The 144,179-nt window shown below is 48.6% G+C and overlaps 1 protein-coding gene across 2 annotated transcripts; it reads left to right on the top strand.

The window, feature by feature from the left end:
• The first annotated feature begins 34,865 nt into the window (after positions 1-34,865).
• Positions 34,866-124,487, top strand: CNTFR (ciliary neurotrophic factor receptor). 2 transcript variants are annotated; one of them, XM_053448717.1, is made up of 10 exons: positions 34,866-34,956; positions 59,455-59,533; positions 67,306-67,377; positions 75,278-75,508; positions 99,986-100,103; positions 100,694-100,860; positions 104,999-105,162; positions 121,416-121,596; positions 123,434-123,596; positions 124,018-124,487. In XM_053448717.1, coding segments are annotated over exons 1-10 (1,212 nt in total). In that variant the 5' UTR covers positions 34,866-34,920; the 3' UTR covers positions 124,019-124,487. The 2 variants fall into 2 exon arrangements, with proteins under 2 accessions (XP_053304692.1, XP_053304683.1); XM_053448708.1 differs by lacking the exon at positions 124,018-124,487 and having other exon boundaries at positions 123,434-123,600.
• Positions 124,488-144,179: the final 19,692 nt, after the last annotated feature.

The raw sequence follows: 144,179 nt of genomic DNA, 5'->3' as shown, positions 1-144,179 counted from the left end.
AACACTGTCTGCTCAGCACACAGACCACAGTAAGACTTCAAATAAGCAAATAATATTAATGAGGGGGGCATTAAAAAATAAACATGATGACATTATTATGTGGCTAGTTCGAAGAGAGATCCCTGGGGTTAGCGATGCTCACTGATGACGGAAGAAAAATAATAATAATAAACTAATTAACTTTTTTATTGTTAAAAATAACAGAAAGAAAAAAAAAAGTGTCTCTTCTTGGAATGGAACGATGTTATTATGGCGGAAGGGAATAATATACCGCGTGTATTCTAAATGAACTCTGTGGCGAGTGTGTGACAGATCCACTTTAACGCTCTCAGCATCCAAGTAGTGCGGGGCTCTTATACCCCGCGGGGGGTCTTCCAGGGGCACTTGGAGGCAGAGGCATGTAAAATGCACCGCGTGTGAGTCGTTTAGCCGCCCCGACGCAGGAAGACTCGGCATGGCGGCTTTTCCTCGCTGTCACATTTCACTGCGCCCGTCGCTTTATTGATGTTTCACTCAAACTGAAGAATATTAAATCCAAAAAGCAAAGAGACGGGAGAGCGGGCAGGACAGATCTGGCTGGGAATTTGACAGAAATAGCGGAATATTTGGCGCTCGCTCCTGTCGGGTTGTCAGCAGACAATCAATGCCTGCAGCTCCTTTCTCTGCCCCGTGACAGGAGGAGTCTACGGGGTTAAGGGTAATATCAGGCGTCCGCAAAGTTAGTTTGGGTCTAGAAGCCAGACATAAAAAAATGTAGGGGCCGGTTTATTTTTTTCCCTTCAATAATGGTTTTATTTTCATATAAATTTCGGTCATCTCTCCTCTCTCTGTCAGGTGATGCTCGTCCGTCATACCTTCCCTTACTATATCACTCGATATAATCAGAATATAAAAATATGTCACAAAATCTATGTAATAAATAGAAGAAAAGGACATTTATATATTTATATATTAATGATTCATTTAATAAAGAATTTATAAATAAATGAGTGAAAAAAATCCGTTTAATAAACTGATAAATTAATAGAAAAATATTTATTAGCAGTGAAATACACGAGATTTGCAATATATTTAATAGTGCTGACGTCACACAATTATAAGATTTGGATTATAATAGGAAAATCCAATATATTTGTTTCAATAAAATGTAGTAATAACTAATAGTTAATAATCAATAGTTATGATAATATAGTTAATAATAATTATTATTTTATTATCTAAGAAACATTTTGGAATGATACTTTTCAGTAATTTGTATGAAGTCTCTGGGAATCCCAAATGCCTCTCTTTGTTCCCCAAATCCCCGCCGCCCCTCTTTCCTCCCCAGCGCTCCGGAGCTCAGAGTGGAATTGATCATAAAGCTTCGTGATGAAGCAGGCGAGACGTCCGAGCGCTCGGATAACGGAGGGACTTTTCTCCCGTGTAATTGAGATTAACGCTCAGCAGAGAGCACTTACGCTGCCGTTCTTGGACGAGCCGGACAAATCTCCATTGTGAAGCCGCTCAGGGCCATGCTCATTAATAAGTGCGGCAGTTAAACCTTTTAGAGAAATCCCTCAAACCGCTATTTATAGAAAATCACTAAAGGGAAATATATTTAAATATTTAGTGAGGAGGCCCAGCACTAAGCAGCTCATCTGACTACTGCTTTCTGGGGGGCCACAGAGCTTAGGTGAGCCGTCCCAGCATAAACGCACCTCCGTCCACCGATAACAGGGTTATGTTTCTGTATATACTTTAATAAACTTATACTTTAAACCGCTCTGGCAGTAGCCAAAAGGACCAATCAGGGACACTTTTATTAAAAGTAAGTAACACACCAAAATTGGACAAAAAAAATCAAAATATATATATATCATTGTTAACAGCAGTCACACTCCTATCATGCACAAGCAGCCAATACATGCTGAAGCCTAGCTAGCTGCCCCTCAGGCATACTCATTCATACACCCCTCCCCCACCCCCTTACCTGAACTGCCACTCGCAGACTTCCGCAGGGGCCGCTACTTCCCTCTGCTTTGCTCGCTCTCTCAAAATTCTCTTGAGCCGCCCAGGGGAAGCAGGAACGGAGCAGGCTCATGTGATGTGCATTCGCGTGACTCAGCTGGGTTCCTGCTTCCCCTGGGCGGTCCAAGAGACGTTGCTCACGCACACGGTGCACAGGTAAGCAGCAGGGCTCTTGCGGACCATTATTTTTGGCCGTTTTTTTGTTGTTGACGTTTTGCCGATAATGCCATTTTCGGGCAAATTGTTTTGACCACCGATATTTTGCTGCATCCCTAATTAGAAAGAGAAGAGACGTTTTGCTCCTCCTGTCCCAGAGTTACATGAAATTGCTGCTTCTGACCCTCTTGTTGGGGGTCTCCAGAACGGCCCCCAATACTATAGGCGAGACTTGGAAAGTGGCAGAACCCCGTCTGTCTTTCTGCCCCTAAAGCCCCCTGGCTGTACACGCTGCTGACACTCCTCAGGACTCTCTGCTTGTATTATTATCATCATCGGTAACAAAAGTGAGGACAGAATGTAAGATCTGCGGAAAATAATGGAAAAAACTAATTTAAAAGAGAGTAATGGAAAGGCAGGGATCAAACCCTGATTGTTTCACCGACTCCCATTACTCCGATCCAGTATTTGAAATAAATCACACGGTTACATTTATGTTGCTATGGAAACCATCTCGACCTCTCAACTACCACCACTACTACTACTACGGTCACATGACTTCAGGTTACACTTAAACGCCCCCCCGAGAAAATATACACAAATAGGTTGGAAAGGCCGTAGGTCCAATACATTAAAACGTGGATGGGATGATAGAAGTGGTTTCCGCGCATGGTTTCCGCATTTAAGACCCATCGAGATAGTCGGCTGGTTTAATGTCACAGATGCGATTGGAGATAAGTGCGAAGAAGGGGTTAATAAGTGAGCGGAAGGAATGTAAGGAAGGATGAATGGACGTTTAAGTATAAGCAGATTACAGGTTGAGAAGCCAGAAGACCTGGCGCAGATCTGCCGCCGTCCAATTTATCATCCGTCTAATTGCCGGCACATTAAGAAGATTCGGATCGGGATGATAGGCGTGCGATCCGGCTACAAGGGAAAAAGAACAGGAAAAAAGGGCCATCCGCCGAGCGGCAGCGAGCGGCTGACTCCTTCCAGATCTATTACGCGTGGAGCTAATGGACACGGAACAAGATGCCTTTCTGAGCACGGCGAGGAGGATTAACACTTTCACTGCCACGTCCACCCCTCCCCCCTCAAAACCAGCATTCAATACATGCGACGTGCGATTTACTCCGCGGGGGTTAATGCCGGAGAGAATGTTTTAGGAAACACAGAATTACTAGTCGTGTGTTTTGGGGGGGTTACTAGCCCACCCGGTGTATAGAGGAAGGTATTCTTGTTTTTAATTTAGTTTGTGTCGTTTTATGCGAATATCCAGTGTAACCCAGTAAAGGCGCTCGTCGCCCCAGCGATGGAGAAATTACACCCCCCCCCCGGATTAATAAGGATTTTATTATTTTTCTCCCGCTGTAAATCTGTGAAGCTGTTCGGGCCCCGCTCCTTGGCCCCTATTAATTATGATCGTTAATCATGGCGGGCACCCTGCACACTGTATTACAGTAACATCGCTGTCTGCGGGGCTCCGGGACCCTCTGTGTAGAGCGAGCGCGTGCTCCGGTGTTATATGGTTACGAGTCCTCCGGGCCGGTGGTCATGGGAAGACTGAAGGGTCATTCAGACACGGCTCGGAAGACATAGAAAACATTTACTTCACTGAGAGGGTGGTGGATAAGTGGAAAAGCCTCCCAGCAGAGGTGGTAGAGGGTAATACAGCGAGGGGATTAATCATGCATGGGATAGACATACGGCTCCTGAAGACGAGACCAACGACTGATTAAGGTTTGAGTCGTTACAGCAGGAGAAAGGGGCGACTAGACGGGGGCCGGATGGGGCCGATCTGCTGACAGGGACTGGGTTTCTGTGTTTCCATATTCCAAAATTCTGTCATTTGAGGACCGGGCCAAACCGTGCTATTTCTGACCCGGGCCAATACCAAGACAGACTATCCCATGGTGCCTCTCGGGGGCTGGGAAATGCGGCTAAATGTGCCCCCCGTGTAGTTCTGCTCTATCGCCCCCGTTGCCCACCCAACGCTCTGTGTCTATAGGGTTTATTTCTCATTTGGGGTCCGCGCCCCTCTCTCCACGTAGGACTCGTTTTAATCGTGATCTGAAAGCGTTTTCCCGTCTGACTGATAGCGGACGCGGGGAAGTCTCTGCATGTCTCTGCTTTCCCGCCGTCTCGGTGTCGTTTCTCTGCGTTTCCGACCCGGTTATTACTGAAGCTGCCGGTATTTAATAAGCGTCCGTAGCGCATGGATTTGCTGCTGGTGTTGTTGGAGGGGTCTGACAGCGATAGTTACTCTCCGGATTAGATTCCGATCAATTATTCATCGCTGGCCGTGACGCTTACGTTTCTCTCGCTGCGATAATTTCCTGTTTTATGCCGTTTTGGGGCTGGCGTGTAATAACCTGGCCCCCTAACCATATGTTTTCGCCATTCTGCCGTCCTTATATTATTGCGTGTGAAATGCCGGATGTGTCTTTTGGGAAGTTACTGGATTCTCTCCCAATACTTCACGGAATATTAAAGATGTAAGAGGCGAGTCGCTCGCCCGTTTCAGCGGCCGTGGGGTCTGGGCGGCCGAGCCGAACCCCGTTCTCTTGCCCCGTTTACCATAGCAGTTCTTCTCCGTGTCTGTTGGGAATATATATGCGTTTGTTTATATATATATATATATGTGCGCATTAAAAGCTACAGCACGATATAGAATTTGAGTTTAACGCGAGGTTTCTGGCACTGCATTTATATAAAATACACAGAAATGACACAAAAAGAGCAGCGGATCAGAGATGGAGCCGCGACGCCGCGGTATATTGTGATCTGAGTACGAGAAACATGTACCTTCACATCTGTGCCGTCAACAACAGCAGCAACGGAGGACTGCCCAGGGGGGTTGGGGGCAATTACCCCTGGGCTCCATTTCCACTCTGACAGGGTCCTTTCTGTGCTCCTTTCTGTCCGGTCTGTTTTGGTAATGTGTACTGTACATGCTGAATATGCTGTCTGTGCTTGGGAGCCACCTCCGCCACTGAAGGGGCCATGAAATACACAACAGTCCAAAAGTTTGGGGTTACTGTGAAATGTACTTTTTAAAAGAAAAGTTAATTTTGTCCATTAAAATAACATAAAATGGATGAGAAATCCAGCACAGACGGGGTTAATGCTGTAAATGACTATTGTAGCTGGAAACGGCTGATTTTTAATGGAATCTCTTCATAGATGGACAGAGGACCTTTATCACTCCCATCACTCCTGTGTTCCAATGACCCTTTATTACTCCCATCACTCCTGTGTCCCAATGGCCCTTTATCACTCCCATCACTCCTGGGTTCCAATGACCCTTTATTACTCCCATCACTCCTGTGTGCCAATGGCCCTTTATCACTCCCATCACTCCTGTGTGCCAATGGCCCTTTATCACTCCCATCACTCCTGTGTTCCAATGGCCCTTTATCACTCCCATCACTCCTGTGTTCCAATGGCCCTTTATCACTCCCATCACTCCTGTGTTCCAATGGCCCTTTATCACTCCCATCACTCCTGTGTCCCAACGGCCCTTTATCACTCCCATCACTCCTGTGTCCCAATGGCCCTTTATCACTCCCATCACTCCTGTGTCCCAATGGCCCTTTATCACTCCCATCACTCCTGTGTCCCAATGGCCCTTTATCACTCCCATCACTCCTGTGTTCCAATGGCCCTTTATCACTCCCATCACTCCTGTGTTCCAATGTCACGTTGTGTTCGCTGATCCAAGTTTAAGTTGAAAAGGATAATTAATGGTCAGAAATCCATTTTGTAATTTATGTTACAGCCAGAAATTTTCTTGTTTCCATGAAAACAGCCGAGGGACCCCAAACGTTTGCAGGCCGCGTGTGCTGTTTATGCATCTGAGTTATTTTCCATATCATCCAACGTGCACAGAAAGCACTGCAAACACGGTGGGGGGGAGGTGGGGAACGCACCGGGAGCCAACACCGAATGCCCCCCCCATGTGCGCTTCACAGCCGTGAGGGATCGCTTCTCACTTTCCTGAGGTTAAAGCACAGAGAAAATAAACAAAATTGGAGAATTTTACATAAAAACATTGAAAGCTTATCTTGCAGACAGCGTGCAGTGTATGTGCAGTGTATGTGCAGCGTATGTGCAGTGTATGTGCAGTGTATGTGCAGTGTATGTGCAGCGTATGTGCAGCGTATGTGCAGCGTATGTGCAGCGTATGTGCAGTGTATGTGCAGTGTATGTGCAGCGTATGTGCAGCGTATGTGCAGTGTATGTGCAGCGTATGTGCAGTGTATGTGCGCCGGTCTGCGGGGTCCGCTGAGCGTTGATAGCGGCTCGTGGGCGCGTTCAGCAGATTTGTCATTTTATTCCCCCATAAAAACAAAAAAATAGGAAGAAGCTGCTGTTTGTTTTTTTAGCTTCTTCTGCAGCAAAGTTTCCGCGTCCTCTGTGGCGTCGCAGATAATCATTCCCTTAAATATTGGGTTTCAGGTAAAGAGTTATTTCGTGGAAGGGTTTGGGGCGTTCAGCAGTCACAGGATAGATGTTTCTGGGGTGGAACGGCACCTTTAAATGTTTCATTGACGGAGGGACGTGCGAGGCTTTGCTGTGCATTGGCATTGAAAGCCTTGCGTGTTTGCGAGCCGCCGGCACAGACTCGTTGCGTGAAGTAATCTCCCTGCGGCGGTTTGTGTCTCCCGCAGCCCGTCTCTGTGCCTGCGCAGAGGATGCTTCTCTCAGCCCCGGCCTCGGGCCACGTTCCCGTTTTCCTGGCTGTGAAGTCTGTTTCCGATCGGGTTGTTTGAAGCCGGCGCGCTGTGGCAGCAGAACCTCGATTCGTTTGCCTTCTTCTTAGAAGCGTCACAAACCATCAGCATCGCTTTCTGACGGGGAACGGACTTCTCGTGGAGACGTCTCACCGGGTGTGCGCCAGGACTGCATCTGCCGACCGGCTTACGTAACACAAGCATAGAACCCGCCGGCAGATCGGCCCCGTCCGGCCCCCGTCTAGTCGCCCGTTTCTCCTGCTGTAACGACTCAAACCTTAATCAGTGGTTGGTCTCGTCTTAGATTCAGGAGCTGTATGTCTATCCCATGCATGTTTAATACCCTCACTGTATTACCCTCTACCACTTCTGCTGGGAGGCTGTTCCACTTATCCACTACCCCCTCAGTAAAGTAAAAACCTTCCATTCCATCTCGGCCTCTGACTCTCTAGTGTTAGATTCCGGCCTCTTCTTGTAACTTTTCCCCTCTGACATAAGGAATGAGGAATGTATGAATAGATTTCGTTTAGTCCTCCAGCAGTGACAGATAACCCTCAATACATTATTTTGGCTACATATTAACATTTTCATAGGAAACCCCCTGGATTCTGGGCTTCCCCAACACCTGATAATATTGTTACCTTCCTGTGTTTATATGTAGATATTACACAATATACACCCCCCCTCCCCGGTGGCCGCGGTTACGGAGATGTTTGTTTATTTTTGGGGGTTTAGATTCTAAAAGATCATCTCAAAATAGCAGAAAATGGAAGGAGGCGAAACGGAAAAGAAGTATTTTTATCGATGTGGATATGGATTTTATTAGTAACTTTCTGTCCGTTTTTGAAAATGGAATAAATCCATAATAAATACCGTATTGGCTCGGATATAGGCCGCCCCCATATATAGGCCGCACCCTAAAAGTTTGGTGCTTTTTTAAAGAAAAAGTTTTTTTTTAATAGAGATGCTGCCACTCTGTCCCCCCCCCGAGATATGCTGCCACTCTGTCCCCCCCCGAGATATGCTGCCACTCCCCCCCCGAGATATGCTGCCACTCTGTCCCCCCCCGAGATATGCTGCCACTCCCCCCCGAGATATGCTGCCACTCCCCCCCCCCGAGATATGCTGCCACTCTGCCCCCCCCCGAGATATGCTGCCACTCTGTCCCCCCCCGAGATATGCTGCCACTGACCCCCCCCCGAGATATGCTGCCACTGCCCCCCCTCCCCCTGAGATATGCTGCCACTCTGTCTCCCCCCCCGACTTACCAGAGCAGACTCCCGGGTGTCTTGCGGGGCCGGTGGGGGACATCTACGCAATACAACATCCAGTGCCGGCACCGGAAGTTACCGTATTTGCTCGATTATAAGACGAGGTTTTTTTCAGAGCAAATGCTCTGAAAAATACCCCTCGTCTTATAATCGGGGTCGTCTTCTAATCAGACCTCAAATAGAGGTCTGATTAGGAGACTAAGATCCAGATCCCCCGCACCGCTGCAGGGGACCTGGATCCTCCTGTCGTCGCCCCCCCCACACTTACCGGTGCTTCCGGAGGTGAAGTTGGCAGCGGGGGTTTGTATGCGTCCGTCGCAAATACCTTCCCCGACTGTCAGAGATCAGAGTTCCTGATGTCTGACAGCCGGGGAAGGTATTTGCGACGGACGCATACAAACCCCCGCTGCCAACTCCACCTCCTTCCGGCTGCCGCGGAATGAGACGTCAACCCGCTGCCCCGGCAATACAGCAGGAAATTGGAAGCACCGGTAAGTGTGTGTGTGTGTGTGTGTGTAGGGCATTTCTGGAATGCCTTACACCCCTATATGCCACTCTGGCACTTAGGGGGTTAAAAGGCATATTATGGGGCAGAGTGGCATATAGGGAGGTATAAGGCATTTCAGGAGGCAGAGTGGCGTTAAGGGGGCATTTAATAGAGCACTCTGCCTCCTGAAATGCCTTATACCTCCCTATATGCCACTCTGCCCCATAATATGCCTTTTAACCCCCTAAATGCCAGAGTGGCATATAGGGGTATAAGGCATTTCTGGAGGCAGAGTGCTCTATATAATGCCTTTTAACTCCCTTAATGCCACTCTGCCTCCTGGAATGCCTTATACCTCCCTATATGCCACTCTGCCCCATAATATGCATTTTAACCCCCTAAATGCCAGAATGGGATATAGGGGTATAAGGCATTTCTGGAGGCAGAGTGGCATATAGAGGGTTAAAAGGCATATCATGGGCCACAGTGCCATATTGGTGTGGCAAGCCTGGGGGCAGATGTGTGTAACTGGGGGACAGGTTGGAAAATACAAGAAATAAAAACAAAAAAAAATATTTTTCTCAATCATAGCTTTTATTAAAAAAAATAGTTTACATGAATTAACATTTACTGGTAAAACTTTTTTCCTTTAGGGTCGTCTTATATTCAGGCTTTTTCTTTTTTTCCTAAGTTAATATTCAGATTTTGGGGGGTCGTCTTATAATCAGGGTCGTCTTATAATCGAGCAAATACGGTATATTGCGTAGTTGTCCCCCGCCGGCCCCGCAAGACACCCGGGAGTCTGCTCTGGTAAGTCGGGGGGGCAGAGGTAAAACGCGCTTAGACAACCTCCCGTGCCGGCACCCCCCCCCCGTGGAAAGTGCTGGCAGGGGAGGCTGTCTGAGCGTATCAGGCAGTAGGATGCAGGTCCCCTGCACCGCTGCCGGGGATCTGTATCCTAACCCCGCTGCCTGCCCGGCGCCCGGGACTACATGTCCTGGGCGTCGGGCGCTAGACCCCGAATATAGGCCGCACCCCCACTTTAAAGTCTTAAAGTGGGGGAAAAAAGTGCGGCCTATATTCGGGCCAATACGGTATTAAGAAATATTTGTAAGAAAGTTATATCTCTGGAATATTACTGTTAAAAGTGAAGGTTTTATGGCTTTTGCGCATCACCGTCAGACATGAGCGGGATCCCGGTGTAGATGGGGCATCTTCAGGCATGTTTGGAAACACCGGAATCTGTTAATTTACCCCAAATTAACCCCTTATGACCTCAGGTGAGACTCTTAAAGACGCAGCGGGAGGACTTGGGGGCCTCGGCGTTTAGCAGGAACTTTTTTTAGGGTCCCGCCGGTTACAGATGGATTCAGACGATGTTGCAGCTACTAATTTTACAGGCAGATTGGCGAATGCGACCCCCGTAGATGTCCCGGTAGGTCGTCCTCCTTTGTCTGGTGATGTATATTTTATAAAATTAATGGCAACATTAAAAAATAATTGCGTGAAATATTATTTAAACAGAATTGTTTGCTCCCCGCTCGTAATGCAGGCGACAGTATCGCCTTTTAAATGCCTTCACTGGATTTCCTCAGAATGATTTCAGGTCGATTTGTGTTCTCGGCATAAATCTGATTATATGATTTATCAGCACAAAAATCCTACACCGTGCCGGATCGTGTGACGTCATAACACATAACGGCAACGATAAAAACATCAGCATTTAAATACATTTCTAATTTACAGTCAGTTATACGGGAAGTAAACAGACGAGCGCTGCGTTTCGGGATACGGACAGGCAATAAAGGGGGAGCCCCGCTGCGATATTTGGCTTTTATTTTATTTTCTCCCAATAACCCCCCTTTATCTGCAGACCTGGAGCCGCCGTCGCTGTCAGTCATGTGATATTTTGAGTGACTTTCCCGGCTCAAACACCACACTGAGCTGATGCTTTATGGCGATGCTAATGAAGTCCGTCCTCCATAGACCGGGCGATTAAGACTGAGGCATTCTATTGTTCCCCACAGGCAGTATGATAAGGAGTCGGGGTGTTTAGTAGATCGGGGGTCAGATAACAGAGCGGGAATCATACAAACGGCTGATATGCGGCTGCCTGAAAACTTTATAATAAAATGTAATAAAATGTTGCTGGGAGTCGCAGGTGGAGGCGACAAACGTCGGCGTCAGGGGATGGCTGTCGACAGGCAGTAAACGGCTTCCATGATGTATGCGGGGCCAGACGCGTTTCACGTTCATATAAAAAGAAAGGACGGTTCCATCTGGTTTGTTTCCTTTATAAATATATAATCCATACCTGAAGCCCCCTCCCTGCCCCAGTCCTTCTCTTTTACTAGCCCCCTGATTTTCCCCGGTGACTGGAAGGGGCCGGGGGGCCGAGGTGTGAAATTGTAAATAAAAAGGTATTTGCTTCCTTCTCTTTGATAAGTGAGAATATCCAGAAAGCGAACCGTTCCAGTGTCACACGCAGCCCCCCGACATCTGAAAGCCATTAGCGGGGAGCATGCGCCGGCTCCTAACGCTCGCCTATAAGGAAGGAATAAAAACAGCGCCGTACTCGCTGATATATCCGTACACGCAGGTATTTATTCCGCAAGCTGCCTAAAACATGCAAATCCGTTTATAGATTCAAGGCGGAGACATGCAAATCCAGGTGCGATGTATGTCACGTGTAGCTTCCTTTAACCAATCCCGAGAGAACGTTTATTCACCCCCCCTCCCCCCTGTGCAGCCAAACAGAACGCGTTTTGGGAGTGAATGATAATTTATTATTTAATGATTTATTTGGGTCTTTTCAAAACTGGTCCATGCAGATAGGAAGGGCCACTGAGGAGGGCCACGTTTAACCCCTTAACAGCCGGAACACATTCATCGTTATTCTTACGTTAATGTCTGGACTAATTCCTAATGCATCGCAGTATTCAGCGAATATTGTGTGCTGATCTTTTGTCTCGATATTATTATTATTATTATTATTATAGTATATTATTTAGTGGTTTTTAGCTCCAGACCCTCGTAGTTATTGTCACCGATTTGCAGAGATCTGACGAATCTTCCACCCAGGAGACTCGATGGGTTTTGTCCATTAAAAAAAAATCTGCCCCGTTGGGTCCTTTTGGGTAACATACCATTTGTGACCATACTCTGTTTTTATATATATACCGGTGTATGTGTGCATATCTATGTATGTATATATATATATACCGGTGTGTGTGTGTGTGTGTGTGTATATATATATGTGTGTGTGTGTGTGTGTGTATATATATATGTGTGTGTGTGTGTGTGTATATATATATACCGGTGTGTGTGTGTGTATATATATACCGGTGTATATGTATATATTTATATTCAATGTATCTATAAAATGTATGTCAGAGAGCTTTCTGTAGTAATCTGATGGATTTGGGCCGGTTACCCCGGTCGGGTATAAATACACCGGCAGCGGGCCGGCCCTCTCGTGCAGTGGGGGTTACTCCCCAGGCTGCCCCCCAGCGAGTGGCGCTCGGCACGCTCACAGAATGCGATCCGCGCTGTGGAAATCGGTTTGAACGCTGGGATAAGCTTTTGAGCCGGCTTCCAGGAAAGGGCGCCATAAATCTCTCTCATTATTCAGATTTTTTCCCCTTAAAAAGATAATTATGAGAAGTTTTGTCAGATATTTATTGGCCCTGCCGGTTCCTCCGGACATGCGGCAGAGCCTTTATATTCTATACACGCTCCTGGCGCCCAGCGCTGGCCGTCGTCCGGCTGCCACCTCTGTCGGGCGTTCATCATTTTCCCAAATATCCACAAACTGTAAGAAAAAGTCTAGGGGCGTTTTATTTTTATAATGAACGTTTTCATCGTATAAATTTATCATTGTCTGATGGAGATGTGCAGTCCGTTGGTAACCGGTAACCCGCATCGCAGATCTCTTTACGCTCAGAGCGAGGGACGTTCAGGGGGGCAAAATCCTGGGGCATTAGATCTTAACATGCATATAAATGCCATTACTCGGCGCGTTATTAATCCTCATAATCCCCAGCAATCCGCTAAAGTATAATCTTATTATTTATCAACTCAAACCACAAACCCTCCTCACGCCAGCCACAAGAATGCCAAATAAAGCGGGCCCGAAATAAATCCTTCTCAATACCCCGGCTGGAGATCCACCTGAATCCTGATCCAAAACGGGGAATGACAGTACCTGCCAAGTGTCTTGACTGCATATACTATATATATATATATACACACACTGTATATAAATATTTTGAGCTACATGAAATGCAGAAAAGCTGACAAACTGTAGCCTCTGTGTAAGACTGATAGGAGTTATACTCGGTACTCGGTGCTGGGTTATACTGGGTACTCGGTGCAGGGTTATACTCGGTACTCAGTGCTGGGTTATACTGGGTACTCGGTGCTGGGTTATACTCGGTACTCAGTGCTGGGTTATACTGGGTACTCGGTGCTGGGTTATACCCGGTACTCGGTGCTGGGTTATACTCGGTTATACTGGGTACTCGGTGCTGGGTTATACTCGGTTATACTGGGTACTCGGTGCTGGGTTATACTCGGTTATACTGGGTACTCGGTACTGGGTTATGCTCGGTTATACTGGGTACTCGGTACTGGGTTATACTCGGTTATACTGGGTACTCGGTGCTGGGTTATACTCGGTTATACTGGGTACTCGGTGCTGGGTTATACTCGGTTATACTGGGTACTCGGTACTGGGTTATGCTCGGTTATACTGGGTACTCGGTACTGGGTTATGCTCGGTTATACTGGGTACTCGGTGCTGGGTTATACTTGGTGCTGGGTTATACTCAGTACTCGGTTATACTCGGTACTGGGTTATACTTGGTGCTGGGTTATACTCAGTACTCGGTTATACTCGGTACTGGGTTATACTTGGTGCTGGGTTATACTCAGTACTCGGTTATACTCGGTAATACTGGGTACTCGGTGCTGGGTTATACTCGGTTATACTGGGTACTCGGTGCTGGGTAATACTCGGTTATACTGGGTACTCGGTGCTGGGCTATACTGGGTACTCGGTGCTGGGTTATACTCGGTTATACTGGGTACTCGGTGCTGGGTTATACTCGGTTATACTGGGTACTCGGTGCTGGGCTATACTGGGTACTCGGTGCTGGGTTATACTCGGTTATACTGGGTACTCGGTGCTGGGCTATACTGGGTACTCGGTGCTGGGTTATACTCGGTGCTGGGTTGTACTCGGTGCTGGGTTATACTCAGTACTCGGTTATACTCGGTTATACTGGGTACTCGGTGCTGGGTTATACTCGGTTATACTGGGTACTCGGTGCTGGGTTATACTCGGTTATACTGGGTACTCGGTGCTGGGTTATACTCGGTTATACTGGGTACTCGGTGCTGGGTTATACTCGGTTATACTGGGTACTCGGTGCTGGGTTATACTCGGTTATACTGGGTACTCGGTGCTGGGTAATACTCGGTTATACTGGGTACTCGGTGCTGGGTTATACTCGGTTGTACTGGGTACTCGGTGCTGGGTTATACTCGGTGCTGGGTTATACTCGGTTATACTCGGTGCTGGGTTATACTCGGTGCTGGGTTATACTCGGTGCTGGGTAATACTCGGTGCTGGGTTATACTCGGTTGTACTGGGTACTCGGTGCTGGGTTATACTCGGTGCTGGGTTATACTCGGTGCTGGGTTATACTCGGTGCTGGGTTATACTCGGTTATACTCGGTGCTGGGTTATACTCGGTGCTGGGTTATACTCGGTGCTGGGTTATACTCGGTGCTGGGTTATACTCGGTGCTGGGTTATACTCGGTTATACTCGGTGCTGGGTTATACTCGGTGCTGGGTTATACTCGGTGCTGGGTTATACTCGGTGCTGGGTTATACTCGGTTATACTCGGTGCTGGGTTATACTCGGTGCTGGGTTATACTCGGTGCTGGGTTATACTCGGTGCTGGGTTATACTCGGTGCTGGGTTATACTCGGTTATACTCGGTGCTGGGTTATACTCGGTGCTGGGTTATACTCGGTGCTGGGTTATACTCGGTGCTGGGTTATACTCGGTACAGTCATATATCGCCGTTATGTTAGAAGCTGTAAAGCAGTTCCTGCAGCAGACGCCTCGCAGGAGATCTGAATCATTTCCAAGCCAATTAGTCCATTAAACAAAGCGCAGTAAATGCGTTACATTCCCAGCTCACAAAACACTCTGCTCCGTCTCAGCCGCTGACTTCATGCCGATGGCCTCGGGGCTCGCGGCTTTCACGGCTCATAAGCCACGCAGAGTCCTCTCCCGAGCCCCTGCCGGCCACCGGGCGCCCGGCATGCGCGATCGCATCCCCCATCATCATCTCTCACAATAAAGTCATCAATTTACCGGAGTAACGAGGCTGGCAAATTGGGAGTCAGCGCAGTGATTGGCAGGGCCGTGCCAGGCCCCTCCGGCGGCAACGAGTTAAATAACGCCGACGACTGCGATCTCTGCCGGTGTCACAGCTCATAAACCCAGTGAATTCCGCCTAATGTAATAAATAGGGGGATGAACGTCGTAATCGGATTTCACTTATTACGCACGCCGTGATTATGCAGCAGTTAAGTCCATCGCATCGCGCATGCATTTATTTATATTTTTGTTTCCCGGGCCTCCTGCGGTCGGTTTTGGCCGATTTGTCCCGAGACTCTCCGTACGTAGAGCGCCAATCCCTCAATCTCTGTCCTGATTAACAAACAAGGATTAGAGGCTGCGGGAAAGAGGATTCGGGGAAAAAAGAGAAAAATATTGTATCTGGAAATTCTATGTTTTTGTGTAATCCTTAAGATTGTAAGCTTGCTGGCCGAGCCTCGCCACCTAATGTTTTACTCCCTTGAATATATGGATTAAGCGCAAATAGCTCCCCAAAAGCTATAGGTCCCTCCGTCCCCCTCTGTCCACCGCTTGGCCCCTGAAACGACGACCGCCTGCCCCAGAAGCACAATGTTCTTTCAGACGCAAGCCGTTGTTTATTGGAACCGCTCTCCTCAGGGGCCGCATCTTAATTATGTCGCTTAATTAAAAAATATCGCAAAATCCTAGCTGTAAGCAAGCTGTGGGCAGACGGAATTATACCCCAAAGCCGACTCAAAAGCCCCCTTACTCGGCATGATGTCATTAGATTGTAAGCTCTGCGGGGAACCAACCTCCAAAAGCTCTTTACATGTTCCTAACGTGTTTAGGAGACGAGGCGGGAGACACCGCGCGGGAAGCCGGCCGGCTGACGTCTTTTAGCAGAAATACAGTAAAAACTCTCAAAAGTGATCTCCGCGTTCTGTGAAGTTTCTGTGTAAATTTTATTGATTTATTTTTGTGAAAGCAGCAGCAAAAACATAAAAAAATGCCTGGAACCTCAAATAAGCCCCTTTTCCTTCTGTTGTCGCATCTAGTAGAATACTTTGGGGTTTTATTTCCAAAATACAGTGGTTTTTATCCGTGCGCGGAATAATAACGCGGTTCCCCTCCGATCCCCCCGGATATCCGCCAGTAACTACCAGCCTCTGCTGTCTGTCAGGCACCCCCTACTTATCGTGAATGGGCCAGGGGCCACTAACTAACTAACCGGCCCTCCTCTGGCATTTAAACATAGTAACATAGTAACATAGTTCATAAGGTTGAAAAAAGACCAAAGTCCATCAAGTTCAACCTATATACATATTGTGTCCCTACCATGTTTAAAGGCAGGTGCAGGGAGGATTCTCCATTGTTAAATATTGTAATTGTCCTCAGCTGGGCTCTTCTCGCCCCGGGAGCGCTGAACACAGACCTGGCGTTTGGGGTCCGTTCCTGCTGAACGCGGCTGTGACGGTAACTTGGCCCCCATTGGAATGAAAGCAGCGAAGTGACCAAAGAACATTCCGGAACCAAATACATAGCAGCGACCGGAGAGCCTCCACGCGCTGACCAAAAATGTACACGGAAGAGAGGACAACTATCATAGATGCACAGAACCTGCCGGCAGATCGGCCCCATCCGGCCCCCGTCTAGTCGCCCATCTCTCCTGCTGTAACGACTCAAACCTTAATCAGTCGTTGGTCTCGTCTTAGATTCAGGAGCCGGATGTCTATCCCATGTATGTTTAACACCCCCACTGTATTACCCTCTACCACCTCTGCTGGGAGGCTGTTCCAATTGTCTACCGCCTTATCTCACCCTCTAGTTTTAGATTCTTGAAATAAGAAATAGAACTGTTAAATCGTATCCCATCCCCTATAACTTTCCGGCAAGCTGTACAGTAGATGTTGAGATCTTAGTGTTTTTTTATATATTTATATATATATAGTTTAGTTTTTCATTTTGCTGAATAAAAGAGCATCTCCGTCCAGATACAAACCCCCCCCCCCAGCCAAATTCATCCCATGAGGTTGTGGTAGATTTTAGCTCATTAACCCCGGGCTGGCACGCTGGTGAAGCGGAATAATTCTCTGTCCGATGGCAGCAGTCTGTGCACAGGGGGCTGTTACCGATGTTTTGCCCGTCCAGAAGACCCTTTTTTTGGTCTCCAATGTTTCGAAGGCCATTTACGATTCAAAAAAAGACAACGCAGCGGCTGCCGGCTCGGTGTTATTGCCATAAAAGCCTGTTTCTGAACAGCAACATCAAATGGCCCACAGCGTGTCTTCTGCCTGCAACGAGAAAACTGCCGAGACTTCAATAAAGAGGGCATTCATTCCTGCCGGCCTCGCGCTTCATACTGGGATCAAGGAGAGGGCAAGAAATTATTGGACACAACCCAGCAAGGTCTGTATAACGCAGTTTACGAACCTGAGCAGGATGGATATTGACTCGAGACGCTATGGCAGCTCGCCGGTGCTCAGAAACGGTACGGCAGCTCGCCTGCGCTCAGAGACGGAACGGCAGCTCACCGGCGCTCACAGACGGTATGGCAGCTCTCCGGCGCTCAGAGACCGTATGGCAGCTCTCCGGTGCTCAGAGACCGTATGGCAGCTCGCCCACCGGCGCTCAGACGGTATGGCAGCTCGCCGGCACTCAGAGACGGTATGGCAGCTCGCCGGCACTCAGAGACGGTACGGCAGCTCGCCGGCACTCAGAGACGGTACGGCAGCTCGCCGGCACTCAGAGACGGTATGGCAGCTCGCCGGCGCTCAGACGGTATGGCAGCTCGCCGGTGCTCAGAGACGCTATGGCAGCTCGCCTGCGCTCAGAGACGGTACGGCAGCTCACCGGCGCTCACAGACGGTATGGCAGCTCTCCGGCGCTCAGAGACCGTATGGCAGCTCTCCGGTGCTCAGAGACCGTATGGCAGCTCGCCCACCGGCGCTCAGACGGTATGGCAGCTCGCCGGCACTCAGAGACGGTATGGCAGCTCGCCGGCACTCAGAGACGGTACGGCAGCTCGCCGGCACTCAGAGACGGTACGGCAGCTCGCCGGCACTCAGAGACGGTACGGCAGCTCGCCGGCACTCAGAGACGGTACGGCAGCTCGCCGGCGCTCAGACGGTATGGCAGCTCGCCGGCGCTCAGAGACGGTATGGCAGCTCGCCGGCGCTCAGAGACGGTATGGCAGCTCGTCCGCCTGCGCTCAGACGGTATGGCAGCTCTCCGGAATATGAGTTTTTGTTTAAGGTTGTATTGATGCCTGAGCATTGTGAGTGTTGCGGTGGAGGAAGGTTTAGAGCTGATTGGCAGTCCTGGCGTAACCCTCTCCCCGTGCGTGCGCGGGGGGGGTTCATTTCATTTTACATTTCACAGTAAAGAGGTTGAGGCCCCTGTGAGGTCATCCAGACCCCCAGCCTGATATCAGTAATTGGGCCTCTCCCTGACCCCCTCTGAGTGAGGATTGTGAGAGCCGTTCACGCCGATCTGTCCACATTTAGGGATTTTCAGGACTAAAAGCCGGTTAAATATTTATCACTGGCAGAGCTATTAAAGCTGCGCGCTCCCCGTCCTCTCATACGCTCTCGGGATCTCTCCCCATCCGTCTCCCAGGACAGGCCAGCAGGAGCCGCGGGGGGGGCGTTGGGTTTTGGGGTGACGCTCGGGAAACTCTTCAGTCTTCCATACGGAAAGGAATTGCACAGAAAAAAGGTTGTTTGGCTCGTTGAGTTCCGGGCGGCAGATGTGACGGACGCGCCATCGGTATCTGATTCTATTACCCCTTGTGTCAGACGCCTCAATATTCATCTGAATGGGGGGGGTTATTCATTAACCGGGGAGAGGATAGAATGCTTTCTCTTGATAGAAATGCGTCTTTTGTTAATAAATGAAATGAATTCATTCTTACGCTGAAAGTGAAGGAACTGCTCAATGATTGACTAGACGACTGCATCTGTCTGTCCAGATATCTCGCACGAGACCGCGTGGATGGAAACGGCACGGCAACCGCGCGCACATTCATCAACGATTTACTGTTATAGCCTGCCACGAATGACGTTATGTGCTTACTCGACACATTTCATTTTAGATCGTAAGCTCACAAGCCGAGCCCTCTCTACCTAACGTATCGGTTTGTTCTGGTTTTGTGCTGCAGGAATTGTTGGCGCTCTATAAATAAACGGTAATTCTCTGTAATATTAAATATTTCGGACACGTTTTATTGGATATGATGTTTAATTGTAGTGAAATGTGCGTATTATATGGCGATAGATTCATATGCATGTTATTGCACGGCGTTATAATGTGCATCTGAATATTACACACCCCGCGCAGACTCGGGCTGGGATTATGACGCTTTTGTGACATGGTTACATCTTGAGCATTATACTTTATTATTATTTAAGTGTTACTATTAATAATAATTATTATTGTATGGGCGTGTGCCGGCCTTTAGTATTGTGATTGGATGTTTAGATTATCATGGATGGATTTTCCACGCGGGATACAGACCGGGGCCGGCATTAGACAGGCTTTGTTGGTCTCCATTAACAGACACAAGTTGCCGCAGGGAATGTGGTAAGAAGTATTATTCATGTTGCGGATCTGTGACCCCTGAGTACATTCCACAGCCCCCTGAATGAGGGTCACATGACTCTAATCTCCTTACAGACTCTTTGAATTCAGATGGGCCCAGGAAGGATTCATCAATCATTCTCCGGGGCTGGGGATTTAAAGGACCCGTCGTCCCGCTCCTTCTAATGCTTCCTCTGCTCTGCTGCAACCAGACACTAGAAGAAGCGGCTTTTATACGGAACTGCGGGGGGAAAAACTTTGTGGATTTTCATTTCGATTCTCCCTGCAGAGATCTGAGGGGATAAAGGAGCGCGTTCTCTGTAAGTACGACGTGTTTTACCTCGGTAATCGGGGGATCTCTGTCCTAATTGATTTTCTCTGCCCTGGTGCCAGATGCTGAGGGCTCGTCCTCTGGCTTTGCCTCTATCCAGGTGCCGGGGAAAATACCCAGGGCGGTCGGGGGTCTTGGGGAGATCGGGGTCATATATACAGTGTATCTGCCTGCTGGCTCCATATATATCTTATATGTGATATAATATCCCGGAGATGTAGACGAGGGCGACGAAAGTCTAATATTCTGCGAGTAATTCCATTCATGAATAATTCTGTTAATACGACGTCCAGCGGGCCGCCAACAGAAATATATACCTAAAAACGTCTACATTTCAGCTGACAAGCGATGGGAGCGATTCTGAAAGCAATAGAAGAGAATTCTGATTTATTACCATTATTACCGCGTGGCCAGTAACTGCAAATACTACCAGCGGGAAACCAGAATGTCTGGGAAACCAATAGCGCTGCTTCCCGGCGAGCCAAACTCTACGGGGGCTACCAATGAACAGAATTGGCTAGTGAGCCACGCACGGTCCAGGGCCTGTCACCGGCAGAAATGTATCAATATAATAACAATGTATATCATTCAAATATTACAATAATGTATATAACATATATAATAACAATGCATATAATGTATATATCGTAATGTATATAATGTATATATCGTAATGTATATAATGTATATATCGTAATGTATATAATGTATATATCGTAATGTATATAATGTATATATCGTAATGTATATAATATATCCTTTTTATATAAGCGCACAAACCTGTCTATGGAAGTCTATCTATTGGTACTATTTAAAAAAAAGCGCAGCGATGTTGAAAATATTTAGAATAACAGATCGGGATTTCTCGCGATTCCCCCAAACGTCTCCTCTTCACAGACTGCAATGAATGTGCGTTCATTCATATAGCGCTCTCATATTCCGGGGCGCTGTACAGTTGTAACTTGTTTTATTGGCAGTGTAATTATGATTGAGGGCAGGCGGCTTCCGTGCGTTCCGTCCCGTGTGTTATTTAACTCGTATGAAAGATGAGACGTGTTAGAAGGGCCTCTGTACGACACGGTGGGCTGTACGGTGGGCTGTATGGTGGTCTGTATGGTGGTCTGTATGGTGGGCTGTACGGTGGGCTGTATGGTGGGCTGTATGGTGGTCTGTATGGTGGTCTGTATGGTGGGCTGTACGGTGGGCTGTATGGTGGGCTGTACGGTGGTCTGTATGGTGGTCTGTATGGTGGTCTGCAGTCTCCCTGGCGGTCTCTGTGATGTTTCCGTCTTTTATTTGTTGAGGTAGCGGTTGGATTGTGTTTTAGTGAATAGGCCTTTAGTGTTGTAGCCGCGTTGGTTAGACAGACGTGGGGCTCGTTTCCCGCGTGGGAACGTCTCGTGGCTTCGCGGACGCGTCTCCGTGGATCTGTGGGATCGTTTCCGGGACGGTTTACGGAGAATTAGCACAAAAACCTTATAAAAACGATACGAAAGGGACGTGGTGAAAATAACCGTCAGCATCCCCGGAACTCCAAGAACGCGGCTTCAGGCCATCGCTCCCGGTCCCACGCAAGTCCAATCCCAGTCGCAATCGATACATCTCCTCGGAGAAAAACCAGGAGTGGATTTACTGATCTGCCCCGAGCCGGAGCCGCTGTAACCCGATCGCATTCTGTACATGCAGCTCAGTTACAGGGAATAGCGAGCCCCCCCGAGCCCCCTGCGTCGCCACAGACAGCGGCCCACCGTACCCATTGATTATTTGAATTATTAATACAGAAGTAGTGACAGTCTGCCGCTCGTTTAACCCACTCATTGCCAGCTGGTGGGGCGTCTGTCACTGGGGTACTAATGATACCAAGAGACTTAATGAATTGTTAATGGTATGTAGGAGATCAAATCTGCCCTTGCGGGGTAACTGTTGGGGTATTAGGCGGATACTGAGACTTGTTGCTCAAAGAATCTGGTGTAATAAGGTTTTTTTTGAAGACAGTATTTTTTGGCTATAATGTGATACCTTAGAAAAGTGGTGTTCTCACCATAGCAACCAGTGTAATGTTTTATGGCTCAGTTGGTTGCTATGGTTATTAGACCACTCTTCAAACTTTGCACCGGTATAACATTTGCATACAACTCGCTGTAGTTCACCCGGTAACGCTTTGTTACCAGAGGGAGCCTGTGATCTGTTCAGATAAAATGATGTCATACCATTGGTCTTCATTCTGTATTCAATTGGCAAATTATATGATGTCATCTGAACATGTGCAAAAAAACTGCTGTGAATGAATGAGCCACAGATTGCATTTCCCTGACGCACGGTGAGGACGGGAGAAAGATTCATGAATCTTTAATCTCAGCCCGGCCCCTGATCTCCGGGTGTAATAATACCGCGGGGTGTAATAATACCGTCGGGTGTAATAATACCATTGGGTGTAATAATACTGCCGGGTGTAATAATACTGCCGGGTGTAATAATACCGCCGGGTGTAATAATACTGTGGGGTGTAATAATACCATTGGGTGTAATAATACTGCGGGATGTAATAATACCGTCGGGTGTAATAATACCGCCGGGTGTAATAATACTGCCGGGTGTAATAATACCGTCGGGTGTAATAATACTGCGGGATGTAATAATACCGTCGGGTGTAATAATACTGCGGGGTGTAATAATACTGCGGGGTGTATTAATACCGCCGGGTGTAATAATACTGCCGGGTGTAATAATACCGTCGGGTGTAATAATACTGCGGGGCGCTGTCACGCTCTGGATATGTTGGCCGCGTTCCTCCGTTAGTAAATGAGGCCTCACTTCTGTAAAGCGAGGAAATGCTGTGTGAAATAAAATGCTTTGTACGGACGCCCGCAATACGGCAGAAATATTTGTAATGCGGATGCGAAATTAATTGAAATCTTTAAAAATTCATTTGGAATAATCAGTCGGGTTCTCCCCCGGCGTGCGCCCCGCGGAGCGGATTAATTAGTGATTTGATGCATGGAAATAATATCATCCCAGAGACGGAATTAATACGGAAACTCGGAGAACACGAGACAAATGGCGGATCGGTGAGGGGCCGGCGGGTTCGGGAGGGAATGGGTTACTTATGGTGTCAGTCTGACACCATAACACACCCCCCCCCCCCCCGGTTCCAGATCACCGCGGATCATCGTTCCGAGCCACCGGCAGCCTCCTGCTTTTTCATTTCAGTAGAACTGCTTCCCATCCAGATCCGAGCCCGAGATCCCTCTTCCAAAGCGCAGGGCGACCCCTCTTCTAGAGCCTAACAGAGACACAAAGGGTTAAAAGGCTCTTCACTTTATATTAAAGCCCACGGCCTGCGGGTTTATAATAAATAATAATCGGCGTTCTCTTCGGGGTCCAGCCGGTGGTGAAGCTTTTAGGATTCGCGTTGCTGAGGAAGAGAACGTTTATTCCAAGAGATCCTTACCAGAAAGGCAGCTTCCCCACCAGACGGGGCCACGCGCTGGACAGAGGGGGTCCGATACCGAGAGGGTCCCCGATACCGAGGGGATCCGATACTCTAACCGGGAGAGCGGTGGTTTTAGGCAGAATGTAGTGATGATGTCATACTTTCTGCATTAGAGAGGTGATTTTTCCGTAAGGGCTCCGGAGATCGGGAGTTATTATGACGGGCGTGCGATTGGAATGCGTTATATACGGAATATGACAACCACCAATTAACCCTTCATATACTGAGGGAGAGCATCGCCATTCAGGGTAATGTGCGGTATCTCTACCCACTCCTTATACTGCAATAGATCTGTCTGTGAGAACGCGCATGTGCAGCGCAGGATATCCCAGCCGTGGGCTTGTGTGGCCATTTAATGGGTTATGCTGGTGGCGGGTCTCAGCCACGCGGACTACGCAGAGTACACCCTCCTAATACACAGACACCGGGACCCCCTCCTAATACACAGACACCGGGACCCCCTCCTAATACACAGACACCGGGACCCCCTCCTAATACACAGACGCCGGGACCCTCACCCCCTCCTAATACACGGACACCGGGACACGCACCCCCTCCTAATACACAGACACTGGGACCCTCACCCCTCCTAATACACAGACACCGGGACCCTCACCCCCTCCCAATACACAGACACCAGGACCCTCACCCCTCCTAATACACAGACACCGGGACCCTCACCCCTCCTAATACACAGACACCGGGACCCTCACCCCTCCTAATACACAGACACCGGGGCATGGACCCCCTTCCTAATACACAGACACCGGGACGCTTACCCCTCCTAATACACAGACACCGGGACGCTTACCCCTCCTAATACACAGACACCGGGACGCTTACCCCTCCTAATACACAGACACCGGGACGCTTACCCCTCCTAATACACAGACACCGGGACCCTCACCCCTCCTAATACACAGACACCGGGACACCCTGCCCCCCCCAATACACAGACACCGGGACACGCCGTGTGCGAAGGAGGCGGCCATTTGTTTTCTTGCCTTCCCGGGGCTGTAAAGGTGGTCGCCGTTACTTGTAACAGAAGACGGATTTTTAAGGCCGTTTAACACAAATCTTGAATATTTCCCATCAGGTTACAGACGGAAGATCTGCGGAAGCCCCCAGCGCCCCCCCCGGCGGGGTATTGTAGGATTTCAGTGATTTCAGGCTTCTGGGAAGTGGTGTCACCGCAGAGTAAAGTCATATAATTCTCCCCGGAATCCGTTAGCGTTTATTATTAGCATTTATTAGGGAGCGATGGCTCTGCGCCCGGCTAATAGACTCCTTTACATACCCAATGTGCGGAATGTGATTAGCACCGGCGGCCCCCCGCGTGACACCCCCGGGACAGACGGCCTCCTGGCCTTACATGTCGGAGCGACACGGGCCTCGCTCTCCCATCTGTGTGTATTTGGGGGGCCGCCGCACCCCCCGGCTTTTTAAGAGCAATCTTTAAATGGCCGTCAAACGCACCTGCGCGGCGGCCACAGAAAGCGGAGTAACGTTTTATTACCAACGACAGCCTCTGTAAGTCCGAACCCGGGGGGCGGCGGGACCCTGCTGGAGCGAGCCGAGCTGTCCGTGTGATAGAACCTGCCGGGGTCTGCCGGAGCCGCGATGGAACCCCGAGCGCTGCCTGCGGTGGGTCTCTCTGCTCTCATCCTACCTTTTCGGGAAGGTCAGAGGTCAGATTCATGCGCAGCGAGGCTCCACGGGCTCCCGCTTAGTATCTGCTAACCCGGTTCCTGCGCTGACCTTGGAGGGGCGGCTGCGAAGGTCATCGCTCACAGAGCGCTTTATTCTGCACCTCGGCTTCTTTCATTCCCGCGCATGTTTGTGGGCAAGACACCGGATATTTACGCCGTGATGAATGACCGGTAACACCGGGGCCCTGGGATTTCTGCTCTTAAACGGGGAGGACAAACATGTTGGCTTTTAGGGAGCACGCCGCATCCCCTCGGCAAATAAAATGCATTCTTCAAAAAGATCTATTGGTCTGAAACGTGATCCGCCAACCAGAATCATTGTTCTGCTGGATAATGCCCTGTTTGAGACGACGCGTAAAGCCACATTAAGCTCCTCGTGGCTCCTCCGCAGCGGTGATGACTGATTCTAGCTGAGATCCACCGGGAACCCGAGGCGCTTCTGCGATTTATCGAGGAAATTACTTCTGAGTCGGAATTTAGTTTGTTTTTTAACGGTTTTGTGCTGTCAGCAACCTCTGTGGCAGCTAAATGGTTAAAAATCTATTAATGTGAATGTAAATACAATCTCAGGAACGACATAAATGCGGAAATATGTTTCATTTACACAATGTCTTCACATGAAACGAGCGACGTGATTGGTGGAATCCGCCTGAATTATTAACGGACGTTCTTTTATTAAGTTTTGGAATCAGGAGTTTCTGCCTCGACATGCGCAGCCGCAGCCGGTGTGCTTTATTTCTGCCGCCTGTGCTTCATACACGTGCCTGCAGCCAACAGAGTGCTTTGTGAGAACTTCCAACGCAGAAGTTGCAGCCCTGCTGCTGCAGTTGCCCCCCCGGTCCTACTATTCTTGCTTCAAGCAGCCAATCAGTGACAGGAAAGATCTCCCATCGATTCCCCCGATTAGGGGCCGATTCACAATAATGAGCGGCAAACGGCACTCTGGGCTTATTCCGTCCCAGAAACATGGCTCAGCGTGGCCGTGTGATTGTGGGCAATACGGGTACCTTGTATTACAACCCCTATCATGCTCAGCTAGTCTCATAGCAGCCGGCGTGCAGAGATTGCCTGCGGAGTGAAATGCGTTGGCCACGCGTGTTTGTATGAAGAATGTATGATGATTGATGGTGGCCCATAACACGACGAGGAGAGCCGGAGGCTAACACGGCAAGCAAATCCCCCCCAGCTGCCCCGTGCCCGGGGGGGATTTTATATATGGTCCCCCTTTATAATTTACAGGAGGAGATACATGTAAGCAGGTGAGATGCCGGCATTAATATGAAACATTCTAAACGGGTGACGATTACCATGGAAACGGGGGGCTTTGTATCTTGTGAGGGATCTGGGAATTCTCTGCAGTTCCCGACGGACCTCGAAGGATGCCTTCTGAGCTCAGGCAGCCGTGCCGTGTATCTATGCATGCGCAGACAGCTCTGGGGGAGACACTGTAAAAACCAAACACGGGAGATCTCGGGCCCCTGAGGGAGCATATCTGAAAACATGAAATAACCCTAACACCCCCCCCCCCGGTATCACCTTAATCACCGTACAGGTTACGTCTCTGAGTTACACGCGCTGTTGGCTGCCATTTATTTATTTATGGTTATTTTTTTCCTCCCCTGAGATTTCTGATGGATCCTGATGTCTTTTTAACGGCTGTATTCTGTCATTTCGAGGCCCGGAGTCGCACAGCCGTTTGTTTAGGTGTCCTGCTACTCGGGCCCTGATCATCCTCCAACGTGAGACGAGGGAGAGACTTCAGAGCTCTGTGCAGGAGAAGCCGGGGATTAATGGCGGGTCGCGGAAAACCTGACGGCCGTTCTGCTCCATAAATAAGTCGGGATTTCATTAGTAAAGATTCCAATAGTTTGCGAGAAATTTCAATTCAGAATAATTCCATTTCCTTTTACAGTCAGGGCGGTTAATATGAGGAATCCACCGCCAACCAAGTCCAGCATTCGTGGGGTTAATTGTAGTTATTGCAGGTAAAGCAGGCCGGAAGCTGTTTTAAAGTAATGGGGACAGAATTGGTAACGGGCCGGGAGAAACATTGTGATTCCGCCCCAAAATCTGTGAAGAGAGGCTGGACCGGCACTAAAGGTGGACCGGTAAGAAACCCCGGTTACCGGTAACGAACGGGTCGCGTCAGTGGGCCGGTTGGAATTTTCCGTGCTCTAATGGTCTGGCATGGTGGGATTTACGGGGGGCGTCTGGCAGTCTTGGCCCCTCGCAGTCTTCGGTGATATTGTAAGAGTCGGGGGGGGGGGATTCCTGGACAGAACTCTTGGCTTTCAAGGGTTAAAACATATATGTAGTTCAGGGCCAGATTTCTATTGGGGAAGTTGCCCTCGTATGGGGTAGATAAGCCTGGGGGCCCTGGGCCCAGGTGTATGAGCCGTTTCTGGTTCATAGAATTAGAACTGCATGGCCAGCTGTGATTATTGGGCTGTGTAGATGATTTGTGCATGCCCTGGTCACCGGCACATGTAACTACTACTACTGACATCACCAGGGAGAGAGACTGGCTGTCCTGGTTGGGTTTTAGCGCGGCTCGGGGGTTCAGGGTTTATGAAGGACGGAGAGATTCTCAGGGTCAGTCAGTCATTCTCTAGCCTCCGCGGAAGGAGTCTGGCTGCTGCTTTGAGACTGGTGAACGGTTCAGCGAGGTGTGCTTGACCACAGGTGAAAGTACATCTCAGTTTTGGTGGATAATTCATCCCCCGTGCCATCTGTCTACCACTGGAACCTAATAACGTTCCCAGCATCCGCCGCCCAGCATCCGTGCCAAATGGTAACCTGCTGTTCTTTCTCGTACTTTTGGCTTTGCGTTTGGGGTAATAAGGCAGTAATCCTGCGCCGGCGCGGCTCGCGGGGCGTGAAGAGGCCGCGAGGGGTAAAAGTTCTTACATCCCGTTTAGGAGACATATCATTCCTCTGCTGCCCCTGCGCTGCCGTGCGGAAAGCTTTGGCCTCTCCGCGGGGTTTCCTTTATTGGCCTAAAATGAAACTCACAGCGAGGTGTTTTGGTTACACGAAATTTCCAGGACTTCTGGGTCCCCTCCTCGGAAAAGGGCTGAAGCGTTGACTGGGATGCGGATTACTCTTGGTTTCTGTGTTAATAATAAAATGCGTTATTTCTCTACAATAAACCCGACGGAGAAACGAGGTGGGGGTCCCGGGAGCTTCTCTGCGGAGGATGCGGGTAAAGTATTGCACACCCACCTGTCTGTATATAATTATAATATTCAAAGGGGAGAAATGGAAGAACAAGAGGCCTTAATCCAAAACCCAGAGCGTCCAAAGGCTTACACAGACTGCAAGGACATTTTATTTTATTGAGCGGGTGGTGGACAATTGGAACAGCCTCCCAGCAGAGGTGGTAGAGGGTAATACAGTGAGGGGATTAAACATGCATGGGATAGACATACGGCTCCTGAATCTAAGATGAGACCAATGACAGCAGGAGGAACTGGTGACTAGACGGGGGCCGGATGGGGCCGATCTGCCGGCAGGGTCTGGGTTCGTATATATATGATATTGTATATTATATTTTTATATTATAGCAGGTAAATGTATATTTAATAGAATCCCAATCTGGGGTTTTTATAAACTGTTTCCTATGTTTTATGGCCTTATTAGCAGTCGCTTAAATAGCAGAAATAAAAGGTCGGTTTTGTCGCCGCCTTTTGTTTTCAGCGTTTCCCCGTTTACAGCGACTATAAAACGGAGCCAGCAGCAGGAAAGCGAATCCCCCCACGATGCCTGCGAGGGGGTTTATGGGGTCTCTGGAAAACCGGCGCACATTACACGCTCTGCTAATGTTAACGGCGCTCCATAAAACGCCCTTTCACGTCAGCGGGATCCCGACGGCCATTTAATCCCCAAATACAGGACTCATATCTGCCTGCGATCAGATCCACACGTGGCCCCCGCGCAGGAAGCCGCACAGGAGGGGGTGATAGTAGTTATGGTGAGTACATGGCCCCCGCGGAGGAGGGGGTGATAGTAGTTGTGGGTACGTGGCCCTCGCGCAGGAGGGGGTGATAGAAGTTGTGGGTACGTGGCCCTCACGCAGGAGGGGGTGATAGTAATTGTGGGCACACGGCCCTCGCGCAGGAGGGGGTGATAGTAGTTGTGGTGGGAACATGGCCCCCGCGCAGGAGGGGGTGATAGTAGTTGTGGTGGGCACACGGCCCCCGCGCAGGAGGGGGTGATAGTAGTTGTGGTGGGCACACGGCCCCCGCGCAGGAGGGGGTGATAGTAGTTGTGGTGGGCACACGGCCCCCGCGCAGGAGGGGGTGATAGTAGTTGTGGTGGGCACACGGCCCCCGCGCAGGAGGAGGTGATAGTAGTTGTGGTGGGCACATGGCCCCCGTGCAGGAGGGGGTGATAGTAGTTGTGGGCACATGGCCCCCGCGCAGGAGGGGGTGATAGTAGTTGTGGTGGGCACGTGTCCGTGTAACGTCCCCCTTCTCCTGCTCCATTGCCTCGCATTGCGTGTCTCACATTGTGACGAGACAGATTGTCGTTACAGAAAGGATTGCTGCGGCCCGCGGCCCCTCGTCTTACACGCGTTGTTGGTGCAGGAAAGCGTTAACTCTCCAGGTTCGGCTATCAATCCCTCATCCAGCCTTCGACTTTATGAGCTGGTGGGCAGATTGATGCTGAAACGCGGGGCTTCTTAAGCACACAGTCTTTTTCCTCCCCGGCTGCCGACGGTCCCTTAGTACTCCTTTGACAAACAGCGCGCTCGCCGGGAATCTCACGGCCGATTAATAACACTGATGACTGGTGTCATTAACAGCGAGACGTCCACCTGTAAAGTGATGTATCCGCCGCAGGCCGAGCGGAGAGCTGTCCCTCGCAGATAACAAGAAGCCTTCATTTCTCTTATCGCACCTCCTGACAGGGGCTTTTGTCTCGAGCGGCGGGCGGCGAGAAGCTATTGTAGGCTTTCTGGGTTTTTACAAATATTTTTATAAGCCTGTCGCTCATGCGCTGGACTGACACCTGAGACAAAGTAACATCAGACTGCAAATTCCTCACCGCCTCATCCGTCATGTCGCCCTCGTCTTATCAAACCACCTCCTTCGGGATCCACAAGCGATCCTCACCCCGTGGCATTGAGCTCTCGTGTCACCCGTATCTTCAGTGTTTTTAGGACGTTCCACCCAAAATGAGAAGAAGCCGCGTTTACAGCTCTTGTTATTAAATTCTGGAGATTTACTAATGAAAGCTTTCTAAGTGAGGTTTTCGGTGGGGTTTAATCATTTAACTTCTTCCTGTGATGCTTTATCTCGTTACCGCGTTATAACCTTTCTATTCTGTCTTCTGTCCACTTTCTCTCATTCAAAAAAATGGCCGGAGAGTATATAATATATAATATGAGGGATATACAGGGATATAACGGGTTATAAGGACGGGATTAGTTATACGGGGGAGAGTATATAATATATAATATGAGGAATATACAGGATATAACGGGTTATAAGGACGGGATTAGTTATACGGCCGGAGAGTATATAATATATAATATGAGGGATATACAGGGATATAACGGGTTATAAGGACGGGATTAGTTATACGGCCGGAGAGTATATAATATATAATATGAGGACTATACAGGATATAACGGGTTATAATGACGGGATTAGTTATATGGGGGGAGAGTATATAATATATAATATGAGGAATATACAGGGATATAACGGGTTATAAGGACGGGATTAGTTATACGGGGGAGAGTATATAATATATAATATGAGGAATATACAGGGATATAACGGGTTATAAGGACGGGATTAGTTATACGGGGGGAGAGTATATAATATATAATATGAGGAATACACAGGATATAACGGGTTATAAGGACGGGATTAGTTATACGGGGGGAGAGTGTATAATATATAATATGAGGAATATACAGGGATATAACGGGTTATAAGGACGGGATTAGTTATACGGGGGGAGAGTATATAATATATAATATGAGGAATATACAGGGATATAACTGGTTATAAGGACGGGATTAGTTATACGGCCGGAGAGTATATAATATATAATATGAGGAATATACAGGATATAACGGGTTATAAGGACGGGATTAGTTATACGGCCGGAGAGTATATAATATATAATATGAGGAATATACAGGGATATAACGGGTTATAAGGACGGGATTAGTTATACGGGCGGAGAGTATATAATATATAATATGAGGAATATACAGGGATATAACGGGTTATAAGGACGGGATTAGTTATACGGCCGGAGAGTATATAATATATAATATGAGGAATATACAGGGATATAACGGGTTATAAGGACGGGATTAGTTATACGGCCGGAGAGTATATAATATATAATATGAGGAATATACAGGATATAACGGGTTATAAGGACGGGATTAGTTATACGGGCCGGAGAGTATATAATATATAATATGAGGAATATACAGGATATAACGGGTTATAAGGACGGGATTAGTTATATGGCTGGAGCGTATATAATATATAATATGAGGAATATACAGGGATATAACGGGTTATAAGGACGGGATTAGTTATACGGGGGAGAGTATATAATATATAATATGAGGAATATACAGGATATAACGGGTTATAAGGACGGGATTAGTTATACGGGGGGAGAGTATATAATATATAATATGAGGAATATACAGGGATATAACGGGTTATAAGGATGGGATTAGTTATACGGGGGAGAGTATATAATATGAGGAATATACAGGATATAACGGGTTATAAGGATGGGATTAGTTATACGGGGAGAGTATATAATATATAATATGAGGAATATACAGGGATATAACGGGTTATAAGGACGGGATTAGTTATACTGCCGGAGAGTATATAATATATAATATGAGGAATATACAGGATATAACGGGTTATAAGGACGGGATTAGTTATACGGGGGAGAGTATATAATATATAATATGAGGAATATACAGGATATAACGGGTTATAAGGACGGGATTAGTTATACGGGGGGAGAGTATATAATATATAATATGAGGAATATACAGGATATATAACGGGTTATAAGGACGGGATTAGTTATACGGGGGGAGAATATATAATATATAATATGAGGAATATACAGGATATAACGGGTTATAAGGACGGGATTAGTTATACGGCCGGAGAGTATATAATATATAATATGAGGAATATACAGGATATAACGGGTTATAAGGACGGGATTAGTTATACGGGGGAGAGTATATAATATATAATATGAGGAATATACAGGGATATAACGGGTTATAAGGATGGGATTAGTTATACGGGCCGGAGAGTATATAATATATAATATGAGGAATATACGGGATATAACGGGTTATAAGGACGGGATTAGTTATACGGGGGGAGAGTATATAATATATAATATGAGGAATATACAGGATATAACGGGTTATAAGGAGGGGATTAGTTATATGGCCGGAGAGTATATAATATATAATATGAGGAATATACAGGATATAACGGGTTATAAGGATGGGATTAGTTATACGGCCGGAGAGTATATAATATATAATATGAGGAATATACAGGATATAACGGGTTATAAGGACGGGATTAGTTATACGGGGGGAGAGTATATAATATATAATATGAGGAATATACAGGGTATAACGGGTTATAAGGACGGGATTAGTTATACGGGGGAGAGTATATAATATATAATATGAGGAATATACAGGGATATAACGGGTTATAAGGACGGGGTTAGTTATACAGGGGGAGAGTATATAATATATAATATGAGGAATATACAGGAAATATAACGGGTTATAAGGACGGGATTAGTTATACGGGGGGAGAGTATATAATATATAATATGAGGAATATACAGGATATAACGGGTTATAAGGACAGGATTATTATACTTTTTTTAACCTAAATTCCTATATGAGTATATAATATCCATATACCCAGCGTTGTTACTGTGTAGCCGAGCGATTCTATAGAGAAACGCCGTACAAGTAATTTCTTTTTATTTGTAACGTGAAGGACGCTCACTAAATGAATTTAATTTCCGCGAGCGAAGCTCAGTCTGTTACTGGGAATAAACGCAGAAACGATGCGTAGATCTGAAAGGTTTGTAAAAAAAAAAAATCAAAATCTAGTCTACTGGATTTGTGTTTAAATCGATTTCTCGCTCAGTTAAAATTACTTTTCCTTTTCTACAAAACAACCTAAACGCAACATTTTCGCATAACATCCCGAATTTTTGCCTCTGCGTTTTTTTTTTTCTTTCTTTCTTTAAGGTCACTTCATTTTTAACATAATCCTTCTGGATCGATGAGAAAAACACATTACAATCAGTAGGAGATAACCGCACTGGGAAAACGTCTTTACGGAGCGCCAGAAACGGATTAAACGGCGATCTGGAGCAATATGTGTTATTCTTCTTTTGCTTGGCGAACATCGCATCAAGATGGGGGGAAAAGAATTTCCAGACATATCAAATATTGATGACCTATTTATAAAAAATATGTACTGGGAAAAAAAAGACTTGAAATTCTAACAAACGGCTCTGCTCCAAAACCACATAAACTTTCTAAATAGAATGTGTATTAGCCCCCGGAGGACGGAGCTCTTCGGGAAGGTGGAGGCTGGAAGCTTTCCTAAATGCAATTATTAAGAGCAGGTTGTATTCGCTCGCATCCTGCAGCGAAACAGAAACGTTTTGGAACAAAGTTTCAGTTTTATTAACTTTTCTCTGAAGATCAACATAACAATGCTACGGTTAAGTGGGGGGTTTTCATACCTCCCTGGTGTCCCTGTTTAGTTTGGGCAGTCCCTCTTTGGGCCTCAAACCCCTGTGCCCCCCTTTCCTCCCCCAGTGCCTTTCTGTCCTCCCTCTCTCCACCCCTAATGCCCCTTTTTCTCTCCGTTGCCCCTCTCTCCTCCCCTGATGCCCCTCTTTTCTAGGAGGTCAGAATGTTTCCGGGGTATGAGGGGATCGCAGGGTTCTACGGCCCTAAAAGCCCCGATAATGTGTATAGAAACAGCAGGAAACGGCTTTATAAATTAAACGGGGTAAATAAAACCCATTATTATTCCTCTAAATGCCCCACCCAGTTACACAAATACCCCGCAATATGGCACAAAGCCACACAAAAAGTCTACAGAAAGCCCCGCCCCCAGCCACACCTCTAACCCCACCCCTTATTATTATTAAAGTCCCCGTTTCTGGCAGTTCAGTAACGTGTGATTGTTGAGGGAAATGTAAGAGAATGCAGGGCGTTTCACCGCAATTAGCTTTGGCTTTCTTGGTATTTCTATATTATTATTATTATTATTATTATTATTATTATTATTATTATTATTATTATGCTGTTTCTATGTTTTTTTTATCAGGTTGTTGTATTTTTGCAGGTTTTTGGACATTTCTGCGTTTTTTAAATATGAATGATTATAAAATCCGTATCTTAGTGCTAAACCCTTATTAAAACCTGCTGTGCTGCTGCAGATGTAACGTTAAACCTTGTTACCCCTGACGAGCGGTATCTGGCCACCGGCGGCCGCGCAGGGGGTTCTTCCTCCTCCTGGTGCTGATTTGCGGGGTGGGGGGGCGGGGGTCCCGCTGTCAGCGCGGTGTCAGGGAGTCTCCTTGATCAGTCGGGGAATTGGCCGGCGTCATTTACCGCCAGGTGCAAACCCGCTTCTTATTTGTTTCCCGTCTTTCTGTAGATATTCGCAGCTGCGGTTCTCCCCGTTGGGCGCTTTACGGTCAAAGCCTGCGCTCCGGCCCATGACAGAGGGACGTCACGGATTTAACACTCGCAAGGTAACCCAAACACCCTTTGTGTGCCGGAAACTCTTTACTTCTGCTGTGTCACGGCCCTGGGTTGTGCGTCGGGGCTGTTCGCAGGGAGTCCGTCTGGTGTTCGCAGGGATAGTTGGGGGGACGCCGGTCCGGTTAAGTGTTCTACCTGGATGTTGGCGTTTGGATCAGAACCAGGGGGAGCCAAAGGAAGCCGCGCAAGCTTTGCACCCCCTGCCCCCCCTTACTGGGACTTGCCGTACCTTTCCACCGAGTGATTCTTTCTGCGTATCCTCTTGTGCGGTTTGGCCACTTAGTGGGTAGGGCCCAGGATTAGGGCTGAGGGCAGCGGTTTATTTAAAACAGAGACCTTGTTCTTAATCTCTGTTTTTCTAACAACTGTTGGGGATTTGTGGAGTCGGTGGAAGGGCCACGGGTTATTGGAGACAGATGCATGTAATGTGGTATGAATCACAGCTAAGCAAAACTCCGAGAACGCTCTAATCTCCTGACAAGGAGGAGAACATCCAGCCGTGATCACCGGCTTCGGGGAAAAGTAGCTTAAGCCTCTGCAGCTTCAGCTCCTCCTTCGGCACGTTTGGGATTTAAGATCTTCTCGCCTCTCAGTAAAATATACGAGAAAAATATTCCGGTCCAAAGCAGAGCTGGTTTGGTTTAAACGCCTGCAGCTCAGAGGCAGTGAAAGAGTAGGTGGCATTTAACGTGGGCCCAGGATGCTGATTTAAGACCCCGTTAAACGGCCCCCTGCAGCGGCTGTGTGACCCCCCCCATCCCGCCAGTCCTGTCATTCATCAACCTCTACACACGTTGCTTGGAACAAACGCTATAAGGCCAAAAGTATTGGGACGCCTGCCCATTACACCAACAGGAACTTTGACGTTTGGGGAAACCCTTTTCTATCCCAGCGTGACTGCGCCCGGCGCACAAAGCTGGATGAGTTTGGGGAGGAAGAACTTGAGCGGCTGCACAGAGCCCTGACCTCAATCCCATCGCACTCCTTCGGGATGAACCGAAACTCCCCAAAATCTTGTAGGAAATCCTTCCCAGAAGAGCGGAAGCCGTTATATCCGCAATGGGAGGATGACTTCATATTATTGTCTGTATTTAGAATATGATGTCATCAGAGTCCCTGTTGGTGTAATGGTCAGGTGTCCGTATAGTGTACATCAGGTCTTCCTACTGCCGTATCCCGTGTAAATGCGGTGGATTTGGATCATCTTTCATTGCATGCATGTAGATTTTAATTTCCCTTAACCAGTCAGGAGATCCTGAATGGAATCCTAACAGGAGAGTCTGAGGGATCTCAATATGTCCGGGATGGGAGAGAGACATTTAACTACACAGAGGAGGGAAGTTTATTTCAAAGGAGGAGAAATGCTGAGGACAGATTCTAAAACTAGAGGCCTTGTTGAAACTTAAAGAAGTTGTGCTTTTCTGGGAAGGTGGTGGATAAGTAGATCAACCTCCCAGCAGAGGTGGTAGAGGGTAATACAGTGAGGGTATTAAACATGCATGGGATAGACATACGGCTCCTGAATCTAAGACGAGACCAACGACTGATTAAGGTTGAAGTCTTTACAGTGGGAGAAACGGGGGCCGGATGGGGCCGGTCTGTCGTCAGTCTCATTTATGACACTTAAGGTTGTGGATTGGCGCGGATGAAATAGAAAGTTGCGATTATAATTGTAGTTGCTCCAGCGTTGGGGTCTTTATGCGAGAAACCTCTGTACTTCCGCTTCACCCAGCGAGGGTCCGGCGCCCCCCATCAAGCAGCTGATTGCGATCCAATGAAACGGGTGTTTGTTTCAGGCGCTCGGCACAGGAGACCTTCTGATTTGTAGGAAGCCGGTAGTATGCCGGGGGGGGCTGTAGAAGTTTAACTACATTTTCTCAGTCTCACACCAGCTCAATAAAACGCGTTCGTACGCGCTGCCCTAATTCACACTTCCAATATAAAGCGTTTTATGAGGCTGCGGCGCTCATTGGCTTCGCAGCGCACAGAATGTTGGCCGATCCCCACTCGACACACTAGCCTCTCCTGCGCAGCGCGGTAGCATTTACTGAAGAGTCCGAGGTTTATGGGGGGCTGCCCAGATAAAAGCCAGTAATAGCCCCACCGCATTAACCCCTTCACTGCCAGACACCACACACAAATGTGCCGACCTGGCCCTGGTGATTATTTGCCCGTAGTGATCCTGGAGGAATATTCTCAGTGGGAAAGGCTGTGCATGAATCCGTGTTCCTACACCTTCCTCGCTAGATTCAGGAGGCTTTACTTTACTAAGACGGTAGTAGTGGAACAGCCTCCCAGCAGAGGTGGTAGAGGGTAATACAGTGAATGTATTAAACATGCATGGGATAGACCAACGGCTGATTAAGGTTCGAGTCTTTACAGCAGGAGAAACGGCGACTAGACGGGGCCGGATGGGGCCGATCTTCTAATCTTTGATGCTGTCGTGGGACACGCAGGGTTAATAGTGTTTGGTGTGTCTGAAGCCACGGGTCAGGATCTGAATGGAGCAGAACGGGCCGTTATGTTTAAACATGCGATTAATTGATCGTAAAATACAGAAAAGGCCCCTTAACATACAGCTCAAAGGGTTAAACTCACAAGCGCAATATGTCACTCAGAGCCTGTCATGTCCACAAGGACTCGGCGGTCTCCCCTTATTTAACACATTTTTGGATTGGGTGCAGGAAGGGTGGATTGCCATAGCATCGCTCTTACAGCCTGCCAGATCTCGCTCATTTATAGTTAATTTGCCGTTTATAGGCCAGTGAAGGCCGGATGGCGGTCGGGGGCCCCAGGGACCGTTTGGTGTCATTGTCGTCCCGTCAGGGATCGGTGTAAAGCGCGGAGATTTATGGCCGCATTAAACGCGTTGCGGACCCCTTCCTGCTGCCTGATTCTGAAGGAGAAACGAAAGGCGATTTATTGTAAATGCAGCGATCTCATTGATCAGAGACGATCAGATTCACTGAAAGATCCCTGTAAGACGATCTGTATCCGGGAAACCCGCTGGGAATGAGACTCACGTGGCTGGAACTTTCTCAGGGTAGTGCTGGATTCTGTCAGGGTGGCCTCCGTTGACCCCAGAGCTTGCACTCTACAGCAGGATAGAATTATCATGTGTCAGAACGTGACATGATCAAGGGATGCCGGGTAACATAAATGTTTGCCTTTCATTAGCACATTCAGAGTCACGTATGTTTCCGGTATTCGCCGTTAGAAGAATGTGGCCCCGAGCGGCGTGAGTGACCTCTCCCTCTGTGACCTGCACCCCACCAGCAAGGAATGTCCGTGTGTCTGGGGGGCCTTAAAGGAACAGGCACGCATATTCATTGATTTATTGCAATGAAACAAGGTTACCAACGTATAGTGTTTATTTTAGAAGCTTCCGGGCGCAGCCCCCCTCCGGTGGTGCCGCCCCCCCGGCCCGACTCTCTCATCGGGGTGGGTTCATGAATTCTGCCGTGGGGGGGGAGTTTCCGGACCCTGTGCGTGGAAACGCGTCGGCAACCGCAGCGCTGCGGCTCGATGTGTACGGAGACGGGGCCGGTGTGGCGTGATTGGCGGCGGGATCGCGTGTAATACATTATATGTTGTGAATGTACGAGGGTTCCGGAACCGTCAGGAAATAGCTGAAACTTTGACATAAATCCGTTTGTAGCATCAAAGGTCACGGAGATGACCTCATTCACACCTTTCATCCGCGTAAATTACCCAAATGTCAAGGTCACGCAGCTGATCCCGGGAAGGTCTCGCTGTTAATCCTCCCCGCTCTGCCTCCCAGCAGAGTCGTTCCCCGTTATGATCAATTCACTTCCTTCCAGCCGGTTCTCATCTCTCCTTCCGCCCGGCTGATGAGGTCAAGGAATTACTGTAAGTCATCTGAGCCACGGCAGGCTCCATGATGGAATATTTCCACCCAGCCTTCATCTAGCAGAAGGGCATTAGCTGAACGGCGTGCCCGGCGTTAATGGATCGCCTGGCTAACCCGCTCTGAAAGGAATCATTATAATGGCCTTCTTAATGTCTGATTAACCCCTGCGCTGCCAAGAAGGCATTCTAGAAATTGCCCGATGTTTATCACATATCCAGACGGCGTGGTGCCGGACCACCATAAAGCTTCATGGTGAAGAGAAGATGCAGACCTGACCGGGGGTCTCACCCAGCCCGCCGTGACCCTCTCACACCAAGTATTCTTTCCTGAAATGCTTAAACGTGATTGAAATGATCTCAGGGGAGGACAAAGTCATTGAAAGCTCACGAGCCCAGCGTGGAATAGCAGCGGCACCTGAGAGCCCCTCAAACATACAATGCGTGTGAAAGGGGACCCCCACGCTCATTCAAAGTGACCTTTCCGCTATCATTAAAGCTCATGTGCTGCCCGGAGTGTCCCATTAAGCTCAGAACGCCCCCCCCTTATTACCCCAGAGACCCCCATAAAGTCTCATCACGCTGCCATTCCTATTGCATTGGGTTCAGGCATTGACCAGTAAAGGCCCAGGGGAGAGTTGGGGGTCTCGCTGGTCAGTTCTCTGCAAATAACCGGACGTGACAGGGGGTCCGCAGCCCCCGGGGCATTTGGGGCAGATCCTGGCCTTTGTTCTATTCAGATAATTCTTGGAATTTCTATTTATAGAGGCTGCAGGTTATATTTATGGAGCATCCCAAATCAGAATTCGCTTGGTTACGCCTACCAGGAAGTTGCTCCTCCCGTTTGCTGAAAGCGGATTGGCTTTGACCGGAGGAGGAGGAGGGACTGATTGGTTGTTTGGGTTTTGCATCACATGTCACTGAACTCCAATATCCATAGTGAATTGACAGTAAAATGAAGCAAGCCTCCATTCTCTTAACCCTTTCAGTGCCATTAGAGTCTTCACTACTCCGGATGAGCTAGTGAGCAGTGTGATGTAAATATGGTTAGATAATCTGCCCCTAGCGGGTGTGATGTGGCAAATTCAGTGTTAATAAGTAAGACGAGAAATTATACTCCCCTATGAGAGTTACCCTGTCCTTAGGGGCCGCAGCCGCCCTTGGTATCTGCCCCTTAATCAGTGTGAGGTTAAGGGGGTACCTTCCTGCACGCTGAGCCCCCTTTGTATATATATTTATACTTTTTATAGTGTTAATTTCTTTAGGATTTTGGTACGAAAGGTTGCTGAACAAGAGTGCGGCCAGTTCACAGCTTTTGAAAGCAATGAGCAGCTGATAGACCAGACGAATCACACTCAGCCTCCCAGCAGAGGTGGTAGAGGATAATACAGTGAGGGTATTAAACATGCATGGGATAGACATACGGCTCCTGAATCTAAGACGAGACCAACCACTGATTTAGGTTTAAGTCGTTACAGCGGGAGAAACGGGCGACTAGACGGGGGCCGGATGGGGCCGATCTGACGTCGGGTTCTGGGTTTCTATGATGCATGCGTTGTAGCTTTCCCTGGATCTTAACGTGTCGCACAGAAAATTCTAATTTTCTAGGGTTTTAATTTTTCACAAGAATGTAAAGGAAAAGCACGGCTTGGCTGTAAATATCGGCCTCCGTGTTATTGTGCTGAAATAACCCATCCAATAGGAAAATCAGTCTGGGCCTCCCTGCACCAACAAGACAAATAATAACGCTTCTCCGGCACAAATGAGACGCCTGCCAAAAATGACTATTACTATTGTAATGACTATTTACTAAAAGTGGGAGATTTCACAAGATTTAAATCCCTTATGATATAGTTTGCAGCTTGAACCCCCCAGCCTTTTGCATCTCCCTCCATCTCTCTTCTGTATTCAATTACCGACCGCCATGTGATAAGCAGCCCTCGGGGACTGTTTGCAGAGATGCCCCGGTGCGTGGCAGCAGTTGGTCCGCTCCTCATCTCTATCTCTCTGCATGAAAGGTCAGAGTCCTCGCTGGAAAAGCAAATATTCTTCCACAGCTCTTAAGAGATTCGGCCGCTGCCTTCATTTTCTCTCTCGCCAATATATGGGCCGCTTCAGACAAGGCAGCGTTATGGTTTTACCCTAAAATATTAGCACGAGACAGCCGTTCTGATCTATGCTGGGGTAATTATTGCTACAGTTCCATTGTTGGAGAGGGAAGAGGGGCTATACCTGTCAGGACCGTTATACACCATAAGTGGATCAACAGGATCTTTGCACCGGGCTGTTAAAGAGTTATTATATGAAGAATCTCTAGACTGTTATAAAGATGAGGCTGGAGAGTGAAATGCCTTCCTGTGTCTTAGGATACAATAAGATACAATATCAGATACAATACGTTACAAGAAGACAAATTATTTATGTGAACAGAGGGCAGGCCCCAGAGTGTCTGCTGACAACAGAGATAAGTAAGTGAGTCTGCGCTCAGAGGAAAATATACTGCATGCCCTATAACTAAACCCATTATATCCTGTATCTTCCTCATATTATATATTATATACTCTCCCCCCGTATAACTAATCCCGTCCTTATAACCCGTTATATCCTGTATCTTCCTCATATTATATATTATATACTCTCCGGCCGTATAACTAATCCCGTCCTTATAACCCGTTATATCCTGTATATTCCTCATATTATATATTATATACTCTCCCCCCGTATAACTAATCCTGTCCTTATAACCCGTTATATCCCTGTATATTCCTCATATTATATATTATATACTCTCCGACCGTATAACTAATCCCGTCCTTATAACCCGTTATATCCCTGTATATTCCTCATATTATATATTATATACTCTACCCCCGTATAACTAATCCCGTCCTTATAACCCGTTATATCCTGTATATTCCTCATATTATATATCATATACTCTCCAGCCGTATAACTAATCCCGTCCTTATAACCCGTTATATCCTGTATATTCCTCATATTATATATTATATACTCTCCCCCCGTATAACTAATCCTGTCCTTATAACCCGTTATATCCCTGTATATTCCTCATATTATATATTATATACTCTCCGACCGTATAACTAATCCCGTCCTTATAACCCGTTATATCCCTGTATATTCCTCATATTATATATTATATACTCTCCGGCCGTATAACTAATCCCGTCCTTATAACCCGTTATATCCCTGTATATTCCTCATATTATATATTATATACTCTCCCCCCCGTATAACTAATCCCGTCCTTATAACCCGTTATATCCCTGTATATTCCTCATATTATATATTATATACTCTCCCCCCGTATAACTAATCCCGTCCTTATAACCCGTTATATCCCTGTATATTCCTCATATTATATATTATATACTCTCCGGCCGTATAACTAATCCCGTCCTTATAACCCGTTATATCCCTGTATATTCCTCATATTATATATTATATACTCTCCCCCGTATAACTAACCCCGTCCTTATAACCCGTTATACCCTGTATATTCCTCATATTATATATTATATACTCTCCGGCCGTATAACTAATCCCGTCCTTATAACCCGTTATATCCCTGTATATTCCTCATATTATATATTATATACTCTCCCCCCCGTATAACTAATCCCGTCCTTATAACCCGTTATATCCCTGTATATTCCTCATATTATATATTATATACTCTCCGGCCGTATAACTAATCCCGTCCTTATAACCCGTTATATCCCTGTATATTCCTCATATTATATATTATATACTCTCCCCCCCGTATAACTAATCCCGTCCTTATAACCCGTTATATCCCTGTATATTCCTCATATTATATATTATATACTCTCCCCCCGTATAACTAATCCCGTCCTTATAACCCGTTATATCCCTGTATATTCCTCATATTATATATTATATACTCTCCGGCCGTATAACTAATCCCGTCCTTATAACCCGTTATATCCCTGTATATTCCTCATATTATATATTATATACTCTCCCCCGTATAACTAACCCCGTCCTTATAACCCGTTATACCCTGTATATTCCTCATATTATATATTATATACTCTCCGGCCGTATAACTAATCCCGTCCTTATAACCCGTTATATCCCTGTATATTCCTCATATTATATATTATATACTCTCCCCCCCGTATAACTAATCCCGTCCTTATAACCCGTTATATCCCTGTATATTCCTCATATTATATATTATAGGGCTGCAACTAACGATTATTTTCATAATCGATTAGTTGGCCGATTATTTTGTCGATTAATCGATTAATCGGATAAAAAAAATGAATGTCAATTTTTCATTTATTCAAAATAATTTAATAAACAAATGATGTTAAATACAAACAGCAGAATAAAAAAAACTTTGATAAAATGCATTTCTTGTCTTTATTTCCCAACCAGCCCCCCCAATTTATGCACATTTGAGCCCAGGCTTGCCACGCTGCCTCCCACATATGCCACGCTGCCTCCCACATATGCCACCCCACGCTGCCTCCCACATATGCCACTCCACGCTGCCTCCCACATATGCCACTCCACGCTGCCTCCCACATATACCACTCCACCCCCACATATGCCACTGTGCCTGATACGCCTTATACCCCCTGATACACCACTCCATCCTCCCCAGACATGCTACGCTGCCCTCCCCACATATGCCACTCCACTCTACCCCAGATATGCCACTGTGACCCCAGATATGCCTTATACACCCTGATACACCACTCCGTCCTCCCCAGACATGCCACACTGCCCTCCCCACATATGCCTTATATAATGTATATGCCTTATACCCCCAGATATGTCACTCCATCCTCCCCAGATATCTCATAGTCCCCTCATAGAGTACTGGGTTAATCTTCACTGCCCCCAGGATTTAGATTCCCCTTAGTTTGCCCCCCTTTATATCTAACTGCACCTTAAGTTAACTTTATTAAATGAATCAAATTAACCTTCAGTCCTCATTATTAAATTAACCCTAAACACTCCATTAACCATAACTACCCCTAAATTAACCCTAAACACCCCATCAACCACAGCATCCCCTAAATTAACCCTAAACACCCCATTAACCATAACTGCCCCTAAATTAACCCTAAACACCCCATTAACCACAGCATCCCCTAAATTAACCCTAAAGACCCTGTCAACCACAACAGCCCCTAAATTAACCCTAAACACACCATTAACCACGACTGCCTCAAATTAACCCCAAACACCCCATTAACCACAGCTGCTCCTAAATTAACCCTAAACACCCCATTAACCATAGATGCCCCTAAATTAACCCTAAACACCCTATTAACCATAACTGCCCCTAAACACCCCATTAACCATAACTGCCCCTAAATTAACCCTAAACACCCCATTAACCATAACTGCCCCTAAATTAACCCCCACCTCCCCTAACTTTCAGTAGCCCAAACATTAATGATATACTTATAGTTAGATGAGTGTCACAGCCATGTGGTTCTGGCCTTCTGGGAGAAGGAAGGGGCGGGGCCAGTTGTCACAGTGATTACAGGGAGGGACTGGTAAGTAGGAGCTGCTGCTGTGAGTCAGACTAAACTATTATATAATGATCATTTTATAATCGATAATAATCGATTCAACTAATCGATAATGAAATTCGTTGGCAACGAATTTCATTATCGATTATTATCGATTTTATTGATTAGTTGTTGCAGCCCTAATATATTATATACTCTCCCCCGTATAACTAATCCCGTCCTTATAACCCGTTATATCCCTGTATATTCATCATATTATATATTATATACTCTCCGGCCGTATAACTAATCCCGCCCGTCCTTATAACCCGTTATATCCTGTATATTCCTCATATTATATATTATATACTCTCCCCCCCGTATAACTAATCCCATCCTTATAACCCGTTATATCCCTGTATATTCCTCATATTATATATTATATACTCCCCCCCCGTATAACTAATCCCGTCCTTATAACCCGTTATATCCTGTATATTCCTCATATTATATATTATATACTCTCCCCCCCAGTATAACTAATCCCGTCCTTATAACCCGTTATATCCCTGTATATTCCTCATATTATATATTATATACTCTCCCCCGTATAGCTAATCCCGTCCTTATAACCCGTTATATCCCTGTATATTCCTCATATTATATATTATATACTCTCCCCCCCGTATAACTAATCCCGTCCTTATAACCCGTTATATCCCTGTATATTCCTCATATTATATATTATATACTCTCCCCCCGTATAACTAATCCCATCCTTATAACCCGTTATATCCTGTATATTCCTCATATTATATATTATATACTCTCCGGCCATATAACTAATCCCGTCCTTATAACCCGTTATATCCCCGTATATTCCTCATATTATATATTATATACTCTCCGGCCGTATAACTAATCCCGTCCTTATAACCCATTATATCCTGTATATTCCTCATATTATATATTATATACTCTCCCCCGTATAAGTAATCCCGTCCTTATAACCCGTTATATGCTGTATATTCCTCATATTATATATTATATACTCTCCCCCGTATAACTAATCCCGTCCTTATAACCCGTTATATCCTGTATATTCCTCATATTATATATTATATACTCTCCCCCGTATAACTAATCCCGTCCTTATAACCCGTTATATCCCTGTATATTCCTCATATTATATATTATATACTCTCCGGCCGTATAACTAATCCCGTCCTTATAACCCGTTATATCCTGTATATTCCTCATATTATATATTATATACTCTCCCCGTATAACTAATCCCGTCCTTATAACCCGTTATATCCTGTATATTCCTCATATTATATATTATATACTCTCCGGCCGTATAACTAATCCCGTCCTTATAACCCGTTATGTTCCTGTATATTCCTCATATTATATATTATATACTCTCCCCCGTATAACTAATCCCGTCCTTATAACCCGTTATACCCCCTGTATATTCCTCATATTATATATTATATACTCTCCGGCCGTATAACTAATCCCGTCCTTATAACCCGTTATATCCTGTATATTCCTCATATTATATATTATATACTCTCCGGCCGTATAACTAATCCCGTCCTTATAACCCGTTATATCCTGTATATTCCTCATATTATATATTATATACTCTCCCCCCGTATAACTAATCCCGTCCTTATAACCCGTTATATCCTGTATATTCCTCATATTATATATTATATACTCTCCCCCCGTATAACTAATCCCCTCCTTATAACCCGTTATATCCTGTATATTCCTCATATTATATATTATATACTCTACCCCCGTATAACTAATCCCGTCCTTATAACCCGTTATATCCTGTATATTCCTCATATTATATATTATATACTCTCCCCCCGTATAACTAATCCCGTCCTTATAACCCGTTATATCCCTGTATATTCCTCATATTATAGGGAATATCTTCCAATCCCTTTATTCATTTTCTAGCTCTCCTTTGCACCTTTTCTAGTTCTCATTGACTTATAAAGACGCTGATGATCTCCTCCTCCCGTGAATCAGTACCCGTTTTATAAATGCTAATATCTTATTGTCCTTTGCAGCTGCTGACTGGCATTGTGCTGCATCTACAATTATTTGTAAATCTTTCTTCTTGTAGTTTTTCCCAGAAAGATACAATTTAAAGTATATGTTGCATTGTTGTTTTTTCCCCATAATGCATGACTTTACATTTGTCTATGTAGAACTTTGTTAGCCTCTTGCCTGTGCTGCGTGATGACGGGGTAGATTTGGGAAGATTATATGCAGGACAGACCCGGCGCCTGCGCAGCACGTCATCACTATGACAATTGGTTTATTGTGCTGCAGATGGAGGTGAAGCCTCAGATCGGCCATAAATCCTCTCTGCTCGGCTCTGGTAATGGTTCTAGTTAATGAGCCTGTTATTACCAGCCATGAAATATGTCAGATACCCCTAAACAATCTCAGCTGGGAGCTAATTGTCAATTTAATGTTTTGAGGCATGACATCGGCCCGCCGTCCCCGGCAAATCTCTGTGACAAATGTTACTGTCAGGGATTAGCGGGCAAATTGAATTACATGGAGGCAGGAAATGACATTATGGGGGTGATGGCCTAATTCGGCAGAAAGCCCTCGCTTTTAAGCATGCAGAGCGATGCCTGCGCATTGATCGGGCTTTATCATTCACAGGTCTAGCTAAATGACAGGTTAAAGCGTGCTGTGCATGCGCACCTGCGACCCCACGGGTACGTGTTCTAAAGTGGGACACCGAGTTGTGCGAGTAGGTGGGGGGGGGATATGAATCTTTAGTGAGTTTAGCAAACAGGAAAGCCAACAGACCTCATCTTCTGTCTGTATCAGCCCCCCCCCCCCCCCGATCTTATTCCGTGGTCTGGCTCTGTTCTGGATTATTACACCACGATATGCTTTGGCCTCTAAGCAGATAAAGCCGTACAGATGGAGATCACGGGAAGTTCATTACACGCTCTGTCACGGTAGGAAGAATGCTTCCTCTGTCCAGCCGTGGCTCCGTTTGATGAAACCTGCTGCTCGTTTAACTGTTTCTCTTCCAGGTGGCTGCGTTTACCGGGCTGTTCTTTCTTCTTCTTCCTGACATTAAAATATTAAAGCTACTCCGCGATAGAAAAGAGACCCGCCACGTTCCAAACCTTATTCTTACTCCCGATCATCAGGTTTTGTCCCCTTTCGCTATAAATCCCCTCCGTTATATCCCGTGGTGCCGTACGCGGGAGCCACCATCTTGCTGCCCCATCACGGGGTATAATTCTCCCCGTCGCCCTGAGGTATCTGTGATAATAGCGTTACGGAGGGACCTGCGCGGCTGGAAACAATCTCTAGCGCTAGAGCCTCATGCGCCGTCCGCTAAAACAATGCAGGGAGAGAACAGGAAGCGGCTAACAACTTCCTGCTCGGAATGACCAATGGGATTCTGATGCCGCCTGCGCTGAGGGATCATGGGAAAACGGGGAACATTTGCTTAAAATGCTGTTGGGGGAGGTCAGATTTGAAATATATAACAAATATTACATAAAATAATAATGACAGAACCACGTTTTCTTAATGCTGGCCTCAGTGATGTTTTTTTGAAGGCAGCCCTGCCAGTAAAGTCAGTGAAACCGGATCACCTGTGTGCAAGCAGGCACCCCGCCTCATCCCGAGGAGCGCCTTGGCTGCAGTTTGGAGATGTGGTTATTTAACGGCTGGTTAATGAGCTGCGTCTGCAGGCCGCGGACCGGCCGTTTGGAGCTTGTTTTCGTGTTTTGTTTCGGTCGCTGACACATTCCAGAGTTACAGACAATGCAGCCGAAACATCTGCGACAGATGCTGCGAGCGCCGCGCTCTCCATCTGCCGGGCTGAGCCTCTCAGCCGCTCTCACACAATGCGCACGGGGATTCAGAGCTGCGCACGGCTAGTGAGGGGGCTACACGGCAGAGCGGTGCCACGGGCTGCCACGCAGGGCGGCTGCCACCGGCTCGCCTTCTGAAACGACCCAGAGGGACGCGTTCGGCCCCAAGGGACTGGGGTCCAGATCCGGGGGGCCGTGGGAGGTCAATCCAGATCTCGAGGCCATCATACCGGAGATCAGGAGCTTTCTTATTGGTTACTTGTTTTAAAATCATCTTAATCAGCCTGGTGCCGACCGGATCACAAAGCGCCGCTGACTGTGTTACTTTCGGATTCGTTCTTCTCTTTTCTCTGTTCCGTTTCCCTCTCCCGGCCGCCGCTCCGTTGTCCCTCACTATGTCGGTATTTAGCGTATTATCCGGCAGTAACGCGGCGCATGGTCCCTAATCCTCGGGATTACCGCAGTAACGGCGCGCGGAATCCGCAGCAATCTCTAGTAACGACGCACGATGATTATAGCCGTGCTGTCATCTCCGAGCGATCCAAGAGCAGAGACAATGATGCAAGTGTTAGACATGTTAACGGCCCGCGGGGGGCAGCGGCGGCCCCCTGCCTGCGTCACGCGAGATCAACATATTATAGGATTTGGATTTGGACTGGAGGTGGAAGACTATCTTTCCCCGGCTCAGGGGTCCGTCCTGTTAATGTCATCACTTATTGACTTTATCCATCAGCCAGATGGTCCCCGTTACACGAAACGCCTGAGTCTGCAGTCCCCATGCCACTTGTTGGCCGGCATCGGGTATAACTGAGGAAGAAGGGGCCGGGATGTAAGCGAGAGGGCCGGATAGTGGAAATAAGCGGACCTTATCTCGCTGCTTTGCTGTACCCCGTTCCAGACTGCGGAGATACCCGGGTACCGCCTGGCATATCCGTGGGCGCGGGGTCCGGCCGCGGGATGAATGTATAAAGAATGACGTAGTGCGGGAAATACAGCGTTACCCGCCAGTCACACAATTCTATGGAGATACCCCGGCGGCCCCCCGTCTAGTCGCCCGTCTCTCCTGCTGTAAAGACTCAAACCTTAATCAGTCGTTGGTCTCGTCTTAGATTCAGGAGCCGTATGTCTATCCCGCGCATGTTTAATCCCCTCACTGTATTACCCTCTACCACTTCTGCTGGGAGGATGTACAATTTATCCACCACCCTCTAGAGATAGGATGTGAGTGTTAATGGCATGCGTGTTTTGCGACGTCCCCTTCCTACAATATTTTGCTGCTTGTTTGTGTTTTGCTGCCCTTGTTACGGTCACGAGGGGGACGGGACGTGGTCCCTGCAGAATCCCGTTCAGCGCACCTGCCCCTCTACTGCCGGCCATCTGCACATGGCAGGGAGCCACTTGGCCAGTATCTTCTGATTAGAATGATTTATTATTATCTTTTATTACAGAATTAGATCTGACAGACTAGGATGAACCCATACATTAGGGAAAGTGGACTTGGCTTGTGAGCTTACAATCTAAATTATGTTTCTGGTCAGGGGCTTTGTTGATTATTGTTCTAGCGAACTCTGCTATAGTAATTTCAAAGCAGCGGAAGATCTGCCATTTTTGTAGCAGGTGCCAGCAGCCAAGAGCCAGTTGCCAGCGCCTCCTGCTTCGCCCGTAGAGCTTCCACTCGTGGTTGTTATTTAACGTGCGAGCCGCGAGTATTCCTGCAGAGTCTGAACTGGATGGGTAACTGCTTGCAAATTTATCCAAACCCTGAAAAGGAGCATTCGGGGATTTCGGGACGAGAGCAGCGAGATAGCTTTTTGTTTTTCTAGTCCGGGCTCAGTGTGATTATTAACGCGGCTCGGTGCTCTCCGCGATGTCATTCATTCATTCGCTTCGTTAGGACGTGAATGTCTGAACAGAGTCCGTAGATAGAGAGAGGCAGGTAGGAAACATGAAGTTAAGGCATTTAACCCTTAGCAGGGTATCGGATTCTGGTGCTTTTCTTTATATTACTGTATACAGCGCTGGGGGGTTATATTACTGTATACAGCGCTGGGGGTTATATTACTGTATACAGCGCTGGGGGGTTATATTACTGTATACAGCGCTGGGGGTTATATTACTGTATACAGCGCTGGGGTTATATTACTGTATACAGCCCTGGGGGTTATATTACTGTATACAGCGCTGGGGGGTTATATTACTGTATACAGCGCTGGGGGTTATATTACTGTATACAGCGCTGGGGGGTTATATTACTGTATACAGCGCTGGGGGGTTATATTACTGTATACAGTGCTGGGGGTTATATTACTGTATACAGTGCTGGGGGTTATATTACTGTATACAGTGCTGGGGGTTATATTACTGTATACAGCGCTGGGGGTTATATTACTGTATACAGCGCTGGGGGGGTTATATTACTGTATACAGCGCTGGGGGTTATATTACTGTATACAGCGCTGGGGGGTTATATTACTGTATACAGCGCTGGGGGGTTATATTACTGTATACAGTGCTGGGGGTTATATTACTGTATACAGTGCTGGGGGTTATATTACTGTATACAGTGCTGGGGGTTATATTACTGTATACAGCGCTGGGGGTTATATTACTGTATACAGCGCTGGGGGGGTTATATTAATGTATACAGCGCGGGGGTTATATTACTGTATACAGCGCGGGGGTTATATTACTGTATACAGTGCTGGGGGTTATATTACTGTATACAGCGCTGGGGGGTTATATTACTGTATACAGCGCTGGGGGTTATATTACTGTATACAGCGCTGGGGGTTATATTACTGTATACAGTGCTGGGGGTTATATTACTGTATACAGCGCTGCGGGTTATATTACTGTATACAGCGCTGGGGGTTATATTACTGTATACAGCGCTGGGGGTTATATTACTGTATACAGCGCTGGGGGTTATATTACTGTATACAGCGCTGGGGGTTATATTACTGTATACAGCCCTGGGGGTTATATTACTGTATACAGTGCTGGGGGTTATATTACTGTATACAGCGCTAGGGGGTTATATTACTGTATACAGTGCTGGGGGTTATATTACTGTATACAGCGCTGGGGGTTATATTACTGTATACAGCGCTGGGGGTTATATTACTGTATACAGCGCTGGGGGTTATATTACTGTATACAGCGCTGGGGGGGTTATATTAATGTATACAGCGCTGGGGGTTATATTACTGTATACAGCGCTGGGGGTTATATTACTGTATACAGCGCTGGGGGGTTATATTACTGTATACAGCGCTGGGGGTTATATTACTGTATACAGCGCTGGGGGGGTTATATTAATGTATACAGCGCTGGGGGTTATATTACTGTATACAGCGCTGGGGGGGTTATATTAATGTATACAGCGCTGGGGGTTATATTACTGTATACAGTGCTGGGGGGGTTATATTACTGTATACAGCGCTGGGGGGGTTATATTACTGTATACAGCGCTGGGGGTTATTACTGTATACAGCGCTGGGAGTTATTATTATTATTATAATAATCATGTATTGTATAGTTTTGTGTGGAATTCTGTTTTTTTGCATGTATATATATATAATTTCGGGTTAATTTCAGGGTTTTTAGGTCTGCTCGGTTTATCGCATTCATTCCAGTGGAAGGAATAAAGCAGATTTTCTGAGCCTGAGTCCGCGGGTGCCGTTTTTGGGTGGTTTTCGGGTATCGTTGTTGTTTTCTCCTCCGATGTCACCGACGCTTCTAATAAATCACAACCAGATAATAACTCAGAATAGAAATGACTCCTTGCCCCGCTCCCCTGGGCCGCGCCGACATCTGCGGCATTAATTAGAAAAATACAAGGCATTTATTAACTATGTAAATGAGCTTTTAAAGTTCTGTTTCTCGATATTTCATGTTTTCATGAAGGAATAAATCAGTTCTTCCTCATTACTGAGAGCTCAGAACACACGGTGCGTTTCCAGCGGCGCTCGCCTCCGTGCCAATTACCGGAGCGTGCCGGGGAGCCCCTCGTTCCCTGGCTTACCCCGCGCTCCCAGGGGTATGATGGCATACAGGTGCCCCCCGCCCGCCCGCTGCTGATGGGCTGTGTGAAGAAAGCGAGGAATGGGGTAACGGACGATGAAAGCCAAGTGCAGAGCCTGCTGGACTCGGAGCGCGTTTAGAAGATCAGCGCCAGGTCTCTACCCGGGGCAGTTAAGAGTTCGTCATGTATGATGCCGGGATCATACGTGGCCTTCGAGGTCCTGTACGCCGCAGATAACCGCTCTACTTCGCCTGGACAGTTGATTGGATGGACCGCTTTGTATCTGGACTCGAGGAGTTAATCTCTTCTATGGGGGTCTGTTGGTTTTCTGCTTTGGTTTGCGGGCCGTGCAGGGGTTAACCGTGGCATTTCGGGTCATTGGGTGACCGTACCAGGCAGTGAAAGTGTTAATGCCTCTTGTGTGGGGCATTAGTTCACGACTCTTCCTGACGCTCTCCCTCTCGCTGTCCTTCCCGGGCTGTCGCCGGTGGCCGGTGCCGTCCGCAGGGGGCCGCAGCGTTGGCCCACATATTACTCTTAATTACTCCCACCTGTTACTGCGGAGCTCCTGGAAGCCCCCGGAGTCCCCGGCGCAGACCCCTCTCCCCCGCGGCCAGCCATTCCTCGTGCCGAGGTCCACGTACACAGCTAACGCATGCAGACACTGCACACATGGTATATCCACCTTATATAACGGGGGCCGCAGGCGCGTACCCAGAGAGTACTGAGCGTGACAGAGTCTGTATACGCGGACGGCGTGGGGGCCTGACCATGTGCACCCCGCTCTACGTATATTATAGGGTCATGCCATTACAGTGATATAGCGCCAGCAGATTCCGTAGCGCTGCGGTCCCATCCACTGTCCCCGTTGGCCCTCGGCCACCGGTCTGCGATCACCAGCAGCCCCCGCGTCCGCTCACCTATTTCCCAGAGACTCCGGATCATTTCCCGAACGCCTCGCCAGCTCCGGGCAGCTTTGCAAACGTTTTGCTGAGGTCGGCATCATCGCGGACAGAGCGGAAAGGCTGCCGATGGGGGGGGGGGATACGCTGGCTTATTAAATACCGATACTGCGGGCCGTCCAGTCATCACCTTCTGTGTCTGCCCGGCTCTGCGTGATGGGAGTAGATTCCCTTTTCTACTTGTGACTGAATGTAGAAAGAGTTCTAAACAGACAAACATTTTATAAAACGTAACGATTGGGTATATCTAAGTAGTCTTGAGAGCTTGCACTCTAATTACCTTCCCCGGACTGCCGGCGGCCCCTGAGATGTACGGCCGTGCCGGTCATCGGCTGGTATTAGAAGGGGCATAGATAGGAGCTGCCTTTTAAACCTCACTGCCAAACCCCAGTCTATGTGGGCCCCTTGAAGGTGCGTATTGTGGCCCCCCATATAAATAGACCCCCCCCCCGCGTATAAACACGAGCAGAGATCCGCGCGGGTAACGGACATTCCTCAGCAGTTTGCATCTTTAATATCTGCTGAGTCTCCCAGAAAGTGGATCTGCGCTCCGGAGCCTGTCCTCCGTCATTAGACTAATATCGGGTGAGCACATCCAGGCCCCCGGGCTCCGCCAGAGCCGGATTAACCCCGTCCGCCCCGCGTCCCAGTATAAGGAGCGTCTCCATACAGCCCCAGTATACAGCACCTCCGTGCCTGCGCTGGGGAAACGAGAGGGAAGAGGGCATCGTCTGCTAAGTGTGCATTTAAACAACTGCATCCACGGACCCCAAACGGCTGCATTTATTAAACGGCCCTCCTGTGGCCCCCACAGGCTTTTTCTGCCACGTCTGACTACTTTGGACTCGCTTTAGGTCATATTGCAGGTTTTTAGCAATTTTTGTGATAATCGAATATTTTCTGGCCGTTTCTCTGCGGGTGACCCGGCGGCTCGCGTTTCTCCTAACGTCCCTCCGCCACTTTATTAAATCCCTCTAAAGACGTTCGCCGAGTTCCAGATCGAAGCGGTTCTAGATCCGCCGTCCGGCACTAATCCGCCAGCCCGAGGAATGACAGCAAATGAACGGATTCTAGAATAACCTTTATTTGCCCCGAACAGAGAGGGGATATCCGCTGATTTGGGTAAAGTGCCGCCGGTACGGGGAGCGATATTTATTTATTTATATATTTGTTACGAAGGTTTATTTCTCCGCCTCGGCGCGTTTAACGTGGAGCAGACTGTCAGCCCCCCGTCAGACACATCACCCGACGGGGCCGTTATCGGGCCGGCAGGCGGCACTCGGATACGTTACCAGATCTTTGGGGGGTTTGCAAAGTCTGCCTTATTGGAAGCTGCGAGGTTATCGAAGGAAATAGATTGTGATGTTCGAGCGCGCGGGGTGACGATCCGATCATTACACGGCCGGGGGCTGTGTGCGCTCTCTAACTCCGCACAGCCTGGGGGAGACAAGAGACACTGAAATATATAAAGGGATTTAACAAAGTACAGGAGGGCAGTTTATGTCACAGCACTAGAGGATGAGAGACTGAGATGGAAGGAAGTTTTACTTTACTGAGAGGGTGGTAGATAAGTGGAACAGCCTCCCAGCAGAAGTGGTAGAGGGTAATACAGTGAGGGTATTAAACATGCATGGGATAGACGTACGGCTCCTGAATCTAAGACGAGACCAACGACTGATTAAGGTTTGAGTCGTTACAGCAGGAGAAGCGGGCAACTAGACGGGGGCCGGATGGGGCCGCTCTGCCGGCAGGTTCTGGGTTTTTAGGGGGGGTTACCCCGCTAACCCCTGTACCGGCGCATCACCCTGCAATATAAGTGCAATTTTGGGCTTTTGCGCCTTTGTGACAATGTAAGAGCGGCATCCCCCCACGCCGTGGCCCCCGGCCCCCGTGGCACTGCGTCTTTAAGCGGGGCCGGTGTTTGGATTGATACGCGGCCGGGTTATTGGGAATGTCATTAAATGGCGAACTTACAATAATGAGAAGTTTTAGGCTGTCTGCTGGCGATCATTAAAGGTACGCAGAGTTCTTGGCTCCGTATCGGAGTCCAAAACGGTAGCCGCTGTCTGCGCTGAACACGTACAGAATGCAGCGACGACACAGAGGTCTCCTCCGTACATACCGCTAGAACCAGCACAGAGAGACTCGTCACAAGAGCTTGCAGTCCATTCTCATTTGGAGAAGGAGTGAAATACGGATAGATAGAAAAAGCGAGCGGAGGGTTAAATCAGGGAAGACGGGGTGTCTGAGCAGGTAAAACATAACGGGGGGCAACCGAATAAATGTTTGAGATATACGTGAGAGGAGCTCCAGGACGATCCGTGTGACTGCGAGAGGGTGGGTGAGAGTGCGGGGCGGTGGAGGGGCGGCGGAGGGATCGGGGATTATTAGGAGGAAGGGGTTTTTGGTGCTCATTAGTCACTGGCATTTTTGATAGAAAGTCCTGAAAAGACAGATTAGAGAAGGTCCAGCGAGCAATCGGAGAGAGGATGTGAATCACCCGCGAGATCCCCGCATCCCACACGCATTCCCACACACATCACACACGCATCACACACGCTGCATTCCCACAGAGCCGGCGTCCGGGACCTCGATAACCCGTCTGCATCCCCTCCACGGGCAGAGACACGCAGACCTCTCAAGCACCTGCTCGGGACCTTAACAGTAAGTGAGGCGTCCGCGCAGATCCAAAGCACCCCCCGCAGAGTGTCCGCTCAGACCCTGCGCGTGGGGGAGACGTGGGGCAGGTGCCTGGATACTCTGGGGTAGATGGTTAGTGTTGTGGTTAACGTGGCACATGGGGTTCAAAGAGTTGTTGGGAATAGGGCATGTATCGCGCTGCTCTGGCACTCAGCGGGTTAACGTCGGACATCGTGTGACCCGTGGCATCGGGAAGCCGGGTAATGCCCCTCTGAAAGTCACTTCTGTGCCCCTCCAGGGAATTGCACACATTAACCCTTTGCCTGCTGGAGACTGACGCCTCTCAATATAGTGTGAATGTAACACAGGGTGAATGTAACACGGGGTGAATTAATGTAACACGGGGTGAATTAATGTAACACGATGTGAATGTAACACGGGGTGAATGTAATACGGGGTGAATGAATGTAACACGGGGTGAATGAATGTAACGCGGGGTGAAAGTAATAGGCAGTGAATGTAACATGGGGTGAATGTAACATGGGGTGAATGTAGGGGATGCTCCCTGTCCTGTAGTTGGATGACGTCATGTAAAGTTACCCCGCGTGTTTGTATCAGTAAGCGTGTTTGCGTGGACAGTCATGATATAAGGTAAAGTCAGTAGAGTCGTCGTACTTTATACCTGACTTTGGGGCTTCGCGTCGACTCCTGTGTATTTATGGCTGCGACGTATGAGAAATAAAGTAATTGTGTTGTTTGGGAAAGATTTGGAACCTTGTATCTGAAAGGGTTAAACACAAAGTCCCCCAGACCACCATCCGCCAGAGAAACGTTAATGCGTGGAACAGACAGACTCCCGCTGGAAACGCGTATTCGCTGGGAGAAGCGCCAACGGGTTCACTAGTGCATCGCCGTGCTGACGGGTTCACTAGTGCATCGCCGTGCTGAGGGTTCACTAGTGTGTCGCCGTGCTGACGGGTTCACTAGTGCATCGCCGTGCTGACGGGTTCACTAGTGCATCGCTGTGCTGACGGGTTCACTAGTGCATCGCCGTGCTGACGGGTTCACTAGTGCATCGCCGTGCTGACGGGTTCACTAGTGCATCGCCGTGCTGACGGGTTCACTAGTGCATCGCCGTGCTGACGGGTTCACTAGTGCATCGCCGACAGGTTCACTAGTGTGTCGCCGGGCTGCTGTCTCAGCCGATTACTGCCGCTTCGATGGACTGTCACACATCTACCGGCGGAGACAGCGAAGCACTAATATCCCCGGGCTGTCACACAAATCCCTGTCACAGCCGCCGCCCGGTGTTGTTAGCGCTGCGTCGAGCGGATGAGCTCCTATTAGCAGACACAGCTGTGCATTTCCACGCAGCCACGTAAAGCGAAACCCGACTCCGCTGGGAAGCAGATGTGGCCCAGAAAGGCTTTGCCCTGACAGAAGGGGCCACGCTCCGCTGAAGCTGCGCATGATAACGGCAGACCTCACCTGCTGAGCCCTCTGCACTTTTCACAGCTTGTAGTTAGATCTGCGGCAGGGGCCCGCGGGGACTCGCTCCTTCATCAGAAAGAAGCATTGGGGCAATCACGTGATGCGTGGAGGCAGCCGCCAAAACTGGTACAGCACAGGAACCTTCCTGCATTGTTGGGTGGCAGATAAGTGGAGCAGCTTCCCAGCAGAGGTGGTAGAGGGTAATACAGTGAGGGTATTAAACATGCATGGGATAGACATACGGCTCCTGAATCTAAGACGAGACCAGCGACTGATTAAGGTTTGAGTCGTTACAGCAGGAGGAACGGGCGACTTTTTGTACCGGCTTCATTCCCATCTCCCGCGTTGTCCCTGAACCCCTGAGGACGCGGCGTCGGTAACTCCAGTCCGGGTCATGTGACCGATCGGGCCCTAAAGCCATCGCACCATTATGTTCTCATCAGATTAGCGGGTGTAGAAGTAACGACGTGTGCATTTAATCTGCCGGAGCGAATGTTCGTGAAACGTGTTAATGAAATAAAGGTCCGGCGGCCGCGTGTCCTGCGTTACATCACCGGGCTGTTTGATGTCACACTTTGCCGGTGTCCTGCAGTAAATCGCAGCCACCTCCAAATGCAGCGTGCGATGGGTTAATGTGTCCGGCCTGCAGAATATCGGCCCTCGGCACAGCCTTCCGTGGACTACCTCGATAGAAAGGGTTCAACAACCCTTCAGAGGCTGAAATGTACTGGAAGGTAGTTTTACTTTACCAAGAGGGGGGTAGATAAGTGGAACAGACTCCCAGGAGAAGTGGTAGAGGGTAATACAGTGAGGCAATGAAATATTATGTTCTCGGGTATTACTTCATCGGTCGGCGTCCCCTTCATCTATCTGTAGTCCACTGGCATCACTGGACACTTTTGATTAGTGGATGAACTTCCCCGTTGCACTCGTTTCCTGGGGGCAGTACCCCAGGTACCCCGCCGTATCGCATTCAGCTAAACCTCGCCATGTGTTTCCAGGACTGGAAAAAGAACACAAGTCACAATGGCATCATAAAACGCGGCCCGGCGGCTCAGAGCGCAGGTGTGCGCGGGTCTGGCTGCCCCAGGCGTGGGGGGGTCACATGTAGCATGATAGCAGGCTGAGCGCGTGTCCCTGTGCTTCATGCATGCGCAGAGCGCTCCCCGAATCATACAGACTGCTCTTTACTATAATATTGCAGCCATCCGGTGTGTTTTAGGGAAAATAATAATAATACGGGCCGGAAAAACTAAACGGGACGCTCCGTTACTGAATCTTAAACTTATTTGAAACTCCCTGAAACTTCTAGATTGCAAGCTCCTGTGCGCACAGCCCTCCTCACCTGTTGTCTCTGTAAGTCACATTGTTATGTTACATACTACTTGTTATGTCCGGTCTACCTATTGTACAGCGCTACCGAATTTGATGGCACTATATAAAACAATCAATAATAATAATAACCCCTGATACCTGCCCCCCGACACTCCTGATATCTGCCCCCCGACACTCCTGATACCTGCCCCCGACACTCCTGATATCTGCCCCCGACACTCCTGATACCTGCCCCCCGACACTCCTGATACCTGCCCCCCGACACTCCTGATATCTGCCCCCTGACACTCCCGACATCTGCCCCCTGACACTCCCGGTACCTGCCCCCCCCCGACACTCACGATACCTGCTCCCAGACGGGGTTATTCGTGGTTGCTTGTCTGGGGGGCACACATTCTGACCTGGCTCCCCTCTGTTAGGCGGTTGTGATGTCATACACCGGGGCCCGGTGTGAAGGTGTATATTTATGCGTGCGCAGTAAATTACTGAGGCTGCCATACGCGGTAACTGCCTGTATGTAGAGGGTTATCGAGTTTCTAAGCATGCGCTCGCTGTGTGCCGAGACCCTCCTTATTAGCTGGAAATGTTTCCAGGCCGCTCTGGTCCCCGTCAGCGTCCAGCCCATTAGCTGTCTGTCTGTCTCCTGGCCGCACTACAGCGCAGATGACTCACAGCCCATGGGTTAGGTGACCGTACGATGGTTTGCTGCGTCCGGCTGCCGGCGGGGAGCGAGGCTCCTGTCTGATATCACCTAACCGTCCGTTTTCTGTCCCTTAAACAGATGGCCAGCCCGGTGACAGCGGCCTGCTGCATGATGCTAGCCACGGTGGTAATGGTGCACGCGCAGAGACACGGCCAAGGTATGTTCACATGTGCTGTGTGTGTATGCAGGGTGTGTGTGGGATACGAGCAGCTAGGGGTTAAATGACCGAGTGCTCTCCTAGCTGGGGTTATAGGGCTCTCTGGGGAAAATGGCTTTACTTAGAGCCTAGGACTTTAACCCCTGGGGTCCCGGAGCGATCAGCAATAGGCAGCTCTCCGTATGTGCGAGGTTTAACTTCGCTAGCAGCAGATAATGCATGGCACGGTGCAGAAGCGGGAGAGCAGCCCCTCGGGGGTATTAACTCGGGGGTATTCTCTAACAACAGAACATATTCTAGGAGCAAGCAGGGCGCTGCAAACATGTCACTTACACATTTTTAGGATTTTTAAGGACGAGTTCAGGAATATTCAGTCTTTAGAAGGGCTGGTGTGTAATGTATTACTGCACTGAAAGGGTTAAGCTTCATTTGAGATCTTCATTTGCGGCGAAAATCCTTTTCCTAGACCTTTTTTAGACCAGTTTCATGAGAGCAGTAATAAGAGTAATGAGCAATGCTCCCTGTGGTATACCATGAAAGAGCCGATACACTAATTGAGAGCGAGGGGCAGGGAGCGGCTGTATGGAGCGAGGGGCTGTATGGAGCGAGAGGCTGGGAGCGGCTGTATGGAGCGAGGGGCTGTATGGAGCGAGAGGCTGGGAGCGGCTGTATGGAGCGAGGGGCTGGGAGCAGCTGTATGGAGCGAGGGGCTGGGAGCCGCTGTATGGAGCGAGGGGCTGGAAGCGGCTGTATGGAGCGAGGGGCTGGAAGCGGCTGTATGGAGCGAGGGGCTGGAAGCGGCTGTATGGAGCGAGGGGCTGGAAGCGGCTGTATGGAGCGAGGGGCTGGGAGCCGCTGTATGGAGCGAGGGGCTGGGAGCCGCTGTATGGAGCGAGGGGCTGGGAACCGCTGTATGGAGCGAGGGGCTGGGAGCCGCTGTATGGAGCGAGGGGCTGGAAGCCGCTGTATGGAGAGAGGGGGTGGGAGACGCTGTATAGAGCGACGGGCTGGAAGCCGCTGTATGGAGAGAGGGGGTGGGAGCCGCTGTATAGAGCGAGGGGCTGGGAGCCGTTGTATGGAGCGAGGGACAGTTAATATTTAAGATACCGGAGGGGGTGCTGGGTACCGGAGAGAGAGGGTACATCGGGGGCATGAAGTGTGGGGGCAGGATACAGATGCTTTGGGCTGGAGCAGAGACTATGATAGGATGCAGAGGGTATCTATTGCCCCAAACCCCAAGCTGTTCTGTCCAACAGATATAACCCCTTCATGACTGGAGTCCTGCCCGGGCAGTTGGCACATACAGGCTGCTACCCCTCTTGGTTTATTGCCCCTGCTGGTTACACTCTTATTATGAAGCAATAAGAATATGGGGTACTTATCCGAGGGCGAGGAGAGCGGGGGGCTGAACCTCTGTGACGCTCTTTGCAGGAGAGACCGTGAGGGGTATTAATTAGGAACAATTGGTTACTAATGTTACTCTGCACCTACTTTACCCGAACCCCACTAATCAAACCATTTGGTCTTCATAATCATTAAACACCCGAAAGAGGGCCGTAAGTAGCTTTCCCACCCTGCAGGCGGTCTGTCCATGCTTGGGATATTCTATTGATCGTTGCCTTGGTGATAGCACTGCGTTTTAAACTTTGCACCAACATTACTTTGCTATATGACCTATCATGCCCAGCCAGCATACTTATACTCTCTGCCATTAATAATCCTGAGTCTCCCGAGTGCAGGAAACTGAATTCATACACAGGCGCACTCACACTCACGCAAGCACACTCACACTCACGTACAGCCAAATCCCCTGCACGCTGCTGTCAGACGCGCTCACTGTCAGTATATTGTGCTGAAGTGCATGTTCTCCTGATCGATACATGTAAGGAAGCATGTCAGACTCCACTTATTAACCCCCGAGCCGGCATGGACGAGCGCACCAGACAGCGGGCGGTCTAACGAGCTGTATTTGCTGTTACTGACAGTAATTGGACAGAACCAGCCCCTCACCGCGCATGGTGAGATAACCATCCACCGGACCGGAAAAGATGAGGAACGACAGGGAGGGCATCAGCCTTATGTGGGGTAAATATAACAACCCCGTGGCCGGCCATTTAAACCTAAGCCCAGGCCAAAGCAATCAATCTAAGAGCTGTTATAACGGAGTTAGTGGATCAGGTCAGGCCGGTATTCTGGAGGTGGTCCGGATTTGAGACCCTGGTTACTTTTAGATATAGGGATGGAGGTCTTCACCGGACCCTCAGAAGGTGCAGACTGTCTCAGTATAGAGCGTTATACCTGCTGCCTGGCTGCGGATTTTCTTTATACATCGGCCGGGGCATTATATAGAGGTCTGCTCTGCTAAAGTTATTATTTTTTTTCTATTTTTGTCGCCAGATTTCTGATCTAAAGTAATTTTTTTAGCACAACATAAAAACCAAATCGCCCTCTTTATCTAATAATGGTATCCGCAATTAATTATCGTATAAAGTCTTCGCTGGGGGTGATTTTGTGGCCGGGTGGGCTTCGGATTGTGGTTATCCTGGTACAGTCTGTACTGAAAGATGCGAGCAGGGGGTATAATGAGGGGCAATAAGAGCTTTGCAGATCTCCGGTCAGACCTCACTTCGGGTATTGGGGCAGTTCTGGCGGTCTGTGGGGGGGGGGTGCTGATATTCTGGAGAGAGTGCAGAGGGGATGACGAAAAAGGGGAACGCTCTGCAGGATAGAATGGTCAGGAAAGAGATCTCAGTATGTTTGATTTGGAGGATAGATGGGAGAGAGAGAGATGGAGGAGAGAAGAGGTGATGGGAGAGAAGAGTGAGAGACGGAGGAGAGAAGAGGGGATGGGAGAGAAGAGTGAGAGACGGAGGAGAGGAGAGGGGATGGGAGAGAGAGAGATGGAGGAGAGAAGAGGGGATGGGAGAGAAGAGTGAGAGACGGAGGAGAGAAGAGTGAGAGACGGAGGAGAGGGGATGGGAGAGAAGAGTGAGAGACGGAGGAGAGAAGAGGGGATGGGAGAGAAGAGTGAGAGACGGTCACATGCCCTCACCAAACAACTTGCATATTGCACGGTCACATGACTAGGAGAGGGCAGAGAGGCTTTTATTAAATGTTAACCCCATCTTTTCTCGAGTGAGGGGGTATCGTGTGGCCCTAGCTTTTCTTTTATATATATATTGTGTTTTATATTTTCCCTGTTTTATTTAATTTGTATAAATTCGGGTGAGGGGCATTTACAGGCCGCCTCACCTCCCCGGGTGATTACAAGACATTCGTTTTCTCTGCTGCGTGTGAGTGAGTGTGAGTGAGTGCGTGCGAGTGGAGTGAGTGCTGGCTGCAAGTTGCCGTTAGTGAATATGAGAGTCCTGCTGCACATTTTTAGGGGGGGGGGTCGCTGTACTCTCGGTTTAGTGAATAAACCCCTCTCTGTGTGACGCTGAATAGAAGGCCATTGAACGATAACAATACAGGATTAAAGAGCCGGCTTCGTGGGTACGGGGTCTTCACGAGGAATGTGGAGTAGAGGGGTCCGTGGCAAACGCTCACCCGGTCCAAAGAGCTGACGAGCAGCGCTAGTGCCGGGCAGGATGAAGCGAACGCCGCTGAGCTCTGGAGAAAGCGCTGCCTCCGGCTATTTAAATAAAGCAGGCCAAGTCCCTGCTCCCGCAGCGCTGATCATCTCCCTCCTGCTGGCGGCCAGCTGGGTGGCGGATCTCACACCGCGGGTGTAGCACGCAGGCAGCACTACATACGTGTAAGCGTGAATATGCCCTCTTCACAGGGATATGTGTGTGAATGTCTAATTCTGTTTATTCTTCACTTTATGTATTCTATCTTTGTTTTATTTCTTATTTATTTGGCCCCAGCTATATAATTCCTGGGCATTTTTATGCTTTTGCCTGTTCGTCTGTCATTATATACAGTATATATACCGCGTGCGTGTAAATGTATATACGGTATATATATATATTATATATGGAGCATGTGCTGTTCCTGGTCTTGCCTCTATCACCCTTTCTGAATTAGTTATCTTGAGCCGGTAGGAGATCCGTTGTTGCTCCATCTGCTTCCCTTGGAGTCTCACATTATGCCGCAATGCCCCATACGTTCCGGGCCTATGGTATATTATGTAATATGTCAAGCCCCTCTTTGTATTTATGGCTGGGGTGATTTGCAGGAATCCGCCGTCCGTCTCGCTTTGACCGAGTGGGACTTGGCGCCCCCCCCTCATATTCATTGTCATGATGATTGCGTTAAGTCCTGGCATATTGTCCCGCTGATTGAAAAGCCCCCCGGACTTGAAAGACAGTTTGCTGAAAGCCCCCCAGAGGAATGGATTAGGCTGCTAGGCATTGGGGTGGCGGCTGATGTGTGCCCCCGGTCCGCTGCGCTGTCTGACGGCCTTTTTGTTTACGGCGGGCGCACTTGGCCGTGAATGGCTGTGATCCCTGCCCCCCCCCCCCAGCCCACTCAGGACCACAGGACAATTTGTTACATAAAGGCTGACATTCCAGGCCGGCTTTGAAGCCGCTTTCTCCTTTGTAGCCTCTTTGATAAAGGACTTTGTGAAAGGCCCTTTCATGTTATCATCCATGGACTCAATCAGCTTAACCCCTTAAACACAGCAATTCACTCCGCTCCCCGCATCACAAAAGGGTCCCAGCGATCAAATAGCTTCATCCCGCTGAAGAATGCCTCTCCCGACCCTTTTCTTTCTTCTTTTTATATGTTTTTTCAAACAAGGTCTTGCCTTTAGATCGTAGGTTAAGAAAATGTCCTCGAAGAGAGAGAACTGAAGCAGAATATCCGCGGCCGCCGGGTCAGTGTGCCGTTACCGGGTGCGTGAAGGAGAGCGGGCTCGTGTGTTTATGGGAAAATCCTTGCATTTGATGTTTCTGAAGGGAAATCCTTCGTATTGTCTCATTAATGGCTTTATGTGTATTTATACACAACGATGGCCGCCATCATAACGAGGAGATTATCCCTAATGAGTGTTTTTCCATCTCCCAAGTATTTATATAAAATTCTCATCTGTAATTCTCTGTGGTGCCGTACGCAGGAGCCGCCATCTTGCTGCCCCGTCACGGGGTATAAATCTCCGCGTCACCCTGAGGTATCTGTGATAATAGCGTTACGGAGGGACCTGCGCAGCTGGAAACAATCTCTAGCACTAGAGGCTCATGCGTCGTCCACTAAAACAACACAGGGAGAGAACAGGAAGTGGCTTCCAACTTCCTGCTCGGGCTGACACAGTGAGAGAACAGGAAGCGGCTTCCTACTTCTTGCTTGGGCTGACGCAGGGCGAGAACAGGAAGTGCCTTACAACTTCCTGCTTGGGCTGACGGGAGGGAGAGAACAGGAAGCGGCTTACAAATTTCTGCTCCGTTTGACGGGAGAGAAGAAGAAGCGGCTTCCAACTTCCTGCTTGGGGTTAATGTACATGTAGTTTTGAACAGGAAGTAGCTGCTGTGTTCTTGCGGCTGGATATAAAGTGTCTGCCTTTTAGGTTTTGCCGCTGCCTGTGTGAGCGCCTTCGCTCCGTGACACCCGCGGCAGGATAGTCCGGTTAACACGTCGGGGCGGATAATGCCTGATCCGGAGTCCGATCAGGAGCATCTTTCTCTCCTCGGGGAGTCAGTCTGTTACACGCAATAAAAGGCTCTCGTAGGGTTAATTTGTTTGTGCCGGTCGGACGACATCGTCCTCTTCCGACTGAGTTAATAAACATCCCAAATTTCTCTGATTCCCGAGTTTGCTTAATGATGCCGTGCGCTGCTAACCTGTCCACGGGCGGCCCATTAGTTGCTTCTATATATAGCAGTGTGAGCCCACGCCTGTCGGCTGGCTGTGATGGGACGATTCTTTAGGAGAGCTTTATGTGCATCCCGAGCTTTTTCTAATTCATTTACTGTGTGTTGGCTTTTACTACTTCAACTGGGCATCTCCTCCAGGTATCTACTACCTTTCATTATCCCCCAGTCTTCCTCTTGTGATGTATGGAGAACACGCAGGGATTTGGTTCAGTGAATGTTTGCTCTTGGGCTCTAGAAGAGACCGTTCCGTGTTTATAGTATAAAGCGATGTAAAAGAAAGCGAGCGGCTTCTCTGCAGTGTTGTCTCGGAGCGATTTATCCGGGGGGGGGGTTATATTGTGACGCGTCGCCTGCCGTGCGGGGAGTTTGAGTCTCTGCCTCTCCAGCTTGATAAATCTGGGAGCCTGTAATATTTTTCAGTAGGATCCGCCGGACGCCAAGGAAAAGAGAGAAAATACCGAGCGTCCTTTTGCCGCTCCGTTAATCGCTGCACTGAGTGGAGCCCATAACTCACAGCGAGTCTGCGCATGGAGAGGAGTGCTGGGGCGGTTAGTGCGTCTGAACGGCATTACAATAGACGTTTGTATATCGTGCCCACAGCTTGCGCTCAGCTTCCGGAGATCTGCCCCCCAAAACTTTATGAGAGCCATCTGGTGTCAGGGCCGGGGCCACAGGGGGCCACCTGTGTCCCAGATAGCACCTGTAGTGTATGCTGCGCCTTCATTCAAACAGCTAGGTGTATACAGCTTTGCGGTTCGGAGAGCTGGCGCTTTAATGCCCCCCCCAGCCTCCCCCCCGTTTGCCCGGTGCTTTGGATACACATTCTGTGGCACAAATAAACCTTTCTCCCCGTAACCCAAAGCTAATGACTGAGCGTCAGGCCGGGGCTGTGCTGTGCCGGCTCCCGGGGCCAGAGGACACAGGGGCTCGTTGTGCGCAGGCTGAGGGCTGCGGTTTTGAAGGAGGCTGAGAAGCTAATGAGGAGAGCCGGGACCCACCACAGAGCACCTCGTGAGTGTTCGGGGAGGTGGAGGGGGTCCCGACCACAACCCCCACAGGCAATCTGCCGCGTTTGGGTACCTTGTCCGGGGCTGGAATCGCCTCTCACGGCTCCTGCGCATGGCCGGTCTGCCAGACGAAGTCATCTTCCCCTCGCTCAACATCACGAGTCCCGAACGGGTCATTTAACGCTTCTATACAGTCACTGCCGGACATCGTCCTGCAAATATTCTGCGCACAACATAGAAACAACACAAGTTACCAGAGCTGGATACTATTATTATTATTACTATTATTATTATTATTATTACTATTATTATTACTATTAGCATTATTATTAGCATTATTACTATTTTTAGTAGTAGTAGTAGTATTACTATTATTATTTTATTATTATTATAAGTAGTAGTAGTATTACTATTATTATTTTATTATTATTATAAGTAGTAGTAGTATTACTATTATTATTATTATTAGCATTATTATTGTTATTAGTAGTATTATTATTTTATTATCTGGGCTGGTGTGGATGGGTTATTCTTAGTATGCGTCGCAGGTTTTACGCGTGTATGTATGTGTGTATGTATATGTGTGTGTTTATGTATGTGTATGCGTGTGTGTATATGCGTGTGTATGTGTATATGTATGCGTGTATGTGTATGCGTCCGTGGCAATATAATAATAAACTGGAATGTATTGTTGGTGTTTTATTTGTTGTTTGTTAGTAAACGCTGTGGCCACATTATCCAAAAGTATATCGCGTGTGCGTGCGCGTGTGCGTGCGTGCGTCTATATTTGGGGGTATGTTGGACGTTACGCCCGTCAGGTACGTATCATTAATGTCATTTACACTTTCATAAATTAGTTGCTTAGTTCTTTTTTCATTTAAATTGCATTAAACCGCCAGAAAATCTTCTTTCAATGAATTATTTCTTTAAATGTATTTTTGTTTTACAGAGTTCAGGGCAAAGCCTCGCTCATCCGCGGAGTCCGCGCAGCCGCAGAGAGCCGGACGCAGTCTGCAGAGAGGTAAGCGAACCGTGTCGTGTCTGTATATATGATATATATGATATACATATGCGATATATGCATACACGATATATACCGTGCATATACGATCCTCGCCTTATTTACTGTATAGCAAAACATGATCGGCACTTAGAAGGCCCAGCGTGTGCAGAGGACAGGAGACAGTGGGGAGAGCCGCGCAGGCAGTGGGGAGAGCCGTGCAGGCAGTGGGGAGAGCCGCGCAGGCAGTGGGGAGAGCCGCGCAGGCAGTGGGGAGAGCCGCGCAGGCAGTGGGGAGAGCCGCGCAGGCAGTGGGGAGAGCCGCGCAGGCAGGGAGAGCCGCACCACCCTCTGACTGCTCGCTCTCCGCCGGTTCCTCTGCAGTCCGACCCTCAAACCCCGAAGGGTGACAGAGAGAGAGGATTTAAAGCGAGTAACGCCGGGTGCTGAAAGACGCCCTCCGGCCCCACAGGACGGCAGGAATTTGCCGGAGGCCGTTACACGGATCTTGGCGAACGTTTGGGAAAACATATTAATGAAACCGCGCTGGATTTAGTCAAATTAATAGCAGGCCTGGAGCTGGTTGTTTTCTTTTCAGGCCTGGGGTATTTTATGGCCACGTTTGCCCGGCACCCGTGTGACTGGAAGCTCCGCTTCCTCCTCTCCCTGTCTGATTGGCCGCTGACTAACGGACGGCCAGAAACATGGCGTCTGCCGCCAACCTCGCTTTAAACATGATTCCCCCGCATACATCACATCTAATAACTCTTTAACCAGTGCAGTGCCGCGCCGTACACCTCCCCCCACAGGCATTTCTGGGTCCTATCTCAGCGGAGGCCGAAGCGATGTTATGTCAGCGGAGCGGGCGCTCACAGGGCCCTCGTTCCAGCCGTGAATATAATGCCGGCATTCAGAGCCGGTCGCACCAAACGCTATATTTCCACGAGTAAATCGTCGGTTTGTGAGGGGGGGAGCGGATTATTCGTAAGCCTTAATGACGAGGAGGGGGGCGTACCCCGCCTGTAAAGAGGAACAGATTGCAAGCTCACGTGCGCAATATTATGTTGCCATACCAACCCTGTCTCTTGAATCTTGTGAATACTGTATTCCCAAGTAGGTCCAAGCTGTCTGCGAGAACCCCGTCAGTACATGAAATATTTACTTATATAATTATTATTTACTTACATGCGTGAATAAAGTAAATGTATTAATGAAGCTAACAGTAAGGGGGTGAGACAGAAGGCTGAGGATGATGTGATTGTAGTGAGGGCGATGTGGGGAAGACAGATGGTTTCTTTAGGATGTAAGTTGTTGATAGATTGTAAGCTCCTCTGGACAGGTGGGTTTTGGTGAACATTAACGTTATAGTACGGAGGAGATTATCCTCTTAACCCTTTGTATTTTGATGCTCTAGGCGGCTCGACTTGTAATAATTTATAAGAGAGGAGTCTCGTGTAATGACGGGGTTTGTCGGGCTCTCTCCGGTGGGTGCGCATGGCACTTTCTTATAGCACAGACCTGTCAGAGGCCACACAGCTGAACCCGGCGACTGTGCCACGGTGTTAGCCCAAAGCACCGACCAGCGCCCTTAAAGACCAATAGGACATAGAGGTACGTCGTGACTTTGTTGCAGCAGTAAGGACTTCTCCCTGCTGCTACACGGTAGATCGGCTGTCTATTGACGCCCCCCATCGGTGTCTTCCTGCAGCTAATCGTGTATCGGCGCTCACCGCGAGCACCGGTACACCGTCATAGAAGGAATGCGCAGTAACGCGATCAGGCATTCCCCTCCGGTCAGTGTCACAGCTGGCGCTTCACGGGGAGACAGGAGAGCCTCAGCACCGCCTCCTGCTGGCTGATCACACATATTGCAATTGGAGGGTCCTTGCTGATCGCACTGTGATCAGCGCAGCCAGGTCAGGAGGAGGAGAGGGAGAAAAAAATAAAAATAAATCAAATAATACATTAAATTTATAAGGAGCCCGGTAATATCACTGCCATCAAAAACGCACCAAAGGGAGCTCGAGCCGTACTGCGAAAATAAAAAAATAATAAAACAAAAATTCAGTGTAAAGCCTGCATGTGGCCCAAATAAAAATATGTGGGGGGGGCTGTAATCGGGAGGTGCTGCGGAACTTAAGTTGGTCGCTGCTCCGCTGAGGCGCTTAAACTATAAAACAAAATGTTTTTATTAAACTTTTCAATCTATTATGACTGATATTTATGTTTTATGTATTTCTATGATTTTAAAAGAAGACCCTACTTTTTGGGAACAAAATGTATAATTTGTGTGGATTGATCAAATATGGTAAAAATTACAAGGTTATAAAAAAAATACCCCAAGCGTGAAGGGGTTAAGTCATAGCCATGAGGTGATTGGGGGATAATGGGTTAACATGTAAGATCCCCATTGGTGGGGCCGTTCTCCCGGTAATTTGAAGCAGTCGCCAAGTGAGCTCGCACTCCCCGCGCCGGCGCTCTGCCTTCTGTCATCCTGTCTGACGTGTTTAGACTCCGGCGTACGGCCGGCTACTGCTTTCCACCCCGTGACATCACACGACACGCCATAGCAGGACACGCCATCACATGACATGCCATCACACGCCACTCCCATCGCACGACACACCATCACACGACACGCCATAGCAGGACACGCCATAGCAGGACAGGCCATCATACGACACGCCATCACACGACACGCCATAGCAGGACACGCCATCATACGACGCACCATCGCACGACACTATTCCTGTGTGACTCCTGCCTTACCAAGTACCGTGGTGTCAAAACCATGATGTCAGAAAAATGGCCATATTTACGGTTTTAGAAGCAACAAAAATGACTTTTCAATCGCTGTAACCCGGAAAATCTCTGGAAACACAGCCGGTGCGTTTACAATTCTCTCTTCCTACACCCCGGAAATGCTGGATCTTATTTCCTTTTTTTTTGTATTTTTAAAATCCACTCCGTCGCCCTGAGGTATCTGTGATAATGGCGTTACGGAGGGACCTGCGCGGCTGGAGAGAGCGGTTCTGGGAGTCCCGGATTCATGCCCTCCCGGTTCCGGCTGTCTTGGGCTGACCGGTGATGGACCCCAGCAGGAGGAGGCTTGTTCCCCCCGCCCCCGATGTCTGTGGCCCCCCTGTGTTTTGCTGCCTAACGGGGGAGAGCAGGCGGTGTTTCTTTTGGCGGTGAGACGGAGATCAGACAGAAACCCTGAAAGAATCGTCGGCGCTGCCAGCCCGCTAGCACCCAATTCTCCGAGGGGCCGCCGCTCGCTCTGTTTACGGATCGGCCTCTTTAATTAACACGAGACAACGAGAACAGTCCATATGTGCCTGCGCAGACTGCGGCTCTCCGCGCGAGGAGTAACTGAGGATAAAACCGGCCAGAAGAAGTAACATAAATAAACAGGAGCGCAGACACAGAAACATCCCGGCACAGCTCGGCACGCAGGCGGATCCCGCTACACCACGCCGTGGCTTCAAAGATGAGTCAACATTTACATTAAACAGGGCGAGGAGTCTGTGCCCACTCCAGGCCGCCCGCCTTTTCTGTTTAATCCAAATGAAAACGATATATATATATATATGCCTTTTCTGTGCTTTTAGATGTAGTGTAAGGAAGTTTTATTTTACGAGAGGGAGGAAGATAAGTGGAACAGCCTCCCGGCAGAAGTGGTAGAGGGTAATACAGTGAGGGTATTAAACATGCATGGGATAGACATCCGGCTCCTGAATCTAAGACGAGACCAACGACTCTTCCTCCAGCTCGTCGGCAGATTTCACTTTAACAACCATCTCAAACGGACTGAATAATCCCCCCATCCCAAGCCAAAGCGACCGTGACAGCGCGGGGCACACAAAGCGCTCGGCGGCCGCCATCTTTCTGCTCCGTGTGGTTCTTGTTAACGAATGCAGCGGAGCCGCGTTTCTGCCCCGGTGCGTTGGCGGGCTGGGGGTGTCGGCGCTCCCTCGTTAACCAAAGTGCCGCGTTCCAGGAGTGGGACCTACAGCACAAGACCCTTTAAATCACATCAATGGAGGGACTGGGCGGACAGATCAGGGAGCTGGCACTGCGGACCTGAGGGGCAATTAGCAACTGGCGTAAATGCCCCAATAACCCCGGTAAACTCAGTGTGAGTAAAAGCTCCACGCAGCCAGGGGAGCCTCCGCTGTACCGCCGTGTTGTCAATTTTCTGGTGACCGAGGGGTTAATTCCATCAGCGTCGATGAAAAAAATGGAATTTCGTAAAATATTCCATCACAACAAAGGTCATATTTTATCAATTTAGTTTTTTTTGTTGTTGTAAAAGCAATTTGATCCCAGAAATTGGAACGCATCGCTCCGGTGACATTTTTATGTTATTGCGAAAAGCGTCTCTTTCCATAAAGATAATTCTTCCAATCGCCGCCCGCGATATAATGGGGCGGAATTACTGCGCCAGACGCCTCGCTTTAGGGCAATTGCTACGTTTTTGATATATAATTTTTTTAGCTGTTAGAGGCTGTTTCTCTTTTATGAAATCTAATAATGGCGTTTTATCCGGAGGGCCGCGGGGGGGATGCGCGTCCCGGGAATAAACGCAGCTCAAGGACAGACCGGGGAAGTGCGGGGGGGGGGCGAGAAATCTGCCGCTAAACGCATGGACAAAAATAGCAAATTCTATTTGTGAAAATCATTTTGGTCGTGACTTTTTTTGCGGAGTGATGTCACCGCAGCCGGATACTTATTGTGCTATTATGGTGTCAAAACCGTGATGTCAGAAAAATGACATATTACGGTTTAAGAAGCAACAAAAATGACTTTTCAATCGCTGTAACCCGGAAAATCTCTGAAAACACAGCCGGCACGTTTACAATTCTCTCTTCCTACACCCCGGAAATGCTGGATCTTATTTCCTTTTGTTAAGTATTTTTAAAATCCACCCCATAGCTGCCTCATCGCAGGGTTAAATCCCCCCCTCATCCCTGAGGTATCTGTGATAATAGCGTTACGGAGGGACGTGCGCAGCAGGAAGTAAACTCTAGCGCTAGAGGCTCATGCGCCGTCCGCTAAAACAACGCGGGGAGAGAACAGGAAGCCGCTTCCAACTTCCTGCTCGGGCTGGCGCAGGAGAGAACAGGAAGCGGCTTACAACTTCCTGCTAGGGCTGGCGCAGGAGAGAACAGGAAGCGGCTTACAACTTCCTGCTTGGGCTGACGCAGGGAGAGAACAGGAAGCGGCTTACAACTTCCTTCTTGGGCTGGTGCAGGAGAGAACAGGAAGCGGCTTACAACTTCCTGCTCGGGCTGACGGAGGGAGAGAACAGGAAGCGGCTTAAAACTTCCTGCTTGGGCCGCAGGAGAGAACAGGAAGCGGCTTACAACTTCCTGCTAGGGCTGGCGCAGGAGAGAACAGGAAGCGGCTTACAACTTCCTGCTTGGGCTGACGCAGGGAGAGAACAGGAAGCGGCTTACAACTTCCTGCTGGTGCAGGAGAGAACAGGAAGTGGCTTACAACCTCAGTACGGAAAGAAGCCTGCTCAATAAAGACGGACATGATGGAGAGGACCCCAGAATCACTTTGCAGGGAGGGCCGCTGGGGATTGTGGGTAGTGGTAGTGGGAGGCTGATATGTCACCACATTTTACGGCATATTTGTGTGCAGTTTGCATGGCGGCCGCCGTCAGCCAATTGCGAGTGTGCTTGAATGAACATCAGAGAAATCGTTGATTTGAAAGAGCGCTTGGCAACAGAGCGTGTGCATGAAGTGTACTTAAGTCTGCTTCCTGCCTGCACTTCCTGCCTGCACTTCCTGCTTCCAGCAACGGTGGGGGAGGAGGAGAATCACAAAGAATGCGAACTGGAAAATGCAGAACTTTCTCTTCCTCTATAGATCTATATTTAAAAAAGGATGAAAAGATCGTCCAGGGCTTTTCCTCCCCGCTACGCTCGCTCATCCCTGCGCAGCCTGTTCCCGCTCAAGATTTCCGCTTCGCCTCTTTGACAATAAACTCTTCCCCATTGGCTGGGATGCAGTCAGACGCAGGTCTCGGGGGTCTGTTTCTTGTTTTTGCTGTCATGTTTTCGCCGGGAGGTCTCTCAATAAGCCTGGTGACAAACTATGGACCCCCTGCGGGATTCGCAGCCCCCGCTGACGAGCCGAGATTTCTGTCTCCGCGTCCCGACACCGGCGCTGTCACCCAGGAGCCGCCGCCGGCCTCTCGCCTATTGATCGTCTGGGGCAGACGCGCAGGCACAGATCGAAAGCGGTCCACGTGCAGCGAGTAGCCGCGTGGCACCGCGTGCGGCAGTGAACGGGTTACACGTCTGATCGCCCTTTCACCCCTCGCCGTCTCGCGGGGCCCCCGGGCTGTTTGCTCTCCTGTTGTTATTCCCGACAAGCAAGAAACAATTAGTGCAAAGCGTTAATGAAGAGATTATCCGATCGCCGAGCGCCCGCGTTCTAATCCCGCTTTATCCGCATCTCTGGGTTGGTTGGCTTTGTTGCCATAGCAGTGGAGAAAAAAACTCACATTTTCGTGAGGGGGGGGGTCCACCGTGAAGCTCCCCTGTCCTGAAGCATTTTTTGGTGAAATTAGTATTTTGGTCTCGTTCGGTCCCAGGAGATCCACGTCTTTCTTCTCCCTGATATGACTTTCTTATTAATGACGAGACACACGGTTGGTATTGATCGATGGCCTGTTCCACGCGGCTGCTTTATCACCAGGGCTATGAATAACCCCATTAAATAATTCATTAACCCCATTACCGCTGAACCGCCCTCCAACCCAGTACCTGCGTGGTGTGAGCGACTGGGTCATTAACCTCTTCCTGCCTGTCCCACATATTAATACCCCACTAGGCGTCCCCAGGTGTTTCCTTACAACAGTTGCCCCAGTGGGTATATGCGATGGTTCTGATACCGGCTCAGATTAACCTATACATTATACAGGGGCCGGTCACTGATTTATCTATACATTATACAGGGGGCCAGCTCGCTGATTTATCTATATATTATACAGGGGCCGGTCACTGATTTATCTATACATTATACAGGGGCCGGTCACTGATTTATCTATACATTATACAGGGGCCGGTCACTGATTTATCTATACATTATACAGGGGCCAGTCAGTGATTTATCTATACATTATACAGGGGCCGGTCACTGATTTATCTATACATTATACAGGGGGCCGGTCACTGATTTATCTATACATTATACAGGGGGCCGGTCACTGATTTATCTATACATTATACAGGGGGCCGGTCACTGATTTATCTATACATTATACAGGGGGCCGGTCACTGATTTATCTATACATTATACAGGGGGCCGGTCACTGATTTATCTATACATTATACAGGGGGCCGGTCACTGATTTATCTATACATTATACAGGGGCCGGTCACTGATTTATCCATACATTATACAGGGGGCCGCTCACTGATTTATCTATACATTATACAGGGGGCCGGTCACTGATTTATCTATACATTATACAGGGGCCGGTCACTGATTTATCTATACATTATACAGGGGCCGGTCACTGATTTATCTATACATTATACAGGGGCCGGTCACTGATTTATCTATACATTATACAGGGGCCGGTCACTGATTTATCTATACATTATACAGGGGACCGGTCACTGATTTATCTATACATTATACAGGGGGCCGGTCACTGATTTATCTATACATTATACAGGGGCCGGTCACTGATTTATCTATACATTATACAGGGGGCCACCGAGTCCTCGCCAACGCAGTCACTGCTGCTTTAGAGCGTTGCGGGTTGGGTTAGTAAAGTTATTTATGTAGAAGCCCCGTTTGGGGTATTTAGAGATGCGCGTTTTGTATGGTGCTGGAAGTGGGGGATGGACGGGGGGGAGAGCGATTCACTTATCCGTAACGCGTGCTTCTATCTCCGCAGAAATTCACATTCAGTACGAGAAGATGGGCTCAGACGCCGTGCTGCGCTGCAGGCCGGTGGATCTGAACGCGTGGGTCATGTGGACGGTCAACGGGACAGACATCGATAAATCGCATTTTAACGGATCCTCCCTGATCTTGCGGAACGTGGATTTATCTCACAGCGGCTTATACTCGTGCTTCGCGGGGCCTACCGGACGGCTCCTTCATCAGACCAGCCTGAAAGTGGGCCGTAAGTACCCAGCAGCCTTCTGCATATTGTGATTTTACATATGGTTTTATATATATATGGATCAGCCTCCCAGCAGAGGTGGTAGAGGGTAATACAGCGAGGGTATTAAACACGCATGGGATAGACATACGGCTCCTGAATCTAAGACGAGACCAACGACTGATTAAGGAGAAACGGGCGACTAGACGGGGGCCGGATGGGGCCGATCTGCTGGTAAGTAACACAGTGGGGTTTATTTACTAACTTACCCTGAGAAGAACAGGAATATTCCGTTGCTATGGTGACTGCACCAATTTTTCCACATTGCACTCCGCCTTTAATACATTGAAGCCCCTAATTCCCCCAGCTCTAGCGTCACAGGATGCCCCCAGCCACGTCTCTTCGGGGGGACGTGGAGGCGAGAGACGGGGGGGCGTAGAGGCGAGAGACGGGGGGCACATAGAGGCGAGAGAAAGGGGGCGTGGCCGGGGTTTGTAGGGGCCGCCGGGCCACGTGGCTTTACGGCGCCAAAAAGCAGGTTAACGCGAATCCGCCGCTCAGCGCGTTTCCTGCCGAAGCTGAGCTCTGCTTGTTTTGTTGCCTTAATAATTGATAACAAAGCAGGGTTTTTTGTTTTTTTTTTTTGCCTCTGTCACCATCCTTCTGCCCCGCGGTGACCCGGCAGGGGTGACATCAGCTGCTGAACCGCCATTATTTATGGGAGCACAAACATGATGTCATCAGCTGATGTCATCCGCGCGCTGAATCATCCCATCAGAGTGATTAAATATTCAGTATCGGCACAAACAGGCTGCCAACAGACAGACCGCCTGCATTAACCCTTCACACACACAGACACAAGTGCCCCCCAGCCCCCCCCCCCTGAGCGTTACCTGGAGAGCTCATAACCCAGTCTGTCCACGCTGCTGAGCCTATGGGTACGGCTATTTCTAACATTTATTGTTTAAAAAGGGTTAATGTGTTGCAGGAGACGTGGGTCTGCTTCAGGTATGGTAGTAAGTGGAACAGCCTCCCAGCAGAGGTGGTAGAGGGTAATACAGTGAGGGTATTAAACATGCATGGGATAGACATCCGGCTCCTGAATCTAAGACGAGACCAACGACTGATTAAGGTTTGAGTCGTTACAGCAGGAGAAACTGCGACTAGACGGGGGCCGGATGGGGCCGATCTATCTGTCTGCAGATTCTGGGGGAGACCTTTTTCCTCCCCGGATATCATTATGGATTTGCTCTGTATTGTGGAATTCGGTTGAGGTTATTCTTCATGTTTGTCGGTCTCGGCAGGGTTGCCGCTCGCTGGCGGTCCGGGCCGCGTCGAGATGGATTTCGTGTTCCGGCTCCTGACTCTCAGACTCCGTTATTAATAAACATTCGGTTTCGGTCTGAGATCCGGTGATTTATTTTAATTGAAATTGGGCCGGTAGAGACCTTTAATTTTGTGAGCTGCAGAAGCGGAACGTGGAGATCTGTTCATATCTCTGACGGTCGCTCCGGGGGCGCGGAGAGTTCCCAGACCCGGCACAGCCTTCCAGCAGAAGCTGCCTGTGCAAAACCAGGGTATATAAACAAAGCTTTATATTTCAGCGCGAGGACGGACATAATGAACAGCGCAGCCGGCGGCCCCCATAACGAACAGCGCAGCCGGCGGCCCCCATAATGAACAGCGCAGCCGGCAGCCCCCATAATGAACAGCGCAGCCGGCAGCCCCCATAATGAACAGCGCAGCCGGCAGGGTACAGTGCGGCCCAAATGGGGCTGATCTGCCGGCCGGTTCCCGGTTCCTAGGAGCCTAGATATGGATCCCAGGAGCTGATTTTTTTCCTCCCCGACATAAACTTATTCTGACAAATGGGCAGGACGGGCAGATGCGGCCAGCAGCTCTTATCTGCCGGCAGAGTCTGCGCATGTCGCCGTCTTTGGCTGATACTGCTGGTTGTTTGCGTTTGAATATTTATAACCCCCCCTTTCTGTTTTAGTGGCCCCCGCTGACAGCCGGGACTCACCGAGATAGACAGCCCCTCGCAGCCACATTCCTCGCGATAATCCCTCATCATCCTCCCGACCGCCTTAATCCCCTAAAACGAGTACCTGCGAGACCCTCGTCACGCGGGGAGATCCTGAAGGCACAGGAGAGGCCTCCGCAAAACCCTTTTATTACCTGTTAATCATCGAGGGGGGCGCCGGGCAGACCGGGCCCCGCATTCATTTCAAGCGGGACCGAAATATTTCATTAAAAGCCGATTATATGGAAAGCGTGTCTGTGAAGCCGGTCGCCGGCAGCGCATGGAGACGCCGTGACTGCGACCTTCAAACAAAACTAAATCTTTAACCCTTGCAGTGGCGCTGTGTTTACTGAAAGGGTTAATCCGTTCACTGATTGACAGCATATTAGAATGTAAGCTCTTGCACACAGGGTCTAGTAACGATGATAATTTGCAGATGGCTCTTTAACCCCATGAGTTCCGGAGTGACCCTCCGTGCCCCTGATACACTTCACACGGCCCCTCCTAGCGGTACATGTCTTTCTCGCGGTATGCGGCCCCCGGGCCAGGATTTGGCAGCTGCGTCCGTGACATGCCTGCCGGGGGCCGCAGGAGACTCATCAGACTGACGGGTTACCGACTGACACGGAAAGAAACAGCCCAAAAGTGACGTTTTTCAGAGGCTGCAGCACCGTGTAAGCAGATTGTGCAACCGCTTAGGGCCCCCAAAGACACGCGGGGCCCCACCACAAAATGGTGGATAGACCCTTGAAAAGTTGAATGCTTTTTACGCTGTCCTACAGTATAAATCCTTTCCTATCACTTATATGAGAACCAAGCCCTTCGTTTATTAAGCCTTGTTTCCATAGAAACAGCCCCTGACCTTTACTAGAGCGCTTTGTCGCGCATGTGTGCGATGATCTGCTCTTCGGCCCCAAGATTTCCAGAAATGAACCAACGGTAACCTGTGAGGTGGAGACGCTGCTCTCTGGTGGGATGAGATGCTGCTCTCTGGTGGGCGGAGGCGCTGCTCCCTGGTGGGCGGAGGCGCTGCTCCCTGGTGGGCGGAAGCGCTGAGGCGCTGCTCCCTTGTGGGGCGGAGGCGCTGCTCCCTGGTGGGCGGAGGCGCTGCTCCCTGGTGGGCGGAGGCGCTGCTCCCTGGTGAGCGGAGGCGCTGCTCCCTGGTGAGCGGAGGCGCTGCTCCTTGGTGGGCGGAGGCGCTGCTCCCTTTGGGGGCGGAGGCACTGCTCCCTGTGGGGAGGGCTCCCTGCTTTTGTGTGGGGTCTGACATTGGTGATGTTTGTGACTCTATAGGGTTGCCGAAGGTACCCCCTACATAATGTGACTCCTGGGAATCATTTTGTTATCGAAGAGTTAAACGGCCTCTTAACGGCTGGAATTTGATTTCCAAAAACCTGTTGAATATTGAAGGATGTTTGGAAAGACACAGAGGAGGAATAATCCTGGTGCCCCCCCCCAACACTCCGGATTATACTGGGAGAGGCATTCCTAACATTCTTCTCCTCCGCATCCCTGCGATTCAGGCACCGCCTGCCCCCCCCCCATATATACATGGATAATAATCTATATATCACACAGCAATTCGTTTCCATCCTGCGTGTTTCGGGGTCTGTCCAGGGAGAAGTGTTCAGCCGTCAAACCCCCGCCAACCGCAGCCGCGGGACCCCATTCTGTGCTGATTCACACGCCGGTCACCCCGCGGGAAATTTCGTTGTTCTATCCAGTGAGTTTACAAAATTCAGCGTTTCATTCATCATTTCATTCATCAGCGTTCATTCTGTGAAATGTTTCAAAGCGCAAAGTCTGTGATTCCCAAACGTAGCTTCGCTGGATGCAGAACATTTCATTTATACATGTTACAGGAGCGCTCTATACAGTAATATAACCCCCGGCACTGTATACAGTAATATAACCCCCAGCGCTGTATACAGTAATATAACCCCCCAGCGCTGTATACAGTAATATAACCCCCAGCGCTGTATACAGTAATATAACCCCCAGCGCTGTATACAGTAATATAACCCCCAGCGCTGTATACAGTAATATAACCCCCCAGCGCTGTATACAGTAATATAACCCCCAGCGCTGTATACAGTAATATAACCCCAGCGCTGTATACAGTAATATAACCCCCCAGCGCTGTATACAGTAATATAACCCCCAGCGCTGTATACAGTAATATAACCCCCAGCGCTGTATACAGTAATATAACCCCCCAGCGGTGTATACAGTAATATAACCCCCAGCGCTGTATACAGTAATATAACCCCCAGCGCTGTATACAGTAATATAACCCCCAGTGCTGTATACAGTAATATAACCCCCAGCGCTGTATACAGTAATAACCCCCCAGCACTGTATACAGTAATATAACCCCCAGCGCTGTATACAGTAATATAACCCCCCAGCGCTGTATACAGTAATATAACCCCCCAGCTCTGTATACAGTAATATAACCCCCAGCGCAGTATACAGTAATATAACCCCCCAGCGCTGTATACAGTAATATAACCCCCAGCACTGTATACAGTAATATAACCCCCAGCGCAGTATACAGTAATATAACCCCCCAGCGCTGTATACAGTAATATAACCCCCAGCACTGTATACAGTAATATAACCCCCAGCGCTGTATACAGTAATATAACCCCCCAGCGCTGTATACAGTAATATAACCCCCAGCGCTGTATACAGTAATATAACCCCCCAGCGCTGTATACAGTAATATAACCCCCAGCGCTGTATACAGTAATATAACCCCCGGCCCTGTATACAGTAATATAACCCCCAGCGCTGTATACAGTAATATAACCCCCCCAGCGCTGTATACAGTAATATAACCCCCAGCGCTGTATACAGTAATATAACCCCCAGCGCTGTATACAGTAATATAACCCCCAGCACTGTATACAGTAATATAACCCCCAGCGCAGTATACAGTAATATAACCCCAGCGCTGTATACAGTAATATAACCCCCAGCACTGTATACAGTAATATAACCCCCAGCGCTGTATACAGTAATATAACCCCCAGCGCTGTATACAGTAATATAACCCCCCAGCGCTGTATACAGTAATATAACCCCCAGCGCTGTATACAGTAATATAACCCCCAGCGCTGTATACAGTAATATAACCCCCAGCACTGTATACAGTAATATAACCCCCAGCGCTGTATACAGTAATATAACCCCCAGCGCTGTATACAGTAATATAACCCCCAGCGCTGTAAACAGTAATATAACCCCCCAGCGCTGTATACAGTAATATAACCCCCCAGCGCTGTATACAGTAATATAACCCCCAGCGCTGTATACAGTAATATAACCCCCAGCGCTGTATACAGTAATATAACCCCCAGCGCTGTATACAGTAATATAACCCCCAGCACTGTATACAGTAATATAACCCCCCAGCACTGTATACAGTAATATAACTCCCCAGCGCTGTATACAGTAATATAACCCCCAGAGATGTATACAGTAATATAACCCCCAGCGCTGTATACAGTAATATAACCCCCAGCGCTGTATACAGTAATATAACCCCCCAGCGCTGTATACAGTAATATAACCCCCAGCGCTGTATACAGTAATATAACCCCCCCAGCACTGTATACAGCAATATAACCTCCCAGCACTGTATACAGTAATATAACCCCCAGCGCTGTATACAGTAATATAACCCCCCAGCGCTGTATACAGTAATATAACCCCCCAGCACTGTATACAGTAATATAACCCCCAGCGCTGTATACAGTAATATAACCCCCAGCGCTGTATACAGTAATATAACCCCCCAGCACTGTATACAGTAATATAACCCCCAGCGCTGTATACAGTAATATAACCCCCAGCGCTGTATACAGTAATATAACCCCCAGCGCTGTATACAGTAATATAACCCCCAGCGCTGTATACAGTAATATAACCCCCCAGTGCTGTATACAGTAATAACCCCCAGCGCTGTATACAGTAATATAACCCCCAGCAACATATACAGTAATATACCCCCAGCGCTGTATACAGTAATATAACCCCCAGCGCTGTATAAAATAATATAACCCCCAGCGCTGTATACAGTAATATAACCCCCAGCGCTGTATACAGTAATATAACCCCCCAGCACTGTATACAGTAATATAACCCCCAGCGCTGTATACAGTAATATAACCGCACTGAGCTGATGCTTTATGGCGATGCTAATGAAGTCCGTCCCGCAGACCGTGGGAAGGGCCGTCTTGTTTAAAGTGGCAGAAATGGTGACGTTTGTGTTCAGCTTGTATTATTTAAGCTCTCATACGTTGGCTTTAAGAGGCGAATGAGCTGCCCGGATAATGTGGCTGTAAGCTGATTGGCCGGTGAGTTACCCCACACGCCGTACCCGCCGGCGGCACGGGGCGCGTTAAAACGTTACAAACCGGAAACATGACAGTAATTCCCCAGAAGGCGGCGTTTACATGGAACAGGTGAGCGGAGGTGATCGGGCTTTAATTAAACATCTGGGCTTTTTGGCAGGTTTCCTGGATCGTTTAATTGCTTTTGTGCTCTCAAAGCCCTTACTAAGTCCTCCCCAATCCTGCGGCTTAGAGCTCGCCTTCTAACTCATTAGCTTTTACAATTCACGGCAAATTTGGTGTTTTGTGTGATAAATGAGCCCTGCGGAGGGGTGAGCGGAAACCTCTTGGGGTACAACGGAAGTTATTTGGGGTGCAGGGATCGGGGTTTCACATCGCATGCGGGGAGCTGCAGTCCGGTAAGCCTGACCTGTTCATGGAATGCTGCGGTTTGTGCCCAACGACGGGTGTGTAACGGGGGCTACGATCCCCCTGCGGGGCCCTCAAACAGGATCGTATATTATTATTATTTTTACTATTATTTTTATTATTATTATAATTATCATTATTATCGATGGGTCTTTGAGAGGAAAGGATTAACCCCTTCTTATATTTCGTGGGGTTGAGCAGCATTTTATTCCGGTCGGCCCCCGGCCCCTGAGCGCTCCGTCTCCCGGTGAAGTTTATTCCGCTCTCCCTGGGATTTAATTCACGTTAATAGCCAATAAAAGCAGTGAAGGGAAAGGGCCGAGCGGCCGGTTCCCTCTCATTTAACGTTATTAAAGTGTTGTTAACAGGGCGTTTTAATGAGACTGCGGCCTACGGCTGGAAGGAGACGGCGCTAATGGAGAGAAACGGCAGCGCTGCGGAATATGCAGGCGATATATATATATATAATGATATGTAATGGAGAGAAACGGCAGCGCTGCGGAATATGCAGGCGATATATATCTATATAATGATATGTAATGGAGAGAAACGCCAGCGCTGCAGAATATGCTGGCGATATATATATATATATCTATCTATATAATGATATGTAATGGAGAGAAACGGCAGCGCTGCGGAATATGCTGGCGATATATATATATCTATATAATGATATGTAATGGAGAGAAACGCCAGCGCTGCGGAATATGCTGGCGATATATATCTATATAATGATATGTAATGGAGAGAAACGGCAGCGCTGCGGAATATGCAGGCGATATATATATATCTATATAATGATATGTAATGGAGAGAAACGCCAGCGCTGCGGAATATGCTGGCGATATATATATATCTATCTATATAATGATATGTAATGGAGAGAAACGGCAGCGCTGCGGAATATGCTGGCGATATATATATATCTATATAATGATATGTAATGGAGAGAAACGGCAGCGCTGCGGAATATGCTGGCGATATATATATATATATATATATATATATATATATATATATATATATAGAATGGAATGAAACGTCACTTGTCCTCTGATGAGTTTCAGACGCTTCCAGGGGGCGGCCATCTTTCTCCGTTATCGAGTCAGAGTTAGATCGGGTCATCGATTGTAACGTGTGATGTCACTTCGATCCTTTCCATATGATGCCCTGCTTGTGCCACACATGGCACCCGTGGAGCGGGTGACGTGCTGTGGAGCGGGTGCCGTGGAGCGGGTGTTGTAGAAGGATAATGGGAATTATCGCTACCGTCCGCATCGTCTCCTGAGGCCCCCCGTTAAAAGTCTTTCCCCGGCGTGGCTTTTTACGGGTGGAGAAACGGTCGGTCGTCGCCCCGCTCGCTCTTTTTCGTTGTCCGCGCGTTTAGAACCGCGTGAGCCGTTACTCCGTGTCGGGCGCCGGCTGGTGTCTCTCAACTACATTCCCCAGCCAGAGACCGCCTGAGCGTGGTGGGAGTCGCCACACATGGTTCCTCTAACGTGGTGCATTTCCACCTCTGGCACCCTGGAACCTGGACTCCTTAATAAATAATGTGAATAATATTCCCCGCCCATTGCAGATCCAGTCCTGTTGTCGTAAATTAATGAACGTTGCATATAGTATCGATAAACCGTGTCCAGGTTATCCGAATCGCCTGCGGCCCCTGGGGCCGGGGGCCCTTTGCTTTTCTTAGGTTGGATTTTTTTTTTATCATCAATAGTTTACCAATTTTTAATTTATTTTCATGTCTCATTGAACCACCTCCACTGAAGGGCTGCTCCATATACGAACTACCCCATCCCTTCCCTGCAGTGCACCCCAGATCACCCCCCGGCGTTGCTGCAGCTTCTTGGCTCATCCATACGCAGCTCCGGGATAAATGGAAAGATCTCTCGCTGGGTCTCCGCGGGACTCCCTGCCCGGCTCTAAACTGTGTACAGAGAGAGCGGGGAGCCCAGCGTGCCCCCCCGGCCCCCCGCGGCGGGGCGAGTTCTTCCATCGTCTGCGCAGACAGCCACACAGCAAGGGGGAGGCAGGCAATTAGCGGCCTGCAAGCAAACAGCCGCCCGCCGGGCAATTTATCATCGTGTCGGGAGGCGAGATCGCTGGACCTGACTCTCAATAAGCCTCCTGGAGACCCCCCCCCCCCGGAAACCTCTCTGCCCTCTCCGGACTCTCCAAATAGAAGGTAATAATTATCACCCCTGAGCACTGAATACCGCAGGCTGACCCCCCCAGACCACCTCGCCTGGGGTACCAGCATAAAGAAATGCCCCAGCGCAGCCACGTGTAAGGGCGCAGCAGAGATCACCGTGGAGGCGGGTTGTTCCGCGTGACATCAGACCCCTGTGCAGCAGACGGGGGTCCAGTGTAACCAGCGTCAGCAGAGGTGGTAGAGAGTAAAACAGTGATAGTATTAGACATACGGCTCTTGAATCTAAGACGAGACCAACGACTGATTAAGGTTTAAAGCAGGAGAAACGGGCGACTAGATGGGGGCCGGATGGGGCCGGCGGGTTCTGGGTAGAGTACAGAGACGCTGGGCGATTGTCGGCTCGGCGCGTACGGGGAGAGATAATCTGTTGCAGATCCCCTGTGGCCCTCGCCAATAAACATGCGCAGCCACATCCTCCGGTTACTCACTTAATTTGCATATGCAAATCCCAGAACTCCTGGCAGCGCATGACCTCCACTTAACCCTTTGATGTGCGCGTGTGTTTATTTCTGTTGCCGTGCGTCCCGCGTATGACAGAGCCCCTGTGATCCGTGTTTATTTCTTCTCCGTAATCTGTTTTTTTCTCCCACGTTTACAGTAAATAGAGAAATAAACGGCTTTGTTATTCCGCCCCGATCGCCGCGGGCTCCGGATAACGCCGCTCTAATCGGGGGGGATTTACTGCTTTCTGTAACATTTCCATTCACAAGATTCTGTGTCAAGAGAGAATCTGTAGACGCGTATCCAGCGCGAGTCGGGGCACACGGCCCCCCGGACACCCACATAAAGGGATTTTCCCTTCGCTTTTTCCCCCTGGGTGGGGGGGCCATCAGATCGCCTTCAAAACTCTGCAGAGATATTTCTGTTCTCACCGGACGCGGAATATTAACGCCTCGATTCTATCAGCACAGCATGCACGGACGCCTGCCTATTACACCAACAGGGGCTTCGATGACATCATATCCTAAACACAGACGTTTATATGAAGTCATCCCCCCCTTATAACGGTTTCCACGAGATTCATCCAGTAGAGCGTCTGTGAGGTCCGGCGCTGATGTTGGGCGAGACGCCCGGCTCGCGATCTCTATTCCGGTTTATCCCGAAGGCGTGCAATGGGGTTGAGGTCGGGGTTCTGTGCGGCCGCTCAAATTCTTCCTCCCCAAACTCGTCCGGCCGTGTACAGAACCGTCCCCTCAGAGCTGGAAGCCGAGCATCATCCCCTCCAGCGCAGCGTACAGACCCCCGAGTCCCACAGAAACTCCCCAGAAACGACTTCGTGTGAGAAGGGGCCACCAATCCCTGTTCAGAGTGGGACCCCGAAGAAGAAGCGCAAACCTGATGCCCCCCTGTGGATATGGATAGACGCCGCGCATTTTCAACGATTAATATTTCTTTATGACGGGTGACGTGCCATGGAACGGGTGCCGTGGAGTGGGTGACGTGCTGTGGAGTGGGTGCTGTGGAGAGGGTGCTGTGGAGTAGGTGACGTGCCGTGGAGTGGGTGACGTGCCGTGGAGCGGGTGACGTGCCGTGGAGCGGGTGACGTGCCGTGGAGCGGGTGATGCGCCGTGGAGCGGGTGCCGTGGAGTGGGTGACGTGCTGTGGAGTGGGTGCCGTGGAGTGGGTGACGTGCCGTGGAGTGGGTGATGTGCCGTGGAGCGGGTGCCGTGCCGTGGAGCGGGTGCCGTGCCGTGGAGCGGGTGCCGTGCCGTGGAGCGGGTGATGCGCCGTGGAGCGGGTGACGTGCTGTGGAGTGGGTGACGTGGAGTGGGTGATGTGCTGTGGAGCGGGTGACGTGGAGTGGGTGATGTGCTGTGGAGCGGGTGCCGTGGAGCGGGTGTTGTAGAAGGATAATGGGAATTATCGCTACCGTCCGCATCGTCTCCTGAGGCCCCCCGTTAAAAGTCTTTTCCCGGCGTGGCTTTTTACGGGTGGAGAAACGGTCGGTCGTCGCCCCGCTCGCTCTTTTTCGTTGTCCGCGCGTTTAGAACCGCGTGAGCCGTTACTCCGTGTCGGGCGCCGGCTGGTGTCTCTCAACTACATTCCCCAGCCAGAGACCGCCTGAGCGTGGTGGGAGTCGCAGTGCGCAGGACAGGGACCGGATGAGAGCTTTAAAACATTTCCTATTGGGGCTCAAGGGGCTCATCCTGCATCGGTCCAAGGATTCCTCGTGGCACAGAAGGGTTTAAGCCATAGGTTTAGGAGATGATGTAGCCGTCGGGCCGCGCGTTCCATCCGCTCCCCAGCCGCTTAACGGAAAGACGCGATCAACGGCTCCCCGCGCTGCATCGGACGGGCCGGGGGGCCGGGGTCACCCACCGCGCTTTGATGTACGAGGACTCTTATACCGCGTGACATACATCCAATGTGTCCGCCTACCGCGGGAAGCCGGCCCGTATGGCCGCCAGGAAGCTTCCGTGTCGTGAGGTCGTGTGAGTGGTGGAACCTGTATGGTGAATGCCAGAGGGGCAAAATCCATCCTAAAGTTTATAATGACATCATAGAACATATAAAACAGCCTCGTAAGCCTGCGGCCGCGCAGGTAAATGGTGCCCGCGCGGGGTAACTCGGCGGCGCCCGTACAGCCGTTCTCCCTCGCGCGGCTCGCCCCGTCCCGAGGAGTCTGTCGGTAACGCGAAGATTTACTCCGGACTCGAGAATCTGTTATCGATTTAAAGCGACTCGCTCTCCACATCTGCGCCTCTGAAGTCCCGAAGATGAGTGATTTGCGGCTACACGAGCCCGAGGTGTCTGTCATCACGCGGCGCTCCGTCCGGCGGGGGCCGCACTCATCTCCGGAATGTGTCCATGCGCGATTCAGACATCTGCTCGGTGCAAAGGGCGGCCTGGAAATAACATGGAGTGACGGAGATGGATAATAGCCAGCTGCCCGGGTGAGTGCAGAGAAAGCCCACCGCGGGGCAGATAAAGCGGCTCGTCGCGTCCCGAGTCTGCGTGTAACTCACGTGTTACTAGTGAGCAGCGTGAGCAGCCGTTGGCACGACTGGAGTACGCTGCGCATGACTACCTGCCCCTGGTGTGCTGCTCCTCCGCTTTAATGGAAGCTGATTGGTTCAGGAGGCGTGAAGGGACCGACTTCTTAGACATACAGAATTTGTCAGCAGACCGGCCCTGTTCGGCCACCGTCTAGTCTCCCCATTTCTCCTGCTGTCACGACTCAAACCTTAATCAGTCATGTTTAATACCCTCACTGTATTAGCCTCTACCACTTCTGCTGGGAGGCTGTCCACTTATCTACCACCTATACTATGTATGTTTACATGCCCCCCACTGTATTACCCTCTACCCCCTCTGCTGGGAGGCTGTTATTCCGCTCTTCCCCCGGACACAGTGCTGTTAAGGTACAGGGATTGCTACTTTGTAATGAAAATATTCATAAAATGTTACACGTGGCAGAAAGATGTAACGCATCGAAAACTGTCTCCCTCAGCAATAGCTGCCATCATCCCTGGATATCTTCAGATCTGGTTGTCGCAGCTTAAACGGATCCATAATAGCAGTCGGCATCTCAAGTGCCGCGTCCAATGCCACGAAGGGTTAAGGGCCCCGGCGTGGGGCTCGTAGCGTATTGTCTGTCGGGGTTAGCGTGATGCGAAACGTGTCTGCAGCAGAGGTGGTAGGGGGTAATACAGCAAGGGTATTAAACATGCATTACAGCAGGAGAATTGGGGGCCGGATGGGGCCGGCGGGTTCTGGGTTTCTCTTTGCATCGGCTCCGGTTTCTTTGAACAATAATCCTTTGTGTGAATGTTTAACGTCTCCGCGGTGCGTTCTGAGCCGCTTCTGCCTTCAGGAAACATCGGCCTCATCTCCTCACCAAAGCATTAAATAAAAGCAATTGTTACTTAATGTGTAGCAGATGGATTCGGGGGTATCGGAATACCCCGTGGAATACCCCGTGGACTGGCAGCCAGGTGCCGGGGACTGCAGACAGAATCACCGCCTTGCCGTGGATTTCGTTGAAACGTCTCATTAGCTTAAGGGCCGCAATCACTTTGGCCGATCCCGGCGCGTCGAGGCCCGGCGAAAAAGCGTGACGGCGGCGGCTGCCCGGGGCGACTAATTAATGAATTCCGCTGGAATACAATGCTTCATATTTTACTTTATTATCAGGCAAAACTGGCGCATTTTTATACACGATCAGAGATAAAGAGCGTCTTTGCGTAACGCCGCCGTGTGTGGGGGTCCCTCGCGGTGACGAGACCCCCCACGCTCGTTCCGTAACATCGCCTCCCGACATATGGCAGCCGCCATCCCACACGCTCCGCTCGCAGCGGCCCCTCGGCTGGGATGCCCTTCCGCCGTCTGCCTTACTGAGATAAAGAGCATCCATCGCTTGGCGTGACTGCCAAGTAACCCAGCAGCCGGCAGCTTTACCCCTGGCGGGGGCACAGACAGGCACCATTAACCCTCTCAGCCTCAGGTCCGGGTCAGTGGTACCACGAGAGCGCTGCACAGCCAACTGGGTCAATAACATGTAATTTAGTCATTAATACTAATAATAAGGCCCCCCCCCCGTGGCACGCGTGGCCCTTTAAGGCTGCCGTAAAATCCCAGCATATGGAAGACATTTGGCGTACATGAAATTACCCCGGGACAGCGAGACCGTTCCGCGTCTCACTTAGTAATATCTGCGAATCCTTCTTAGCGAGGCGAGTCAGAGCGCTTCAAGCCCCAGAGAAAATTACTCAAGGAGACTTCACCCTCTCCATTATTTATAAGGATCAAGAAAGCTTCGGAGGAAGATAATGCTCGTCCATTAGTGGCGGCGAGGAGAGAGAAGGATGTTTGGGGGTAGAATGACCTGCTTACAGCGTGTCTGGCTATATATGTGCATATGTATATATATATATATAGTGCGTGTATTTCTGGATGGGTTATGTTGAGGGGACTCGTGTGGCTGCGTTGGATTCCCCGTGTTCGGGGTCTCTTGTGTTCTGTGTTGCCCTTCTTGAACATGAAGAACCGGCTCGGTAGGGTTTATAAAATGTAAATCTCTTGTTGATCTCCAGCAGAGCCCTCTGTTGCTGCCGTGACCGTTAGAAAGCAGGGAGAAAGCGTCTCTTGTCCTCCATCCTGGGTAACCCCCCAAGGAACGTCCTTCTGCAGCCTGACTTCCAGGGCCGCGTGTGTAGAAAGCCGCGTCGGCCCCTGGGTGTCGGGCTGACAGCTGATTCCCTGCCCTGGTTAGCGGTCCGTGATGTGTTGGCAGAGACAGCGAATAATGAAGAGGATTTGTGGGAAGAGCAGGGCCTGGCGATTATCACCTGCTGATCTGGTAACACGTTTCACCGAGGGATACACTTTCACTAAGCTCCCCCCGACTCCTCTTAGCTGGAGTTTAACAGGAATTCCATTATCTCGAAATAAAGTGCCGCTAATCCTTCGCTGGGAGATTAAAATCATTAACTTCCCTCGTAATCACCTTCCAAACAAAGGAATTAACGAAGGAAACGTGACGTTGGAGCAAAGGATTAGTCGGCCCGAGGTGAGGTGATGCTATTTGTCATCTATACACTCGCTCTTTAGTGAACCTCCGCGATCTTAAAACACGGGGCAAACCCCCCAATACTTTTAAATAAAAAGTATACAGGTGACGGCACTCTCCGCGCAGGAAATCAGGCGAAAACAGCAAGACGTCATCCGTTCAGACCCGGAAAAAATAATTTTCACCGAAAACATCAAAAAATTATCTTTACAGCAAAAGCAGTAATCCACTCCCCACAGAGACTGCACGATCAGATCCAATAGATGCCTTTTGTAACGGATCGTCCTGTGCCCCAGACTGGACACATCCGCCCGTCAGCTCCTTCCCTCTCCCAGTAAGCGGACACGCTGTGGCTGTCCGAAGAAAGCAGTCACAGACCAGCACTTACCTCAATCATGAGACAGAACTTCATGCTTTGAGGTTAAAAACAGAACTCCCTTTATTACAAACACACAGAACTTATATACAATCTCCATTCACTGTGCACCGAACCCAACCCCCAATCCTATCAGCCACATCCCATCACAAATCCCATCAGCCACATCCCCTCACAAATCCCATCAGTATACAGGGGATGTATCAGGTGAGGGGATTAAGGGATACAATGGGTTTCTCCCACCTGTGTTATCCCCCCTGTAGTGCGGGTGCCGTCTGGGCAGACAGGGCTGTGCTGGATGATTAAGAGCCCCAGCCAGATTATAGGATCGTCTCTTTGAAGGCTGGGGCTGAATCCACATTCAAACCGGGTACACATAAATATAATAATAATAATAACAGTGAAGATCAGACAGGGTTCGTCACATTACTCCCCTCTTGTGCAAACGTCCGGCAGACACAGCCAGATCCCTAACGGATCGGCTTGGGGATGACCGGGCCTCTACTGTCTCTAGTCCTGCGGGGTAGGGAGAGCGGGCGTGCGGCCTCTGGGGCACCCTGGCAGCCCCATGTCAGTCATCCAGGCTCCTAGGCCTGGCCCGTAGTCAAAGGGTAAGAGGCCAGCCCAGAAGCCTCTCCAGTGGGCAGCCCTCTTTAGTCTCCTCTGCAGGCATGGAAGACCTTTCTCCAGGGCTTCCTTTCCCCTCTGGGCCCTCAGCCCAGACTCGGCTCCCTCCCAACCTGATGGAATCCTCCCATGGTTACCCTGACTACGGGCTTGTCCCGAGACAGCTCCACATTCCCCCACCCAAACAACAAGAGCCCACTCCAAAGCAGCAGCAGTTTCACTTACCCCTACCTGGCTCTCCGAGCTGGGGCTCGTTTTGCCCACTAGACCATGCCGCTGGGGAGGAATGCCGGTTGCCCTTCCTCCCATAATTGGTGACAGCCGCTGGGGAGGGTCGCCGCCTGCGCCCCCTCCCGGATGCTCGTGCTGGGGAGAGCCAGATAATGGGGGTGTAAGCAGTGCAGGACAGAGGTCAGCGACTCTCTGCCCGGTTGCCAGTGCTTCTCCTTGTGCAGGGAACGGTGCTGGGCAGAGAACAGCGTCACTCTGCCTTGTGGCCAGCTCTTCCGCTGGTGGTTCCCTGCTAGCAGGTGGGGACCCTTCGCTGTGGGGCGGGCAGAGGCCAGCAGCACTCTGCCCCGTGGCCGGCTCTTCTGCCGGTCTGGCATTTTGCGGTGCTGGGCAGAGGATCGCGTCGCACTGCCCTGGTGGGTCCCTGCTAGCAGGCAGGGACCTTTCACTGTGGGGCGGGCAGAGACCAGCGGCACTCTGCCCCGCTGCCGGCGCTTCAGCCGGAGTAGGAGGGGCGCATGGTGCTGGGCAGAGAACAGCGTCCCTCTGCCCTGTTGTCTGCGCTTCTGCCGCCTCTAGTGGAAACCCATAGACCGCTGCCTCAAATTCCGGCGACTGCACGCGGTCCATAATCGCCCGGAAGACTTCCTCCCAAAAGTGATTGCCCACTTTCACCTCTTCGGGCTCTGGCTGCAATGCCAGGGGCAGAGTGGCTGAACCTTCAAGTCCGGAGGCTTGCCCATTACAGTGAGCGGCCTCCGGAGCTCGCTCTGTGACATCTGTCGGCTCACACTGCAGGGCGTAGCTCCCCTCGAACAGCGCCAAGTATTCTGCCTCGAGGCACCATTCTCTGTCTACTAGTCTCTCAAGGTCTTGGCTGAGTTCACTTGTTGCAGTGGGCGGCAGGGCTCTCCGGCGCTTGTCACTAATGTCACACCATCGGTCCATGTTGCCATTGCCAAAGACACCCCTTTCCTCGAATGCCTCCCACAACAGGCCAGGCCCGCCAACATCCATCCCTTCCGGAGAATGGGGCTTTCTGGATTTTCGCTGCGGGCCTCGGGCTTCCCAGTATATGGCTCGGTACTCCTCTTCGAGCCCAATCTCCTGTCGGACCAGCCTCTCTAGCTCTGCAACCTCACCTGGAGATGCAGGTCCCCCGAACAAGTAGAGCCTCCTGTAACGGAGCTGGCTAGTCCGACCGACTACCTCCGCTGTCTTGTGCTCCCTTAGCCTGGGACAACACACTTTCCCCGGTTCCCCAGTCACTAGCCGAGACTCAGTGTAGGGTAAAACCAAACGAAGACTGATTTATTTCTCACACACAGAGCTGGATATATCCAGAAAACACACATTTACATAAAACAAGATATTGGGACACAAACAACCCCCTTAATCTGCCTCCCAGAGACAACAGGGGCAGTAACGGGATTAACAATACAATAGGTGGGGGAGACTGATTTATACATTAGACTAAAACAATGGTGGTCACTCCCTGGTGGCAGACCCTGGCTGTCTGCTGGAGATAATCCCCTCAGCCAGTGATGAGAAGATACTGCTGGGGGTAGCCACAGAAGTCTCTACAAACCCAGGGCCCATAGTCAATAGGGAGGAGGCTGGCAGTCAGGCTTCTCCAGTGGCCCCAGTGATGGAGGCTTCCGTCACAATTCTTCCCCCTTTGAATTGGACTGACATAGGATGAGACCCCAAACGGGTTGACTCCGTAGTCAGTCAGTTTATTTGGCCCATTAATGCCCTCCCAAAATTGGTACTCCTGCTGCTTCTGGGGAGATGGGCCGGCTGCGCCATCTCCTGGGTACCGCTGGGGAGTGATGCCTCCTGCATCCCCTCCCTGGTGCTCCTGCTGCCATTGAGGAGGGAGTTCAGGTTGATCCGGTCCTGGAATTAGGTTCTGCCGCTGGGGAGATGGATCGGCTGTTCCACCTCCCTGCTTCAGCTGGGGATGCGGGTCGGCTGCTGGATCTCCCTGAATTCCTGCAGCTTTGGTAGATGCTGGGCAGAGGCCAGCGATGCTCTGCCCGGTTGCCAGCACTTCAGCTGGGGTTAGGGCATCTTGTGGGTCGGCCTGCCGCTGGGGAGGGAGGACCGGTTCCTCCGCTCCCGGACATGTGAGCTGCCGCTGGGGAGATGGGCCGGGTGCCGCATCTCCCTGGATCCCTGTAGCCACTGAAGGTGTGGGGCAGAAGCCAGCAGCGCTCTGCCCTGTTGCTAGCTCTTCAGCTGGGTGGGTGCTAGTGGAGACCGCAGTCCCATCCACTACACCCAGAAAACTTTCTTCCTTTCCCTGGGAAGGAAAGCCAATTGCAAGCCCTCCCGGACCAACATCTTCAGATGTTACATCAGTTAGATCCACAATCTCTGGATCCGGTTGTGGAGCACAGTCGCACAGCTCCAGTATCGGATCTGGATTAGCTGCCCAGTATCCCTCTGACTCAGGGGTGGAGACCGCAGTCCCATCCACCCCGCCTGGGTCAACATCCTCAGCTGACCACTCAATCACATCCACAAAATCCACACAATCCCTGGACACTGGGGCATTCTGTTGAACGCGTTCGAACAGTTTTTTATATGCCTTCTCCAGTTCCCACTCCTGTGTAATTAAAAAGTCTAAATCACCTTTAAGTCCTAGTGCATCTGGGAGGTCCCACTCCCTGAAATCCCGGATGTCCTCGATCCGCCACTCCGCTGTACTGCCGAAGTCCGGATCCTCCTGAAGACTATCCCATAATAATCCAGGGCCACCGCAGTCATAGTCCTCTGGAGAACAATCTTTCGCAGTTCCCCAATATGCTTGTTCTGTATACCACTGCAGAGCCCTATAGTGATCTTCCAGCTCTACCTCCTGCTGGACCAGCTTGTCCAATTCGGATACCCATTGCTCCTGGGGTTGCTGTCCCAGGAATGACATCCGTAGTTCCCGCTGGTCTCTAATCTTTTGTTCGGAGCTTGGAAGACACTGACCCCGGCGTATAACAGCCCTCTGCCAAACTGACCGTCGAACCACTTGCCTCAGGTTCTGGTGTTGTTCTGTAGGCAGAGCAGTGGTGTAGCAGGAGAGGATGACCCGCAGCAGCCCCTGGAATTCTGATACCACATCCATGTCCTCGTCAAGGCGACCGAAGTCTGCCGTCCTGTCGGTCAATCCCGGTAGAAAGTAAGTGTCCCTCAGACTAAGAAGAAATCCCGCCGCTTGCCACCAATGTAACGGAGCTGGCTAGTCCGACCGACTACCTCCGCTGTCTTGTGCTCCCTTAGCCTGGGACAACACACTTTCCCCGGTTCCCCAGTCACTAGCCGAGACTCAGTGTAGGGTAAAACCAAACGAAGACTGATTTATTTCTCACACACAGAGCTGGATATATCCAGAAAACACACATTTACATAAAACAAGATATTGGGACACAAACAACCCCCTTAATCTGCCTCCCAGAGACAACAGGGGCAGTAACGGGATTAACAATACAATAGGTGGGGGAGACTGATTTATACATTAGACTAAAACAATGGTGGTCACTCCCTGGTGGCAGACCCTGGCTGTCTGCTGGAGATAATCCCCTCAGCCAGTGATGAGAAGATACTGCTGGGGGTAGCCACAGAAGTCTCTACAAACCCAGGGCCCATAGTCAATAGGGAGGAGGCTGGCAGTCAGGCTTCTCCAGTGGCCCCAGTGATGGAGGCTTCCGTCACACCTCCCATTCACCTGGTCCCTGATTCGTTGTTCTAGGGTGGGCAGATGTCTACCTTGGCGGGCGCTCCACTTTTCTAGGGCCGCTCTCCATCTCACGAGCCGGGCTCGGGTCCGTCTCTCAAACTCCCATACTGGAGTCTCCGATTCGAGGGTCTCGACTCCCCTCCAAGTCACCCCGCATCCCGGTGACTGTTCAATCCACTCCATCTGTGGATCCGTTTGGCTCTTCCTCGCCAGGGTATAACTTTGTTCTGCGGCTAGTTGCTTTGGTCCGCTCTGGCCTGGAAGGAGTAGATCCCACCGCTTGCCACCAATGTAACGGATCGTCCTGTGCCCCAGACTGGACACATCCGCCCGTCAGCTCCTTCCCTCTCCCAGTAAGCGGACACGCTGTGGCTGTCCGAAGAAAGCAGTCACAGACCAGCACTTCCCTCAATCATGAGACAGAACTTCATGCTTTGAGGTTAAAAACAGAACTCCCTTTATTACAAACACACAGAACTTATATACAATCTCCATTCACTGTGCACCGAACCCAACCCCCAATCCTATCAGCCACATCCCATCACAAATCCCATCAGCCACATCCCCTCACAAATCCCATCAGTATACAGGGGATGTATCAGGTGAGGGGATTAAGGGATACAATGGGTTTCTCCCACCTGTGTTATCCCCCCTGTAGTGCGGGTGCCGTCTGGGCAGACAGGGCTGTGCTGGATGATTAAGAGCCCCAGCCAGATTATAGGATCGTCTCTTTGAAGGCTGGGGCTGAATCCACATTCAAACCGGGTACACATAAATATAATAATAATAATAACAGTGAAGATCAGACAGGGTTCGTCACACCTTTATATACAGAGTATATAATATGAGGAATATACAGGATATAACGGGTTATAAGGACGGGATTAGTTATACGGCCGGAGAGTATATAATATATAATATGAGGAATATACAGGGATATAACGGGTTATAAGGACGGGATTAGTTATACAGCCGGAGAGTATATAATATATAATATGAGGAATATACAAGGATATAACGGGTTATAAGGACGGGATTAGTTATACGGCCGGAGAGTATATAATATATAATATGAGGAATATACAGGACATAACGGGTTATAAGGACGGGATTAGTTATACGGCCGGAGAGTATATAATATATAATATGAGGAATATACAGGATATAACGGGTTATAAGGACGGGATTAGTTATACGGGGGGAGAGGATATAATATATAATATGAGGAATATACAGGATATAATGGGTTATAAGGACGGGATTAGTTATACGGCCGGAGAGTATTTAATATATAATATGAGGAATATACAGGATATAACGGGTTATAAGGAGGGGATTAGTTATACGGGGAGAGTATATAATATATAATATGAGGAATATACAGGATATAACGGGTTATAAGGACGGGATTAGTTATACGGCCGGAGAGTATATAATATATAATATGAGGAATATACAGGGATATAACGGGTTATAAGGACGGGATTAGTTATACGGGGGGGAGAGTATATAATATATAATATGAGGAATATACAGGGATATAACGGGTTATAAGGACGGGATTAGTTATACGGCCGGAGAGTATATAATATATAGTATGAGGAATATACAGGATATAACGGGTTATAAGGACGGGATTAGTTATATGGGGGGAGAGTATATAATATATAATATGAGGAATATACAGGATATAACGGGTTATAAGGACGGGATTAGTTATACGGGGGAGAGTATATAATATATAATATGAGGAATATACAGAGATATAACGGGTTATAAGGACGGGATTAGTTATACGGGGGGAGAGTATATAATATATAATATGAGGAATATACAGGATATAACGGGTTATAAGGACGGGATTAGTTATACGGGGGAGAGTATATAATATGAGGAATATACAGGGATATAACGGGTTATAAGGACGGGATTAGTTATACGTCCGGAGAGTATATAATATATAATATGAGGAATATACAGGATATAACGGGTTATAAGGACAGGATTAGTTATACGGCCGGAGAGTATATAATATATAATATGAGGAATATACAGGATATAACGTGTTATAAGGACGGGATTAGTTATACGGCCGGAGAGTATATAATATATAATATGAGGAATATACAGGGATATAACGGGTTATAAGGACGGGATTAGTTATACGGGGGGAGAGTATATAATATATAATATGAGGAATATACAGGGATATAACGGGTTATAAGGACGGGATTAGTTATACGGGGGGAGAGTATATAATATATAATATGAGGAATATACAGGGATATAACGGGTTATAAGGACGGGATTAGTTATACGGCCGGAGAGTATATAATATATAGTATGAGGAATATACAGGATATAACGGGTTATAAGGACGGGATTAGTTATATGGGGGGAGAGTATATAATATATAATATGAGGAATATACATGATATAACGGGTTATAAGGACGGGATTAGTTATACGGCCGGAGAGTATATAATATATAATATGAGGAATATACAGGATATAACGGGTTATAAGGACGGGATTAGTTATACGGGGGGAGAGGATATAATATATAATATGAGGAATATACAGGATATAATGGGTTATAAGGACGGGATTAGTTATACGGCCGGAGAGTATTTAATATATAATATGAGGAATATACAGGATATAACGGGTTATAAGGAGGGGATTAGTTATACGGGGAGAGTATATAATATATAATATGAGGAATATACAGGATATAACGGGTTATAAGGACGGGATTAGTTATACGGCCGGAGAGTATATAATATATAATATGAGGAATATACAGGGATATAACGGGTTATAAGGACGGGATTAGTTATACGGGGGGGAGAGTATATAATATATAATATGAGGAATATACAGGGATATAACGGGTTATAAGGACGGGATTAGTTATACGGCCGGAGAGTATATAATATATAGTATGAGGAATATACAGGATATAACGGGTTATAAGGACGGGATTAGTTATATGGGGGGAGAGTATATAATATATAATATGAGGAATATACAGGATATAACGGGTTATAAGGACGGGATTAGTTATACGGGGGAGAGTATATAATATATAATATGAGGAATATACAGAGATATAACGGGTTATAAGGACGGGATTAGTTATACGGGGGGAGAGTATATAATATATAATATGAGGAATATACAGGATATAACGGGTTATAAGGACGGGATTAGTTATACGGGGGAGAGTATATAATATATAATATGAGGAATATACAGGGATATAACGGGTTATAAGGACGGGATTAGTTATACGTCCGGAGAGTATATAATATATAATATGAGGAATATACAGGATATAACGGGTTATAAGGACAGGATTAGTTATACGGCCGGAGAGTATATAATATATAATATGAGGAATATACAGGATATAACGTGTTATAAGGACGGGATTAGTTATACGGCCGGAGAGTATATAATATATAATATGAGGAATATACAGGGATATAACGGGTTATAAGGACGGGATTAGTTATACGGGGGGAGAGTATATAATATATAATATGAGGAATATACAGGGATATAACGGGTTATAAGGACGGGATTAGTTATACGGGGGGAGAGTATATAATATATAATATGAGGAATATACAGGGATATAACGGGTTATAAGGACGGGATTAGTTATACGGCCGGAGAGTATATAATATATAGTATGAGGAATATACAGGATATAACGGGTTATAAGGACGGGATTAGTTATATGGGGGGAGAGTATATAATATATAATATGAGGAATATACAGGATATAACGGGTTATAAGGACGGGATTAGTTATACGGGGGAGAGTATATAATATATAATATGAGGAATATACAGAGATATAACGGGTTATAAGGACGGGATTAGTTATACGGGGGGAGAGTATACAATATATAATATGAGGAATATACAGGATATAACGGGTTATAAGGACGGGATTAGTTATACGGGGGAGAGTATATAATATATAATATGAGGAATATACAGGGATATAACGGGTTATAAGGACGGGATTAGTTATACGTCCGGAGAGTATATAATATATAATATGAGGAATATACAGGATATAACGGGTTATAAGGACAGGATTAGTTATACGGCCGGAGAGTATATAATATATAATATGAGGAATATACAGGATATAACGGGTTATAAGGACAGGATTAGTTATACGGCCGGAGAGTATATAATATATAATATGAGGAATATACAGGATATAACGGGTTATAAGGACGGGATAAATTATACGGCCGGAGAGTATATAATATATAATATGAGGAATATACAGGATATAACGGGTTATAAGGACGGGATTAGTTATACGGCCGGAGAGTATATAATATATAATATGAGGAATATACAGGGATATAACGGGTTATAAGGACGGGATTAGTTATATGGGGAGAGTATATAATATATAATATGAGGAATATACAGGGATATAACGGGTTATAAGGACGGGATTAGTTATACAGGGGGAGAGTATATAATATATAATATGAGGAATATACAGGATATAACGGGTAATAAGGACGGGATTAGTTTTACGGGGGGAGAGTATATAATATATAATATGAGGAATATACAGGGATATAACGGGTTATAAGGACAGGATTATTATACGTGCGGGAGAGTATATAACCAGACGGTAACCTGTGACTGCAGAGAGGTGTTCTGCGCATGCATGCTGCGTTAGTTTATATTATACTTCATATTTTTTCCTTAAAGACAAATCCAATCTGAATAAATAATTGGGCCTGTTTTGGCTTCTTGATTAAAGCTGATGGAAAAAAAACCTAATTAAAAATCGTGCAGAAATCGCTCCGCAGATTGCCAGGTCCGGTCCCTGGAAAGTTCACCGTTTGTATGTTAAGCTTCCATAAGAAAATACGATTGACCCCCCCCCGGTCACGTGAAACGTCACACGTGATCTGTGTGGGAACCCCGTACGAGCCCCTAGAACGATGTCTGAAATCTTTGCTTCTTTCCTGTAGATCCCCCCAAGGAGCCCATCCTGATGTGTCGGTCGAACAATTACCCAGCGTCCTTCTACTGCAACTGGCATCTCCCGAGTCCCACCAACATCCCCAACTCCTTCAACATCACAGTCATGTGAGTACGAGATCGTAAGCCTGCGAGCCGAGTCTCTCCACCTAACGTATCGTTTTGTCTCAGTCTGTCAATTCTCGTCTGGTCAGACCCCTTGAATATATGTCTTGTATTAAGCGCTGCGTAGACTGTTGGTGCTATATAAATAGAAGATAATAATAAAAGACCCCCCTCCAGCGTATAACAAATAATGTAAACTAATGCCTCAGCAGGTAGGCAGCCGACATCATTACCCTAAACTGTCTGTCTTCTTAAACCAAGATACGTAATTAAGGAAAACAAGCCTAATTCTAGCATTGCTTTTTAGGGTTTCTGTGTCAAGAGGGTAGTAGGTGGTTATAGTGGTAAGGGTGATAGATAAGTGGAGCAGCCTCCCAGCAGAAGTGGTAGAGGGTAATACAGTGAGGGGATTAAACATGCATGGGATAAACATACGGCTCCTGAATCTAAGACGAGACCAACGACTGATTAAGGTTTGAGTCTTTACAGCAGGAGAAACGGGCGACTAGACGGGGGCCGGGTGGGGCCGATCTGTTGGCGGGTTATGTTTCTGATATAACAGAGTAAATCAAAGTTTTGTTTATGTTTTTTAGGCATGATTCTCAGCCCCTGTTCTGCGAGAAAGACCCTTTCCCCAAAAACAGGTGTCATATCAAATACAGCCGTCTGTTCTCCACTCTGAAGTACAGAGTAACTGTGTCCGTTACAAACGCGTTGGGGAAGAATTCTACCTCTATCACTTTCGATGAGTTTTCCATAGGTAATCTGCTTTATTATTAATCCTATGTATTTAGCAATCCGTGTCTGCATGTCGATGTTTACAGGCACATGTACTTCATACGTATGTAGAAATATGTTTGTTTGTAATCAGTTTTTACACTAGAGAGATATGAAGTCATTATACAAATACATACAGGGACAAAACCGCCACTGCGCCATGACCTCCCCATTAATAGGGCTGCGCAGAAAAAAAACGCCGTCCGTTCAGAAATGAATTCTTTACAGTAGGAGCCGTAAATATATGGAATCCACTCCACTCTGCGCTACCAGATCCAACAGATGCCTTTAAATATGGGCTGGAGAGTATATAATATATAATATGAGGAATATACAGGGATATAACGGGTTATAAGGACGGGATTAGTTATACGGGGGGAGAGTATATAATATATAATATGAGGAATATACAGGATATAACGGGATATAAGGACGGGATTAGTTATACGACCGGAGAGTATATAATATATAATATGAGGAATATACAGGATATAACGGGTTATAAGGATGGGATTAGTTATACGGGGGGAGAGTATATCATATATAATATGAGGAATATACAGGATATAACGGGTTATAAGGACGGGATTAGTTATACGGGGGAGAGTATATAATATATAATATGAGGAATATACAGGATATAACGGGTTATAAGGACGGGATTAGTTATACGGCCGGAGAGTATATAATATATAATATGAGGAATATACATAATATAACGGGTTATAAGGACGGGATTAGTTATACGGGGGGAGAGTATATAATATATAATATGAGGAATATACAGGATATAACGGGTTATAAGGACGGGATTAGTTATACGGGGGAGAGTATATAATATATAATATGAGGAATATACAGAATATAACGGGTTATAAGGATGGGATTAGTTATACAGCCGGAGAGTATATAATATATAATATGAGGAATATACAGGATATAACGGGTTATAAGGACGGGATTAGTTATACGGGGGGAGAGTATATAATATATAATATGAGGAATATACAGGATATAACGGGTTATAAGGACGGTATTAGTTATACGGGGGAGAGTATATAATATATAATATGAGGAATATACAGGATATAACGGGTTATAAGGACGGGATTAGTTATACGGGGGAGAGTATATAATATATAATAGGAATAAACAGGGATATAACGGGTTATAAGGACGGGATTAGTTATACGGCCGGAGAGTATATAATATATAATATGAGGAATATACAGGATATAACGGGTTATAAGGACGGGATTAGTTATACGGGGGGAGAGTATATAATATATAATATGAGGAATATACAGGGATATAACGGGTTATAAGGATGGGATTAGTTATACGGGGAGAGAGTATATAATATATAATATGAGGAATATACAGGGATATAACGGGTTATAAGGACGGGATTAGTTATACGGCCGGAGAGTATATAATATATAATATGAGGAATATACAGGGATATAACGGGTTATAAGGACGGGATTAGTTATATGGGCCGGAGAGTATATAATATATAATATGAGGAATATACAGGATATAACGGGTTATAAGGACGGGATTAGTTATACGGCGGAGAGTATATAATATATAATATGAGGAATATACAGGGATATAACGGGTTATAAGGACGGGATTAGTTATATGGCCGGAGAGTATATAATATATAATATGAGGAATATACAGGATATAACGGGTTATAAGGACGGGATTAGTTATACGGCCGGAGACTATATAATATATAATATGAGGAATATACAGGGATATAACGGGTTATAAGGACGGGATTAGTTATATGGCCGGAGAGTATATAATATATAATATGAGTAATATACAGGATATAACGGGTTATAAGGACGGGATTAGTTATATGGCCGGAGAGTATATAATATATAATATGAGGAATATACAGGATATAACGGGTTATAAGGACGGGATTAGTTATACGGCCGGAGAGTATATAATATATAATATGGGGAATATACAGGATATAACGGGTTATAAGGACGGGATTAGTTATACGGCCGGAGAGTATATAATATATAATATGGGGAATATACAGGATATAACGGGTTATAAGGACGGGATTAGTTATATGGCCGGAGAGGATATAATATATAATATGAGGAATATACAGGATATAACGGGTTATAAGGACGGGATTAGTTATACGGCGGAGAGTATATAATATATAATATGAGGAATATACAGGGATATAACGGGTTATAAGGACGGGATTAGTTATACGGCGGAGAGTATATAATATATAATATGAGGAATATACAGGGATATAACGGGTTATAAGGACGGGATTAGTTATACGGGGGGAGAGTATATAATATATAATATGAGGAATATACAGGGATATAACGGGTTATAAGGACGGGGTTAGTTAGAGGTTGTTGAGACATTATTGGAAATCACTGTGCTTTTCTTGATCTTCTGGGTCTGGAGTAGAAAGGAACTTGATGGATTTAGCTCTTTTTACCGTGTTAATTAACAAAGCCCTTTTTTCCTTGAACCGAAGCTGTTGAATAGTAGTACGCCGGTACCAGGAACCTCTACCGGGCACCATTGCCCAGCGTAACGTAGGAGGAACGCAAGCCTTTTTGTTGGTCGTCTGGTATTGCTGGTCGAGAAGGGTCCATTGATAAACTTGTGTCTTTTAACCTTATATGAAACGTGTTTTGCACACTTTACGGCTTTCATTAAAAAGGAGAAAGCGACACATCTTGTAAGTGGCGCCATTCCCACAAGTGGAAAGGTCAGTTTTAATCGGACGGAGGACAGAAAGATCCACATAATACAGAGAAATATAATATCCCAGCTGTGGAAACACACAGAGCAAAAGATCAAGCGGAAAACCGTGAAAAATAAGGTGGGATCAGAAGAAAGAGAAGGCTGAGCGAGAAAAGGAGACGAAGAACCATTCCAAGCCCATCATGATGTCAAACACCTCATCCCGGGAAAGCCGGCCATATTTTTAATTGCATTGGCCGCTGCTTCTTCTGGCAGCACATGTGTTGCTCGCTCGCCAATAAAACTAATTAAATTGGAAAGACATGGAAAAGAACATTTGGACATGGCTGTGAAATCGCTGAGGTTTGGGGCTCCTCGACGCGCGGGATCTCAAACTCCCTCTTCTCTGGTGTCTCTGCTTTCGCGTTGACGTCTTAGAATCTGAAAGGGTCTTAACCCGAGAATCGCCGCGAGGGAACATCGTTTCGACACGAACAACAATGCAGCGGTCCGGAGGTTGGCGGCGATTGTTCCGAGCGAGAAGCGAGTGTCACGCCGCACCTGCGCTCCCCCGGCTTATCGCTCTGCGAGCAGAGAGCTGCCATGACACGTTATAGGAACAGACAAGGGCAAAAAGACAGCGTTCCTCTCAATTAGCAGCCGTGTCATTCCACACACTGCTGTGTTTGCAGGGCTGTTGTTTCATGTAACGTCTGCGGGGGGTGATTAATGATGGCTGGATAGCGTAACGTTAAGTGATTAAAGAGGCTTTAAGACATTTGTATGGTAATTGATACATTATCTCGAAAATAAGCAGAGACCCTCAGTAATCCACGCGCGGCGGAGAGACGGTCCCTGGGTCTCCTGTAACCTCTTTCCTAAACCCTGCACACCTAATTGTCATCGTATCCGAGTGCCTGTGAGGGACAAACGCATGAAGCATTAGGAACCTTTCCTGCACCATAAAAAAGAGCAAAAAAAGAACTCTTTTATAGTTTTTTATAAACACGTTGGGTTTGTGGTGTTGGCGGCCGGTTCCCAACACGTTTTTCTGAACTTTAAGTGTATTTGTTGAAGCGGAAAGCACTTGTTTTAGCGTCTCCTCCGTAAAGTTGAGGTTGTTGCCTATGGGTTTTAATCGTTAAATAAGGTGATTCCATAGAGTGGCCGCTCTCTATATTCACTCCGTGTTATATGAGAGCAACCCTCTTCTCGCCGATGTCCGAGCTGGCCCTCCACATGAATGTTCACTCGCTTCATTGTAACCTTGTCGGCCAAGTGCTGGCTCTTCCGTGGAGTTTTTCTCTCACGATTTAGTGAATTAACCCCAATATATGAGGCAGTCGTCCTATAACGAGGTTCCATCTTCTTTCTATCTGCAGTGAAACCCGACCCTCCGGAAAACGTCTTGGCAAAGCCAGTCCACAAAAACCCTCGCAGGCTGGAGGTGACCTGGCAGATCCCGTCCACGTGGCCGGACCCAGAGTCTTTTCCGCTCAAATACTTCTTGAGATACCGGCCTCTCATCATTGACCAGTGGCAGCACGTGAGTAACGGCCCCCGCGGCCAACGCTTTCATACAGCTTGTTATTTCACCCAGAATTGATGAAATCCGTTATTAAGAGCAGCGGGACGTGGTAGAAAAATCTCCTTCTACCCTAACCCCCCCTTCTCCTCCCGCACAACCAATCATATTCCACCCAAGTGGAGGAGCAGCGTAATGGGGAGGAACAAAAACGCAGAGCCCTAAAACAGGAAGTAAATCGGACTGCTCCCGCTGCCATATAGATAGGAAGGAGCATTTAGAATGCCTGCGTTGATTATTTCCGTCTGCAAACTCCTTTACATTCGTTTATTAAGTTTACTGGGCTGTGAAATGTGGGGTTTTGGTAAACATTTCTGTTAAATGGATCTCATAAAAAACAAACGCAGGAATGACACAAGAAGTAGATGTGTTTATCCTCCATCTCATCTTTCATGTAGAAAACGCTTTAAACTCCCCCTTAATAACTAACCAGCTCCCGACGCATTTCACCGCTTATCGGGATGGAAAACCCGAGACAGGGAGCCGCGCTCCAGACTCTCATCTCATGAAATGGCGGCAGAGGAGGAGGGAATTTCAGGAGACGCTGTAAGGATGTAGAGATTTAGTTTAAAGCTATGAGAAGCTGAGACCGGTGGCAGCCTGTGGCAGAGCCAGTTTTATCTGATCAATGTCCCGACGTTATCTTCTCCTCCTCCTCAATATTTCAAAGGCTGCATTGAGCCAATTGTGAACCTACAGGGGAGAGATAACTTAATGGGGAGGAATAATCTTGCACACCAGGCGGTTAGGATGGCGGCTCCCACGGGATACACGTAAGGGAGTTTCTATTACATATAAATCGCTTGCTTAATCTGTAAAATGTAGGCCTTAGGGAAACAGCGCAGCTTTACTAATGTTAATAAATCTGTATATATATTACGCAAACTGGCATATTTTACTGGTTGAAATGGACGACAATCATCATATTTCAATATTTATATAGGGAAGAGACGGGGCTGGGAGCATCATGGGGGGTAGAGGGTTCTTCCTCAGTCTGATGAAGCCATTCAGCGGGCGCGTTACTCACGTAAACATGGCCGCACACCTCGGTGCTGTCTATCAGTATGGGGTATTGGGGCAGGAGGACCCACCACACCTGTCCTTTCTGCCCTCTCCGGGGGTCAGTAGCTTGTACGCCATGTTTTCGTTGATATTCTGCGCACCGACTCACCCGGGAGCGTTGGTAAATAACCTGTGGGGATTGGACATGCGCGCACCGTGTGCCGCCACTGCGTCTGATGGCAAAGGTGCGAATAAAGCGCATGTCCATTTATGTTCATGTTTTCTTGATTAATGAGTCTTTTTGTGGCCCGACGTCTCTTTTCTTTTCGCCGCCGGGAATGTGTTACGAAGGTGCTGCCCGTAGAGACTTCCTGGCAGATCGGCCGCGTCTGAGCTGCCAGCTCCCTCCGGCACTGTCTGCCGTGTAATATCCTCCTCCCCGGGCCTGGCGGGGTGCCACGGCACACTCTAATTATTAGTCTACTCTCCACGAGCCCCTGGGACCGGCACCGAGCTCCGTGCCCTTAATTCAAGCAATGTCAATTAGGACAGGGACGACAGAGAGAGCCGGGGGCTAAGGGCGCAGCTTACGGAAATTAATATGCACTCATGAAGTATTCATGGGCTTGTATCGATCGGAAATGCATTACCTCCACGCCGTCAGGCTGTGTTATCTTACCTCTGAAGCCTGATTCAGCACCCGAAGAGGGCAAAGCACGGGCTGCCCGCTGGCGGGAGGTCACAGGACCAACGCTGTCTAATGGAGAGGGGGGCGATCTTTGTAGTTGACGTGAGTGGCGTTCGGAGCCGAGGCCTTTTAATGGAATCCCCTTTACTCCGGGATGCCATTTTCCTCTCCAGCCTGTTCTCGAGTAAAAATTCCCCAAACCTCAGTGACGATCCAGAGTATGACGGGGTACTTAAAACGCAGTACTTAAAACGCAGAGGGTACTTAAAACGCAGAGGGTACTTATAACGCAGCCTGGGAAGGGCTTTCAGGAAAATCTACATTGTTTGAATTAGAAAGATGATGCACAAAGGGTGAAATATCAAATGTTACGCAAATTCCCCTCCGTTTCCCAGGATCCCTCAGTGCAGGCGGCGTTGGGATCCTCCTGTCAGCCCAAGCAGGAAGTTGACAGCCACTTCCTGCTCTCTCCCGTCAGCCCAAGCAGGAAGTTGGAAGCTGCTTCCTGTTCTCTCCCCGCGTTGTTTTAGTGGACGGCGCAGGAGCCTCTAGCGCTAGAGATTGTTTCCAGCCGCGCAGGTCCCTCCGTAACGCTATTATCACAGATACCTCAGGGCGAGGGGTGATTTATACCCTGTGACGGGGCAGCAAGATGGTGGCTCCTGTGTACAACCTATTGGGGGATAACAATATATTAGATGCTTATGTTAAAAGGGGGAAAACATTATTTATTTATTTATTTAAGTGTAAGATCTATAAAAGGTGTAATGGGCTCCTTTATAAATAGTATGGCCTGAGAGTGATTGTTGCCCCGGGGCTGCATGTCGGGTTAATGTTACACTAAATGTTTAGTATTTATTTGGGATTTTCTCCCATATTCTAAATTAGCGCATGATAGAGTCTCCTAATAAACGAGTTACCTCCCCGGATCATTCCCGGTTCTCTGTCTCGTCTGGGGTACTGTGACAGCCCCGTCAGGTCCCTCCAGAGCTGATCCAGATTCATTATCTTAATTCAGTTTGCAGAGGACCTGAAGGTCCATAAACTCCAGGTGGAAACCAATGCTGCTAACTCAACATGCTGCTACACCGGAGGCTTATGGATGATCTTCAGCTGCTCTTTGCTGCTTTGGTTGCTTGTCCTTGTAGGAGGCTCTGCATGTCCTCGCAGCCCGCGATGGGTAGGCAGTGATAGAGGCTGAACGTGGGGGCTGATATGATCTAAATGTCTTCGTGTTGAAGCTTGAGAAGTAGAGATGTTGCTGATATTTCTTTTCGGCCGAGTAGCCGGATCGCTTCCCTCTGAACGCTTCATTTTTTCATTATTCTGGAACCTGTGACCAAAAACGATCATCTCCTCAAAATGTTGCCCCATTTCTTTTCTGGACAATCCTGGCTGAGGTCTTCAGAGGTTCTTCTATAATTCTTCTGTTGGTCCTCAAATTCCAGACTCCCCCCTTGGAATATTATAATCGGTTTGTGGGCTCCGTTCGCGGGGTTGCCGAGAGCCCACATGGATAAGCAAAGCATTGCAGAGCTGAGGCTGGTGGCGTTCCTGTTCATCGCTTTGATGGTTTTAATGACCTTCTTGTCAGTAATTCCTTAGTAATTGATAATCTCCACAGTAAAGAGATGCATCTGATGAGATGTCTCCAGTAGTCGCAGGAGTCCGCTGGCAGCTTCTTGATGTCACAATATATCAAGCAAGATGGATAATTCCACCAAAGTGGGTCTGCTCGTATTTCTGTAGTTCTAACCCCCCCATGATGTCCTCACAGCCGGTTGTGTCTCTTCCTCCGGTGCGGATAATCTCAGTAATCAGCGCACACAGAAGCTTTGGGAACAGGTTGTTGATGACGGATCCGTCTTCCACAGCATTTACTATTTCATAAACCACTGATACGGCTCCGACAGACCTGATATCCCGCTGGCTGCGAAGCACGGTGGAGACGTCACGACGTTCCTCCTCTTCCTCCTTCTTCATGCGCTCGAGGAGCATCCGCAGAACTGTTGCAGAATGTAGAGATGAAGGACTTTCCTCGCACGGGGTTCCATAACATTATTTGGGAGGAGGACCTGCGCTCTCTGTCTGATTGCGTCCTCCCTGTCCATCCAGCACCCTGATGTCACTGAAGCGTTACTGGCAAGCCTGCTGTCATGTCCTTCATTTGTACATCGTGCGCACAAAGCCTCTGAGGATCTTGGCACAAATTAAACATTGGCAAGAAAGTAAAATCCACAAAGATCTTTATTACAGACATTCTCGGAACAAGATGGACATCCTATTGGGTTTGTAAAGGCGCAGGTCACATACAGATAGAGAAAGTATTCCATGCCATGGGGAGCAGACCCAATGAGCTCAGAAACATGGAACTTGCCGGCAGATTCGGAAGCCGGATGTCTGTCCGACACATGTTTAAATGCCCTTTCTGGATTATAACTTCCTTCTGAGAATGCTGACAAGATTAAAGTTCATGGTCCTCGTCTAAAAGGAGTTGTTGGTGTTCATGGGCCATACCACCATATCGCCCATAGAAGGGGCACCCAGCGTGCAGATCTCCATAGTGAAACATATTGCAGCTTGGCTTCAAAGTCACCCGGGACTCAAAACATTTTTATTGAGCGTTTATACCTGCGTTTGGGACCCACGGGTAGGGCCCATGGACTCGCGAAGACAGCTAAAAGGCAGCATGTTACCCAAACCAGTATGTGAAGTTCCTGCAGCGGCAAATAAATCTCACATTTCCTAGCAGATGTTTCTTTTATGGTCAGAGTATGAGGAGCGCCCTCTAGAGGCACACAGGAGAACTTCAGCCGGATTGGATCGAGTTCTATACAAATTAGTTAAACATTTTGTATGTTTTGCCATTCCTTGCGTAAAACTTAAGACAGTGGGGGCAAACAATAATTCACCCCCGCAGGGGGTGATCAGCCATGCTGCTGGCGGGACACTCACCGCACGTCCCCTTTTTTATTTATTAAGGTCCTCTTTATGTGAGTTTATAAAAATCACACATAGAGACGTTTAATAACGTGTTTCCTTGTTCTCAGATAATCGGAGCCAACCGCCCATCTTACTCAGTAGATTGAGGTGACCCGGCACGAGGATTTATCATGCGATGCGCCCTTCTTGGTCGACGTATCCCACTTTATAGACTATACTGTATAGACTAGATGCCCAAACCTGTGTCCCATAAAAGAATGACCCCCGCGTCACCTTGATTCACACGTGTACACGGGATGTACACGGGAGCCGGTCCAGAGGCAGCGTGAGCGGGGCTGGCGGGGAGCGCCCGTTATCCTGTAACACTAATCGTTTCCCCATTGAGGGGTAAGCGGAATCCGTTCCCGTTAATAGGCGATCGCAGGTGAGGTGAATGTAACAGAAATGTTAATTGGACGGAGGCTGCGGCGGATTCGTTTTTCTTTAGGCCGGCTTTGTTCGGCTGCCGGGAGTCCCTCTCCCCTTCGCTGGGAGCCGGGATCGCATTAATGAGAAATCAATGGCTGAAGCCATTAGCATTGCAAAGACAAACAATGCAGCAGAAGCGAGGGGAGGGCGGCTGGGCCGGATCCTGGGCCGGACGCGGGGAAAGTGAACTCATGAAATCCCATTGATTGCTCTCCTCTCTCCTTCTCGGAGAGATGCTGAGGCGGAACACAAGCCTTGAACACAGGTAGACTTTCCTTCGTCCTTAGGCTTGCGCAATATATCTGCCTCATCTTCCCATCATGAATGGAGAAGAAGCTCGCGGAGGTCTGATGCGGCCCACGGGGGGGGGGGTCAGATGCCTGACAGCCGGCCGCCCCGCACTCAGGGCAGTCAGCAGGCCTGTAATATAACATCCCTCAAAGATCTGTCATAGTCAGGGAGGAACGCCGGGGCAGAAAACGGTAACATTGTTATCCAGAGATTTGGAATTTAACCCCCCCCCCATCGAGGGCCTGATACGTGGTATCAAAGCTTCGTGGACTGGAAAAGAAGAGAAAAGTATACATTTTGCAAAAAAGCTCATCCAACGTCCAGTCCCAGGATCACAGGGTATCGCTTTTTCGACCCGTTCTTTTCTCGCCGGTCCGCGCCGGCCCGCCGTTGTGTTATTGGATCCGGCGGACGGCGTCTTTCTGCCTCCCTGATCTGTGTTTCGCTGCTAAGAGGCGGCGGCACGCAGAATATCACCTCGTCTATCGCTAGGAATCACTCCCATCTCCCCTAACCAGCCAGTCTGACGGGGGAAAACGCGCGGGGGTTGGGACAATCATTTATATCATCTTCAGGTGAGGGAATGCTAGATTAACCTGTTGTGGGAACTGCGCGTGATCAGGGAACCCAGCGTTCCTCCCCACAGCAGCCGCGGTTGAGAGGGGCACCGTCACCTGGGGAAGCCGGAACGAATCGCGTTCCTCCGTATGAATTCATGGAGCCGGAGGGAAGGCTCGTTCCGCTCGTGCTCCCGCTGCCCCCGGCTCGTTCCCCTCGCGCTCCCGCTGTGCCCGGCACGTTCCGCTCCGCTGCCCCCGGCTCGTTCCGCTCCGCTGCCCCCGACTCGTTCCGCTCGCGCTCCCGCTGCCCCCGGCTCGTTCCGCTCGCGCTCTCGCTGCCCCCGGCTCGTTCCGCTCGCGCTCCCGCTGTGCCCGGCACCTTCCGCTCGTGCTCCCGCTGCCCCCGGCTCGTTCCGCTCGCGTTCCTGCTGCCCCCGGCTCGTTCCGCTCGCGCTCCCGCTGCCCCCGGCTCGTTCCACTCGCGTTCAGCACGGAATGAAGTGACATCAGAGACGGAGAACCCTATTACATCCACAATAAAATAATATCATTGAGTATAATTACTGGGGAGACGCGTGCCGGCTGTAAATCCAATATCCTCATTACAGCGCGTAGCGTGTTTACACAGCGGGGGCTTCACGTGAAATATTAATAGCCATTTATTATTCAGGGAACCGGGATAAAACACTCGCACACACACATACACGCACGCACATACATATATACACACACATACATACATATACACACATACACACACATATACATACAGACATATACATATATATACAGACACATGCACACACACACACATACATATACACACATACACACACATACATATACACACACACACACATACATACATACACACACACACATACATATACATACACACACATACATATACACACATACACACACACACACATACACACGCACACACACATACACACGCACACATACATACACACCTACATATACATATACACACACATACATACACACATACATATACAGACACGCGCACATACATATACACATACATATACACACACGCATATACATACATACACACACACACACACATATACAGACACATGCACACACACACATACATACACATATATACACATACGCATACACACACCGTGCTGGTACAGAATCCAGTGACCTCTCCTTCTGCCGGTATAGAATCAATTAACCCTCCTCCCCTCCAGTACAGGATCTTGTAGCCCCCCATCTGTAAAAGACCCCACCTGCTCATGCAGGACCCCGGTCCTCCCCCGCTGTAGGTCGAGGGGAATAATCGGGGTAGAAGTTGCTGCTGCTGGAAGTTGGAGAGCTTTTGTGTCTCTAATGCTCTCTTATCTCTGCCGCGCACGCAATCTCACAAGCAGCCGACGACCCTGTGGGCAGAACCCGCTCTGGAACATGTAATCCGTGTCTGCGTGTTCTCCATCGCTTAGGATGCAGCAAGAGGACAGCGGAGGGACATAGAGTCACATACTGGGCTTAGCTTGTGGCCCCTGGAGTTATTAGAGCCCCCACTCAGGGTACAAAGAGAAACCGTGTTATGATGTCATTATGACGTCATATCTTATTAAGATTCAGTTCATGTTTTATGCCTTTGAAGGCTACAATGTATCTGCTGATCCGGGGGGGGGGTATTTGAGTCGCTGGCTTTTAGATGCCCCGGAGACCCCTGGGCCCGGCGCTCAAAGTCATCATTCATTGATTAACGAGGTATCTTACCTTACCAACAACTCTCATTATCCTCAGTCAGCTGCCCCGACCGACACCTCAAAAATATCTGTTCTGTGATGTTCTAACCCCCCCAGGGAGAAGCTGTAACCCCGCCGGTATGTTAATCATTCACATTCCCAGCAGTCGCCCCGAGCCCAGGATCTGCCCCTGACGTTCACTTTTTCACCCCGTGCGGGGGTAGCTTTGGGCTCCTCGGGTATTCCTCGCCCCCCCCCCTAGATTGGCAGAAAATATTGGCCATTAGAGAAAAGATATTCATTGGCTGATAACAGACTAATTAACGGGCAGAGATTAACCCTCTCCGTGCCAAACTATTCTCTACCCAGCGAGTTCCTGCTTCAGATCCCTAAGAATTGGGGCAAATAACTCGATATCGGGCAATTCCAAGATCGGCCTCACCCAGCAGCTCCTTACAATAGAACAATCTGCGAATCCCGAGGCCGTCCGCAGACTGAACCGAGTCGCCCGGGACACGGGACAGCCCCGGAGTCAGAACATCGGACCCCCAAAGACCGGACCCCCAAAGACCGGACCCCGGACTTCATACGATCCACAGAGCCGCGGCTAAAGTATCGGAACCGTGCGCCAGCGCTTGGCGAAAATTGCCGTGGCTCGGGGTGCTGGGAGTGCAGTTATTCCCGATCTTTTTTGCCGTCCTTTGGAATACATTAAGGGCCGGCCGTGGGAAGTAAATGTTCTCCCCGTTCCATAAATCAGATCTTTTTGAAGCCTGGATCCCGCCGGATTATATCGGTGGATGGAACCGGTTTTAAAAGCTCCATAAAAGACAAACGTTTGGGGATATCCTGTCGGCCCCCGGGGGGCCGGGGCCTGAATGCGCGCCGACGGCTCGTCCCGCAGAGAGGAGATTTCTGCGTCCCGCGGATTTTGTGAGTGCGATAAAAGATTTGGTATCGGGGCCGAGGACCTGCTGAGCGCCGGGCCGAGTCCGACACATGGACGCCACATGCGCGGAGGGAGAGCCGAGGGGGAGCGGAGGGAGAGCCGAGGGGGAGTGGAGGACGGCGATGACAAGGACGGCGGTGTCAATAGACGTAAGCCCTGGCTCCAGGGGAAGTCGTCCCCGCCGGGTCCTTGCCGGGCGGCTCAGAGTGATGAGGATCTGGTCATAACAGCCGTTTAATGAGAGGCTTCTATTTAACCCCGCGAGGGGATTGTTGGAAATTTCTGGTTAAAGATTCCTCCTGGTATGAAAGAGACGCTTCCTCTCACCCCAGAGTAACCCGGCCCGGCACGGACACCAAGTCCGCCCTCGGTGTTTCTGGCTCCTCACACTGGACGGCCGATGGGCTGATACAGCAGGCTGAGGGTGCTGGGAGTGGATGGTTAGCTGCCTCTGTATTTTGATAGTAAGTTACAGTACTTTATTATAATATAATAAGTTCCTGTACTTTCCACGATGCCCTGCTTGAACTTAGATGTAGGTGGACTGGTTTGTGAGTTAGTGTAGCAAATATTTTGCGGCTTGGAGCATTTTGTCCAAATCATACGAATTTGCCCTAAAAACCGACTGACAAGCAGCAGTTCTTTACCGGAGAGAGGTAAAACACGCCGGATGTCGGGGGTCTCTGTATAAATGTACGCAGCGTGGGAGATTGGGGGGGCGTGACGCCTCTGCTCACACTCACTCAGTGCTCACTCAGAGTGATTCCTCGGGTCCCGTCCGCAGGCGGCCTCAGTGTTATTCCCGGCGGGGGGTCCTGTCCGCACGCGGCCCCAGTGTTATTCCCGGTGGGGGGGTCCCGTCCGCAGGCGGCTCCAGTGTTATTCCGGGCAGGGGGTCCTGTCCGCACGCGGCCCCAGTGTTATTCCCGGCGGGGGGTCCCGTCCGCACGCGGCCCCAGTGTTATTCCGGGCGGGGGTCCCGTCCGCAGGCGGCCCCAGTGTTATTCCCGGCGGGGGGTCCCGTCATCGCGCTCTCCCCGCGCCGCACACAGTTTGGGTTAAAAGTTCCTTCTCAGCTAAACCCAGCTCTAAGCTCTCCGCTCCGCCCCGTGACGGCTCCACAATTCCCTCTGTTTTTATGGTTTGGCTCTCGCCGAATGCGTTTCTCATCCAATAAATCTCTGTTTATTGTCACAAGTAAACATCTGCAGAGAAATAATGGGCAGTGACATCATTAATCAGCCCGATGATGCGGTAACGCGATCGGCGCCAAGGATTACGTTCTCATAGCGTTCCATACTTCGGTGACAGGTGACCCTCCAAGGGCGTTTGAGCCATTAATGTACCCGTTCGAATCACCCCCATCACTCTCAGCCGGCCCAGGGACCCCGTCGCTTCCCGCCTTTATACTCAGCGCAGAATGTTTGCCGGGTATGAGGGGATCGCAGGGTTCTACGGCCCTAAAAGCCCCGATAATGTGTATAGAAACAGCCGGAAACGGCTTTATAAATGAAACGGGGTAAATAAACCCCATTATTCTTCTCCTAAATGCCCCACTCAGTTACATAAATACCCTGCAAAGGGGCAGAAAGTGACATAAAAGGGCAAATGTTTTTTAGAATGTCAGTCGTTGGGTGAGAGGGTCTCTGGAAGTAAATGCTCTTATATTATTATCCGTTTTTCCTCCCCGGCGTTCGGTTCCTTGGCACTCCAGACGTCTCGTGGACTCCTAGCACTTCAGCCCCAGCGCTGGGACAGGGCAGCTAAGCCTCATTATTATGCACCGGACTGTGAGACGTGCGAGACAATAACGTTCTGGTGTTTAGAGCTGCGTTAAGTAGACGAAGCCCCATTCCGCCATGAAATGACTCCGTGTATCTTTGATGGGTGAAATCATGTGAACCCCGGACACGGACACGTTAACATCACGGAGGGAGATTTATCTCCCAGGCTCCGCCATCGTCAGGCCTGATGAATATGAAGTCCTCGCTCCATACATCAGCTGCGGGGGCCGATGGGGCGGATATGACGGTTCTGACGTGCGCGAGAAATATACTGAAAGCGGCGTTCGTGTTAACCCCCGCCGTGCCATGCCCGATGCGCGCCCTTACCCGTCCAGCGCACTGAAGGGTTAACGCGTGGCGCGTCTCCGCGGATTGATGTCTGTGCTCCGGAGCCCGATGGCGGTTTGTCACGGAGCGCAGTCTGTTAGACACATATGTTTCTGCCGGCCCTCTGAGCCAATTCCAGCTCGCAAACCGTCCGAAGAACATATATATATATAGCGGGTTTTATATCGCGGTGTGAGGCGGTTTCATTTATTTGGGTTATATTTGGTTAAATGGATTAGATAATGCTGGCTGTGCCACAGACTGCCACCGCTTAAAGCTGTGTCGGGGAGACCAGAGACCCCCAGAGTTTTCACTGCTGCCGGTGACTTGGCGTAGTTAGAGAGCAATTTAAAATGCATAGTGGGGGGGGTCACATTTGGGAGAAGCTGCAGCTCCAGAGCTTCAGTGTGGTGCCGCCTCTCTGATCCTGAAGAGAAACTCCCACAACCCTCGGCCAACCAGCTGGAGGTGACAGCGAGTGCACCATGTGGGTGCCGGCAGCCGGCGGCGTTCCCTGTCATATATAATAATAATATTATATCCCTCTAACCTCACTTACTGCCTATAGAGTCAGATTGTAAGCTCCTGTGCGCCGGGCCCTCCTCACCAAATTGTTACACACTACATGTTACAGCGCTACGGAATATGATGGCGCCATATAACGCATAATAATAAGTGGCGTGTGATGTCCGCTCTCAGGTTTATTACACGGGCCGGGGGGGGGGTTTATGACTGCACCCCGTTGGGGGCAGAACGTTCGTCGGCCGCAGATACCGGGTCCCGGCCGCAGATACCGGGTCCCGGCCGCAGATACCGGGTACCGGGGCTTTCCGTGGATCTCAGGGACCGGATTGATCTCCGTTGTTATCGGAGGATTTGCTGATCTCGGTATATTGCGGGAGATGAATCCCCACCCCCGGTGCGGACCCCCGCCTCACCCCCCGCAGTAACCGCCGGCCGTTACGAGACTCGGGGAAGCTGGCAGACATTTACCGACCGGCTCAACGTTTTTTAATGGCGGATTATTGCTGCGGATTTCTCCACGAAGCTCTATGACCTCATACGGCGCTCGTTCATTACTCAATAAAATCGCGTATCGCCTTTTATTTATCTAACGATTCACTTAGACGGGGGCTTCTGGGGCAAATCCGCAGCAACATGACCCCCCCCCCATACGGCCCCTCGATTACAGAAAGAGATTTAACTCCAAAGGAGGGGAATAACAGACTGGAGGCTGAGGTAGAACAGGGAGATAGGTGGAACAGCCTCCCAGCAGAAGTGGTACAGGGGATTAAATCCGGCTCCTGAATCTGGGCCGAGGCCGCTTCTTTCAGTGAGTGGGGTCGGAGCGCTGTCCGTGACGGGTTCGGCAGCGTGCGCGATGTTTGTGGGAGACGCGCCGTTTATACATAAAGCCCGGGAATTATTGGTTGAAACGCTTCTGCAGCCTTACTGGTAAAAGCTGGGGGGGGGGCTTTATTTTTGGCAGTTTTAGCCATATTTCTTATTAATTGAAAAATGTACGTTTGATGGATGAGGAGAGACAGAAAAAAGGAATAAAACGTCTTTACTGTAACTGCTGGTTGTTAACCCCCTCTGCGCCAGGAAACTTTGAGTGCTCCTACTGGCGGTGGGGGGAGGGGGAGCGCGGTCCCTAATATTGTCGTAAAATGTTATTTCTTACTGATTTTTGTCACCCGATATTTCTGATGCTTTTGATTTGATGTCATTGATAAATAAATGACGGAATCCGAGACGAGAGGACGGGCGCTGGTTTTTTAATTATTTATTTATTTATTATGTATTAATGGAAGAAATTTGGAGACCGAGGAGGCTTCTTCTTCGGATTCGAGGAGCCGGGGTCCTGTGCCAGAGATGCGTGGTGGGAACGCACCGCCTGCAGGGATCAGCCGCGGGTATTACGGGGCCGTTTAGGTGTTTCCGGGGTTCCTTTTGGCAGGAAAGAGTTAAATGTATGGTTTTAACCCTGCGCTGAATCTGCCGCGGGACTCGTTTCTTCGCTCCGTGCCGCTGGAATCCCGGCTGAACTCGGCGACCTTGCGTTTTTTCGTCTTCAGCCCCCTTAATAAATATAAATAAACCCAGAGATTTCCCACAGAGCGGATTCATAAAATATTTACATCCCCGCCATAAGCAGAGCGGGGGGCCGCGGCCATTAATCACACGCCAGAGGGCCGGCTGGCGGACGTTATCTCCCGACCGTAATGTTCTGTTTATCAAGCAAATCATCGGATCTCCTCGCGGGAAATAAACACGGGGGCCCCCGGGGGCCGCTTCGGTGGGCCGCGCCGGTTCTATACGTCCGAGGATTGTGACGATTAGAGGGGAAATTTGCGCGAAGAGCTCGCAGGCGAACGTTTTCACCCCGGGGGGCAACAAGACAGATTTTGGACGATGACTTTTGGAGGTTAAGCCAACTTTCCCTAAAATCTTGGGTGAAATACTCAGAATTCTGGCAAACCCGGGGGTTGTTTTATTTGCACGCGGGTCCCACGCGCCCCCTCTGTGCGATTATAGAGTCGGGGGGTTCTCAGAATCGCGGAATTCGGTGTTTGTGGATACTTTGTAAGTAATGTTATTCTGATGAACGCTCCCCGTGCCCCCCCAACGTGAACAAGCCCACCCCCCGGCCCAATATCAGCCAACCTGGGCGACCAGCATACGGGGGCCAATCATCCAGCAGTCTGTGTTTAACGCAGCCAATCACAGCTTAGGCAGAAATCCTGTGTCTGTGATTGGTTGATGGATAATGGGGGGATTACGAGCGCCGTACGCGCTCTACATCCACCGATTTAATCCCGTGGGGGCTGACAGTGCGCTCTATACGCAGCTTTACGTTCTCTCCATGCGCCTCACGCTTTATTTCCCTGGACCTCGTATCATATGAAGCACACGCCTATCCCGTGATGGGTCCGTGTGTCAGGTCACGGGAAGCTGCAGCGTATAAATCCCGAGCCGGGGTCCCAGGCGTGTCACCGCGGTCACATCTGTGTCGTCTCTTGGCCGCTGTCTGCGGCTCTCGGCTCCAGGGGCCACAGCTGCTCCTTCTCCGGCTCCTCGTCCATCACGGAGTTACTGGTCTTACTGGTCGGTGGGGCTGGGAGAAGCCGGTTAACCCTTTACGTGCCGGCGCGCTAAGAGTCATTTTTGTAGTGAAGTCCTGAAGCCAGCGGTGCTGAGGGGCTCCTCGTCCATCACGGCATCTCTGGGGGCCGACAGCCGAGTTACCAGCGGAATTTACCCCCTACCCCTACTAACGGAATAATGGGGGGGGGCAGCAATATCTATTACGCCGGGGAAGCTCTTCTTGTTTTATCGCACAGGAGAGCCACAGTATAGCCTGGGCATCGCAGGGTTAATATGTGAAGGTAGTAATGAACCTGTCGTTCTCTGGAGGGGTAGGATTTAAAGCTACCCCAGGCCGGGGCAGTTGGACGTGGTAATGAAGGAGGCGTAACGGGTCTGTGCATGCGATCCCGTAACCCGGCCTGAAGAGCTAGCACTCAAATGCTGCTGTAGGCTCCCGGGGGGCCACCCTTGCGTGACCTCTGACTATGCCTTAATGAATAATGTTTATTTAATCCCCCGGGATGGGGTTAGTGTACACAGTGCTGTGCGCGCGTGAAATGCTCGTACATGCGTGTATCGGGGCCGGAAATGCCGAAATCCGTACATTCACAAAATACTAAGCGGAGCGAGCGGCTGAACGTGAGGGAGCGGCGCCACCTAGAGGGTCTGCGAGGACCCCGGCCACACGGACGAGCATTCGCAAAAGAGAGCCTGTCCGCACGGCCCTCGCAAAGCCCCCCAACCGCAGAGCTATAAACACAAGAGAAAAAAGTCAGCCCCCCCATCTATTCACTTTCTGTGTTCTTTGCGCCCCGATGTATTATAGTCACCCTAGTTCGGCTTTTGGAGGGTTAACGTAGCAAACCTACTTTAAAGCATTAGCGGTGTTATGCATGCATGCGCAGACATTAGCCAATGGCGAAAAGCTTGAAACATTAACCCTTTAATAGCCATCACACATATTGCAGGGACTGGCTGTTGGCGACAGCCGAATGGCTTTAATACCTCATGGGAACCACAGCTTGTCAGGAGGCAAAGACGTTCTGCATGGCGTCACCTGTATTCAAGCAGGGATTCCAGCTGTGATATAGCAGGGAGAAAAGCACCAATGAGGAGCCTCAAATATAAGAGTAGAAAATTAAGGAGTCGCCCACTGGGGTAAAAAAAAAACCCCTGATAATCTGCCCCTTCACCCCGAGACTGGGGTAAAACCGCCAGCGATTAACCCTTTCATAGGCTGATGAGTTCCGGTTCAGCGTGGACGGTGTTAACGTGTGTATATATATATATATATATATATAGTGAACTCTCTGCACGCCGTCCGCCCCCCTCGCGCCCGCGCAGCGCTTTAAACCTGATAGCCTGTTAGCCGCGGCTGTCAGCCGGACGCAGCCGTTCCGGCTTTGAATAGAAGCAGAGATATCCCCCCCGGACCCCCGACAGCTATTGTGTATCCGTCAGCGGCACCTGAGCCCCGTCTGCTCCGTGTCCCGCTCCCCGGCGCTGGGAGGTGATGGCTGAAGGCTGCCTCCTGTGGGCTCCCAGCACCCCACCTGCCAGCCCCGTCACCCCATCCCTCAATCCCGTCTCTCGCCATAAAGCCGTCGGCCGGCGGTCCGCCCCAGCTGGAGGATTTGCTCTGACGGCCGCTCTTGGCTGTACTTTCTGTCCTTGCCGTGTGCGAGGTGACGCTCTGACATGCTCACCATAGAGGTTTCAGCGAGATGTAACCCTTTCGGTGCCAGCGGAGGAGGCAGAGCATCGCGCTCCATCACAAAGGGTTAATGTAGGATCCTGACGCCTCGCCGACATAAAGCAGGGAGCGCCAGAACAAATAATAATATATATATATATCTCCATCATATTCCACGGCGCTGTACAGCGGGGATACTGCAGATACTGAGTAGTGCATCAGATAAGTTGGACTTCACAAAGTGAGGAGCGCCCTGCTCCGCAGAGCTTACAATCTAGAGTATTTCACGCGGGTCACAAGGAATGGTGGCAGCTCGCAGAAAGGCTAAATCCTATCAACACCAGCCAGTGGAGACCCCCCCCCTGAACCCCCTGACTTCACTGTGCGTGATGGGGGTTGGCGGTGGCCCCAGGGAGCTCCCTCTGAGGGAAGATCTGCGCCGGCCCTGTGCAATGTGTAGTTAAGTGTAATGTTCAGCTCTCCGCCATGTTGATTTGCGACGGAGTGAAAAGCGGACAGGAAGGTCATTCCCGCCATAGGAAGGGGGCATTTATTAGAATACCTGACATTTCCCACAATCCCCTTACACCCGCGGCACATCTCCAGTAGATTGTAAGCTCTGCGGATCAGGGGCTCGCTGTGGGTTTATATATCTCTTGTGATTATTCTGACCCCCGTGCTTTCTCTGCGCTCAGGTGGAGCTCTCGGACGGCACGTCTCACACCATCACCGACGCTTACGCCGGCAAGGAGTACATCATCCAGGTGGCAGCCAAAGACTACGAAATCGGCACGTGGAGCGACTGGAGCGTGGCCGCGCATGCCACGCCGTGGACGGAGGAGCCCAAATACATCACCACCGAAGCTCAGAAAACAGGTAGAGCGGCCCTGCCAACACAACGGGTCCTAAAGGGGGCTTTACCCAGACTAATGCTTTCTGTCCCGCTGAGGGGGGCATTTAGAAGAAGAATAATGGGGTTTATTTACCCCGTTTAATTTATAAAGCCGTTCCCTGCTGTTTCTATACACATTATCGGGGCTTTTAGGGCAGTAGAACCCTGCGATCCCCTCATACCCAGCAAACATTCCGACCTCCTAGAAAAGAGGGGCATCAGGGGAGGAAAGAGGGGCATCAGGGGGAGGAGAGGGGGCATTAAGGGAAGCAAAGAGGGTCTGGATAATCCAAAAGATGTTTTTAGGGGCTCAGCCTTCAGATATAAAATTCCAGACAGAGACCCCAGAACGTTACCCCGGCAGCGGTTTATTTAAGAGAACCCCCTGCCGGTCGTGGTCGGTGTGTTGTTACCCCGTGGTACGGAGCAGGGGGGGTAATGTCGCTGTGTCAGTAATTAACTAGCGGCGGTAATAATTGTGTTTATTGGAGCGCGGCGGCCGGCCACGGAGGTCTCTGGAAGAGGCGATCGCACGGAGGAAGTCGTAAAAATGAGAAATACCCCGAGCGGAACATCAAAGTGACGAGACCCCCGAATCCCGCGCCCCCCGGGCACTTTATAATTAAAACCGGCAGCCTGCCAGCGGGCGCCTGCTGACCTCTAGGCCTTGTGTATTAGATGATAATTAAACCCTAATGAGAAGATAATGATGTGGCCTCTCAGCGACTTTAACCCTTTCCTTGGTTCTGCATGAGGAAATATGAGCGCGCCGGCAGCGCTTAACCCTTTCAGTGCCCGGGAGCAATAAACAGTGCATCTTTTCCTCTCTGTATCTGCCCCACGTCAGTCACCCCTGTAACCGCTTCTCTCCCAATCGCTGCCTCTCATCCCCCCATTCTCTTCTCTCCCATGTATCCACTACCTCTCCTCCTGCCTCTGACCCGTTCTTCTCCCTCCTTTCCATTTTGTGTCTGAATTCGGCCTTTAACCCTCTCCATTCCCTGAGTCTGTGACCCCAGAAAGAGGAAGACCCCTCCAAGTAGAGAGAGGACCCACAGGGGCAGCAAGCATGGGGCAAAAACCGGGGACCCCCCTCCAGCAGTCGCAGAGAGGTGACACGGGGTAGGATCCAGTTTGGGGCTGATCAGAGTCTTTTATCGCCTGTGTGCAGTCTCCTATAGACTCCCCGCGGGCTGGAAGCTGCCACTTGTTCCCTGCAGCTCCCCCCGTAACTGAATCCCCCCCCCACGTCGGGGGCCGGAGAGAAAGCATCTGCGTGGAAGCTGTTTGTAGGCTGTAACAAGCGATAGATCATAATTATCATCAGCCCGGCTCTCACTGACTCCGGGGCCCCGGGAGATCCCGCTGCGCAGCGCAGGACGCAGGATCTGCATAATGGAGGTGGCGGCGCGGCCGTAAACCCGGGTTATACCTGTCCAGGTGACGGGCTGCGCTTCTTAACCTCTTCACTACCACAGTAGATACAGCGGGGCCTTCCAGTTATTAACCCTTTGGCGTTTAAATCTTCAAATTGATGACTTGATGGCAGTTCGTTTATCGCTAGAATTATTGACGAGTTTTTGTGGACGTCGTGTTAATAGAGAATGACATAGGAGGGGAGTCAAGCTGCTGATTGGACAATCCCATGGGTTGCTATGGTGATAAGACCACTTTTCAAACTTTGCACTAGAATCCAAGGTCTCTTCCTCGTGTATAACGTAATCTCCTACCGATATCCCGCCTCGTAAAGGTACCCGGGGGCCGATACATAGCAGTTTTGGTAAATGCGGAACTTTTTATCTTTTTTTTTTTTTGTTGCAGAAACAACAACTACAATCACCACGACGACGACCACCACGTACCGCCAAGGTGTGGCCCCTACCACCAAGGTGTCCGAGCCGGAGTCTGTGATTGGATCCTCGGCGGCGCGGGTGTCGTGGCTCGCGGTGTTGTTATTGGTGCCCGCCGGCGCCCTGCTGATGTGGTAGGTCTTCCGGGATCCCCAAAACCAACAATTCCAAAGATCAAAGAATCCAAAACCAAACCGTTTTATTGGTCAAAAATATAAAAGTTTACTGATCCGTTTTAAAGCTCCTGTTCCACTAACTGCTGAACTGTAAGCGAATTCACCATTACACCGTGCCCAATACCGCTGAACGCCCAAACCCTCCTTGATCCTGATTGGTTGTTGCCATAGAAGCTAAAAAAAACTTTGTTAAATGTTACTGAGTTTAATAAACCTCCAGAGGCAATAATATAATATATAATATAATATAATATCTGCTGAAGAGAGGTCGGTATTAATAGTTATTGATGTTTGTAGCGCCGCCATATACCGTAACGCTGTAAGCATCGTCTAAGTGGAACGGCGCCTTTAACCGACTCTCCGTTTCTGTCTCTTCCAGATCCCTTCTTTGCGTTCGGACTGAAGAGTGGGTTCCAAGATTTTTTTCTCTATTTTGCACATGTTAAGGAGAAAAGCGTTTATTTTCAGTTTTACATTTGATTAATGTTACTTTCCCTCGGAACGGACGAACTACGGAGCGCTGCAACGGTCCCCGAAAAACATTCAAGATAATAAAATCCAAAAACGCGCACAGTGACGAAAAAGACAATGCTGTCATGAAAAAAAAATGTCTGCCAAAACAAGGAGAGCTTTCTGGAAAGCTCTCCCCCTGCGCAGCGTGTCTGCGGGAGGCTGTACACGGAGACTTTGGATCCGGTTACCGTAAGAGTCGTCATTGGATCATACAGCTACACCGCCATGCCAAAGACCACCGCTACACCCCCCCCACAATGCTGTGCTCCCCGAAACAACATGGAGGCGCATCGCCGGAAGCGAGACCCCCAACAAAGCCTTCTGAGCCGCGCTCCCCCTCCGCCTTTATTTGCCGCGCTTTACTTTCTTGGCAACGAGCAGACTTTGTCTTTTTGTTTCGTTTGTTGCTTTTTTGAGGGGGGGGCATCTCAAATTTATCGGCTGCCGATATGATATCGACGTCTAATCTAGCGGATCGTTTGGCTCGGATGGCGTTTCCCGAAAGGATTGCATTTCCGAGGCGCTGAAGTGAGCATCCTGGGAAAACAAACATTTTTGTTAATAAACGTTCAATCAGCCCGGTTTACTCTGCAGCTCTCATACATTTCTGATCCCTTCCGTAAAATGGGTTTAAAACAGGAAAGTTCTGGAACGAAGTGCGGCAGGAACTGAATTCTGCGCCGGCTCCGCTGCGTTGGGGCGATTTACAGCAAAAATGTCACATTCTCCGGTGTTGTTTTTTTGTAACAGATTGAATACCTGCTTGCTTCGTGTACTTACCCCCCCCCGATGTAACGCAGCCCTTATTATAAATCCAGAGGGGGGCGCTGATAGATACAGGTGCAGAAACGTAACGTAACTCTTAAAAAGGTAACCTTACGCTCCAGGTATGGTAGACAATATTTACAATGCATTGTGGGATTTGTAGTCCACAGCAGCTGAATTGCCATAACTTGCCTGTCCCACGTCGGACTCGCTCCTCTTACCTCCTGTCAAGCAGTGCCCCCCCCCTGCAGGTCTCTGGTGGACGACCCACGGGTTCTAGTAATGGAGTTATCATAGATAAGAGCAATGGGTCCCCCAGCAGTGGGAGAGATGGTATGATCCAAGATCGCTCTACACGCCTTAATATGAGGGCATCACATGATTCCCGCTCAGCAGCGAAACTCACGGAGGCGGCGGGGCAGATGTTCCCCGGCACCAGGGGCAGAAAATACTTTAATGTAGCATTTTCCCAGCCAGCGGGGTCTCATATTCCCTGCGGAGTCACGCATTATGATATTATATGTTATCTGAGTGACAGCAGCGCATGTAACAATGTAACCTAACGTTCCCATCGGGTCCCTGCAGGTAACATTCCGGATGGATGGGCCAATCACAGTCAAGATTGACTTCTTTTGGCAGTCCCTGCAGTTTATTAGGATGTCTGTGTGTTTCAGTAACGCGTATACCGATAGTATAGATGACGATGGCCCCCGCTGTGTGACAATTTACAATACATTTTACCTGTACCTGATAAGAACAAACATTAATGCCCAACGAGAATTAGAGTTCAGGAAACTTCTGCCCAAAAACGCCAACCGGATGTCATTAAGTCAGAGGAGAAAATGAAGTCGTATGCAGACTGTGTGACCCTGAGAATCTGCCCATTTACCCCGAGACTGGGGTAAAACCCCTGAGAATCTGCCCATTTACCCCGAGACTGGGGTAAAAACCCTGAGAATCTGCCCATTTACCCTGAGACTGGGGTAAAAACCCTGAGAATCTGCCCATTCACCCTGAGACTGGGGTAAAAGCCCTGAGAATCTGCCCATTCGCCCCGAGACTGGGGTAAAAGCCCTGAGAATCTGCCCCCTCACCCCCTTCAGTGATAGAAGCTCCCGCGAGGTCTGTGTATTATACGTATTCGTTTTGGACACTAATGAAAAGAAACCGTTTTCCAACATTAAAGCTTCTGTGTCGGAGGAAATCACTCGCCGGGAATGGTTGATCTTTTAACATAAATAGTATTTTCCATTAGGCAGAATTTGATTAACCCCTTAATGACAAAGCCCGTGCATGTACGGGCTCAAAATGCATTGTTTTCAATGGGTTTAGGGACCGCCCATTGTCCTTAAGGGGTTAAAACTCTTAATTTACTCAGAGCAAGCCATTTGCGCAGCAGTAAAAAGATCTGTCTGGCGCCCAAAAAGTTAATTGCCATTTTGGCGATATCTGGGTCTGCCTGTCGTGCCGTCAGATGCAATTTCTAAACATGACGCGTATTTATTAAATATCAGAAACGGGGACGTTTTGTTATTTGCCGAAACGCAGATTTTATTTCTCCTCATTTTGTGTCCATTTTTACCTAAATTTGGAGATTTAACAAAAAAAGGTTCTGTTTATGAATGACGCTAATTACTGAGTTTTTATGTGTAAAAAATGGCTGCTCCCAGCGGGTGGATTCGGCAGCTTTTCTGCGTTTTTTGTGTGCAGTTTTAAGCTGTTGACGAAGCTGCTCAGAGATACCGAGATATTTGTTGTTTTTGGTTCATTCTCCACAAAACCAGTAGATTTTTTTTTTTGAGTGAACCTAATGACAAAAGGAGATTGCACTAGTCTGGTACACAAAGTGTTAACAGTGCTATAACTTTACCAATTAATGAGTTCATTTGGTGATAATTTTTTTATATTCTCACACCTTTACTAATTTCTTCCAATTTTGCGCTGCTGTCTGTGCGGACGTTTGATAAATTAACTCTTCTCAGTGTTAATATGTTGGGAGAGGCTTCTGTCCGGCTCGGTAACACATTATTCAAAAAAATAATAATTCTGTTTACATCTGTTACGGTTTTTTCATGGACTCCAATGCATTTTACGGCATTCAGATCGGTGCCGGCGTTCATTAGTTACAGGAGTTAGAAAATGAGACTTCTGTCGGATTTAACTCCTCCCCCCGGCTGCCCTACTGAATGCAGGAAGTGTACTGCGGTATGCTTCCTGCACACGCCCAGTACAATGCACAGATTCTGTGCCAAGCTGCCATCACAACCAACTGGAATAGCGGCAGCCAATCACATGCATTGTATCCAAACACTGAGTGCAACTGAGCATGTGCAAGAAGGTTACCGTACTAAGAAGTCTCTAATTCCGAATAACTGCAGGGCGCATGTTCCGATTTGCATGAAATAAAAGGCAGAAAAATGCAGAAGGGACCCCAACATGCATTACAAATTAAAATTATTATTTTGGGACCTGGCTGTTAAATTCCTCCAATGTGTAAAAAAGACTGTTGTGCTTCACTCGTAAAAACTTATATGAATGAACTTGTTTCTGGGGGAAGGGGTTTTTTGCTCAAACCCTCACTTCCTGCTGCGAATGAATCTCGTTCAGGAAGTGGGATGTGCGCGGGATAATAGCCTCCCCGCTGTTTCCGAAAACAACATTAAAACATCAGATGTGGGAGATACTTTATAGAACAAGGCCTTCTGTGTCAGATTCACCGACCACCATTTCTTCCTCCGCCACCACTTCCCATCCTCCGCCACCACTTCCAGCTCCATCCCCCTCCACTTCCCGCCCTGTCCTCCGCCACCTCTTCCAGCCCCATCCCCCACCACATCCCGCCCCCTGTCCTCCGCCACCACTTCCCTTCCTCCGCCACCACTTCCCGCCCCGTCCCCCACCACTTCCCACCCCGTCCCCCACCACTTCCCGCCCCGTCCTCCGCCACCACTTCCCGTCCTCTACCACCAGCGCCTTCGGGGCAGTAGAGAAGTTATTTTAATTGATTCCAGAATAAAGTGCCGTCCCGCCGGTGCTCCAGGGATAAATACAGAAGCTTAATAATAATCAGAGTCCGCGACCTTCTCGCTCGGCTCTCCTTCCCACTTCGGTCGGCGGAATAGCCGAGGTCTCCTCTGCGTGTGACGGACAGCAACCCGGGGTAAACCTGCCACTGAAACGCGCAAACTCTGCACAGATAATGGAGAACTGACAGCAGATTCCGTTTCTATCAGATTTCTTCTCTTTCCTGATGTGACATTTTTTCTACATTGAATCGCCTTCCAGCTGAAGCTTGATTTTAGGGTAAATCTGATTAATATTTAATATGAAATTATGTAACAGAAACGAAATGTAGCATTACGGAAATCGCCGCCTCCATCCTTCCGAACATTCATATTTTGTAAAGCAGCACTTCCTCAGACATTCAGTATTTAATACCAATCATCCACGTATTACAAAATAATCAAAATGCTTAAAAAAATGTAAAAATGATGTTAACATGCTGTATTTGAATTTTTTATAGATGTATATAAAATGAGAGGATGTTCATTAAATGTGATCATTTCATGAAACCATAGAAGTGTTTGTTTTTTATTTTAATCACAAAATAAGACATTGAATGAAATTTAAAGAGGTGTCACTCGATCTTTTCCTCCATGCAGTAATCACCCCCAGCGCTGTATACAGTAATATAACCCCCAGCACTGTATACAGTAATATAACTCCCAGCGCTGTATACAGTAATATAACCCCCCAGCGCTGTATACAGTAATATAACCCCCAGCGCTGTATACAGTAATATAACTCCCAGCGCTGTATACAGTAATATAACCCCCCAGCGCTGTATACAGTAATATAACCCCCCAGCACTGTATACAGTAATATAACCCCCCGGCGCTGTATACAGTAATATAACCCCCAGCGCTGTATACAGTAATATAACCCCCCAGCGCTGTATACAGTAATATAACCCCCAGCGCTGTATACAGTAATATAACCCCCAGCGCTGTATACAGTAATATAACCCCCCCCAGCACTGTATACAGTAATAACCCCCAGCGCTATATACAGTAATATAACCCCCAGTGCTGTATACAGTAATATAACCCCCAGTGCTGTATACAGTAATAACCCCCCAGCGCTGTATACAGTAATATAACCCCCAGTGCTGAATACAGTAATATAACCCCCCAGCGCTGTATACAGTAATATAACCCCCCAGTGCTGTATACAGTAATATAACCCCCCAGTGCTGTATACAGTAATATAACCTCCCAGTGCTGTATACAGTAATATAACCCCCCAGCGCTGTATACAGTAATATAACCCCCAGCGCTGTATACAGTAATATAACCCCCAGCGCTGTATACAGTAATATAACCCCCAGCGCTGTATACAGTAATATAACCCCCCCAGCGCTGTATACAGTAATATAACCCCCAGCGCTGTATACAGTAATATAACATGACCGTAGAGGATGTTGGTGCATTTCTGTGCCATTTACAATAATCTTGTCCCAGAAGCTTGTACTCTCTCCCATTATCCCATTTGAAGGTACTTTGGGTGGAAATCTGCAAATTTTGGGCTCAGAATAAAACATTTCCTGCAGCCGGACCACTGCAGGGTCAGCAATGATTTCCCCCCAATGCAAAACGCCCTAACCTGCATCTTGCATTTACAATAAAGTCACATTGGTCCCTTCTTCAGATGTAAAAGACTTCGCTGTTGGACACTCGTATGATTCTACATATTCTTACTTTTTTTTTAAAAAAAAAGGTATCACTAAATTTTTGTGAAAAATAAAAGCTGTATTTTAAAAAATAAACTTCATCTCCCGCTCGCGATTAGAGGTAACTATGATTAATCTCTCTTTCTGCCGCTTTTACTAATAACCTTGGATCTTTACCCAAATTGGCTGATTGGAGATGACAGGACAGATGGCGAGGAATTATGTTTTGACTCTCGTGACATTGACGTATTCAGACAGAATTCGCCTCCCCAGCAGCCCCAGCATCTGTATGAAGCAGGTAACGGCCCTGTACTTGGGGCGTCTGAGGATGAATTAACACTTCAGGTTCTGTTTTCCTGCATTTTCTGCTTTAAATGAGGTGAATTTATATTCGGCCCGGAATTGTCCTTTTCCCGGGCTCCTGGCCCTGTCACCCGGGCGTTCCTGGGCGTTCCTGCCGGAATGTGCCGGAATGCGAGCGTTCAGAGAGGATTATACACAGTGGACACATTTCACTTCTCGGACCTCTCTGTACAGGGGGGCTTCTCAGGACATATTTTTGGGGTGCAAGGTCAGATTTTAGGGAATAACAGTTAAATCTGGGATTATCCGCGTGTAAATTCAGATTAGAGCTCATAACCCCTTAACTCTAAATGCACCGCGTCCCGGTGAAAAGGCCTTTAGCGCGGGATAAAACTGGTTTTTTTTATGTATCTGTTAGATCTTTTCTCCTGTGTTTCCCAGAACCTGTTGGCCCCATCCGGCCCCCGTCTACTCGCCCGTTTCTCCTGCTATAACGACTCAAACCTTAATCAGTCTTTGGTCTCGTCTTAGATTCAGGAGCCGTATGTCTATCCCACGCATGTTTAATCCCCTCGCTGTATTACCCTCTACCACCTCTGCTGGGAGGCTGTCTCCCAGTAAAAGAAAAATCAGTCTATCGGAGGCTCGTAACCTTCACGTTCCTCTCTGCAATCCTCTGTGTGATATTTTATAAAAAATCCATCATTGCTGACCTTTTGCAGCATGACCGCATTTAATTACAGTCAGTCGGGGCATCTTCAGCAGCTCCCCAGATGAATTAGTAACAGACTCATCAGTAACGGTTTATCGATACATTTATCAGGACCCTTCTACAGCTCTCATACATATATATATATATATATACACACATACTGTTACCTGCGCGGGGGGGCTGGTTAATATCACGGCCCCTGTGTACAGCCGATGACTATGATCTGCGTGACGTTCTCTTGGACTCCCTCGCAGTGACGTTAATAACCACGGATTTGCCCCATTTTTCTCTAACGGACTCTGCGGCTTTCGCTACAATAAATGGGAACCAAAACGTGAAAAAGACGGCTGTGAAATAACGGCGTGTCCTTTGTCTCCAGCCACCGGCGTCAGATTAATAACTCCTGATATATGTGACTCTTTGAGTTATCCTCGGATCTGCCTTAAGCCGAGGTTACACGACGCTACCTGGAGGAGATGAAGATTTGATTACAGGCTGCACTTGCCCTGATCCTATTATTCGGTGCTCTTCACTCGATATGAGTTTCTGCAGATGGATGTGGGGCAGCGGAGACGGCGATAAGAATAATTCACGTCCTCCCAGACTGTCTCAGACATGTAGCAGAGCAGCAAACATGACAATATTCTTTATTTCCATGGCTTGGAGGCTGGAGCCGACAACCTCTGCCTCCTCCTCGTAGCCTCTGTCTCCGCGGCCCGGCCTGATTTACGAACAATGACTTCTCTCGGAGTTTTATTTAAGCCGAACGTGTCCTCTCGGCGTTAAAATGTGACGATCGAATCGCAAGTTCTTCTAAGTGTTTTTCATTTGTTGAGAATTGAGGGGATTCCGTTTGGTTCGTTTTGGGCTATTTTGCGATCTTAAAGATAACAACCATTCCCCCACTCGATAATTCCGGAACTCCGAGGAAGCGCTCTGATCACACTACGTCTGCCTCCGCCATATTATTATCTTTTACGATAGTACGATTATTATCTTTTATTCATTTAGCGCCCGATACATTAAAATTAATACAATTCCAGGACGGTTACTCTGATTTGTTGATTAATGCCCAGGTTTGTGTAGTTGTCGCGCCCTGGTTGAGATGAGTGGCTTTTATGAGGGTACAGAAGCGGAGCCCGTCCTGCGGTATTCATTAGGGCTGAATATGTTACCCCCGGGGGGATTGAGCCATTTTGGGAAGGATTAGAACTTCAGAAACGTGAACAGACTAACCCTGGTGGAATGATCCCGCTCGCTAAATACATTGTAACATCTGGAAGTACTGAAGAAGTCATTAGAGGACTCCTGCCACTACTGGAGACATCTCACCATCTTCACGGAGCTTCTCTATAATCCCGGAATCATCAACTAGAAGATCATTAAAACCTTCATCCAATCACTGATCAGAAACTCCACCAGATCCATGCCTGCCGCCCGCTGCCTCTCCATCCGAGCTCTCGGCAACCGCGGCCCACAATCAAGAAATACAAAGATTCCACCCTCACAGCGTTAGCGACCGCCGCGTACGAAGAGCGACGGGATAAAAGTGTCACGCGAGACTCTCTGAAGGCCCCCGCCAGGATTGAGAAGCTGTAGAAATGGACCGACTTCGCTCTCCCCTACTGTGTGAGACTCGAAGCATTCAGTAAGTCTGAAAAAGCGAGCAAGAGCTCCCTGGACCCACTGCATGATGGGATATTAGTGTCATCACATTCACAGCAGTGTATAACATCTCGTTGTTTTTTGACTGTCTGATGAAAGTCGGCAGCACCGTCCCGAAAATCAATTCTTGATGTGAATTTTGATTAAATTGGGGGGCAACTCAATAAATAAAAGTGAGGAGCAGGTGACTTAGCTACAGGGGCTAAAGCCAGGGGGGGTAAGTGGGATAAAGTGATCTCAACCTTCTCTGTGTTACTGAAGACAAAGAATGGCAGCCGGCCGATGCAGACAACCCCAGCGGCCAGCAGCAAAGTAACAAACGGGTTTCTTCTAAATGCCCCAAAGTCACATAAAAAGTCTGCGTAAACCTCCCCCCGGGGGAGGAAAGGAGGACAAGGGAGGAAAGAGGGGCATTGGGGGTACATGGGAGAGGAAATAGGGGCATAAGGGGAGGAGAGGGGGCACAGGGATTTGTGGCAGGAAGAGGGACTGTGGCTTTTTGGCAAATTGCAGGTTACGGGGAATATTCCAGAATCTGAAGACACAAACAGGCCAGAAAACCAGGCCCGGCGGGTCGTGGCAGCCCATTGGCTCGTTCCTCCATCTCCTTGGGAGATCTAATGAGAAATGAACTCCTAAAACGAGCAGAAATTGGGCCCCACAAGCTGCCGGTATCTGAGCTCCTAAAAATCAGAGACGGAGTCTACGGCCCGACGGCACTAATTAGCTGGAAGCTTCACACGCGTGTCTCATGCCTGACCTGGTCAGGGGCCCGGATTAGACAAGCGCTTTAAATCCACGTTGTGAATGTGCCGACGCGTTTTACTCACCACTGACCATTAATGTAACTTACGCTGAGGTCCTTAAAAGACAGCATTTCCGTAGGTTTGATATGAAAATGCTCCCCCATCTCTACAATACCTGCCAACAGTCCAGGTTCCAAGAGTCTCAGCCCATGTCTGCAAGCAGCATTTGGAAGTCAAATATCCAAACCAGAAAAGGGAAGAGAAAATACAGTCATTGCTTTGGCAGAACATAAAAAAAAGACGAAGAAAGACATTTTAAACAACTTTTAAAAAATGTCAAATTACAAAAGACATCCAGCGGCGTATAAAGAACTGACCAATCAGCCGTGCTCATTATCTGCTATCTAGGACAAAAGCAAAAAACAATTTATATTAAACCGACTCTTTCCTGAGGGGATTTAAAATATTGTTTATTTAGTCTATAAAATTCTAATGCAGGACTTTGGGAGAAGTTGCAGATCCGCCAAATGATTTACGGACGTCAGAGATACGAAGCCTTCTCTGCTGGGACCATATGTCTCAGGGCCTTCATCTAACTCCACAGAAATGCGAATGATCCACAGAGATTTCCCGAATCAGCCAGAAATACCAACAGGAAACAGAAAGGGGTCAAAGATTCAAATTAAAAGGGGGTCCTGAAAAAAGGGATTAATTGGGGTTATTCCTGAGAAAACAGCTGCATTGAAATTGAATGGAGAAAGAAGGGGTTAATTCATCTAGCGTGTGCGCGTCCTGTAATACTTCGGATTTACCACAAGGGGGCCACAGAGCTTTCATGGGTCCATCCAGCCATTGTCTCCATTCGGTAACAACTGAGGATCAGAAACCCAGAACTTCCCGGCAGATCGGCCCCATCCGGCCCCCCGCCTAGTCTCCAGTTTCCCCTGCTGTAAAGACTCAAACCTTAATCAGTCGTTGGCAATGCTAATGAAGTCCGTTCTTCCATAGATTTTCATCAGTCAGAGTGTCTGGCTGGGTGATTAAGACTGAGCCATTCTATTGCTCCCCACAGGCAGTATGATAAGGAGTCGGGGTGTTTAATAGATCGGGGATCAGATAACAGAGCGAGAATCATACAAACGGCTGATATGCAGCTGCCTGAAAACTTTATATTATGGGGCAAACACTATAATGGGTGTAAACAGCACAAAATATATTTTAAGTGATTTTTTTTTATCTGAAATTAGAAATTTTAAAAATCCTTTTAATGGTCCTAAAAACCGCGAGTAAGACGGCAAGATTCCTGTTTCCGCGTTATTAACGGGCCTGGCGGATCCGATATTTCCGTTAAATAAAGTTTAAAAGTAAACTTGTGAAAATGTTGTGACAATTAATTTGATTGGTTCGTTGAGCGCATTAAGCGAGACTCTAATTACATGAATTACTCGCACGATCTAAATAGAAGCCCTTGATTTGATTCGTTTGATTACTAATTAGTTTTTATGTATGAAATTGCCTCTGCGTTGGAGTAATTACAGAGCCCGTAATGGAGGCCAGAAATAGAGTCGACGATGGAGATAATTCCAGCCACGGAAAATATTTATATTTCATATCGACGAAACACGCCAAAAACAGACAGTATGACTGCAATGGCCTCTGTACTGTAAAGGGTTAAAGTGGTCATTTTGGCCCATTGCACACCCGTTGGCGGACGGTGAAGTTGCCCCTGCGTGGGGCAGGAGTGGTGAGAACGCCTCGACCCCGGTATTCCCAAACTGCTCAGCTTAATTGGAAACGGGTCCCGTCGCCGTTTCCCCTGGATGGAGGCGACTCGGGGAGCTCGCGCTTAATCTCGGCCGCCTCGACATATCGAGGAGCAAAATGAATTTCAGATGAAATCCTTAATCCCTCTCGGGAAAGTAAAACAATCAGGAGATCTCGCTGCAGCTGGAGGAGCTTTTGTGTTTCGTGACTTTTTTTTGCCGGTTTGTCTGAACTTTGTTATCGGAGACGTCTGTCTAATCGCAGCAAACAGCGCCGCCTACAGGCCAGAGGCCAAACATACCAAATAGTGTCACGGCTTTAAAATAAAATACGTTTTATTACTTATAGTCCGCTGCTCTGTGGACTCATGCAAGCCTCCCTCTAGTCCTGGCTTTCATGCGACAGTCCCAATATTCAGTTACAGTCCTGCTTCATTCTTTCGCTTTTGCAGGCAGTAGGGATCATGGGCTAATTCGGCCATGGATTCTCCGCTATGGATTTGTAAAATCAATGGAGGTCTGTGGTCATGCTTGTATTGTCTTCCCTTTCCCTTCTGGTTCCTTCAAGAAGGATTGGCCTTGAGGAGCAGGACACCTACTGGTACCACCCGTGAGGGAAAGGAGATCACTCACTCCCTGAACTGAATGAGGATATGATGTCTTATCCAGACAATCTGCGAAGTTTGTGTATAACTCAGCGATCCACATTAACTCCAGCTTCAAAGTCAAACATGGCCCAGGAGCACAAAGTGAGGTCCCATAAGGACTTTAAGTGGATCATGTTTGCGAACCTGCACTGTTTGGCCACTAGAGGGCACAGGAGCAGGATATTTCTGCTGAGTAAGATGCATTTTCTGTCCCACCCCTGAGGAGTCACAGTGCCAGCAGGTAAGAGGACGAGCTTCAGCTTGGTCTGTGGGGTCCGTCCTCTCTATAAATCCATCCCTGTCTCTCCATTAACCAAAACCTCGCAGAACACCTTGATCTTGGCTGGAATCCTTTTGCTTTTTGAGTCATTACCTGATGACATTTAATAAGACAAATTACTGTAACTGATATGTTTCCGCCACATCAGAAAGTTGGGGGCTGTTAGGGCATTTTTTTTGTTTAGTAGCGCGGGGGTTGAGGGTATCTTCAGTTTCTTTTCCTCCGTTCTTGTTCTTTAATCCCCCTTTTCTCTTAATAGGAAACTTTTCACCAATAATGTCCAAACCGATGAAGCATTTTAAGTTTATATTGTTGTTTTCTACTATATAATAACTCGCGAGTGCCCCAAAAAATCAATTATTCTTCTAAATGTCTCACTCACACGAATAGCAGCAATAGAGCATAAAGCCACGCCTTCAGCCCCGCCTCTAACCACTCCCTCCAAGTGCCCTTTTCTGGGCCCCTTTCTGGGTTCTTTCATATGTTGGGGGTATTATTAGCATATATCATATATCATATACCCACAATAAACTCATCCTCAATAATCTTTAAGGTTAATGGCGTAATACGGAGTCAGCAGATAAAAGTTCTGCTCATTATAACGAGGTTCCTGCGCAGGTTTCCAGAACACATTAATATAAAAAAATAGGGAATTAAATGAAAAACCGGAACGCTGGGGATAATTTACTACCCGCTGGGCTGGGCTTCATTTCAAAGCGTTACGGGGAAGAATATGGTGAATACTATGGGGCTTCCTCTCTGTGAAATGTCTCTGATCGCACCATCGTGCACGAGTGACATCACTGCTCACCAACACAATGGAGCAAATACACAGAGTCTCACTTACATTAATACACGGACACTCACCCAGACACCTTGCAGGGTCACGAAACGTAATGTCACATAAAACCCCTGCTAGTAACATATCAGCTCGCAGAAAGAGTACAAGGTGGAGTATAAGTTTATTGTGTTAGAGTGTGTGTGTAAATTATGGTGTTGAAGTGTGTGTGTGTGTGTGTAAATTATGGTGTTAGAGAGAGTGTGTGTGTAAGTTCATGGTGTTGGAGTGTGTGTGTAAGTTTATTGTGTTAGAGTGTGTGTAAGTTATGGTGTTAGAGAGAGTGTGTGTGTTCGTTTATGGTGTTAGAGTGTGTGTGTAAGTTCATGGTGTTAGAGAGTGTGTGTGTAAGTTATTGTGTTGGAGCGTGTTTGTGTGTAAATTCATGGTGTTAGAGTGTGTTTGTGTGTAAATTCATGGTGTTAGAGTGTGTGTGGGTTTATGGTGTTACAGTGTGTGTGGGTTTATGGTGTTGGAGTGTGTGTGGGTTTATGGTGTTGGAGTGTTTGTGGGTTTATGGTGTTGAGTGTGTGTGGGTTTATGGTGTTGGAGTGTGTGTAAGTTCATGGTGTTGGAGTGTGTGTAGGTTTATGGTGTTGGAGTGTGTGTAAGTTCATGGTGTTGGAGTGTGTGTGTAAGTTCATGGTGTTGGAGTGTGTGTGTAAGTTCATGGTGTTGGAGTGTGTGTGGGTTTATGGTGTTGGAGTGTGTGTGGGTTTATGGTGTTGGAGTGTGTGTGGGTTTATGGTGTTGGAGTGTGTGTGGGTTTATGGTGTTAGAGTGTGTGTGGGTTTATGGTGTTGGAGTGTGTGTGTAAGTTCATGGTGTTGGAGTGTGTGTGGGTTTATGGTGTTGGAGTGTGTGGGGGTTTATGGTGTTGGAGTGTTTGTGGGTTTATGGTGTTGGAGTGTGTGTGGGTTTATGGTGTTGGAGTGTGTGTGGGTTTATGGTGTTGGAGTGTGTGTGGGTTCATGGTGTTGGAGTGTGTGTGGGTTTATGGTGTTGGAGTGTGTGTGGGTTTATGGTGTTGGAGTGTGTGTGGGTTTATGGTGTTGGAGTGTGTGTGGGTTCATGGTGTTGGAGTGTGTGTAGGTTTATGGTGTTGGAGTGTGTGGGTTTATGGTGTTGGAGTGTGTGTGGGTTCATGGTGTTGGAGTGTGTGTAGGTTTATGGTGTTGGAGTGTGTGTGGGTTCATGGTGTTGGAGTGTGTGTGGGTTTATGGTGTTGGAGTGTGTGTGGGTTCATGGTGTTAGAGTGTGTGTGGGTTTATGGTGTTGGAGTGTGTGTGGGTTTATGGTGTTGGAGTGTGTGTGGGTTCATGGTGTTGGAGTGTGTGTAGGTTTATGGTGTTGGAGTGTGTGTGGGTTCATGGTGTTGGAGTGTGTGTGGGTTTATGGTGTTGGAGTGTGTGTGGGTTCATGGTGTTAGAGTGTGTGTGGGTTTATGGTGTTGGAGTGTGTGTGGGTTTATGGTGTTGGAGTGTGTGTGGGTTTATGGTGTTGGAGTGTGTGTGGGTTTATGGTGTTGGAGTGTGTGTGGGTTTATGGTGTTGGAGTGTGTGTGGGTTTATGGTGTTGGAGTGTGTGTGTAAGTTCATGGTGTTGGAGTGTGTGTGGGTTTATGGTGTTGGAGTGTGTGTGGGTTTATGGTGTTGGAGTGTGTGTGGGTTTATGGTGTTGGAGTGTGTGTGGGTTTATGGTGTTGGAGTGTGTGTGGGTTTATGGTGTTGGAGTGTGTGTGGGTTTATGGTGTTGGAGTGTGTGTGGGTTTATGGTGTTAGAGTGTGTGTGGGTTTATGGTGTTGGAGTGTGTGTGTAAGTTCATGGTGTTGGAGTGTGTGTGGGTTTATGGTGTTGGAGTGTGTGGGGGTTTATGGTGTTGGAGTGTTTGTGGGTTTATGGTGTTGGAGTGTGTGTGGGTTTATGGTGTTAGAGTGTGTGTGGGTTTATGGTGTTGGAGTGTGTGTGGGTTCATGGTGTTGGAGTGTGTGTGGGTTTATGGTGTTGGAGTGTGTGTGGGTTTATGGTGTTGGAGTGTGTGTGGGTTTATGGTGTTGGAGTGTGTGTGGGTTCATGGTGTTGGAGTGTGTGTAGGTTTATGGTGTTGGAGTGTGTGGGTTTATGGTGTTGGAGTGTGTGTGGGTTCATGGTGTTGGAGTGTGTGTAGGTTTATGGTGTTGGAGTGTGTGTGGGTTCATGGTGTTGGAGTGTGTGTGGGTTTATGGTGTTGGAGTGTGTGTGGGTTCATGGTGTTAGAGTGTGTGTGGGTTTATGGTGTTGGAGTGTGTGTGGGTTTATGGTGTTGGAGTGTGTGTGGGTTCATGGTGTTGGAGTGTGTGTAGGTTTATGGTGTTGGAGTGTGTGTGGGTTCATGGTGTTGGAGTGTGTGTGGGTTTATGGTGTTGGAGTGTGTGTGGGTTCATGGTGTTAGAGTGTGTGTGGGTTTATGGTGTTGGAGTGTGTGTGGGTTTATGGTGTTGGAGTGTGTGTGGGTTTATGGTGTTGGAGTGTGTGTGGGTTTATGGTGTTAGAGTGTGTGTGGGTTTATGGTGTTAGAGTGTGTGTGGGGTTATGGTGTTGGAGTGTGTGTGGGTTTATGGTGTTGGAGTGTGTGTGGGTTTATGGTGTTGGAGTGTGTGTGGGTTTATGGTGTTGGAGTGTGTGTGTAAGTTCATGGTGTTGGAGTGTGTGTGGGTTTATGGTGTTGGAGTGTGTGTGGGTTTATGGTGTTGGAGTGTGTGTGGGTTTATGGTGTTGGAGTGTGTGTGGGTTTATGGTGTTGGAGTGTGTGTGGTTTATGGTGTTAGAGTGTGTGTAAGTGTACGGTATAGGTATAAGCGTGTGAGCATGTGGTGTTAGCGAGTGTGCATGCGCTAGTTATGGTGTTAATATAACGCCTAGTATTTATATAGCACATTTCTCAGCGCTATTAACCAACCAGAAGCTCAATTTCTCTCAGAATTAACCCTTTATTAGGCTGAATAATAGATGTTATTATCACCAATTCAACGGTTCTCATTTATCAACTTTAGAAGGGTGAAAGGCTGAGTTGACCCTGACAGGATTTGAACCCGTGACCCTGGGGTTTAAAACCAGTGTTAGTGTGAGTGTTAGCGTGAGTGTTAGCGTGTGCAGAGAGTCTGAAGACTCAAAGGTAAGCAGGCAATTCAATAAATCGCCAGAAATAGCAGGCAGGGTGCGGAGTGCATAGCGAGGGGCAATAGTGGCAGGAAGAGGGAGGTGGTTCTGCCCCTTTGCGGATCTCTGGTCAGATTGCCCCGCAGATATACTGCCCCAGAGACCACCAGCCCTCGGCGCATCCCTGCCCTCTTTACTCCCCTGAGGCCCCTCTTTTCTCGGAACTTTATGAATTAAACTCTTCAGGACTTTTTCAGGACAAATTTGACTATTTTAGAAGCTTTATATATAAATAAAAAATCATCGCTTAATACGAAAAAATATGGGGAAAATGTTGAAAAAAATGTACAGATATCTGGTGCAGATGAATATATATATATATATATATATTTTATAAAAATATATATAAAATATGTATTTTATATTTTAAAATAAATTTTTTCAGTACTTGCTGTGTAAATATCTAGATTTGATAAATGCCATGTTTTTTATTATTATTATTTATTGTTTTATAGAGCGCCATCAAATTCCGTAGCGCTGTACAATGGGTTACTTGAGTTAAAGGGTTAACTTGGTTGAGTAGGGTGATGCCCCATTCCAGTCCACTGCTACGTTTTCTGGTTTATCTTCAGGCTGTAATACATTTTCTCACCACTGGGCGGCAGTAACCCCCGCAGTGTTACCGGCAGCGATCGCTTATTATTTATACCGGTTATTTAAAAACATTTATCGAGCGGCTTATTGGACGTCATTTGATTTTTTTAAAAAAAAAATAATATAAAGTTTATTAAAATAAGCGAAAGGAGGAAACAGCCTCCAGCACAACATACACGTTTAGCAGGGCTGGAGGTGATGTGAGTGCTTGTTTGGCTGAGAGTGGTAGGAGTGCTTATATACCTCCCAGCTTTTCAACCAAATCAGGACAGAAGCGTGGTTAGGGAGCGTTCAGTATACTTGAGTGCGGCTCAGTTAGAAAGACCTGTGCTGCCCCCTGCAGGTATGCTCTGTGGATGAGGGTAGTGAGAGTTCCCATGTGAGGCAGCTTTGTCTTTGAGTTTTTTTAACACGTAATTTAATTTTTGTTAATTTATGTTTCCCGTGGCAACGAGTTCATTATATTATATTATAATGATTTCAGATCGCTGACATATTCCGTGGCGCTGTACAATTTGTATATATATGGGATGGCTAACAAACACGTAACAAATATACACAGGAGCCGAGGACTCGGCCCGTGAGCTTACAATCTAGCCTTACGACACTTTCATACAGAGTCCCTGGCAGGAACGGTGATCTTCTGAGGCCTCGGCATGTGAGCTTTCAATCTAATAGGAATGATAGGGGGTAATTGATGCAAAGGAGGGGTAAAAAGAGGCAGGGGAAGCAATCCGAAGGGGTAATTAGGGGGCAGGTGGTTGCGCTTAATGTATCAGCATTTCCACTGTAACTGCTGAAGGTCATTTAATGTTCACAACCTGCTGTGATGTCACTAATTGCCCCCGCCCCCCCGGGTTACACTAAACACCCCCCCACACACACACGACCTGCGGCTTTGTCATTGATACCCGCAATGAGGGCAGTCTGGTCATTTCCAGTCCTCCCCAGTAACCTGTCCAAACCGCTTCCCCGGGGGCCGATAATGCAGCAGTTATATAGGGAACAGAACAAACAGGTGCTGCCGTGATCCGGTTACCACCCCAGCTGATCCACGGAACAGAAGAGCAAAGATACTTTAAAAGAACACAAAACAAACTCAATGAGACCTTCGCTCCGAATGCTTTCTATCATTCCCCAAACTGCCCTTATTGCCCCTTCCCTCTCGCCTTCTCCTGCGGCGATTCTCCTCATTTAACCCCTCGTTTGCCCTCTCGTTGTGTGAACTGAAACTTGGCCCAGAAGGGAAATGCCTTCCGATTCCATGAAAGCGGCTCGGAGGATCGCGGCTCGTTTTCCACAGCGAGGAATTCTGAGAGTGAAAGAAACTTATTGTAAGAAAGTGACAGATCCAAAAACAGAGTGCGAGAGAGAGAGGGAGAGAGAGAGAGGGAGAGAGACAGAGAGATAGAGCGAGGGAGACAGAGAGACAGAGAAAGCGAGAGAGAGACAGAGAGACAGACAGAGAAAGCGAGAGAGAGCAAGAGAGGGAGCGAGAGAGAGAGAGAGTGAGAGATGCAGAGAGAGAGGGAGCAAGAAAGAGTAAGAGAGAGAGGGAGAGACAGACAGAGAGAGAGAGACAGAGAGCGAGTGAGAGAGAGAGGAAGAGACAGAGAGTGAGTGAGAGATGCAGAGAGAGAGGGAGCAAGATAGAGAAAGGGAGAGAGAGAGACAGACAGAGAGAGAGCGAGAGAGGAAGAGAGAGTGAGTGAGAGACGGAGAGAGACAGAGTGAGTGAGTGAGAGACGGAGAGAGACAGAGTGAGTGAGAGATGCAGAGAGGGAGGGAGCGAGAGAGAGTGAGTGAGAGAGACAGAGTGAGGGAGAGTTGCAGAGAGAGAGGGAGCAAGATAGAAAGGGAGAGAGACAGAGAGAGAGAGAGTGCAAAAGAGACAGAGAAAGAGACAGAGCTGGAGACAGAGAGAGAGAGCGAGAGAACATCTCAGGCTGAGGTCTCCGGCTATACAGACATCGCATTGAGTTTCCCGAGAGCCGGAGAGAAGCTTCGCCTGAACTGCTTGGGAAACAACACTAAGCTCCTTCAACATTCTGGAACATTCTGGGCTCGTTTGTGGTCCCTCTGACCTTTGACCGCTTCTAATCCCGACCAACCAGCGGACTGACCGCATCTTCCAGAGCTCCGGAGAGTCGGAATTCACACGGTCAGCAGCCCGGAGCCGCGCGGCGCATGATCCAGAACGGGAATAAAGAGCGGCTTTTATTTAACGCAAAATGTTCTCCTTTAAAAAAAAAAAAACAAAACTCTTCCCCAAACGTGAGACTTTTCTGTGGGTTTGGCGGAGATTCCCGTCGGGGGGGCCGTGCAGACGGGCGAGGGGGTCTCACCCCACCCGGGGTCTCATTTACCTTTAAATATTATATGTTTTGGGGAATAAAAGACAAATCATAAAGATCCAAACATTCCGGAAAACCCTTCTAATATCGCTCTGTAATCGCGCTCTATTCCAGCACCGGCGTTAGCGCTCTATTCCAGCACCGGCGTTAGCGCTCTACAGTCTGCGACGGTCATCAGAAGAGACAGCAAACACCTCAATGTAAAGTAATGTCTCAAAAGTCCACTTTTGTGTCTCAGGGAAGTTCATTTTTTTGCAACGTTTTGCCCCAAATCTCATCTGCGTTTGCCTGAACCACATTGATCTCACTTCTCCTAATTTAATGGGGAGGAATAACCACTTAGGAAAACGGCTGCTGCCAGGTACATCATACAAACCGGCTGTCTCCATGGGACAAGCACCAGGTATATCACCTGCGCATGGGATGGGGTTTAGAACCCGTCGATACCCTCTGCCTTATTCAGTTGAGGGTTAAATTGGTGGCCTCTTACCCGACCTCTGTCCTTTGGCATAGAGGGGGTTAAGTTAAAAATGGTTTTAAAAAATCCCCACCTGCCCCTCCACTTATAGGCCCATCATGGCCGTCCATCCCCTTTAACTGCCTGGGGCCACTGATGGACAGGACCTAGGGCTATACCCCCCCCCGGGGTTATTTAATGACCCCCAGTGCATCCAGATGGCGGTGGAGGGGGAATCCTCAGGCGCCATTGTTCATAGGGGTCCCGAGGGGTTGCGATTCATGCCCTCGCCATCAACTCACAAAAGTTAGGGTCGCAAAAAACTCGCAGATCCGTGAACGGCTGCTCCTGCCCCCCAAACACGAAAGACCCCCAACTCTGGCCACGGGGGTGAGAGGCACAGTGACGGCGGAAATACATTCATTTTATTATGTTTTTTATAATAATTTATTTATTTTTAGGCGTATGAGGGGTGCAGAGGGCGGCGGGGGGGGGGCGTCTCACCCCCCCCCCAGTTCTCCGTGAAACGAACCATTAATAGGGGCATTAACAGCTCGATGGCGTTAAGCGGCCGACGGCCTTTCGGAGCCGCTCACCGTATTAAGCTTTGGAAGTCGTTAGCGCCAAAATCTCTTTTTCTTGGCACGCTTTGGCGGGCGAGGGGCCGGGGGGGGCCGTGTTATTACACCTGCCTCGCAGAAGGGGTTCTTTTATAGAGACGGCCCGCGCCGCGCTCGGCACACATCTGACCGGGGCTGTTAGTCTTGGCCGTTCCGCTCGCCTTCTCTCCTCCTAACAAAAATATGTAACCGGGGGCCAAGTGCTCCGGGCCGGTGCCTTCTGTCACGCGGGGGCGCCGGGGGGCCGCGCTCGGGTCGTGCGGCACAAAGTCTGCCCTGTTGTGTCTTAATCCCTGTTTAAAGCGTCAGCTCCCCGGCCCTCCTTCCCCTCCAGATGTTTCGCGGCTCAGACATAAA

Source organism: Spea bombifrons, chromosome 1, assembly GCF_027358695.1.
Source record: "Spea bombifrons isolate aSpeBom1 chromosome 1, aSpeBom1.2.pri, whole genome shotgun sequence".
NCBI lineage: Eukaryota > Metazoa > Chordata > Amphibia > Anura > Pelobatidae > Spea > Spea bombifrons.
This window is presented reverse-complemented; position numbering and strand designations above follow the sequence as displayed.

What these genes read in the sequence shown, in the direction of transcription:
- CNTFR (XM_053448708.1), top strand. Translation starts at nt 34,921, where the DNA reads ATGACAGAGGGACGTCACGGATTTAACACTCGCAAG. An exon ending in GACCAGCCTGAAAGTGGGCC is followed by an intron (nt 75,509 to 99,985) that starts GTAAGTACCCAG and finishes TCTTTCCTGTAG; the next exon opens with ATCCCCCCAAGGAGCCCATC. An exon ending in TCATTGACCAGTGGCAGCAC is followed by an intron (nt 105,163 to 121,415) that starts GTGAGTAACGGC and finishes CTCTGCGCTCAG; the next exon opens with GTGGAGCTCTCGGACGGCAC.